This window comes from Zosterops lateralis (assembly GCF_965231275.1).
Source record: "Zosterops lateralis genome assembly, chromosome: Z".
NCBI classification, from domain to species: domain Eukaryota; kingdom Metazoa; phylum Chordata; class Aves; order Passeriformes; family Zosteropidae; genus Zosterops; species Zosterops lateralis.
In genome coordinates, this window is record NC_139800.1 from 53,058,884 (window position 1) to 53,203,062 (window position 144,179).

Consider the following 144,179-nt stretch of genomic DNA (forward strand, 5'->3'; position numbering starts at 1 on the left):
AGGGTGCTCTGCTGTATCCATCCAGCACCAGGAGGCCTTGGTACCCAACATGAATTTTGCAGCTTGAAAATGTGTGAAGGTTACATTGGAAAGGTGAAAATCTTCCAGTGGCCATCTCAGAGGAAAACTTTAGGGGAAGGATTTGTATTTCTTTTTATAGTTTGTATTGAAATAGCTAGATGAAACAAGAAAACTTTTTTAGTCATGTTTCCAGTTGGGAAAACTACCTCAGCAAACATCAGAAAGTTCAGATTAATCATCACAGATTATTGACAGATGTGTTCAAGTTTCTTGCAGTGGGCCTTGTGTACACCAAGGCTGTCAGTGAATCTACATGGTCATTTCAACATCAGTGAAAAGCAGAAGAAGATTGCAGATAAGGATGGAGAGAGAGAAACCACGAATCAGTTCTCCAAAGAAATAGCAACTATTGTTTCTAGTGTTACCATTCTCTGCAGAAGCCTTTCTGAATCAGTTTCAATCATGTCAACTCATATTGCCATGCTTCTGTGGTCAAGTCAGGAAATCAGTTATCTGATGTTGCAGTGCAAAGTATCAACATTGCCTAGAAGAAACCCCCACCAAAACAAAAAACCCAATAGCAATGCCCAGTAAACACGAAGTTTTTGTTTGGAGCCCTGAAATCACTGAAATGTTTAAAAAACAATAAAACAGACAACTGCATAAGAAATATATCTTTAGGGACATTGTTCCCCGATCTCCACTTTTACCTTGGCTGTGGTGGGAAAATACAAATAATTAGTCAGCATGAGAGTTATAATAGATTCATTTTTTTAATCACAAGTGCAGAAGGACAATGAATTATAACCATGCCCAGTGGCTTCATGCTCTTTCAGCATAACCAAACACATCCAGATGTTGTCTGCCTCCTGAAAACAAAACCACAAACTTGCCATTTACATAGTTTCCTCTTTTAGAGCTGAAGCTTCTTCTTTCCCAAGGTTGCTCCTACCAAGTTACTACAGGTAATGCCAGACTTGATTTCATACTACCACACCATACCACCCACTTCAGGAGTGGGAGTGTCCCTTCCTATGGGTGCCAGTAAGGAATGCACTTAAGCCTCCTGCTTCTCTTCAGAGTTGTAGGCTGAATATGAAGATCTTTTTAAGCAATAGGGCCTTTTCTCAAGACTTGCTAGGAGCATGTGCTCATGGGCATCTTAAAACAGAGATTGTATTTCCTGTTGGTATGAGTCTGCCTGGTCACAGTGACTTTAAGAAGGAACAACTCAGTTACTATTAGTTGGGCTATTGCAGACAGTGTGGGGGACCCCCTAATGCCTTGGAATGGCTACCTAGAACAGAGGCTAGACAAAGCTAAAAGAATAAAGTAGGTATTTAATAAAGGCCTTTAATAGATACACCTTGGGCAGTGCAAAAGCATTGCAGAAGGTACACCCAAGGTGGATGGTGGTCACAAGTTTTTCAGACAGATTAAAATTTGGTCTATTTGTATATCAGAGATCAATTGTCCAATTACAGCTTCAGGTAATGAAGTCGTATTCCCACAGTTTGTACCCCCTCAATTCACTTTTGTTTATACTTTTTGGGGCCTGAGGCTTTGATCGTGACCTTGGTTCTCAGGCCTGGAAGGATTATTTTGTCTGACCAAACAGTGAAGAAAGATTACTAATACTCTGTATAAAGTTCAGAGTTACACATTCGTGCAGTACAGCATCTGAAAAATATAAAAGTTGAAACTTAAGGCATCACCCTTCTACCCAAAGTTATTGGTCCTTGAATTACAGGCAGTGAAGAACAGTGCCTAAACCAGCACTGTACAATCTGCTTGGCCTAACATTCTGTATGCAGCTATGTAGGCTGCACTTTTAAATAAAACAGCAAAAAGAAAGTCCAAAGTGTGACATTGCAGGTGGGGAGCTTTGTTTTCCTTTTCTAAATTGGTTTGGATAATAGTGACTGAAAACTGAAACTTAAGAATTACTATTGCAAGCTCCAACAAATAGAGCTTCTTCTGTCTTGTTTCAAGTGAATCAATAATTGCTTACTTTTTGGTCCCTCCATTTTTACAAATTCATAAAATTAATGCCATGCATGATGGCATGGCGGCTTAAGGGCAAGCTTTTTATTTTCTATTTCCTGTAAAGGGGTCAAGAAATTCTTCTCTAATCTGCAAAGCAAAAAAGTCCCTTTTGGAACCTCTGACACAAACCATGTGATCAGTCCTGTAATAATCTTATCAGGCTGCCATTGTACTTTACACAAGCACCAGCAAAGAGGGACAGCTGGCATTTATTTTTAAACCTAGACAAGACCATGAGAGCTGCAAGTGCTTGGGGACGAATTAGTCATGGTTCACAATGATAATCTTTGTTAATGAAGCTTCAAGTAGACTTCTATCCAGTAGCAGCAAGTAATGAGGTGCAGAAATGTTTACAACTCTATAGAGAATTCATTAACCAAGCTCCTGTAGCAAAAGAGCTAAAGGGGTCTGCAGGATTTGAAAGGTGATATTTTTCCAGGGAAAATTTAAAATAACAGACTGGCAGTACACATGTAGGCAGGAGCTGGGCTCATTAGCAGATTGCTGACTATGCTTGTAAAAAACCTTGCATTCAGCTGCCCCCCTTTCTTGCCTGTTGAGGGAGCAGAAAGATGGACAGCATTGCTTTGACATATGGGCATTTTTTTCTCTATCCCTCTGAAGAGTTGGTACTAAGCAGGAGTGTAGATAGGTATTTGGAGCCAAGGTTGCACATTGCTATCCAGACTTTGGGCTGAGTTTTCCCTCAAATACATTCTGACTCTCAGGTTGCATGAGAGCTGTGCAGAGCCAGAGGATCAGGGGTAGTGATTACCATCTTCTCTGCTAATCCTAAAGGAGGATTATCAAGAAGACAGAAACATAGTCTTTTCAGCAGCGTACAGCAGAGGTAACAGTAAAAAAGTTGCAGTAAAGCAGATTCTGTCTAGACACAAAGGCAAAATAATTTGCCCTCAGGATGATGAAGCAGTGGACCACAGTGCCAAAGACAGTGGAATTTTACCCCTTGGGAGCTTTCAAAATCAGGCTGAATAAAGCCCTCATCAACCTGACCTGGTACTGAAGGTAACCCAGCCTTTTACAGGAAGCCGAATGGGAGGTTTCTAGGGATCCCTTTCTGCCCAAACCTGTCTTTTGCTTTTGTTTTTTTACCCTCCTGAACTTCTGAGTAGCTTTTATAATTCCTCTCATGACATCTCTCAGGCTAGAAGAAAGGCTTGTTAAGAAAGTTGTATTTAGAAACACCATCTTGCAGCAGATTTTCTTGTCTAGGAGAAGGGAGAATGTCGCAGTTACAACATGAAAGAATGACACTCACCCATCACATTGAGAGTGAGGAAAGGACTTTATTTAGGGAATTTCAACTTATATTGTTTTTGGGATTTGGTCAAGGATTGGGAGATGAGAGGAACAGTCCTCTGACTCCAGTGATCAAACCAGCAGTCCATCACAGAGAGGAATGAGAAAACAATCTACTTTATTTATGTTAAATGCGTGAGAAACTCCAGTAGAACTATGTAAACAAGATCAGAAGGCTGAAAATCAGAGCGACAGGAGAAAGTGTCCAAAATTTCACGAAGTTCTTGTGCCCATTTCTGCAGCATGTACAAATTCAACATGACTCAGCTGCTTTTAGGTGATTTGCATGTATTTGTAAGGCAGAGGCATGGTCTCCTGGTTTGTTGTTTGGTGTTTGTTTTTTTTTTTTTTTTTTTTTTTTTTTCCAAGATTATTTGCCTAGGTTCTGTCCAAAACACACAAAGTTTCAGATATCTATCACTACAGTTGTCAACAGGCAATTATTCCTGAATTATATATTTGAGGGAGTGATTTGCTTGCCTTTCTTTTCATGTGTTTTTTTTTTAATTTTCCTTTTTTTCCCTTTCATTTCACATTTCTGAAGAAATTCCTTAGTCTTGATTGCGTTACAATAAATACTTTAAAAAACTAAAAATCACTCATTGCAAAGACTTGTCACCTGCAGATAACCCTAAGTGGGAACCAGACCAGACATATACTCAGGGGCATGGCTGCCCTGTGGAGAGGCTGGGACAGGGTGAGAAAGGAGCCAGCTTGCATGGGGCAGCCCTGCCGCAGACAGGCAGAGCCCAGCAGTGATGCACTGAAGCCAGGGGCAGTTCTCTGCCCTGGAATGCAGCAAGCTGACCCAGGCCAGTGAGGCTGGAGGTAAGCCTAAGCTTTTTTTCCCAACACATACAGCACAGAGAGGGGAAACCACCTACATCCTTGGAGATATCCGAACCTTAGCTGAACAGAGCCTTGAGCAACAACATCCAATCTCATTTCTGACCCTGCTTGTAGCAGGAAGTTGGTCTTACAGACCTCTTAAGGTCTCTTCCCCTCCTTGCTACTTCTGTTTTATTTTGTTTTGTTCCCTTGCAAGTCTCTGGAGAGAATCATCACACAGATAAAAAGGATATATAACTCTTATATTCAGACTGGAGTAGACATTAATTTTTTTCAAAGACCTTGTCCTTCCAATGTTTTGCCAGATGCTTACAAAGTAAATTGAGAAGATAGGAAGGGGAAAAAAAAATCAGGACAAAACAGAACAAGAAAACTCCAAACTTTATTGTCCTTCCCCATTCCAGAAACTTGGAAAAATCAGCCAGGAACCAGCTGAGTTAGCCAATATTACACTATGTATTATTAAAAAAGGAAGATCAAGCATCACATCTGTTGAGTCTCCCCCATCAGCCAGTTCAACAAAATTGGAAACTTTGGACATTTTTCAGGTATTTACAGAGCTAAAAGCTCAAAGCCCTCAGAGGTGCTCCACTAGGTAAATTAAATACTTCACTTCTTTTATACTAATGCTTGGTCTGCTGATGGCTATCAGGTGGTATCTGTTAGCTTTTTAATACAAACAACACTGAAAAACCATCATGTGGACTGTTATAGGTGAATCAGTAAATATTTTTAGTTTAAACTTCCATTATTTCTGCAAAGGAGAAATATTTTTTTTACTCGGATTACTCAGTGAGTACCTTAAGGTTTTCCTGTTCTCCCTATCAATCCTAATTCTTATAAGAGAGGATGTAGATTTAAGTTTCTAAATCTAATATAGGAAGAGCAGCTCTGAGAATTGGTATAGACTTTTTGATTTTTGTTGGGAATTTTGATTCTCTACACGAGACAGCATGAGTTTGGCCACTAAGACTCTGGTTTAAGATGAATTTTTTAATGGGACTCTCAACAGCACGGCATAAGGATTTACTTTCTGGTTGGCAGCCACACACACTGTAGGCTGACCTGAACATAAATGGCTTTTGTTTTTCCTTGGCATATTTCTCTCCTTATCTTCAGAAGACATGTGGTTGAATCACTTGACTGTTTGGAGACAGGAAGAGCTGCCCAAAATACAGCGTGATGAATTGCAAGGAATCCCCTCAAGGGAGCAAACTGCTGACCCATAGAGCGTTCTGTGCTGGATACTGTTCGGAAAGCAAAGGCAGGCTGGCTTCAGAGCAGGGGCCACTGTCTCCTACGTGACCAGTGGACTGTAAATTTATAAGCACTGCTGGGCACAGCTTTAACCTGAGCTCAAGCTATGGTATGAGAGCTAGAGCTGCCTAGGAATCTGCTTGCTTTTGACTGGGTCTGCTCCCTAGACCGACGGTGAGCATATTTTCCCCAGTATTTTCTAGAATTAACAACAGAGAGTGTAAATCAAGTAACTAAATTTTTATGTGGTGGTTATAATTAAATAATTTAGCAAATAGCTGGATATTAATTTTTTTCTTTGGATATTATCTGTGTGTTTGAAGTTATGAGATTTGCTATTTTGTTAATATCTTCTTGTTGGCATTTTTCAATTTGACCAGCACCACCAGCAAGCATTTCAGCTCTGCACAGGATTTTTCATAGCATCCTTTTCACTTGCACGTTGTTTTTGCATTTTCTGTCAAAAGGAAACATATGAACAATCTAGAGACTGAAAGAAATAAATCCACTTTGACATTCTTACAATAAGGAAAAAAATCCATGATCTAGTGAATATTAATTGAGAATCACAGAAAATTTTTAACTTCAGCTATTAAAACTCTAGAAAAATAAAATCTGGTTTGTTTGTTGGAAATACTTATTTCTAGGGTTAGGTGTCATATATCTTCATCTGGTAAATCTTTTCTTTAATTTGAGGCTTTAAGAAATGGAAATAGGATTTGGTGCAAGTTTCATGTATCTATGTAATTAATAATAAAAAATAATCAAATTATAAGTAAACACTTTTGAATAAGAGGGAACTTTTTATTCTGACAGAATTTTTCTAAGAAATTAAATTATTTAAATGAATACTTTTTAATATGAGTTCTCTGTATTTCTTTTAACAGAATAACAGATACAATGCTTGCTACTTTGTCATATAACAATTTAATAATTATATACAGTTTTGGTACAAAACAATATAAAATAATGTTTTCTATTACCACCCCAGGAACTAATAAATTTTGCATTTGGGCTGCATTTATTTCTTTATGATTATGCCTTTCTACTCTAAGCAAGAGTAGTAGGTTTGACAAAAAATGAAGGTAAATTGCAAGGCTGATCTTAAAAGAAACAGTAATTCACTATTACCATTTCCCCGGAGAATAATTAGAATTATTTCTGGTTTAAAATATCTGGTAAATATTGCTTATAAATCTATCTGGAAAGAATAGTAGCTGTAGAACTAGACCAGCTGGTAACTGATATTCCACCTGTAGACTTTCTACCTTTCTGCTTGGATTAGTTCATCATGAGGTTGAAATACAGCTGGAATATTTATTCCTGCTCATGACAAACATTCTTAGGAGAGTTTTATGCTCAATATTTTTGAAGTCTTTGCAGGAATGTGCAACACTAGTGAAATCATTTTTAGCACAGGTTTGGACATTACAAACTGTCTCCCGTTGTATAAGAAAATGAAAAAGATGATTTCCAGAGGGTCAAAGCTCTTTCAGATGTTCCTTTCACCAGTACAGGCAACTTTTACAGGACCCTGTTAAATAGAAGCATTTTTTAGGTATCACTGGGAACAATTTGTGCAATAAACCTTATTTCTCTTTCTTCAAGTAGATATATAAATTTTATTGACAGAATTACACAGTTTATCCACAGTACTATAGAGGAAGGCAACCTGGACTATGAAGTAGCTTTATCAGGTAAACATATTTAAAGTCCTGTCTCTTTTAATACTTTTCTAATAATGATTTAATTTTGTGAATGTTTCTCTTTGGTCTTCCTGCTACCAGACTTCTAAGAGATGGATAGTTACCATAGAAAAATATTGACCCTTTTGATTTTACTACTAGTCAAAATACTCCAGTCCCAAATAAACAGCATAATCTAGAAGTAGCAACTGAGGTTCAATGAGGACCTAAAAAGTAATTTACCCTAGGTCTCAGTCTGCTGACAGGATATCCCAATTCTCTCTAGAGTTTGTTTCAATCTTTTGTAAGGATACATTTTTTATTTTTATTGTACTAGACTTTTGAAGTCAGTAAAGAAGAGTTTACTTTAGCATTCAGCAGTTGTGCGTGAGCTTCACAGAGCTCTCTGGCAAATTATGACTTTTCAATAGAAATAATTTTGAGGTAAAGGGCAACTTTGCTCTAGGATAATTCTAGAAATGACTCTGAAGAAATTTTTTTTAAGACTAAAAGTTTCAGTCCATTTTTCAAAACTGTTGTGGAAGCTACTACTACTACTACAGCAATAAGAACTATTGGTTCCCTCAGGTGATTGTAAAATTGACCCCTGGGACTTTATCTGGACTTCAGCATGAAGCTGGAAATCACTTCTGACACTATTTTACACTTAATTTTGTAATAGGTAATTATTCTACTATTTTCAGTAGCAGTTAAATTTGGAATTCACACTCTTGGTGCATTTCCACAGCTAATTGCATACTAGAGGTTCTTCTATGACATTTTTGCCCCTTTTTCTCTGAAATTCTTTTTAAATATCTAAAAAGATACTTAAGTACTTAAGATATACTTAAAAGATACTTAGATACTTAAGTATCTAAGTGTTTTCAAATTTCCTCTACAGCTATAAGGCAGACAATGTCTACCACAGGAATTAACTGTAAAGCATTGCTCACCTCCTCTCTGTAGACAGACTGCTTTATTTCAGAAATTGAGATGGGGAGGGGATACATCCAGTGATTTATTTTGCCTGGTTTAACTGGGAAGAGGTGAAAAATTATAAATGGTGTGGGGGGGTTTTGTTTGTTTCTTTGTTTGTTTGTTTTGTTTGGGTTTGGTTTTTTGTGGTTTTGTTTGTTAGTTTGTTTTGGGGCTTTTTTGTCCTGTTAATTTTTCTTCTGAGCTGAAAACATGAGCTGCATATCTAATGAACTTCTGTCATGTTGTATCTCCAGTGGCCCAGCCAGCTACCTCTGCAGCAGCAGGAACAACATAAATCCTTGCAAAAATGGGCTGGCTGGTACCTCCTGCATGATGGTCTCTGACCCATGATCCTTCCCACCCTCCACAACAGCCAGCATCCAAGGCAATGCAGTGGATAAGAGCTATCTGCATTTATGCCTCAGTTTGAGACCTGTGCAGGTCTGAACTGAAAAGCGATTAATCAGGAACAGCTTCACAGAGATCTGATCTGACCTCATCAATCAGAGACAAAAGAAGGATACTTTCTTCTGTTGATTGAAAATAGGATTTAAGGAATCTAACCAATTTGTAAAGCACATAATTGGTTTGTTGTTCTCTTTCATTTAACATTTCTGTTTCTATCAAGGTGAAGAGCCTTGATGCAGCTGGAGCCTGCTCTGTAGATTCTATTCAGCTGAATACCTTCAAGACAAAGGAAGTCTATCACTGGAGCAGCGTATTCCTGGTTGTCTGTCTATATGCTCTGCTATAAACGAGGACTGATGATGGTCATCAACTAAGCACAACACAGTGTTGTACAATGGAATTCGCTCAATCTCTCCATGGCATTTGCAGATTATAATGTTAACCTTTCTAAAGCACTCAATGAATTGCTACTCAGAAGTTTAGACATTTTAAAACACACCGTGTTTCAAAAGTTTACAGTTTTCTGGTTTTCTTTTCTGTGATAAATTTGGGGTAAAAATTCATGTATGAAATAATAATCCGATGTATAATAAGAGCAATGTTAATAAAGTGTAAAGCAAACCGTTCCCCCCCTCAGCCTGCACGGCTTCAGTTGTAAAACAGGATAAGAGTCATCAGACTAGACAAAGACTCTGGCCAACCTTGATAAGAATCACTTCCTCGCCAATGCAAGGAGAAATTCCTTCTTGACAACGATGCAGATTTCATCAACTCCCTGGCCCGACATGCGAACTGAAATCAACATAAGACTGACCTGTGAAATTGACATAAGAAAAGAAAACTTCCCGGAATGGAACAACAGGACTTGACAAGATCGGGAAGACCATCGAAAAGAAATTCGGACTATTCAGCCCACCCTGGACACCTGGACTGCCTAAGGGCAGAAAAATCCTATAAAAGGGTGGACTGAAAGCTGCACCCGCGTGGATTTGGGCGTCTTGCACCTTGGTGTGCGGACCCCTATCCACCCAGCGCGGCGCTGATATTCTCCTAATTTGTGGTTTTCTCATTTTTCCGGTGTTTGATATTCTGTTATTAATAAATTGTCTTTTATTAATCCGATATTTGCCGTTGCATTTATAACATTTTCTTTTCAGCATCTTTCTCCAAACTAATGCAAAATACAACTAAAAGGTTTGACTCTCCAGGTTGACCATCTTTTAAGTCCTTCATCAAATCTAGGAAACACTAAATGTTGACAAAGCTTTGGACTGTAAATTTTTTTCTGCAGATATTATCTTGGTTTTCCTAACCCAAACACCCTGAGCCAGCAGCACTGAGCTCCCATCCTCCTGCCAGAGCCTGAACACCTCCCCCGGGCCAGCAGAACAGCAGATATGAGCACTCAACACACCTCCTTTTGTTCCTAGGGATCACAAGGGAAAGGTGCCACGGGAAGAAGCGGAGCAGATGACAAACCATAGAAATGTTCCCCTAGGGATGAGCCAGGAGACAGGGATCCCCTTGGCTCACTACACACATGGCAGCAGAGTCAGACACCGTAACGCCACAATCCATACAAGAAGCAGCAAGATGTTGGCCAATTTAACTTTTGAGGTGGAGTTCCTGGCCCAGAGGTGCTCTGCAGCTGGAATGGGGCCCTTCAGGCCCCGCTGTGGCACAGAGAGCAGCCGATGGAGCACGGCCTGGCTCCCCGTGTGTTGTGTGGCTGAGGGCAGGCGGGCAGGGCACTTGCTGGCCTGGAGGAGTTGAGAGGGCCCAGCAGGGTCACGTCTCCCTGCTTTCACCTCTCCTTCCTTGCCTGGGGCCGATTTACTGCAAAGCCAGGCCGGCCCTGGCCGGTCTCTCCTCGGGGACAGCAGGGCCCGTCTGGAGCTCAGGCTCAGGGCGGACACGGCTCCGCGCTGGGCCCGAATGGGCCGTGCCCTGCTGGCTCTGGACCCTCCTGGGGAGAACAGCGCGGGGTGACATCGCCACACACAGCCGGAGAACACGGGCCACAGTCAGCAAAGGGAACCACATGAGAGGGTTTTACAGAAAGGACCAGTCCTAAAGAAGATCTAAATGATTTTTTCTGTAGATGTGGTCTCGATTTATTTATTCTCCTTCCTTCTCTCTCTTTACATAATGTTCCTCTCTAACTGAAACTCTTCTAACTCTTCCCACTCTGTACCAGAGCAATTATTTTAAAATATGTAAATATGTATATTTAAATATGAAATTACCAGTTCTGTTGCTAGATACTACTGAATGTGGGTTGAGGTCCAAGGAAATTGAACAAGAAGGTCCAAAAAAACCAAACCCAGACTGCATTTTGTTTTCAGATAACTTAAAAAGAGTTAACAGCGTCTAGATGCTGGATGAACTGACGAAGATACAATAAATGGGCTCTCAGTCTTGATGCTGCAGAAGGAGTCACAGCAGTTTGAAGAAGACAAAGCCTACTCCTTATTGTTGCTAGACCTCCAGCACCGGAAAAATAAGACAATGCTAGTGTCCCCAGGCTGGTATTTACACTGTGAACAAATGGCACAGAAGGGAATCCCTTGCCAGGGTCTCAGTGGAAGAACAGTCATTACCACTGATATTGCACAGAGGAGAAAGGAAACAGAGGGGGCACAACACTCACCCTGGGGAGGTGAAAGCTGAAGATCTGTGGAACACTTCCATAGTGACTGTTCTGCTGGCACTGTACTCACAAATTCCTCTTCCTACCATGTGCTTTAACAGTATCTGTCCAGTTCAGATCTTCTAATGGTGACTTTTAAGTCTCCCCATAGGAAAATAACTTTATTAAGTGAACTTTCACAACATATAGAGTTGTTGCAATTAAAAATATACTATGATATTGTGTAATCAAATGCATGGCAAAGGAAGCTGTATAAATATTGCATGGAGAGCTAGAGCAGGATGCAGATCTGTGACTGCATCCACCGTTCAGCCCCTCTACGTATATATATACATATTTAAATATATATATACAAGGGACACTGGAGAGCTAATAACCAAGAAATAAATCTTAAAAAATCACCACTAAGCAAACATTTCTATGGCTTAGGCATTATCCACCCTATTGGAGAAAGGGAATTGATATTTTAATGGATGTGCTTTGGCTTACACCCTTTGGACTAATCTTTGAATCATTACTGCTGGAGAGTAAATAAAGGGTCATTCTTTAGTTGTAACACCGGAGTTTTCTAGGCCTTCAGTTCTCTGTGAGGTGCAGTAGCTGTATCCACTACTTTGTTTTCAGTCCTGTAAAACTTACAGTAAACAAGAGGATTTATTGCCCTTGACTCTCTTGCCCATCCAAAACATCTCCAGACACCTCCGTCCTCAGGAAAACTGGTTTGTATGTGTGTAGGTATCCAGATGTTTATGGGCCTACCCCCTGAAGAACAGCTAGCACCTCAATGCCTTAGAGAACGCCTATTAAAATCCCCATGGAATAGACCAAGCAGAGGTCTATGGATGTGAAGCTAATGTTCCGAGGCAGTACTATGAGATTCTGAAAGAATACCTTCCTATTTCCCCAGCTCTTCCCTTACATGGGGAAACTGTGAAAAAAAAGGATGGTTTTAAATTATTAGACTTTCATAGTTTGTACCTGAAAAAATGCCTGTTTACATATGTTTCTGCAACCCTTTTGTAAAACTTTCTTTCTCAGTAGGAAAAGGAGTGATTTTGTTACAAAATTATCATTGCTGTCAAAAAATTCCAAAGCAAATCCAAGTCCTTAGATATATAAAAATCAACAACCATTTATCATCTGTGGAAAATAGTATGAGGCTATGAAATCCAGCTATATCAGATTTTAGCAATCCAATTTTCATACTTTACAAAGTCACAGTCTCACAGAGCCCCTGTGTTTGGGGAATAAGGCTGTCACATATCAGCGAAGCCAAAGCAGGAGCTGGTTTTTTGGTTCACAGACACCTTCCAAAAAACCCAAAATAACTAAAAGAAGACAATTTAATTGAACTTAAAATGTTTTAAAGCTCTTTTTTCACTAAAAGAAATGTGAGTTGTGAGCAGAGGGCAGGGTACAGTGCCAGACAAAAACAAATGGGTGAGGCGTGGTGGAATTCTACATGGGAAGACAGCAAGAGAGCAGTCCCATGAGCATCAGAAGCTGCAGCTGGTCTTCCTGCAGTGTGTAGCAGACTCAACCCAGCACCTGGTGTGCAGTTCCTACTCAAGTTCCCATCATAGCTCTGGCTATATCTCCAGATTGCTGGAGCACAAGCACTAGCTTTGTGCTTGAGTACAAAAATGGTGCAAACACCCTGCTTGTTTGACCAAAAAAAAAAAAAAAAAAAAAAAAAAAAAAAAAAAAAGTAGGAGAGCAAAAATAGCAGAAATCCTTTCTGACCTTAAAAGGATCACAAGGAGCTTAGCATTATTAGCTTTGGAATGTAGTTGGCTGGGTGGATGGGATGTCCTTTCTATAGTTATGATGAAAGTGTCTAAGATTACACTATTCAGGGTGTTCTGCGTGAGGAGAGATTAAAATTGAAGCTCCTGCTCTGAATCACAAAGAGAAAATCTGCCTTTTGATAGATGCCTGAACAACAGGTTAGAAAGGTGTCCACCAGTGCCTTCTTTCCCCTGAGCTTTGCCAAATTTAAGACTGGGGAAAATTTTTTTTATATTTCTGGAAGGGGGGGAAAAACAGCTAATGTTTACTTAGCTGTAGGGAAAATTGTGATTTCAGCTTTAACTTCAGGCTGCTTCAGCTGTCCCCACTCCTCCCCCCCACTATTTTTTCTCTGTAGGTAAATATTTTTCTGGAGAAATACAATTTCTCCTGCTCCCTACATGAGCACATCCTGAGTGACCATGATGCTGCAATCATTACACCTGTGTTGCTGACTTGCAAGTGACCCGTTTGGCTGGACCCTCAAACTGACAGGTAAACATGGCTGACTATGAGGAACTGCAACAAAGAGGACATGGGACAAAAACAGCACAAAAAGCAGAAGTGATGCATTCACCTCTTGCCAAATTCTATCTCTTTGTTTTCCTTTATCTCTTCAGCAACTCATTCCCCTCCTTAATCACGTTCTTGTGACAGAGTTTCTTATCAGTGGCCTCTCTCCAAAGTGATAATGGTCCTTTCCCATCAAGAATGTCTGTATTTTCCACAAGTCCTTCAGTGTGGACCAAAAATACAACTGTCAGCCACAGTTCAGCACTGTTTTCCAGTTGTCAATGAGGTGTTTCTCACAAAGCAGGAGAAAGAAAAAAAATATAATTTCAGTAAACTTGGTTGCTTTTTATTTCCCTTACTGCTCCTCAGGCCCAAAGGAGTTTCAGATGTTTGTCATGCCACATGTACAGGAAGCAGGCAGGGTGCTCCACTTGCAGTTTCTTTAGATGAGTAGCTAAAAGATCTAGCAGAGACCTATGACCTTCTCTTGCTGAGAACCAGTGTCAGGCATGCAGCTACAGAGTACACATAGATATAATGCCCTTCAAAATAATATTCACACTAATAATTTTCACCAAACACATAAAAAATAAAAATGAATTCATTCCTACCAAATGAAATATTTCTATTTTTTACCTACTCTCAAAATGTATCACTCTAATCACAAGCAAACGGTTAATAAAAATTAATGGGAAATGCCCCTATATTAAAAAGCAGTTCATGCAACCTTCTCATTCAGCAATGTAATGGAAAATCAATCTGTAGTATGAAAACCAGGCCTTGATCCCAGACAGGTATGTGTGGCTGAACCAGCTTTTAAACCATAAAAAACAGTTATCAGAAAAGAAAGGAATAGCACTGTCTAAATCAGTGCTCATGTTACAAAATTGACAGTTAAATGATAATAGGGTTGGTTTCATGTTTTTACCAATTCTTTGGCAGTCAGGACAACATCTAATTTCTCTGTTCCTCATACTTTCTGTGGCAAAATGTTTTGGGTTCTCTGGGAAAGAAGATGTTGTATAAAGAACACAAAAGGATTGACAGACATGGGAGTAAGACAATCATCTATATTCAGAACCAGACACAAGGTTTTTCATCCCAGTGAGGGGCATTTGAAGATAAGTAACTCCAGATAAGCAGCAGAGGAAACATTATAAGAATTTTGTTGTACAAAGGGAAGAAAGAGCACTGGGTACTGACACAGTTTTTCCTAAGTACAAAGGAGAAGCAGCAGTTCAAAACAAATAAAGAAGTAAAACCAGGAGTGCCTCAAAATGCAACTTGTCCATAAAATTTTTCTTTTTCTGAAAAGCAAAATCAGATTTATTAATGTTCTTTTAAACAAAGCTTTATATTTGTTTTCAAAAACCTCTGACAAAACATGGTGTTTATTAGCATTTTGCAAAAGGATGAATCTATAAATGATTCAAAGAGATACCAGTGTCTGTATTGCAGAGGCAAACATGCATACCCTGACCACAAACATGTATTCAAGTCCCATCTCCAAAATACTCTTTTCCTTCCCTGAAGGCACATGCCCCAGATTCACCTTCCAATAAAATTTTACCAGCATTGCCTTGTGTAAATCCTAATGTACTTCTGCAACATCTGGGGATCTATTTATCTTATGCTTTTCCTTCTTAATCAGATTTTATTTTCGTTTTGGGGGCGCTTTTTTTTTTTGTTCCAAGAGAAGTATACTCTTCCAAAAAGAAATCTAAAGAATTTAAGAACGCTCTCTCTCCCTGAACCTGACACACCACTTTTAGAAACTGCATCTTCAAAATAACATCAGGCCTTCAACCTTCACTCAGAAGGAGACCTATTTGGATGGATATGCTCAGTCTTGACATCAACATTGGTGTTTTAAAAAAGCTCAGCAATTACACACAAAGGATGCCTCTAACGGGTCTCATGTCACTTCCTCATTATCCAGTTGGATCTTTAATTGGAACTGTGGTAATGCTTCCCTACTTGTGGGTATAATCCAACACCTACTGACACATAAAATTTCAGACTTTGATAGCCTGAAATTGCAGAGGTTCTGTCACTTGCTTTCATTTGTTGACCCCTTGACATAAAATCTATGGACAAAGATCATCTCACAGGCAAGTATTGGATAATTCTTCCTGTGAGACCACTAGAAAGATTAACTGCCATGAATGCTGGTTTTGAGTCACAGACAGTCTGTTAAGAGTGCCATGGAGAAATGCAAAGGCAAGACAAGCAATGAATTCTGTGATTCTGAAACATATGTTCTCAAATGTGAGGGCAAGTGTTTTAAGAGCCTGTAGAGAGCCACGACAAAAGGCAGATTCAATGACTGACAGCAGAAGAAGCAGTTCCTTCTCAAAATTCTGATAGCAAAAGAGCCAGTCACATTTGGGATGATGTTTTGAAGCAGTTTGGGACAGTTTGACTCCTCACTGCATTTTTTAAAATATGACCTCTCACTAGAATTTTTATAGCTCAATAATTTAGTATGAAGAATCAGCAAAGTTTTTTTTGTTGTCATGTTGCAAGATAGGGATTAAAGTTGTATTAAGAGGCACTTCTTTATTTCTCTCCAATTTTCCTGCTGCTGAACAGAAAGTTCTGAATTTAAAGTATATCCATGCACTTTTTTTGTCTTGATTTGAAATGTAAGTGGAACAGTGCAAAAGAGCAAATGTCACAGAAAGCACATCTGAAATCCTCAGGCTGGAAGACCTTTTAAATTAGGATATAATTCCTAGGGATCTAACTGATTTTATTTTCCCCCATAAAAAGTCATTGCTCTCCCTCCTTCCTCCAAAGAGGAAAAAACCCACAATCCTATATTACCACAATATGTTGACTCCATTGGGAAAAAGACAAAAGGAAATTAATGTAACTTATAATGTAGGAGAAAATTAATACAAGATAAAAAAGGTAACAAAGTGATAGTCAAACAATGGTAGGTTTGCTCAGGGATGTCAAAGGTAGGAATGAGAATCATTTCTATTGCTTTTGAAAGCTCCTTTTATAAAACAAGCACTGATTATAGTGATTTGCTGTTGGGGATGGCAGGAAAGGAAACTGCTGCTTCTGCAGTTTCAAGACTTGTATTTGTTGTCTGTGATTTTCCAGCAGCTGGTAGCCAGATTTCTACAACTGTGAGAAGGCTAAGGTTGAAGTGAAGACTTCCCCTAGATAATTAAAAGTCAGCATATTTTTGGTAAAGTCAGGCAACAGCAAATTTAGCATATAAACTACAAGCTGCAAAAATAGTAATAAATTCCTGCTAACACACACAAGGACCTTTAATCCGCAGCCTCTAATACAGACTTACAGACATAGGTACCTTCTTCTCAGCAGAGTTTCTTGAAAGAACAAAAATGAGTAAGAGCATGAATGGGGTGTGAAGAGAATGGTTTTAAGGAGACATCTTGGAAAGCTCACTGTAAATATCTGAGACTCAAAGACTTTTTATATCTGAGAGAATCTAAATGTTATTTTGATTCACACTTAAAATCTTCTGTTTAGTTATGCATACCTGCATAAACCTGTTTCCTGTGTTCATATGAACATCAAGGTTTAGCTTCTCCAGGTATTGTATACTCCCTAGATATTGTTTGTGTTGTGTCCATGTTTCCCAAAAGACCAGAAAAACACATTCCTCAGGGAAGCCTGTGTTCTTTTGCTTATGTGTTATCATTCTGGACCAGCAGTTATCAGAGACAACCTATTTATGGAAAGATTGCACTTGTATTATTTATTTTTCTCTTAAATACAGATTGATGAATTCAGAGAGTGTCACTGTTCTTATCTAGTGAGAAACACTCCTGTGATTCTCCATGGCAGATGCCTCCAGCTCCATTGATTTTCTGATTCTCATAACAGGTTTTAAGAAATAGCAGGCTGAAAATGAATAGTGAAAAAACATTGCTCTATAATTCTTTAATTGGGTCTGCAGACAACAGTCTGCAGGGATGTTGATGAGTTTAGATAACAAGCAGATCTATGAACACTAGGTTCAATCAAGCCTAGCTTTTCTTGGATTTGTATCTTGTTACTGACCTGAATTTTTTACTGACCTGAATTTCTAACATAACTTGAGTAGTGTTGTTAAATGAACTCAGCTCTTAGAACGCACAGGAGACTAATCACATACTAAACAGTAGTAGTTTTATTATTGCTGTTTGCATGTAACAGACAGACAGAATTGACTGTGCAATGGATTCTATTGTATCCCACATTTTATAAAGCCTGGGCAGAACATCAATTACTAGTGCAGTAGATTCTCTGGGGTCTGACAAGTAGAGAGACTGGATTCTTGCCCTTCTCAATTGCCTGCTTTCACCAACCTCAAAACACAACGATTTTGATATTCCTGTTGCTCTTGAATGTGCTTTAATACAGACAATAGGCAAAGATATTACTGTGGAGAGACAGAGTTTGTAGCAGGGTTGTTTCTTTAGAAAACCTAAAACTTGAGAATAAGTAGTGCAGAAGCAACATTTGGACACTCCAGTCTGAAGCTTATGAATGAGGGGAGTGGGGGCCAGCAGAGGGGGAGATGCTGATTTCTCTCTGGACCAGCAATGGGACATAAAGAAATGGAATGAAGATGCATCAGGAGAAGTTCTAGTTGAACATTAGGCAAAAGGTTCTTCAGTGAGAGGATGGGCACTGGAACAGGCCCCTGTGGAGAAGTGGTCACAGCACCAAGCCTGTCAAGAAGCTTTTGAACATTGTTGCATGGTTTACTTTTAGGTAGCCCTGTGAAAAGCAGGGAATTGTACTTAATGGTGTGTATGGGACCCTTCCAATTTGAAATACTGCTCATATTCTATGATTCTATGATTCTAAGTCTTGACTCATATGCCACTCACAAGAAAACATACCTTAAAAATGGAAAGGGATATAGAAGTTCAGTGTAAGAATTTCAGGTTCTTAATGAGGTAAGATTTTAAGAGTGACTGGAAGTCTTAAAAAAAAATTAAAAATTAGCACCTGATATCTAGAGTGTTAAGAAATAGTATCTCTTTTAAGTATTGTAGTTTCCAGACACCATATCAAAGTATTTGAAGCCCACGTTTTTGTTCCTACAATAAAGCATATCCTGTCTGAAGCAGTTTTACCCATACAGAGAAAGCATATAACTAAAAGGAAAGGATATGACTAACACAGGAAGCAATTAGTCAATACCTAAAGCAGGCTTGCAAGAAAAAATATTTGGAAGGAAAATCCAAGTACCAGATAAAATGTCTGGAGGCAAAAGTATTTTACTATCATACTGCTTTACTCATGTCTGCTGGGACATGTTTGCACAAAACCAAGTGACATCTAAATGGCATTGGATTGCTTCTCATATTAGCTTATATTCTACCAAATGGTTTGGGTTAATCACTCCTGTGATTACAAAATCACTGTAACTTAAGTCTTACTCTGTCACCTTAAATGCAGCCCCTTTTCAATGCGTGAACTCTGCCTTTTTCTCTGGAGGGTAAAGCTGGGTGAAGCTAGAGCTGCTGCTTGCAGTAAGTCATATAATTGAAAAACAAATACTTGTCACATCTTGTCAAAGATGGCATGGCTTTTCATTGCTAAATGCCCAAAGCCAATATATGAAAAATGCGTTCTAAAAAATTGGTTTATTTGAAAAATATTAAACAGTCTTCTTGTGGTAATTATCAGGTTATGAAACACAAAAAAATAAAAAAACAAAGCCAGGAGTCTCAGCAGAAAGCAGAGCAGATCAACAGGATCCTAAACTAACTGCAGCAATCTGATTTAATCTCATATGCTGTTGGACAGATTAAAAAAAGAAGTCTTTCAAAAAGGAACACAGACACATAAAGTATGGAATTGTATCTTCACAAAAATAAAAGGAATTGCACAAAGGCAATGTGCAACTGGAAATTCCTATCCACCCTGCTTCACACTGACCTCCTGTGTAGACAAACAATGGAGAAATAGTAATACTGCTGAATGTTCTGTGGATACTGCTGTGGCTATACCAGGAAATATTCTTACACTTATTGTTTCAATCTTCTTGAAAAAATACACAATGTATTCACCTTTTTGATCTCCTCTTTCTGCCTTGAGTTAAACCATAACATTAGATTCTAAACTAATGTAAATATATGTCTTATTTATAAATTTATAAATAACAATCTTAAATGGCACAGGGTGAGAATGTGGATGATTACATAAATTCTGGGGGAGAAAAATGAATAGGCCCAGTTTTGAACCTGTTCTATTGTAATAAAAATGATCATCTGGCAGATTGAAGCCATGAAGAGTAACCTGATCAAGGTAGTATTTAGCAGAACTAGAAGGAGGCAGATTTCAGTATCACTCAAATTGTCATACTGAAACATGTTCTATAATCACATAATAATAATAATATTCATTTGCCAGTTGGAGATTGGTATACCGTAAAAGTGCAGAACTGCTTTTGAGGCACTCTTTCACAGAATCACAGAATATGCTGAGTGGAAGGGATCCTCAAGGATCTTCAAGTCCAGTTCCCAGCCCCACACAACACCGTCCCCAAGAGTCACATCATGAGGTTGAGTATTTTCCAAATTTCTCTGGAACTCTGCCAAGCTTGGTGCTGTGACCATTTCCCTGGGGAGACTGTTCAGTGTTCAACCTCCCTTCTGGGTGAAGAATCTTTTCCTAATATGCAGCCTAATTCTCCCAACAGAGCTTCAGGCCATTCCTTTAAGTCCTGTTACTGGCTACCACAGAAGAGAGATCAGTGTCTGTCCAAGTCCTTCATGAAGCTGATGAAGAGCACAGGGTTGAGGATGGAGCCATGTGGAATCCCCACTAGTGACAGGTCTCCAGTCTGATGTCACCCCATCCACTGTAACCTGAATGCCTGACCCCTGAGCCAGCTGCTCACCCATCACATAATGTGGTTATTTAGCTATGAGCTGGACATTTCCTCTAAAAGGGCTCTTCAATACTGGAGGGCTAGTATTGAAATCTTTATTGAAATCCAAAGAGATTGCATCAACTGGCTTCCCTTGATCAGGTGGGTTACCTTGTCATGAAAGGAAATCAGGTTTGATAAGCAGGACTTTCCACACATGAAGCCATGGTGACTAAGACCAGTGACTGTGTTGTTCTTCAGGTGTTTTTTAATACCTCCCAAAATAATCTTTCTATAATTTTCATGAACTCTGAAGTGAAACTGACAGGCCTGCAGTTTCCACAGTGCTCTTTCCTGCCCCTTTTGAAAACTGGAACAATGTTCATCAGCTCCAATCAGCTGGGTCATCTCTGGATTCCCAAGACGGCTCAAAAATCAAGATCGGTTTTGCCATGACATCGTCTAGTTCTTTGAGGAACTCCATCAGGCTCCACAGATTTGTAGATGTTCAACTGGAGCAGCAGATCCTGCACAACTTCAGAGTCAACTGGGAGTTGATCATTCTCACATCATGGTCCTCCAGGTCAACTGAAACCCCCTTCGTTCGTCATCCACACTGAACACAGGCAAAGAAGGTATTAAACACTCCTGCCTTGTCCCTATGCATCTCAGCAGATATTTACAATTGCTACTAACTTGGCATTTCACAGTGATCTGATTCTGGTTTTCTGTGCAAGAAGGAATACTCCAGGTTAGAGGAAAGGACTGGACAAGTGAATGCATGAAAATAAAATACCCAGAATGGGTCAGAATTCACAGGAATACAAAACAAAATGAAACTTCCTAACATTTTCATTAGCTAAGAGTAAAACTGAGATGGCCATTTTCCACAGTTAAAAGGGATAGCTGAGAGCTCACTTTCATCAATCCTACTACCTTTTGTTCTTGTTATATTAGTCTTTATTCAATGTATTGGCATAGCTGATTTGTGATCATTAAGCCTGGAACATCTTCACAGACTGCTGCCTTTTCACTTCTCCCAGGAGAGCTGCAGGAGTGACTTTTACATGAACTGTTACCAAAGCAGGCTAAAATATTCTGTGCTAAAAGCTGCTCAGGAAAAGCTGGCCTTTGGAAATTATTTCTGTGAAGAATTTGCTTTATTTCTATGCAATTCTTTCTCTACTGCTTCTCATTCTACCAGTATTTTTTATGGTCTTGGGGTGAAAACCAAGCTTCTCCACCCTTGCTGGGAAATTTTGACTGTATCTTCAGTTAGTTAAGTGCAATGGAACAAACCGATTTTTCTTTTTCTGTAATATATATATATATATACATAAACACATGCATACTGTACAACATGGTGATCCAACAAGGACTCCAGGGAACATAAAACATGAACTGCAACTGAACTGCATGAATGTAGCTGCTTCAAGGTTAGGAAAACACTAATAAAAGGCTGTTGTTCCTCATTCCACTGTGAGATTGCAGGAACAAAGGCAATATTTCTGGAAAAAACACACAAAAAATTTTGAGGAAAGAGGGGGAGGAGGAAAAAGAGAACTCCAGAGCAAGTCTCCCCTTTTTCTTCTGTGACTGTAATGGTGCCATTTTGTTAACTTCAAAATGGAAATAGCTCCATAATAACAATATCACAAATTCAATCATTGTGCTCTGACTCCTCAGACCTCATCTCTGTCAGAAATAAAAGGACAGTGCCTGTGCAGTCCAAAGAGTCATTCTTCTGCTGCTTGGAACTGTGGTGCTTTTGCAACATTGACAGTTATTCCCTTACATTAGAGCTCAGCAGTGAGATCACCAACTAATTTCACAGAATCTACTGAGTATATGATTCAAGGACACCATTTCCTTCCTTGAAAGGAAATTAGATTTTTCACAGATTTTCATAACTGGAAACAGGAATCCTCTCATCTGAGCTAGAGACCTTGTGAGCCCATGTTCTGGCTGAACAATGCTGAATATGAAATGGCCTCACAAAATAGTGCAAGTGCAAGACCTTGGAAACAGGAGTGGTGATTGAGAAGAGTTAAATCTGAGAATACACAAAGAGCATAATGGCTGTACTGGTTACAGCTGGGATAGAATTTATTTCTTCTCAGCAGCTGTTACAGTACCATGTTTTGGATTTAGAATGAGAATAGTGTTGATAACACAGCGATGTTTGGGGTTTTTGCTAAATAGTGTTTATCCTTAATCAAGAACTCTTTTTTTCCCTTGTCTCATGCTCTGCCAGTGAGGAGATATGCAAAAAACTCAACATGAAGTAATAAGAAAAAGATAAACACAGATGAAGACATGCTCACAGCCAGAGGTACATTTGCCAAGAGTGACAAGGGAGGCAGAGGGAATGAGGGAAACATATAGCAGAACTATAGCTGTTGTGGAAAATTGAAGATAGCAGAGAGTCCTGCCTCATCTCTTCTCTTGTATCAGTCCATTCCTGGGTATTAAGAAGCTACACTGTGTGGAAATGTCCAAATCAGTCATTAAATGCTTTATTTAACTACCAGCAGAAGTGTGGATGTTTTGTAAGAAAAAAACCCTTGCTTTGAAAACTTTACATTATGAAAAAGCAACTTAGGTAAATAAGAGTCATATAGAAAAGAAATTAACTTGCTGAAGGTTACACAAAGACTTCCACTTCTCCAGTTATACTCACTGACAAGATAGACTTCATGGTCCTGATCAAGTGTAGCATACTGAAACACTGGTGGTCTCAGTAAAGTGTAAAAAGAAGGTCAGTTTTTTCACAGAGGATGGCACATCTGTTTCTAAATAATTTCCACCCTCTGCAGCTCTTCCTTACACAGGAACAGCTGCTAATGAACTCTCTCACAGGACCAGAGCAACAGAAGACTGAATGGGAATGAAGTAGTGCAGTTCGAACTGCTACACCAAACCTTGCAATCTATTCCATTGAGAAAGGGAATTAGGAATGGAATGTGTGAGAATGAATTCCACATGAGAAACTGAAAAATTAATGGTTTCCTAGTATGAACAGTTTAGTTATTTTTTTCTCAATTAGCAACAGAAAATGCTATCGACTTTTAATCCTTAATGTAGACAAAGATGTTCTTACTTAACTATTAACTATTAACTTGAAGAACAGCTCTCTAAATGCTGCATAACAGAAAAGGTATCTGCCCAGACCTGGAAAAAGCACTCTTAGCTGGATGCAGCAACTGAAAACTCTTTTTGGCTGTAATTCCTCTTTGTTTCTAACTATGAAATCTGCTGTCGCACTTTAAACCTAAAAAGACCCTAACTACATGTCATATAGAGACAGAACATCTAAAATTATAAGAGCGGTAGGCATCAGAATCTTAGCAATTGAGAAACTTAAAAATTCCAAAAATACGTAGCATACATTTCAAGTGGTAAAACACAACACATAACTTAGAAAAGAAACCCAAAAAACTAAGTGAAAACTAAAACTCCTGCTTTTTTATTTCACCAGGCAGTGGATTTTTTTTTGCTAACATATAACAAAGCAACTTCTGAAGAAGAGTGGAAGTAATCAAAACCACTTGATTTTTTCTTACAGAAGAAAAAATGTATTAATCGAGAGTGTGCCATAGGAGATTGGTTAATTGTACTTTATTAAGTGACTCTAACCAGATGTTACACACCAGCCAACTAACCAGACAAAGATTTAATGTCTTAGCTGTAAACAGAGATTAACAAAATTGTAATAAACACAGGGAGATACTTCCCTAAATTAGCTTCACATGCCATTAAAGCAAGCAGATTTTGAGCAAACGGCAGTTTTATAGACTGGTATATTATTTGCAATTACTGCTAATTGCTGTGAGCAATGATTGCAATATCTCTGGAACACATCAGTTGCAGACACTACTTGAATGTGGCAACTTCATGGCTAACAAATGTACATGTTGCTGATGTATCATTACTTGTAAGTGAGTAACAGAAGTGTTCTACCTTTATAATTGGAGAGACAATAGGCGCTTTATTGCACATAAAGGTAGGCCTGTATTTTTGTGCATAATAGGCCAGTTTATGCGTGCAAAGGTATCTAAAGGAGCAGTTAATCCTCAAACAGTCCCAGTTGGATCAGGGGATTATTCATGTAGTCAAGTACAATACAAGCACTCATTATCAGGCACTCATGCAGCTGGAATAGCTGAAAACCTGTGACCAAGGGATCACAAGGGATGCATGATGACCTGCTTGTGAGGTAAGGTTCTCCTTTATACACCACACCATCTGGAATAAGACAAAACAATAAACATCTCACTTCCAGTGACAAACACATTTAGACTCTCATGCTGCAGTACATATGTGACATGCAGATACCCGAAACATGCTGGCTTTGAAAGAACACATTTTTTCTATGCTGACTTCAGGGAATAAAACATCAGAGAAGAGAGACATTTTCAGTCTCTAGGAATGATGATGCAATCCCTGCTGGTGCCACGTCTATTGTAGTAGATAAATGTACAGCCTCACAGGCTACAGCAGCAGGTGGGAGATGTACTGAGCTGTGGAGACAAGAACTGAAGAGAAAAAATTCCAGTTACAAAAAAAAAAATCTTACACATGACTCAAGACTCATGCATGGACCTGACAGGGAACTTGTATCACTCATATTGGTTAGATACATGACAGCGCTTCTGAAGTTTTTTGGAGATGCACATTGCTGGTAAAAATCCTGATAATTATAGCCAGAGTGAGGTGCATAGGAAGCATTCCCATAGTTTACCTGATGATGATTACCTGACCAGCGTTAACTTTGGCACCAACAACACTGATGCCCAGTGCAGATCTTCAGAAATCTGGAGTTCTGGCACTGTCCTTATGCATATGAATGGGCATCACATACAAAAGAAAGCAAAGAACTAAGAGGAATGGAGCAAGGTGTATGAATGACAAGCCACTTTAATAACAACAACTATGGGCTAATGCATTTTTTTTAAGTGAAAAATATAAAATCTAAAGACATCAGGACTCAGACTTCACTTTGTGAATCCAGTGCCAGAGTATTAAGGAACAGTTGGAACTGCTGTCAGCAACCACACTAGCAGGAATTCAAGCCCTGACTCATTGTGGAAACATAATTCCTGAGACAGCAGACATGTGGCAAGCTGGTGAGCACTTGAATACAGTGCCTCTTTGTGACAGAAGCTTACAGGGACCCCAAGAAATAATGCAAGATCACTCAGCTGACACCATAGCAAGATCAGCCATAGCTATGTCATTACTGACAAGTTTGTTTAACCTCCTCTTGCAGACCACCCAGAAGCTGCATTCACAGCTATTTGTTCCCATGCCTCCCTTTCCTACAGTTCAGAAGCACATGGGCATAACTGCCCATGGATGTACATGTACCACTGGCACTACCAACAGGAGGAAATTGATCTTTATATAGTGGCATTTTGTATATTTGCATATCATACTTCTTGGCAGTATCTTCTCTGCCAAGCTAAGCAACCTGCCACTAGAATGCCCTATTTGCAGTTAGACTAAATAGATGCCAGATCTCTCTCATCAAATTCCACTCTCTTTTTCTCCTGCTAGGCCACATCTGTGTCAGAGTATGGTGTCTAAAACAGGACCATGTAAATATGGGTTTACAACTGGATAGGGCAGAAGGCTGACTTCACATAGGTTTTATCAAATCACATTCTTACTCAGAAATGCATTAAACTGATGGTTAATTATAACTAAAAGCACATTTGTTATTTAAAATATTACATACACTTCTTTGTGAACATTGTGAAGGGTCTTCTCACAACTGATATCTGGGGTTCCCCTTCTCTGCCTACTGCTGGGATGGGGCAGTTTTAATTTCTGTCAAGGATTCTTTCTGATATTCCTTAGAACAGGAGAATGGATTCAAGAATTTCTCTGTAAATGGGATCAAGGGCCTAAAAGATACTTGTTGATTTATTAAGTCCTTGTCCCCTACAATACACCACTGTCAAATATACTCAATACTAAGGACTTAATCTTCTCTCACTCCTTTCAAAAGAAGGCTGAAGTAGAAGTTCAGGGTCTATCTTCTCTGCACTATCTCACAAATGGCTCATATTCATACACGATTCTTCCAGTATTGTTTCATACCTCAAATGACTCTCCTATCACTATGAACCTAATTGATTTGACATAGTTTTGAAAAGTACTAATATCCCTTTGCCACATTTTTGAGAAACTGAAATAACTGAGAAGTCTTTCACACCATGACAGCCCAGAGAATCTCTTCCTCCTGCAATAGGTTTTCTGTCAGGAGTCAGCTACTTTAGAAATCAAGATACTAAAAGCCCCTTCTTCCTCAAATATCAAAGCTGACTCTGAGAACGTTTTCAAAATCCCCCAAAATAACCAAGAATGCAAGCTCAGGTTTACCACTACATACTACTCCCAAGGGAAGCCTGAGATCTGTTTATTTACCTAAAGGAAAATTACTTAAAGAAAAAAGGGAGACCATGGAACCTTTAATTTTGATTGCAAAAACTGATTTGAAATTTAGACAACTACTAACAATCCAAATAAGCCTACTTTCTTCAGCCCTATATATGACTAGTTCCTTCTGTTTCAGAATTCCAAACAAGCAGCTTAATCAATCAACGCAGCCCCCAAGCTGGAGGCTCCTGACCTTTCAAGAGAAATATATCAGAAGACTATTCTTGTAGATATGCTTATTGAAATAACAACAAAGACATAGTTTTTAGAAAAGGGATTTTACATGTATGTAGGCATTTTATAATTACATAACACGCATATCTGTTTTACCTTTGAAAGGAAGACTGATTCTGCTTGAAGGATCATGAAACATAAATTAATAAATCTCTTAAGAATTTTAAACATGTTTTTATCATAGCCTCTAGGTAAATTTCAACCATAACTGAAAAACAATTCTTTTCAGGCCTCTTGAATAAATTCAGGAAGACAAAAAACCAGCTCTGTACATAGGCAAAGTGCATCAACATTTTGGCAGCATGTAAACTTCATGTATTTAACTCCCATTAAATCAGAACACTTCTGCACTGAAGTCCTGGTTCTACTCACTATCTTAAATCCTTCCTTTATTAAGATAAGCCCTACACATTTCATGGGCTTTGCCAGTAATTGCGAAGATATAGACAACATCAGTTCAAGCAATGGATAGCATTAGTGGCCACTGAAAGCACCCTTGATTACAGTTTCTAACCACTCAAGATGCCTAAACCAAGCACGACAGCAAGAAAAACTATCTGAAGAGAAAAACACGTGAAGGAGGACTGCAAAACTGGAGGCAACAACACTACATACCGTGCCACAGAGAATGACAGGAACAATATAAGGCAGACAGCAGCCACTGACCCTAATCCAATAGCAGTCATGTATTGCAGACAGGGTGATAAATCTGAAAGAAAAAAACCAAACAATTCAAACAAACCAACCAAAGAGTGCAGCTTCAGTCTGCTTATAGCTGAAGTATAATAACAAAATTCAGATGCTATACTTATGGCTCAGTTAATGAGAGTAATGGAACTGACTATCTACTAGTTACTATCCAGTTGAGGAAAAAAGATTAATTAGAGTATTTAAAAAATTATTATTATGCTAATTTTTGGTAAAAGATATACCTGTCCTTATAACACTGTAACACCAATTTCCATCAGCAAATTACATATCCCTAGAAAAAATGTCAGCCCTCCACAAAAATTACAGAATTGTCTTCCTTCCATATTGTAGAGTGTTTATCATGAAAAACTCTAAAACTTCATTTTACCTATTTGTGGCAAAAGAAAGTGTGCTTTTAATACAATTTTCTACCATTTTTAAATGACAATGGTCTATATCACACAGTGTCTAGCTAGATGGCACCTGAAACCAGGCCATTTGGTTTAGACTTAGTTTACAGATTTGCCTTCTGCACCAGTTGAATTAAGAAATATTTCTCAAAAGATTCAGCAAGCCAAAAAAACTCTCAGCCTCTCCAGCTGCAGGAGTACATGAGGGCAAAGGACACTTTGACTATAAGTCCATCCAATTTAAAGGCAAATGGATTTACAACAAAAAGCCAAAGGCTTGACCTGTCCTACCTCAGCTTCCTATGCTCATTCTTTAAGCCCCCAAACCAAAATCCACCTATTTGTAAAACAGCCTTTGATGATGTACTACATGTTGATAAATTACAAATTCACAGAACAATGGTTTTCTGTCTTTCCAGAATTATTCTACAGCTATCGCCTAAACAGTCCTAGCAATGGAACCATCAAACCTAAGGAATCCTTGGTCTCCACAACCAAGAATCGCCTACATTATATTCTAAATGTGGTAGTAAATGAACTAGGTCATAAGAGTAATTTTAAAAGAGTAAAGAAAACCTAGAAAGACTAAAGAAAACCTAGAAAGAGACAGAGTTGTCATCAGAAGATCAGTTACAGCAATAAGCAGAAATGGAGGAGTGCAGCTCAAGCACTCCATTGCACCACATGATTTAACATCATTCCAAAGTACTGTCTCACTTTCCAGCATTACTGCCTTTCCTAACTCAAATTTGGGAGATTTTCAACTCAAAAGCAGATTTTGGGGCTCACAGGAGACTCCAGTGGTGCTGCTTTCTTTGTCAGGGGAGGCAAAGGTTTGCTTTTTGCTGAAGCATGAGGTCAGTGAAGACTGGTTTCAACTATGGTGGAAAGGAGGGAAATGTGATCTCTAGTAGTTTCCTCCTCTGAGGAAAACTCATTAACTGGAAACATTTTAAAGTAAAAAACTAAATCAAAATAAAACCACACAGAGAAATTCAACAGGTTTAAAAGTTATTCTGCTTATGTACTTAAGAAACTGTACTCACTACTATACAAAATAGCCATATTTTTAATTTTTTGCATAGTGTTTTCTGGGGTTTTTTAAGATTGTAAAAAGATGTAATTCTTGGCAGACCATCTGAACATTCTAAAATAAAATTATGGCCTCTAAATGCTAAAACATATTGTGTGGATATTGTGTTGCTGGTTTTTGTTGTTGGGGGTTTTGTATTTTTTGGAGGCTTTTTGGTTTTTTGCTTGTTTTTGTTTGGAGGTGTTTTTTGTTTGTTTGTTTGTTTTTGGGTTTTTTTGTTTGTTTGTTTGGTTGGTTGGTTTTTTTTTTTAATTTATTTTTAGTTATTGTTGTTGTTCTATGACTGAATTTTTAAATTTTTAAGCCAATACAAAACTATTTCAAAATAGGCTTCCAAAAATGCCACATTTTCTGTGCTTCAAATTCTTTCTTGCACAAAAAATAGCTGTAAAGATTTGGATGTGATGCACAGAAACAGCAACATTAAAAACCAGGGAAAACCAGGAGAGTCCATTTTAGAATGGATTGCTGAATCCATTGGAATGGAATAGTGAAAAGCAAGGAAAATTTTCTATCTCTAATCTTTTCAATCCTTGAAGTCAACAGATCATGAATAGCAAGAAGAAACAGCCACAGCAATTATTAAATTATGCTGCCAAGCAAAGTCATGATAACTTAAGACTTTTTTACTGAAGGAAAAATTGACTTACTTTTTATTTGTGCCCAAACAGCACACGACTGTGTTCTGACCTAAAAAAGAAAACATAAAAATCATACAAAACTGTTTCTCATGAGAAAAAATTATTGTTACTAACACCCTCTGAAAGATCAGCCATCAACAAAAAATAACTGTTGGGAACAGAGTTTGTTATTCCCTTGGTAGCAGGTTCTACATTGTCTTAAAAGATCTAAATTATAAAAACAAGGTTAGACACTGAGCTTTGATGAAAGGCTGGCTCTAGTTCTTAGCTCATTATTCTTCCTTTCTTTTTGCAACCTTTTATCCATGGAAGGATCTTTGACATTGCTTTGATAAGAATTCAGAATTTATGCAATATTAAGATAAAGCAGAATATGCTTTATTAACTCCCATGCAGAATATGTTGGTTAAAATAGAGTATCTGATGGCATGTTTTACAAATACTAGATGTAGCTTTTTCTTCAGTCATGACAACATGCTTGTCAATTTTTAATAACTTTATAGAACAGTTACAGCTTTTGAAGACCTGTTAAGCAAGTTTGATTTTTTTACAGTAAGCTTTGGTCTTCGTAGAGCATTTTCCCCTGACTCTTCATAGTCATAAATACACAAAAAGTTCTGTTCTAGATTCTATTCTCTATTGTGTAATTACTGTGAAGTGTATTTCCGTAGTGCTTCCTGCTAAATTACTTTCACACTTTCACATAATACATACACAATACAAGCATTTAGCATATTGTAGTAAAATGTGTATTATGTTGCTCTGAATAACAGTACGTTTGAGAAAGAAGGCTACATTTTAAAGCATTTGGATAAAAGGAAGAAGGCATATTTATGTGATTAATCTAACTTCTGTGTGTCTGTATACTGAATTGTGGAATTCCAATGATTCTTAAACCCATTATTTATAAGGAATTTTCTGGTTAATTAAAAAGACAGAAGACTGACAAGGAAAATCTTAGAAGAAGGAAGTTAAAGAAAAATGGGTGGCTTTAGAAATCCAATCAAATGCCAGATTTTGGGGTACTGGTATGCGTGCTATCATTTTGAAATAGCTACGTTCATGACACACCCTAGTGTGCAGAAAAACAGGCATCTCCTGCCTATGAGGGAAGTTACAGAGGTCCCATGAATCTCAGAGAAACAAAAAATAAATGGAAAATAAAAACCTCACAGCAGACACCCTTTTCAAGACCTCCAAATCTGAAAAATGGAAAAATGAACATGATAATATATTAGGGATATTCAGTAACAATGTTAATAAAAATCAAAACCAAGGCATGATTTTGATACAAATTGTACCATTTTTAGTATGAAAGGAGACAGAAGAGACCCTTAAGGATGCCAGAATATAAAAGGGAATAATGAGAACATTAGTTAGGAGCCTATTACATCTATTTCTAATTTATCTGTATTCAAATGGAAATATGCTAACAAGAAATGCTGATTTCACAGGTATTAAGAACTGAAGGCCAAGCATTTTTTTAAAAAAAGAAGACTGAGCTCTTGAATCCAAATGCAGTTACTTAAGTAATCACATTTTTAGAAAGTCTCAAAACCCAATAACCTGCAATTCATAATTCCAATTTATTCTTAGCCTTCTAATACCAGCAATTGCATAAAATAGAAGGGCATGACAACTGAAGATAAACCAATACTTTTGAACCAGCAGTCCAAGTTCCACTTCAAAGAAGCAGAGCTGCAAACCAAAGCAGTTTGGTATTTGCAATCCCAATAATGATTCATAACTATTGCATCTAACTGTGTATTTCATCAACCAACAAAAGCCATACAAGAAAGTATACACTAAGGAGCTGATGCATTTTAAATGGAGGAAGCAAGAGTGACCTCTACAAATAACTGTAATATTAATACATCAAATCAGCAGCCTAGAAAATACGCCTGCAAATGTCAGCAGTGAAAGATCAGGAAATAATCCATAAAAAAGAGAAAGAATAAGGTAAGTTAGAGGCAGCTTATTAACAGCTGGCAAAGATGTATAAAGATCTACTTCATTCTGTGCAGGAAAAATCTCCACAAAAGTAAAAGAAGCTAAAATACCCCATTACTAGAAAATACTACCCTCTTTACTGAGGGTAAAGAGCTAGGGAAACCAATGCATAAACCCAAGGATAAATAAACAAAGTTCAAATATATATTTAGTAGCATTTTAAGAGGCTAAACTTGCACATGTTTGACTGATTAACAATCTTGCTCCACAGAGTACATTTTTCTATGAAATACAGCTCATTGTCCAATTTCCAGAATATTTTGGATGTCAATGTTAATAACAACATTATTTATGAAATGAAATGCTTTCTATTGTCATTTTCCTATTTTTCCCCTCACGCAATTAATTAAAAAATTATGACCAATGACAGACTTCTATTAGGATCAGAAACCACTTCATCTCTGCTACAAAAATCTCTCTGACTATTATTAAATAGTATTGTGCAGATTAGTAGATATCAGAATCCTTTTATTACATTCACTTGGTTTTATTTCACTCACTTTGAACTGATGCAGTTACAGGTAAAAGGTAAATCCTTTTACTCTAGAAATACATTTTGACAGTAATACAATACTATGAAAAGAGTAATTCAGAGTATGCATAAATGAGGATGTTATTCACTATTTCTTAACAGAAGCTGTTTTAACTTCCTGAGATTTGTGTGTAGGCTCCAAAATTGTAGACAATTATTTATAAGTGCAGTTTTTGCATGCCTCTTTGCTTTGTGCTGTATACACAAAGTCCTAAAAACTCTATTTTGATGTCAAGGTGAGGCATTGTTTAGATGTTTCTTTATTAGAGGTTCCCTAGTTCAGTTTATGTATTTGACATTCAGGAACTGTATTGCACACAAAGAGTTAACCCCTGTCCCATACAAGAAAAACTTTCTATTGGTGAGACTTATATTATAAAAAAAAAATTAAACTTTTGACTCCTGAGATATACACAACTGGAAAAGTAGATGATATGTACTTTTAAAAAACTTTTTGTTTCTAGTTAAAATACATATTTAGTTTAAAATTATAAAAAATCAATGAAAATAATATACTTTTTCTTCATAAGGTTTTCTCAGTGGACGACACTGGAGCTGACACTCACTGCCTTTTGGAAGGTAACAATGTGATAAAACGTGTTTTTCCATGTCATTTGGAGAATTGGGATAATTTGTTATAAAATATTTAATTAAAAATTAAAATGGGTGAACTCACCATTGCTAAGGACTGATTTTCAAATTCTCACACGAATCTCTTTTAGTAAATTTTGGCCCAATACAGACACCTTCAATTACTGAGGGCAGAGATGGCCATTCATTTTAAATTATTTTCCATTGTTGACTTTGGCATTCAAAGTTGCTTCAATATTACAATGACATAAGTAATTAAGGAATAATAAGTTAAGGAATTATAAGAGATATTTAAAGAGCTTCAGATTTAATCTAATTCTGTCAACTAGGAGATCCCTGAAACATCATTAAAAAAATTTAATATCCAGCTAACATTTTCATCTTTTCCCCCAGCAACATTTCATTTGAAAGGTATAAAGAAGAGGTTTTAAAACATCCATTACCTTATTCCACTCACTTATTATTTTCAAAAAAACACAATACTCTTCTCCCAGCTTTAAAGGAGCATTATAAAACTTCCCATAATAATGTCTGTCTCCGAGAGTAATTGACATATTATCAGCAACATCCTCCGCCTGAAATTCAGCTGCCACATATCCTTTAATGTCAGTGGTGTTACTAAAAAAAGTTGTAGCAGCAAAGGAGTCACAAATAAAAGTGCTTTGCAAATCCAGGGGAAGCACAATCACTTGATAAAGACTAGAGTGAAACAACAACAAAAAACAGAGTAAGTATTAGCCCTCATTTCAATGAAATAAGCATCAGATATTCATTAATCCATACTGGTTTTTTCTATTTGTAGCCTCTTAACTGTTTTTTATTAACAATGTCCAATACAAACACTTCCACATACTAAAATATTTCTCTGTGTGTGTGTTCCACCTCATTTTTAACAAAACCACTGCATGCACAGCTTAGAGCTGGGTCTTCTCATCACATGCAAGTTATTGCTTCATGTTTATTTATGTTCAGAAGAACATAAAACTGAGATACTTCGGACTATCTCTTCCTGCTCCTCACATTGAAGTTCACCTATGAAACAATATACCAGTGTCTCTAAAAATTACTTGTAAGTTTACAGAAACAAGACATTTTCTATTGAAAGGAGGAAAGAACAGGTACCATTTTAAAAAAATAAATCAAATCTGTCCTCATACTTCTCAAAACAATATTTGGTCTATCGTATTCAGCCATAGGAAGCCTATTCATTAAGGTTGTTACACCAGACATTTCATGAGATGTTATAATTTTCAAGTATTTTCTACTTCAGTGTAATATTGAGCTACCTTTTCCTTCTGTCACCAACAGCAGTTAGTAGGGGGTAAATCCTTTTACTCTAGAAATGCATTTTGATAGTAATACACTACTAGGAAAACAGTACTTCAGAATATGCATAAATGGGGACATTATTCCCTATTTTGTCTGGCTCTGGGGGAAAAATATACTGTCTGTCTGAGTTCATTGGAAAAGAAATATTGCATCAGTAGAGATGTGTTTGGATCCATCAATAAAGATCGACTGTAACCTCACTGTGGATAAAGGGAAAAGAAAACCAAAATCAAACCACAAAGCCAGTGGTGAAAACTCACAATTATCTAAACTAGGATTTTGTTCCAGAAAACAGCAAAAATAAAGCTAAATTTTATTCTGCTAAGGGAGGGAAGAAACTGGGAGGTACAGCTTAAGTTTTTTCCTATTGCTAAAAAAAAATCTTAAAAACAAAACAAACCCAAAACAACAACAAGAACAACCAAACAAAAAACACCCCCAAATCCCCCAAAAAACTTAAAAAAAAATAAACACCCAAACCAGTTCTAATCTGTATGTAACATGAATCTGCAGAATGTTCTTCGAAATGGTGAAGAGCACAAAGACAAACCTGATTGGTCCATTTTGATCTTCTGCTTTCCGGAGTCTGAGCAAAGGTGCAGAACCTTTAACTGCAACAAATTCTACTTGTGGGAAAGGGGGATCTGAAAAGTAAACAAACACGAGTGGTTCAAAAAGGTTTTAGAAATATTTCAGGCATCAGTTCCTAGCTACTTTTCAGTTCCTTTTTCAATTGCTAGCTACTTTTTCCACCAAAACATCCTTAATTGGGTCTTGAACCCCAAACAGCTACAGCCTGCATGCAATATAAATTGAAAATACAGAGAAAATATGATCATGATGGTTTGGCAGCCCCTGTACTTCGGTGAGCTGGGAAAAAGAGAGATGCCTAAAAATGGTGGTTGACTACAGAGAGATGAGCCATGAAAGCTTTATTGGAGGAAGCAGTATTATTTACTAGACTAACTGAAATGTCAGGGAGAAGAAAAATACGAAACCACACAGAGTCCATTGCAAGAAATACAATGGTACAAATAAAGGAGAATTTAGTAGTGCAAAAAGTACTTTCAAGAAGGCAACTTTCTAAGATATTGCTCATAGTCAGGTAGCAATATCTACGCCCTTAAACTGGATTTCAATATGGATACAGAACTCTAATCTGTTTTAGTAGGAATTTGCATCAAGGCCAATACTGAACAAGTTCTTCCTCTAATTTCAATGGCAGTGATTACAGCTGCACACTGATACAGAAATTACCACTACCAGCCTGTAAGCAAAAATGAAAATAGCATCAGTGTGCACAGCCGAGGGGGCAGAGTGTGAAGCACAGACACTATCTAGCCCAGAAGTCTGAAAGAACTTGCACAGGTAAATACAGGTACAGCTAGGTTTTTTGAACAGCAGTGTATCAGGCTGCTGATACAATATTTGAAGAGTAACAAATGCAGTGCTTATGTACAGAAAACCAAGGCTTCAGAGCTAGAAAAATAATCAATATCATGAAGAGAAACAAAAGAATACAGATTTCCCAAAGTTAAATGACATCAGGCAAAATATTGCTGAGATGCACGGATTTTTCAAAGAGCTGGAATACAAATTGTTGCGTGTATCTTTTGAAGTATAGAAAATCATTAGTTTTGCAGCAGAAAATGAAGCTTGTTAGAAAAGCTGTCAAGAGGGTAAGTAACTGCTAAAAAGGGAGCTAGAAATATACATCATGTTGAAAGCAGAAGTACTGGGGTCCAAGAAAGTTATTAGAGTTTAGGACTACTAGCATTTTGTTAACAATCATTATGAAAATCCCAGTATGTACAGATGAATTTTGCTGTTCAACGTTAGAAATACAGACACTTTTCACAAGGAGAACTGAACCATCCTAACAGCTGTTATTTTTCAAAACTGGTGTTAAATTCACCAGTATAAAATACAAGGTGATACACCTGGGCTTCTAATATGGATTTCTGCTAAATACTCTAATTTTGTTTGAGTAGTAGGAACGGCATATTAGTACATCTCAGAATGAGGGTTAGGCACCGAAAAGACAACAGAAAGAAAAAAATCCAAAGGGTGCTCTAAAAGGCATAAGAAACAGGCTTATGTAATACTAGAATAGTACCATCCAAGGTACACAAGGCCCATGTGTGACCATTTCATGGTGCCTGAACTTCCAATCATCAGTTCAACAGAGCCATGTGAAACTGGTTCACAGGATACAAGGAAGAGATGGATAGAGAAATCCTCTTACATGAGGCAAACAAAATCTCAGGTTTGTAATGTATGAAGACGAAATCTGAAAGCTTATATGATCTCTGCTTTAAACGGAGATGAAACTTGTGAGGGGATACAACTTTATCATGGTGTGTCCAAAATAAAGCTAACAGGCCATACAAGCATCCTTAGCAAGAAAAACCTCTACTCCTTGACAAAAATCATTGTCAGGAGAACCTCATGAAAGTTTACCTACCCAAATAAATCGCTTTGGTAGTTCCCTTTACCAGGTTATCTTCAAAACCAGGCTGTGGGTGAACTACCAGTGAAGAAACCAGCTATGAATGTTTAGGACTGAAATGAGAGTAAGATTTATATAGTGGTCTACAGCTTCCTCCCCAGGGAAAACAGAGGGGCAGGCACTGATCTCTTCTCTCTGATGACCAATGACAGGATCTGAGGAAATGGTCTGGATTTGTGCCAAGGGAGGTTTAGGCTGGATATCAGGACAAGGTTTTTCACCCAGAGCCAGGTTGGGCACTGGAACAGGCTCCTTGGTGAAGTGGTCACAGCACCAGCCTGACACAGCTCAGGAAGGATTTGGACAATATTCTCAGGCACATGATGTGACTCTTGGGGATATCCTGTGCAGGGCCAGGAGTTGGACTTTGATGATTCACATGGGTCCCTTCTCAGCATATTCTATGACTCCTTGAAAGCCATAGTTCTACAATGACTTGCTTCCCTCTAGTAGAAACTTGGCAGAAACCCCTGAAAGTTCTCTGAGTTAATGAAATGTACTGCACGGCTGCCTGCAAGAACAGGAAATGGTCTTTGCTCCCAGTCTTTTCCATACGTCTGCAGCTGCCAATACTGTAAAAGGTACAGGCAGAATTTCTATCTGAACAAAATAAATGAACAAATAATATTTGACAGCCAATCTTTAGGCCCTTTGCACATTACAAACTTAAACAAACATTAATTAAGAGACAGAAATTATCTCTTAATTTCAGTGGCTCCTTAGCACAGATGCTGTCAATAGGCAGAGTGTCAGGAAAATATATCTTCCAGGGTGGTTTTATCTGGTATACTTCTTCTATCTTCCTTTCCTTTGACATTCAGTATCACCACAAGACACTATTATTAATATCTCTTAAGAATTTTTCAATTTCTAAGAAAAACTTGGGAATTATTGATCTAATTCCAATCAGAATGTGCATTGCATGCAACTGTTTTTTATTGTTTTTACAGATATACAGCACAAGAGGAAGCAGATGTGGACTCAGATGACAAGAAGATGCTGACTAAGGTCATAACAATTGATTTTTCTATTTTCTATAATTTGACAGAAAAATACAAATCATGAAAATAAGTAGCCATCCAGAACTGATAGCCCTATAAGTGGATAAAAGAGAAAAATCTGAAAAAACATGTAGTGCTGTTAAAGGATGGAGTTTTTCGCTATGTTTAGTTTAGATAAGAAATACTAGTTATTAAAAACATCAAGCACACAGAAGACGTGTATTTGTGACTCTGTTTTAATTAAAAGAGTGAACAATTAGTAGCAACATGAAGGAGGAGTAATAATAATAATAATAATATAATTGAAAGGAGTAGTTTAATTTTTGCTTTGGTGATCAGAAAATAAGCTCTGAAGGAGTTATTCCATATGCAGTATTTGCCTACTCTGACTTTTTTTAATAAAATAGGAACTTTGCCAGAAATTAAACGCTTGAAAATACAGTTAAAAAATAAGTCTGCTGAGACATTATAATTATCACCAGATTTAAAAACCGCTTGTAAAAAACACTGACTTAACACCTCACAGAACCGTGGGAGGGAAAAGTAACAACTTGCTCTAGGTGAGTTGTGTGAAGAAATCAAGATTGTCCAGTCTGCTTAGGTGCTGTTAGCACCTTGCCTTTCTTAAATAATTAAATTTTTAAGTCTTCACTAGCAGAACAGACTAACATAGCTGTAGCAACACCAGGAAGACAGAGAAGAGCATAGCAAGAAATGAAAATATATCCAGAGATTGCCCCACTCTTAGCACTTCTTTGTCTTAGCACTCTTATGTTAGTAACACTTGAACATTTAATAAAAAGGCTAATTTTCTACAATAAGAATCCATCTACTGATTTTTTTCTCTGAACTTGAAGGCAAGCTACAGGGAAGAAAATTCATGCCAGGAAGTGCTTCCTGCTACAGCAACACTGAGAATCATCAAACGTCTCAGTGCTGGAGCTAAATCCTGTTTGGTATTACACTGTAAGGGCAATAACAAAGCTTTAAAAATAACAACTGAATTGAACAACAAAGTCCAAAATCACATGGCAACTCTTCACCAAACTTGACAGTACAAATGAGTCAAATCACAGACCCCTCTTAAGGCCGGGTTTTAAATAAAACAACCCTTTAGCGAAACAAGACCATTTGCATGATCTTAATTTCCTGCAAACAAGGGATTTCTTTCATGTGATGCCTATATAACTTAGGGCAAAGTTACAAGATGCTTCTACAGCTTGAGTTATAAGGTACCAGTTTAACCAGAGATATCTATATAACCAGATTTCAATATAAACTGAATCATAACTTTCTATACTTATATAATCTGAATCATAGCCTTTGATACCCATATAACCTGAATCATAACTTTTTATACCTATATAACCTGATATAACTTTCTATATAAAGTAACAACTAGTATATGGTTAATGCTGCTTAATGCTGAATAGACATAAAGGAAGAAAAAACTCACCAGGTGAATCACTTCATAGATAGATAAGTATAGTACTAATGAGAAACTGGCAAATTTAAAGCCAATTAGTCACAACATTAAGAATTTAAGCTGCTTAGGACCAGACAGACCAAGGAACACCATAACTGCACACACTCTGAAGACAAAGTCGCAAAGTTCAGATCTGAAGAAGACCTTGGAAGCCTTCACCAAAGACTCCTGACACCCTCCAAACTGGGGAGGTGCAAATGCATTGCAAAAGAACTATTGAATGACGATGAGATCTGTGTAAGTATATGTAAATATAAAAAAACAAAACTATGTAAATTCTACCATGTATATGATGATGCTATAGTGATACAATTACATTAAGCAATACTCACTGTATAAATATACCACAGTACTTGACAGAGGTGAGTGAGTTAGTTGGAGATATTCCCCTCAACTCCAGCACTGCAATAAACAAATACCTGCCCTACAGACACCAGTCTTTGGGGATTTATTTCCAGCCTTTTTCAGGCATCACATGGTTATTTGAGAACTTTATGTCCAAAAGGCTTTTGCTGAATTTTAAAACAAGGAAGTAAAAAAATACTGCTATAAAAGTAAAACTAAAATAAGGTAGCGATATTATTACAATAGAAAAGATTCTTTACTGTTTGTGTTTCTGTTTGAATAGTAATTAACTTTACTGTACATATTTAAAAATAAATGCTCTAATACAGAGCAAGAAGAGATTTTTCAGTTAGAGAGGAACATTATGTAAAGAGAGAGAAGGAAGGAGAATAAATAAATCGAGACCACATCTACAGAAAAAAAATCATTTAGATCTTCTTTAGGACTGGTCCTTTCTGTAAAACCCACTCATGTGGTTCCCTTTGCTGACTGTGGCCCGTATTCTCCGGCTGTGTGTGGCGATGTCACCCCGCGCTGTTCTCCCCAGGAGGGTCCAGAGCCAGCAGGGCACGGCCCATTCGGGCCCAGCGCGGAGCCGGGTCCGCCCTGAGCCTGAGCTCCAGACGGGCCCTGCTGTCCCCGAGGAGAGACCGGCCAGGGCCGGCCTGGCTTTGCAGTAAATCGGCCCCAGGCAAGGAAGGAGAGGTGAAAGCAGGGAGACGTGACCCTGCTGGGCCCTCTCAACTCCTCCAGGCCAGCAAGTGCCCTGCCCGCCTGCCCTCAGCCACACAACACACGGGGAGCCAGGCCGTGCTCCATCGGCTGCTCTCTGTGCCACAGCGGGGCCTGAAGGGCCCCATTCCAGCTGCAGGGCACCTCTGGGCCAGGAACTCCACCTCAAAAGTTAAATTGGCCAACATCTTGCTGCTTCTTGTATGGATTGTGGCGTTACGGTGTCTGACTCTGCTGCCATGTGTGTAGTGAGCCAAGGGGATCCCTGTCTCCTGGCTCATCCCTAGGGGAACATTTCTATGGTTTGTCATCTGCTCCGCTTCTTCCCGTGGCACCTTTCCCTTGTGATCCCTAGTGCAAAATGAGGTGTGTTGAGTGCTCATGTCTGCTGTTCTGCTGGCCCGGGGGAGGTGTTCAGGCTCTGGCAGCAGGATGGGAGCTCCGTGCTTTTGGATAGGGGCTGCCTGGTCCTTCCTCAAGAGGGGACCTGGTGTCACAGCCTCTTAACCTCAGTGAAAGAGGTTTGGTCTGACACCCTGCAAACAGCCACCACTGCTCTCACCCCACCCACTGCTCTCACCCCACTTCCTAAGCTGGTGACAGGACCTTGCCTGGATAAGCAGAGGGGTGCAGCACTGTGCTGGACTGAGGGTGAGCACTTAGGCTCACCCACTTCCTACATTCTCTGCCTGTGCTCAGCACTCTGCAGCTCTCCCTTCCTCTTGGACCTTGGCCAAGTGTAGTGGTCCTTTGCACGACTTGGAGCTCCTTAAATGGGATGTGTAGCACATGGGAGACTAGCATATGTTCACAGCAACCAAGATGAAGGCACTTCACAGTACCTGGCCGTGGGAGAGGAGGAAAATTTGGTTGGGGAAACTCAGCAAGGTGCCTTTGGTGCTTTCAACTGGAAGGCCTGACAGAAGACACTGTTTTCTTTTGCTTGTTTCTCTTTTGAGAGCAATCTACCCAAAGCAAACAGTATGGAAATCAGAGTTTTATTCCTCTTGCAAAGCACTGGCAGTAAAGCACAGAGTGTGTCACTGATATCAGTTGCTTTGTAAACAGAATAGGCGAAATTATATGAATGTTCATGGTTTCACAGCTATGGAGGAATTCAGAAAAATGATAGAGAAGTGGTGTTCATATGAATGGATTATCATGCATTTAAATAGTCTCTGCACAAAACCACAAAGTGTATGCATATGTATAAAATTATTTTCATGACTGGCAGCTAATTTCCCCCTACATTACAAAAAGAGTAATCATGCTCAGGTTTTCATCACTTCTTTTTCCCCATTACATAAATTAGAAACTCCCTTCTTGGTATATCTCGTGCTCTGGTGCTGCACACTGTACTGGACAGCTTCTCTGGAGGTACATGGTGTGCTCTTAGAGTAAGAGCTTTCAGATCATCACACCTCCAACAGTTTTCACTTCCCCACTGGAAAGTAGACTTTGGGTTTTTCCCCCTTAAAGAACTCCCTTTATGAAAGAATGAGTGTAAATCTTTTTCATCCTACAACAGATCAGAACAATAGTCTATCTTTTATGTGTGTGTGTACATCCATAGGCAGAAGAAAAAATTAGGCATCACAATCTGATCTGTAATGTCATACATTTTCCACACATCAAGACAAAGGAGCAGAGCTCTAAAAGATTATACTTAATATATGATAGAATACATTATTATTCAAATCACTTTCTAGACTCTCTGCTTGTGAGTCTACTTTCTCACTCACATGTTCATATGAAACAAAGATGAGACACACATGAGTACTTGTGATGAGTACATGGCCTGAAGGTAAATCCTGGGCTAAATCAAAAACAATATCAGCTGAGAAACATAGGAAGTACTACAATTATCTGAGGTACATAGACTCAAGGTCAATCCTCAAACACCCTGGAAAGTACATGTACAAATACATAAGGAATTGCAGCATATGTGAAGAGTATGCCTTTAACAAACTCAAAATAAAGCTTGATTCTAAGCAGAAAACCAAGAGGAGGAAAAGCAATGAGAAATAATAATTGAACCCAATATGAATTATTTTACAAGAAGGAAATGTAATCAGTAACTCAGGCACAAAAGATCTATTTCTAGTGTTCAGGAACACATCTGTCTTAGTTATGCCTTTAGTCATAATGGTCCACTCTAAACCAAAAAAAGACTGACCAGACTCTATAAACATAGAGGCATTCATTAACTCCCCAAACACCAGAATTTTCATAAAGAATCTACCCAAAGCAAAGCTCAAAACTGGATTTAAATATCAATAGAATTTTAGTGTAGCTGAACTGAAAAAATTACTCTTATACAGAACGTTAGCAATGAAAGTAAGATAGGCCTAGGTCCTTATTTATTATTCTATTTTTCAAACACTTGAAAAAATGGTTACAGAGTTCCATCATCTTAAATTCATGTGTAAAAACAGGTAGTGAAATCAAGAACAATGCCTGCCCTGAACATGCCTTAATAAATGATAATCCAAAAGAAAAATTAAGCCATGTATAAGTAGTATAATCACAAGTACGACCACAAGACATTCCTTTCCTTCTCTGGAAAGGGTGTCCTGGTTTAGGGCAAATTTGGGAGAAATCTCCTGCATGGAGTCCCTCTAGGGAGCAAACCCAAACGATCCCTCCCCCCAACCAGTCCAGGAAAGAACATCCTCGGAGAAAAGTGGATAAAACTATATATGTAACAAACTGCGTGCTTCTCCCTGTTTCACTCTCAGAACCAGTCTTGAAAGCACAGAACTCAATATACAGCAACAACAGAACAAGAGACTGGGGATAAAGCATCATAAAGTCACCCTAGGACAAAGAGACACAAGATTCCTTGCTTAAAAGACAATCTTGCTACCATCTTTTTACAGCTACAATATAATGACTGCCTAATAATTTTTGATAATTGACTCAATTTCCTATTTCCAGAAGACAAGTGCTGAGAGTTTCTTTAAAATAAGTTATGACAACATAAAACACTGTGCAAGATGCCTGTTACAATGACCCATGAAGCATTTGCTAGACTGTATTTATCATCCACAAGATGATGGGAAAAACCAACTTTGTGCTCAAAACTTTTGAGCACCAAACTTTTTTTTAGGGGGTGCTACTTGCCAGGGAGAAAAACAGGCTTTTACGTCCAAGTTCTTGGCTTTTTTTCTCTAGAAATAATATGGACATAACATATCCTCATTCAGGATTAATATGGGTATAGACATAGATATTCAGGATATAGAAGTAACTTCCATAACATGCATTTATAAATCTCAGGTTTTTTGAAATAATAGCCAAACTTATTGGTGGCATTTACATATTTACTGTATTCTGCAATAGTCGAAAAATTTAGACAATCACTATCCCTGTCAGGAAATTAGGTCTGTAAGGCAGTGATCCTCCAATTGTGTAGGACATGTCTCTTCACACTATTCAAAACTCCACAGTTAAGATTTTCCAAACGCTCAAAATGTGGAAGGTTTGTAAAAGTCAAGGAGACACATCCGGATTTGCATCCCCCCCACTGTGGAAACAGACCAACTGGTTAGGTATCTCTCAAAGGATGGCACGTCAAACCTTAAACAACCCGTGAGAACATAATCAGTAAAACACTTTTGTAAGTCTCAGTTTCCATAGAACTTCTGTCTTTAAGATGTATCTTGCATTTTTACAATACCATTTAGCTAGAAAACCACCAGAGCTAATAAAGCTACTTTTCAGAATTGGCAGATAAATTGAGAGCATTCCGTCTATCACAGAAAATACATACATGATTACTAACTAGACAAAAAAAGATTAAAATTATACACCTACTCTTAAATTATAGTTTTTATATAAATTTAGCTGCTTGCATAGGTAATGCAATTCCAAGGCATAAGACACAGAAGTCAAAGCAGTACTGCCAGAAGAATTATTTCAGCTGGATCCTTTTTGTCTTAGATGAAATAACAGCACAATTAATCTTATTTAAATTCCATTATTTGGCAAGTTTTGCAGCAAGATCATTATTGGCTTTTTAATTTTCTGCAATTTCTGCAAAAACTTCAAAAACTTTGATTTTTTTCAATAGAAGTCAAAAAATAAATGTTTGCACGTCAAGTTTTAGATAAAGACTCCTAATATGACAGAGCAACACCTGCCTTTTATTGCTTATTGAATAAGATAATTATCAGTATAAACAGATTTGTGTAGTAAAATCTTCTTCCAAAATGGAAATGACCTGACTTTTATGCAAAGACCTTTCCTGGGGCTATGTATGTGCATTTGCTAAGCACTAACTCAGCAGAGAGGAAAATATGCCAGCTGCCAAGACACAAATACCATTCCACACAGCACCTGCTGCAAAGTGTTCTCTAGAGCTCTGCTGAGTAAGTGACCTGATGCAATCCTGCAGAACTGAGGAAATACCACAGGAAGAGAGATTGAAGAGCTTTTCCTTTTCTCTGAGTATGTATTCAAAAATTACCTCTATCAACAAAATTCTGAGATATCTCACTAGCTTTTTTACAAAGACTCATGTACTCATGAACTCACAGGCACTACTTTTGAGTGACAATTAGCAAACTAGTGAAAAGAAATTACCAAAACATTACTGTAATTTCATTTTTTAAAAAAAGGAAACAAACAGGTCATTGTATATGTTAAACAGCAACTTTAATAAACAAGAGCTGTTTTACCTCTCATGAAGCTTAAAACCAGATTTACTATTGAAAATACAGCAAGCAATACTATCAATTTCAAAATACAAATCTCCAGCTCTTCCTAAGCAGCCAGAAGAGAATTGATTCCATCTAGTGGCTGAACAGAGTTACAGATGCTCAGAGAGCTTTCATATTTCTTACCTATTATAATTTGCGTCCCTGACAGGAAGAGTGATACCATCATCAAACACTGCACTGCACTTCACCTAACACAGAGTCTGACAGTACAGAGATGGTGAAAACTGTTCTAAACAAAACAAGACCCATGTTTCTCATCACAACATTTTAATGACATATATCTTTCTAAATTGTGGAACTGAGGCTCTTCCTTCAGAAGCTTATTTGCGCAAATGTCTTTTACATTTTGTACTCTGACAATCAGAGGCAAAAATATCTGTATGAGATACTTGCAGATTCCCATACTCTACTTTGGATTCTTGCAGACTTTAATGGTATCTTTTTCTGTTGTCACAAATACCCATACAAATTGCAGCTGAGCTATTAACTCCACTGTAGAGAGAACTTTTTTCTTAAAACTGACTTAGCCTCTAACAGGGTAGGGAATTTTACTCAGCTGTCCTAGATATCAGTCTTTTGTCCAACCCACCAATTTATCTTTTCCCTGATGTCCCAAAATGACACATTAACACTCCACACCTCAATTTCTCTCCCCCTTCTTCTTCTGAACTCTACAATGGACAATTTTGAGCATGGAAAGAATACATTGGCAACCCACCACACAACACTGAGATCAACAGATTCACTTGAGTCTCGTACACCCACTATGTGCTTTTGTAAATACATAAAATAAATGGCAAGACCTACCTGTAATTTGTGTTGTCATAGAAACAAGCAGTGAAAAATTCAAAGCTACCATGGAAATATTAACAGAGTAATTGGTGCCTGGTTGCAAATCTAAACAAACTTCAGGATCTTGCTTGTGTGTGGAAAGTTCAAAGGTCATTTCATGAAAGAAGTTCTTCTGATACCAACGCTGGCCTTGCACATGCAACTGTAACCAAACAATCACAGCATGAAAATTGAAATGTTATAATGCATTACTTGCCATCTCATGCTCTTAATTAGAAGAAACAGCAAAAGAGCACTGCATGTGATGTGTCAAAACTGTTGGCATTGATAGTTACTCAAATACCAATGCTTCCAAAATTTGATCTGTCTTGATCAGATCTGATATTTTCCAGGTTCTTTCACATCTCCTCCTAGTTAGTTCTTTTTAAAATTAATTTCTCCTAAACCATATTTCCTGCTAACATGTAGGCTTCCAGTAACAGTTCATTTTCATTGAAGTATACCCTCCTTGTCACCTCAAGTTTTCTTGCTTTTAAGTGTTTGCAGTTTTGTAGAGGACATTCTCACATAGCTTCATGTAAACTATATATATATTTAAAACTTATCTCTTTTGTTTACCTATTTCCCCTCTGGGAGGAGAAATACGATTGATAGTAATGTTCACCAAGGAGGTCAAAGTGGCAACCTGTGTAGCCAATCTTTCGCCTTCTTATCAAAGTGTATATAAAATAAAATCAAAAAATTAAAATAGAGCTTTCCTGCCTGACCTTCTGCTGCCTGCCTCACCCTTTGTATGTCCGAAATAACGACACCTTCTGGTGAATTATAAAAGTAAGCTCACATGAACACCTCTCCATTTTCACCCTGAGAATCGAGATAAAATCAAGTTATTTTAACCCATGTCAAAATGCCAACTATACTCTGGGATCTGTCTACAGACACCTGTATTTCCAGAAAAATTTGCAGGCTCATGGTTCTTTTTTAGTTTCAGTAGGATTTAATGTTTTATTGTTGATGACTGAAATGATCATGAAGTCACTAACTTAAGTCCTCTCCTGATCAAATTATTTGCCTGTTAATGAAAACTAAAATACTTGCTGGATATTAATTGTGCATTAATTTTCCTTTAAATAGATCCTATTCCTTCAGATAATCTCTTAGTGTCTCCTGGCACAGGGAAATTTGAGACAACAGCAGGTGGTCCTGACAGAAGTATTTCATGTTGAAATTCCCCGTTGGGATAAGGGCAGACTGAAGACATACCACAAGGCAAAAAGAACTGACTCAGTGGGACTGGAATAGAGCTGTGTGAGTTGTTTGCCTGAACATGGCAAACTTGAAAGTACAGACAAGGAGAGCAAATTAAGAGGTAAATATGGGGAAAATAAGCAAGAAACGGGACTGTGAGAGAGCATGGTCTTTCTTTGGCTGCTATGCAAGATTATTCTTTGGGGTTTTATGAGACATTGTTACAATGAGGAACACTATTGGCAGTGTGTGTTTGAAAAATTAGGTTTTTGATTGATAAAAATTGCTTTCTAGATTCAAAATGTAGATTGTTACTTACTGAGTATCTGTCTTCCACATCAGTTCCCCTGACATTTCTCCTCCATTTCAAGCAGGTATCATTAAAAATTAATACATTATTGAAAGCTTCCTTTACTGTAGAGACAATTAAAAAAGAGATCAAGTTATTTTAAAGACTTTACCTCCTTCAACTTAATTGAATATGAGTAGCTGAGAATAAGATTTTAAAAAAAAGTTTTAAATTTCATTCTCTTCTGAGACAGAGAGGTAGGTTATAACTTCTTTCTGAAGGAACAAACAAAGTAAGTAAAGCATGATCATTTTCCAGAGAAATCAGCTTTTGGAAAAACCCAAGCTTGCTATTCAGGAAATCCAACACATGATTTACTTGTCCAGGCCTAGAAGGTTATAATGACAGAAAGATCAGGGGTTCAGGTCTCCTGATGTAAATAAAATTATCACAGGACAATTTGTCATAGTTGATGCCCTTTAGGAAAAAGCATGTGAGCAAAAGCATTTTTGTGGATTCCAAAAGCAATTATTTCTCAAGGTCTGTCTCACCAGAATTAGTATGTCAAAAGGCAAGCCTAAAGTCTCCATGACTAAAATACTACTGAAATCCACTCTTAGAACATGACTTCTGTACAGTAACTGGTAACTGCCAGAACCCTTTTAATCACTGGTAAACATAGGAGCATTGTCTATAATGCTCATACCACTTAGATTAGTATCACAAAGCCAAGCAACAGGGAATTCTCCTACAGGCAGAGAATCATATTTCAAGGCAAAAAATGAAAACCGTTAGGTACTGTACCATGGACCAAAATTCTGTACCAATCCTGCCTCAGCCAGAAGGCAAGTCCTGAAAAAGGAAATTTGCCAAGTCTTTCTGAAGGGCACTTACTGCCACTGCTCTCCTTGCTCACAGAGTCAATGGCCAGTTGAGCAGAAATAAAAACATCCTGCATAAAAAGAGGATGCTGACAGTGGCTACATGCATGTAGTCAGCATGAAGAATTATAAAGTCTAGGAAACAGCCCTTTTTCCTGTCTGTTAGACTCAAATCAGTGAAGTCTGCAGCACAGTAAGTTCTTTTATAAGCACATAGAAAACAAAATACAACCTACCCTTTGTTTGAATTGCTACTGTAACTGAGACGGTGATGTTTGTGGAAGAAATGGTAGTTATATTCACCACGTAGTTACTTCCAGAGTTCAGATCTAAACACACCTTTGGATTAGCTTCACTTGTACTGATATTAAATATCACATCTTCTGAGAATATCTTCTCATCCAGTCTTTGGCCCAGTATATGAAACTATTGAAACAAACACAATAGTGCAATTTCTTGTGGCTCTCCAAAATTCATAATACTAGCTTATTTATACTACTGGTTCTTAAAGGGGACACAGGATTACATCGGGTTTAGAGTATCAGTTCAAAAAGATATAGGTTTTTGACTAGCTACAAGATGTCTTAATAAACTAGATCTTTATTTCTTCTCGCTGTTAAAATTATTCATATTTTTCATAATTTCCACAGCAGATAGAAGGAATCTATCATGGAATCTAATCCAATCTATTAGGAACCTAAGCTATTGTGGACCCTACAAAGAGCTCCAACTCAAATAGTAAGGTGTAAGCAAATATTGTTTCTTGTTTACAGCACACATATAGAAACTACGTCGGCTTGTTACTTCCTTTCCCTTTTGCTAGTTTTGCCACGTTGCCCCACAGAAGTAGTAGTAGGATAGAATACCAAACAACAATAAAAGACAAACTTGTCTAAGGTTGTCCCAGTGTAATGAAAAAGAAATCTGTTGCTTGTATGACATGAAGGGACAAAACTTACGTTCTCTGGCTATTCTGAAGTGTCTTTCAGATTCCTGAATTCAAGAAAAGCATGTGCACAGAGCACATTATACCAGAGATCTATGACTTACAAGTTACCAGTGGCTACATAAAAACCAGGTTTGACCTCTTAGGGGAACTGGGAAGCAGTGTTTTCCATCTCAGCAGAGCTCAATAAAAGTATACAAACTAAAAATACTTTGGTTATAACAGAAGAGGAGAAAGATGGGTTGTTTTCCAAAATTAGTACCCAATCTTGAAGTGTTTTCTGCATTAATGTACTTATCCTGGACACCCTAAATAATCCCTTTTATTTTTTTCCTTACTTGGACATACTGAAAAAAAGGAAAAAAAAAACAAAACCGAACAGCACGCACAAAAAAAACCCCCTTTCTTAGGATGCTATTGTGAAAAACGGGAATTCTTATCATGTGGTTTCGGCTTTCAATAACATTGACCAAACTATTTGTTTTGTTTCTGGGAATTTATGCCTTAATTTTTACTCTTATGCTCATAAAAAAAAAAAAAAAAAAAAAAAAAAAAAAAGGTTACAAAGGTTGTTTTCAATTTCCAAGGAAAATCCAGTATCTGCAAGTGATACACAGTTCAGTTGAGATACTTGTCAAAGACAGGGACAGAGCCCAAGTTTTGCATTGTTTTCTGTGGCAATGTGAGCTTGAGCTCTTCAATGGAACTTCACTAAAACAAAAACTTAAGCTGTCACCTCTTACAGATTCAAGTAGGCATTTAGGTGATTTACTGGAATGAGACCCAGAAGCTTTTGAGTTTTTCACCTACCTTTAGGACAGGAATTTTCTTCTTTCCTAACCCAGCCAGCTGCCTCTAAGTTTCTAGGTGTTCCACTGGGAAGATCAAGACAAACTACCGTACAAACAAAACCACAAAACAAATATCCACTGCTGAATCCGCAGATATAACCAGCACAAAGTTACTCCCAATCTCAGATACTTCCATTATTACTTACTGTGTATATTTCCTGCACTCCCAGTCTTCCAGTTTTCCTTTGCCACCTCACACATGTTTCATTGAATATGGATAAATTACTGAATAATTCCTCCTCTGTGACCAAAAACATGAGCACAGAAAGAAAATTATTACTTCTCATACAAATCTTATGTTTGGAGCAATTGTTTATTTCTTACTTTTTCTGTGGTTTAGTCTTGGGGAGTTTTATGCTTTCCTTTTTTGTCCAAACAGGAAAAAACCAAAGAAGGTAAGCACATGTTAGGTTGAAAGCTTTCTCTTAATTGTGTTGGCTCCTAAACTTAAAATAACAGGGTAACTGAAGAAGCATATCCTGAGCTAAAGACTGTGAAGTCTTTAAACATACAGCCAACGTTACATAAACTGACCCAAGGAGCTTTTAGGAAAGCTTCTGTGTTAGACTGGAAAAGAGTTTATTTATGAATGTTTTGGCTCATTATTTACTTGAGCTGCTTTTCAAAAGGTGTTGACATTTTTTCCTGTAGTAGAATAAATAAAATTAAATAACATAGCAGATGTTTTCAAAACAAACACCAGATTAAAACAATGGAGCCCACAGAATCGAGCATGTAGGAAGTATAGTTGTAGAACCAGAGATACATCCCTCAATACACCTCTGTTAATTTATGCACTTACAAGAGCAGGTTTGCTCAGAGACAAAGCACAGTTAGGAAGGTCAGCTCATCCATGCTTTTTTCCAGCAGCTCTCTCACTACTGTCACTAGACACAGCACATTTGCTCTCACATGATAACATGCTCACATAGCTAAGAACAAAGCTCCTGGTCACAACTCAGATCAACAGTGACCATACTTACTCCTTTCCTTCACCAGCCTTCAAATTGTCGTTCCTTTGTCCTACTATCATATTTTCTTATTACACTCACTACACGGCCAAGGTCATACAAACACAACCTGAAATAGATTCTAAGCTGAAAACCACTTGCTAGCTGCTGAAAAATTGAAAGGTATTTATAGAACAGCATTGATAGATTCTTCAGGGAATATTCACAAAATAGTTGGTGTATTGTTCTGCTGTAAAAGCAAGCACAGGTCAGAGCACTCTTCCTCTGTATAAGCTTCATTAGCGTCTCAGAGAGGCCCCCTTGTAGCATGTGGGCACCAAGATGTCACTAAAATCAGTACATTAAGAGTTTCTAGCACTTCATATTTAGGCAGCTAATTAGAATTACAATGTAACTGTAATATATTTTGCAGCCCCTTTTCTTTCTTTTTCTGTGATTATTAGAACTGCCATAAAACTGTTTTCTAACATTATCTCCCTCTCCATATAGTCAACAAATAGATGCTTCACTCACTAGACCAGTTTATCTCCCAACTAATTTTAACTCCTCCATTCCACATTCATTGTATATGGAAATGCTGTTGAAAGTTTCCATGATTCCAGGACAGAAGAAAGATTAATCTGCATGTTCTCTAAAACAAATTTCTCACAAACAGCTGTGTGAGTAACCGTATTTAAGTGGTGCTTATTTTATTGTTATCTGTTTCACAGTTCTGCCTCAAGACTCTGCAGTCTGAGGTTCTCTACCAACACAAAGCAAAATATTATGTTTAGTTGTTGTATTCTTTAAATCAGACCATTTTATTAAAAGAGTGGATAGCAAGAAGGACTCATAGGCAGAGGGAAAATGTTTCCATATCCATGAGATCTGAATTAAAGTGCATAAGGAGGTGGGGGCGGGGGGGAATAAGAGAGGGACTAATCTGCAAGACTTCTTAGCAAGAAAATCTGCAGCTTGACTTAAGAGTTTATAAAATACAGCTAAAAAAAAGAAAAATAAAACAACAAACAACAAAAGGGATTGTGCTGGGTATTTAGACAAGGAGAGAACTCTTATATAGTGGCATTCTTGGAAGGAAAAAGGCAGAACTAATAGAATTTTTTTTCTGTATTTACATCCATTTTTTTTTGTTATGCTTTCTGAACTTTGAGGACAAGGCCACCAGGCAGTGACCATAAATAGCTGGCAGATATTTTCTCAAAATATCTCACTTTAAATGGATGTGAGTAAAAGAGCATGAAAACCTGTACAGAGCAATTACCACAACAAAGTCTTCAGCTTTCTGAGGAGACTGCTTTTTCTCCATTATTCTCACTGATCACACAATCCTTGTTTGGACAACCAAATACAGAAAGGGCATGGTTTAACATTAATCCCAGTAGCATACACATAGTATCCAGTAATAGCATAAAGGTTTCTCTGAAAAAAAAATCTGCAACTAGAGGGAGACAGGTTCCTTGAAACGTTCATTCTACTGTAAAATCTAACAGTGCCAGTGACTTACAGAGCTTGGAAACTTGCTTTGTGAAACACACAGTAGCATCCAGGACCTAAATGTATCTGATTTTGATCAACAGCTTAAATTCATGAATAAGATGGGAGAAGCAAAGACCCTCCATTTGCTTATATTTTATAAGTATAAGCACTATAAATTTTAATCGGTGATTAACCAGGGCGAGTGAAGTTCACTGCTACCCCACTGACATTCAGGTTACCTTCACACTCTTTTTCCTTTCCCAAGAGAAAGTGTCCTAGAAACAACATGCAAATAAATACCTGGAGACCAGAGGTGAAAGGTGAAAAAAAAATCCTGGAAGAGGAGTCAAATGCAAGAAAGGCAGATTTGGGAGAGGATAGAGAGATGAAAATAGCACCCAGCTGTTGGCAGACAGGTGCCAGTAAACACAACACAAATGGTAGAATAAAAAAAAAAATAAAAAAAGCAAAGTGTTTAACAGCACAAGTGAGTGTTGGAGGGGGAGAAATTATGCCAAGAAATTCAAAGATATCAACTTTTTTACCAGAAAGCAGATAGAATCAGCTGCACTCTGACATTTATCTTCAGCAAATAGCTAAAAGAGAATCCACACGTGTAAGTTCATTTACAGAGCTCTTGCCACCTATCCCCACACATAGAAGCAATTTAGCAGAAAAAAAAACCAACCCAAGTATTAGATTACCCTGTATATTTTTGCCTGTTAAATTCTGTAAGTGGTGAATGATGTTGCAAATGCCACCTGCTACTAATACAGACCACATTTTTGCAATTAAATAAATAAAAAATATCTCAAAGACAGATGCCAAAAGGATGGTGCCAGACTCATTTCAGTGGTGCCCAGAAACAGAATGAAGAGCAATGGCCACAAAACTAAATCACAAGAAGTTCCACCTCAACATGAGAAAGAGCTTCTTTATACTGAGGGTGGCAGAGCACTGGAACAGGCTGCTCAGGGAAGCATGAAGACATTCCAAACCCACTTGGATGTGTTCTGGTGTCACCTGTTCCAGGTGACGCTGCCCTGGCAGGGAGATTGGACTGGATGATACCTAGAGGTCCTTCCAACACTAACTGTTCTGAGATTCTGGGAAACCAAGCATTTCTACTCCAGAGGGAAAGAAGTTCTGCGAGGGCTAGCTACACAAGATGTCCAGGCTCACACACTGAGTGCATTAGAGAGCAGGTATTTTAATTGCTGGTCTGTTCTCTGAACTTCAATTGCCTCGTTTTATGTGTATAAATCAGAGGTTGGTAAAAAAACCCCCTGTAATCCAGCTTACAATTGCATTGCCTTACTGATGGGTTAATCCAACCAGCATCACAAGTAAAATTAATTTTGTAAAGACATTTTTTTTTTAATATTTAAACTAGCTGCTTACAAAAGGACATATATACACACACATATATATGTACCATATATCCCAACAGACAATGCACCAAACAATGTAAATGAAAGGCATCCATAGCAATCACTTCTTATGAAATGAACAAATTATTGTCAAAGAGAATTTCCTGCAGATGTTCTCTTAACTGCCTTATTTCTAATGGAATTTTTCAGGCAGAATGAAAAGACAATCGGTTTTCCAATGTCTATCATAAATTATTTTGGAATGGTACATAACTTTCTCTCATTTTAATGGGCATTACTGATTAATTATACACACACACCATTAAGAGCATGTAAATCATAAAGGCATCACTTCACAAACAGAAATTTAATTTAATTTTAAAACAATTTGTTACCTCTAGTGAATATGAAAAATGTAGAAGTCAAGAAAATGCAAGATTTTGTAACAATTTCCTGTTGATGATTAACTTTTTTTAAAGGAGTCTGGACTGCTTAGGCTGTTTTTGTAATTCTTCCTTACTGTTCCATTTGACCGTAAGTGACTTTTTGGCCCTCTAATTCAGCAGCTAGAGCTGGAATCTGGCAAAGCCCTTGCTGAAATCCATGGTAATCCTATGAGTGCTGTCTGCAGGTTCAGGCCCTTCAAAGTTTCAGAGCACTCAAGACAACTCTTAGCACTGCAAAGACTGACAGACCTGACTAACTTGGTCTCTCTACACAGTGTTGGCTTCAAAATCAATTTAAAAAATACAGTTTCATGTGAGTTTACCAAATGGAATGTGAATCATGACTTCTAGCAACAGCAGTTCCATTTTCACTTGGGCACACTTTAACAGCTAAGAGAACTGCTTTTCTGCATACTCATTGTACTTGACGTCACATGTTCTACATTCGCAGTAGATGCTCAAGAAGTCAAGTGAGAGAAGAGAGGCCTCATGTAGTAACTGTGTGACGTGAAGTGACAGCAGTCAAAGACATGTTTCTAGTCCTTTTGAAAACCATGAAGATGTTTCGAAGCTAAATGAACACTGTCTTCTGCAAAAGACAACACTGCTACTCAGAAACTAGAGATAGACAGTGGTAGACAACTCCTTTTTAGGACACAGAAGAACTCTAAAGAGCGCAACAGTCATAGTCCAAAACATCTGCTAGTTGCTGCTGTTAATAAAATGTCAGTACATCCTGTTTCCATGTGAAAGTATGACACCACCTTTATTCCACATCTTTCTTCTCAGGACTCATTCTTTAATAAGAAAATAATTCTGGAATGAAATTCAGACAACTAGATCTAGGCTGGAAAGGCAATTGTGAAAAAATTTTGCTTTGGTCATTATGAGAAAAGAATAAAAAACAAAACAACAAAAGAGAGAGGGAGAGATAAAGGTCTTTGAATTCAATTGCCACTACTTTCACTGGAGTGCACTTTACAGTATTAAATTCACAAGAAAATATTGTTAAATGCCTTCTGTCCTTCTAGTGACAGTCCATGGGCTTCTAAAGTTGAAGGCTCTCAATAAAGCAATAAAACTCCAGTTGCATTAGTCTCTTTCTGTTTGAGATACAAAGCAAGACAGCTATAGAAAGATCTGTGGCATCCAGGAGAAGCTGCTGTATTGTTAACACTCTCTTCTGTTACCTTTCCATCAGAAAGTACCACCATATTCCCTACATCATAAATTAGAAGAGGATTTCTTGCCTTCATTCTTCCTCCTGTTCCTAACTTCAGAGCAGGAATGACAAGCTAAATAAATTGCATTTTAAACAGCAACTTTGTATCGCAATACTTACCTTCACATATGTATGTAATATCCTCCCATGACTGATCTATTGTGCATTCTGAAAAATTTTTGTCTCCATTGAAATAATATCCTTCTTTACAGTGATAGTACACTCTGCTCCGCAGAGTGGTAGAGTTGTTCCAGGTCATTGTTGTGTGTGGAATCAGCCAAGGTTTGCCACAGTCTATTTCTGGAACAGAGGAAAACAGGAAAACAAAACCTTGAAATGAAAACAGGCGAGACATATCAAAGTGTTAAACATGGAGGGATGAACAAGTTGTCCCAGCAAGTTGTACTCCACTTTTTTCCACTTCTTACAGATTTCTAGAAGTCAGGCCAGTTCATCAGAACTCAGAATATTGTGGCTGGAGACTTTCTAGCAGGGTGGGGCATTTATCCTACCAGATGACCCATAAAATAAAACAAAATGTCCTGATTAGAAATGGAGAGCAAGAATCTTTAAGCAAATTTTTATGAATAAGTCTATCTTACCACAACACTCTCTTATAATCCACATGCTATTTATTCCTTTATTTTATCTACCATTAGTAACAGTAGATATTTAAAAAGACACATGGTCATGTTCCTTTGTCAGTGGATTTAATTCAAGTTTTAAAAAACAAGATGAATGAGCAATTCTGAGGGAAAACTTGATAGATTATGCAAACCTCTTTACAGATAATTAGAAAGCTGAAATAATGAACTAATAATTTAATTCATGTGCTCAGGTTTTGTGGGGGCGGCGTAATAAAAAAAGGAAACAAAAAGAATAAAAAATGAAGATCAAACAGATGGAACAGTATTATTTAGGGTAAAATCTGCTTTTCAATTCACAATGAACATTATACCTCAATGAAAGATTCTACACCACTTCAGTTATAAGAAGGAAACACTGTAAGAATTAAAATCTTAACCTCATTAAAGCAAACAAGTTCTTTTAAAACTGTTCAATAATTTTAAGTGATTCAGAAATTCTATTAAAGAAAAAAATAAAGGAAACCAAAAAAGTAAAAACCAAAGCTTATAGACTCATGATCTGTACAACCTTTTATAGGAAAATTTATTTACACTTGCCCATACGTATTTCAATGGGCAAGACATCCACTGTCATGACTACCTTCCTTTTCATACACCAATGGGTATGAATGCATCTTCTATAAATCATCAGAACAAGCCTCGGAATAACTAATGCACATGCAAGCATGTGCTTAACTCACAGAAGGACAGCATGTGATGACACACAAAAACTCCTGCTATTCCAGCTACCCTGCCCATGGCCATTCTGAAAGTAGACTGACATGAAGAAGCACATTCTTGAGTAACACTTCAAACCTTCTACTTTGACTTATGGCACAGAATAAGAATATTAAAGGTCATTCTAAAAGTACAGAGTGGTTATAACATACACATGGAGCATTCAAAAAAAATTACTTTATTTGATTGCAATAAACTGAAAACTTGATCCTTCTGGATCAAGCTAAAAAGATATTGCTTACCCAACAAATGGAAAAGTGAAAAAGCAACTTCTGAAAAACATTAACAAAATCCAAATATATCAACAACTCACAAGAATTGCATTCCACAATCTTGCACTAGGGACCACTCAAGACTCTGGGCACTCCTTTTTTGTTTTCAAAATCATTGTCCTTTATTTATTTGGGAGGGAAGTGTTACTTGCATTTTTTATAATTTTTTATCTTTTCTTTCTTATGAATTACTAGTGATAGTTAATATTTTGCTTTTCCCAGCCACATTATTTTAGCAACATTATTTTAATTTATTCGCTTCCCATAAATGTTAAATTTCTATCCACTCTAAAAAAAATAAAAGAAAAAAAAGAGAGAAAGGGAAAGAAAGAACTCTCCTTACTATGTGACAATTTCCAGGATGACAATTCTTGCCTGTAGAGTTGCTATACACAGTGTATCTTCTGTTAGCTAGCACTTCACATATCATTTAATGAATACAAAGGCTTTCTAACTATTCATGGGAGCACAAAAAGAATCATGCATTCATAAGCAGTAATATTGCCAGAAAATGAGAGCAAGTGCACACATTTAAAAATGTGCCAAGTGCACATTTTTAAGACAGTCATAGGAAACTTTACTCTTCAGAGATATGGAAGTGTTCATTCATGCACTAATGCTCCTAAAATTATGAAAACTATCCAGAGATGAGGAGTGCTATGATGCCTCTCTTTTGCATTTGCAACAAACCTCCAGACAAAACTTCACAAGGAGTCAGGAAAATTGAGGTTTTCATGAGAGGTCAATGATGCCTTCAAACTCAGTAGCCTTTCCTGCAAAATGCTAAAGAAATCTAGTTGTTTTCTAGGCCTCAGCCCACAGGCAGAAGGACACACTGCAGTGTCTGTAAAAACGCAGGGATCAGCATAAAAAATGTCACTACACTAAAAAGAAGGTAAACAATAACATGTCCTTTTATTTTCTTCTTTTTCTGCAAATAACAAGATCTTGAAAAAACATTTCGTTCAGGTTGTGGAAACAGTCTACTATCTTCACAAACACACTTCCCATGCATGAATTCCCGTTATGAAGAATTTAAGAAAGATTTAAGACTCTTCACCTTTACAGCTTAAAGTGGCAGGTTCCCAAGTTTCATTTGCCGTGCAGTATGAGAAATTTCCTTCATTGCTGTAAAACCCTTCTTGACACTCATAATGAACTGCACTTCCTGGTAGCACACTGTAGTTCCCCACAATGTAGCCATGCTTCATTTCAGGAGGGGGACCACATCCGATTTCTGCAAAGAGACTGGGTTGGAAGATCTCACAGTACATAAATCACAATATTGACCACTTTAAAATTAGCTGAACTAGATGGTCACATCACAGAATACACTTGATCTGATGAAACTGAGGGGTTGCCAAAGGGGTAGAATACTAGATTTGAAGAATTGTCCTGGCCACAGTTGGAGTAAAACAGGGAAGCAGTTATTGAGCTACACCTTTACTAACATACAGCTGGAGCCATTCACAACACCAAAGAGGAGACACTGCAATGTGATGGTGCTTTGCATGAGCCAGTCTTGTTACAGCAATGGCTGAATAATACTTCAACATCAGAGGAAAAATTCAGGCCTCAGTGCACAGCTTTATTTCCCTGTGCAGGGAAAAAGTGAAGCACCTTGCAACAGATAAATTGAAAAGAAATGTTCTGTCCCTCAAATCCTCCATCTCATTGAAATGGCCTGCATACAAAAGCTCCACTCCTTCAGCACATCTGCTCGGACAGGGCTCCCTTGTGCAACTCTGCAAGAAACACAATTGGTACAGACACTCTACTTCACCACAGAATATGGAGAGGCCAGCCAGTGAGATAAGAAGCAGGGTTATCAGCAATTCTGGCAAACAAAGCAGAGCACTCCAGTCAGAAAAACTGAACAATTTCAGGTTCTGAGTTTTACTGATGGTTCTGGCAATAATTCAGAAATAAAAGCTGAATATAATCTAGGCAGCTCCTGCCACCTGGGATGTCCGTGTTCATTATGTACCCTGATATCCACAGCTTACACTGCTAGCAGTTTGCATCTGTGAAACTGACACTAAAGACAGATTTTCAAATTGGAAACTTGGTTTTGGTTGAGGTTTGTTTGGGGTTTTTTTAATGGCAACATAAACTGAACCATTTATTTATGCAGAAGGCACATTATGTAATAAATAGGTAATATTTTAATTTATTATTTCTCTCCCCTAGGCTTTTTTTCATTCATCTAACCTCTCTTATCAGCTATTTAGTCTCTCTTCTCTACCCCTTTATGTGATTATATAAACAACTGGATTACAACACACTTCCTTTCTACTCAGAAACATTACTTTCATAACATTATCAAGCTTCCCTGACCCTGCACATCTGAAGCACTGCTGAGAACCTGTAGGAATATCTGGTGCTGACTCTAGGATCCTGACATCACTGGAACAAACTGAATACAAGAAGAGAAAAAAAACCAAAACCAAAAGCAAAACCAAACAAAAACCCCCACAATATAAACCACAGCAAGCGAAGTCCAGGGAAAGGGTTTCTGCCCTGGAGAAGCACAGGCCAGAACAGGCATTACACTATGGTGCAACATGTGATTTTATCTGCTAGCAAAAACAGCATCCAAAGATTCTCACCTTTGCATGAAACATTGTTTCCATCTCGATGAAAAGAATGCCCTCCAGTTTCTAATTTATAACCATCATTGCAGTAACACATGTAGCTTCCTTCAGTATTCACACATCTTGCATTGTGACCACACAGCCCAGACTCCTCACATTCATCTATATCTAAAAATTCAGAGAAAAGTAGACGCACTTCATAATAGGGTTTTTTGTTTTAATTAATTAATATAGGGCCCAAGCTTAACTCTTCCATAAAGAGTTCTACACAGCTTCTCATAGCTCTTCTAGGAAGACAAAGGAGCTTATAATTGTCTCATCTTCAAGCATCTGGAGAGAGGACTGTTGCAATTTTGTAGCTACCTATCTTTAGAATTACTGCTGGTTTACTTGACAAGTAGTTTCCGATGTTATATGTTGTTCAAACAATTCCAGAAAAATCCTGTATGTGAGCATCTCTTGAATGGTTCATCACTAACAAGGAACTAGCTAATATTCTACACTAAACACAAAAATGACAATCTAGGGAATTTTAAGTATCCTCCTATTTTGTTAATCTAGCTGCTGCTGCTTCTTCTCAAAAGATCATTGTTTGAATGAGACTGTGAAGCAATGATTTGTAATGTAGCAGAGTTCAAAATGGAATTAATTCATAGCTGCTAGAAACCTGGAGGTCAAACAAGGGCATCAACAACAAAAAAGTTCTCTGATACAGTGTCAGAAAAGAAGTTCTACAGTGATGGAAAAAAAATATATATTTGTGCAGTAGAAAATTAAGTTCTGGATTTGTCATGCTCAGGATTCTTTCTGATGTCTACCTGTGCAGTTTGTGCCATCATTGGGAATAAACGTCTTGTTGTTGTTGGAGGCTCGGTATCCATCTAGGCAAACACAGTAAAAACTTCCATGTGTATTATGACACACTGTATGATTTCCACAGATCTTGCTGGCTCCAATCTGGCATTCATCTTTATCTGTCAGTACATGTGAAAAACATCAGAGAGATTAAGAAAAGTGAGGTATCCTCCCCTCCTCACTCATGCACAAGTAACCAGACTTCTCCTTACTGATTTCCTTTATAAATTATTTGGGATGTAAACACTGCTAGTGAGCTGAAGAACAACAGAAATGGTTGTTCCTGGATGAAAATGTGAATACAGTTTCATGACACAGCTTAAGTTGATCTAAGAGTCTAAGAGCTGCTGAAACCAGAGGGCCCTGCTCTCTTCTTCTGCTCTTCCTTATGGCATACACTAATGATAGCACTTCATGTAACACCTGGGTGGGGGCAATCCCAAGCACAGCTACAATCAGGGTAGAGAATGAATCAAGAGCAGCCCTGCTGAGAAGGATTTGGGAGTGCTGGTGGATGAGAGGCTGGACATGACCAGGCCATTAACACTCCCAGCCCAGAAAGCCAAATATGTCCTGGGCTGCATCCAGAGCAGTGTGGGCAGCAGGGGAGGGAGGTGGTTTTGCCTCTTTGCTCCACTCTGGTGAGACCTCACCTGGAACCCTGCATCCAGCTATGGGGTTCCCAACATAAGAAGGACACTGACCTGCTGAGGCAAGTCCAATGGAGGCCATGAAAATAATTGTGGGCTGGCTGAAGGGATTGGGGGTTGTTCAGTCTAGAAAAAAGAAGGCTCTGAGGAGTCCTTATTATGGCCTTCCAGTACCTAAAGAGGATTTTCAAGAAAGCTGGAGAGGGACTTTGGACAATATCTTGTAGTGCTAGGACAAGGGGGACTTGCTTTAAACTGAAAGATGATGGATTTAGAGTTGGTATTATGAAGAAATTCATCATTTTGAGGATAGTGAGGCACTGGAACTCGTTGTCCAGAGAAGTTGTGGATGCCCCAGTGTCTCATCCCTGAAAGTGTTTGAGGCCAGCTTGGATGGAGCTCTGAGCAACTTGGTCTTATGGAAGCTGTCCCTGGCCATGGCGAAGGGGTTGGAACTGTGTGATTTTTAAGGTCCCTTTCAAGTTGAAGCATTCTATGATTCTAGTTTTTCCTACAATGAGATACCTGAACTCCGTGCAGGGTCCAGCAGCTGCCAGTGCTTTGTGAAAGAAGGGTAAGAGATGGAGAGGAGGAGATTGTTGGTGAAGGACCACCCCCTTTTACCACTGGTTATTTATTACAGACACTGAGACACAGTATTTGACACTGTTCTTTGATTCACATACTGATTCCTCACATATAAGATAGTCTTAGAAGGATAGTATCAGCCACAGTTACAAAACATTAAACAACACTTCTGAACATGTAGAAGTCTTCTGGTGAGGAAAAACAATCCAAATATATTCTGTGGGAAATTCTGGCAGGAAATGACAAAGTTGTTCATATCCTTTGAAGAAAATTCATTAAAATTACTTGAGAAGGAGTGTTTTAGAAATTTACAGAGTTTCTTTCCATTTTATGAACAGGCAGCCTACCTTGACAATGGGTTCTTCCATTGCCTACAAATCCATAATTGCAGATGCAAACACTTTTTCCTCCACTTTGCTGACATGTTGCATGAATGTGGCAAGTTGCACAGACATCGGGAATGGATCTGATCCCAATTGCTGTAAGGACAAAAAAACACAGTTACCTTTTTAAAAGTACCTTACAAGTGGCATGGTAGGATAACCAGCACAGAATTCAAAGTGGAGATAAAATCCAGACTAAAACACATAGAAGAGACTACTAATTCCACTCCACCTCATTTTGAAACTTGCAGGAAAACCACGGCTAATGTATTAAAAGACTAAAGATGAAAAATAAACAGAAAAGACTAAACAAGCTACACTGAGCATTTTTGTCCATCCTTCTCTTCTATGACAAGGAAAAATTTTTTTCAGCAATCAGAAAGGTTTATAAGGTATTTAGCAACTAACTCTATCCAATATTATTAATCTTTTCTCCATATGCATTTTTTTTCTCTTTTGTCTTTATTTCTGTTTCCTCTGTTTCTTTGTGTTTTTTTCTATTATTTACACATAGACATTTGGGACACTTATCAATCTGTTTGTATTGTGTCAATATGGTAAAAGTGTTTTTCATAAAAATGTTGCAAATAGTGCCAGGAGTAAAATGACTTACAGTAAAGTAATTTTAGAAATTATATTAAAAGTGGTTGAGAAGCACACAATATAATTTACTGCAATTTGACAGAGCTGTAAATATCAATTAAATTAAAATAAAATATAAATTTGTTCTCTTTTTTCTATTCATACTTTCAGGGCATTATGTTCACTTCCCTCCTTTTTTTTTTTCTGATAAGCTCTTTTTGTTATCACACATACCCTCACTTTCCAAACGACAAATGTCAGAATGGATGGATTTAATGTAGACAAAGCATGCATATGCTAACACCTTTTTACATTTTAAAAGAAAGAACTAATACTGCACAAGCTGATGCCACATGGTGCGTGACACAGAAGTATGGAATTTTTCACTTTTCTAAGATAGCTAAAATTGATAAGAATACCGACATCACTCTATATTTAGCATCTCTGACAAAATTTTGACTATTCTACAATGTTTAAATACATAACCATAACTGCAAGGAGAAGGCAACTGAACACTCTAGTATATTTTTATGCATCAAATTTATCACTGTGATAAAAATGCTCCTCCACATGCACAGGGTTTCAGTTTTACCCAAAGTGCATTTATTAATGCCTTAAGGCTATGGGAAGCATCTTAGATTCCTACTCCTAAATTATTCACCCTTTTATATACTTGAGTGTGTGTGTGTGTTTCTGATAAGAACAGAAAACAAAACTGTCAGCACGCAATGGCAGCCAACATAGATCAGTAAATTAAATTTATAAACAGCCACCGAGAGAGAACTTTCTCACGATACCTCAGTCTTCTGATAAGACATGGGAGTATCTTCCTCAGATTGCTGCTTCAGGAGATTAAAAAACCCCATGTTTCCACCACCCGCCTCCCCCTACTGCTACAGCTGAAATTTTATTACTTATTTGTCCTTCACAACACCCAGTCCATCGTGCCAGCACTACAGTCACCTCCCTGTTTTGGTTCTACCCCCGTGCTCCCTCCGGCGCGGTCCCGCCGTGGCGAGGCCTCCCAGCCCGGCAGGACAGGAGTGGCTGCCCGCAGCAGGTGTGCAGGAGACACCCCGGCCCCGCCAAGGACAGCCCCAGCACGGCCACCTCCGCCCCCACGGCCGCGGGAACGCTCCGCCACCGCCGTGCGCTGCCTCCCACGCTCCCGGCTCCTGCTGCTCCTCCACGATCCCCGCGGGACACCTGGACGCGCGTACGGGAACGAGCTGCCCCCAGCACCCCCCCCAGCGATGCTCCGCCACCTCCCTGGGCTGCCCGTGCCCCCCCGGCGAGGGCTGTCCGGCCTCTCCGGGCTGAGCCGCTCCCGCCCGCAGCGCCCGGCCCGCCGCACTCACCGCGCCCCGCGCCCCGCACCGCCCGCACCAGCGGCAGGAACAGGATCAGGATCAGGAGCAGCAGGAGCAGCCCTGGGGCCCGCCCGCGCCCCCAGCTCATGTCCCCGCGCCCCTGGGTGCTGCACGGCCCCGGGGCCTCTGCATCGTCCCCGGGGGGGAGGGAGGGAGAGGAGCCGAGGGCAGGGCAGAGCGCGGGTCCGGGCGGAGGGCGGCTGGGCTGTCTCCGGGCGGGGGCACGCCCTTATCGCCACCGCCCTTATCGCCCTCGGCCCCCCCGGGGCCCTCACCCTCAGCGGGGCCTCTTTCCTGCCCGGCCCCACTGTCCGCAAAACCCTCTATTTTCTTCCTTTTTTTTTCTTATTTTCCTTTTTTTTTTTTTTTTTTTTGCTTTTTCCTCTCTTCCCTGGCACAACCCCTTTCCTTCCCCGGGGCACCGCCTCTGCCCCGGCCGGGCAGGTGGCAGGGCTGATAAGAGCTGCTGCTGTACATGGGGCGGGGGCAGAGACGGATGGTGGGATTATGATTCCCAGGCCGAGCGGCTGGACGGACGCACCTGTTTCTAGGTGGGAGCTGTGCCGCTCCCGCCGGCAAAGGGGAGAGAGCGGCTCCTCCAGCGGGGCCCGGGCCCGGAGCGCTCGGGGTGTCCCCGACGGGCGGGACCCGCACCGCCCCCGGCACGGAGCTGGCCCCTCAGTCCTGCGAGATACGAAGCTGGGGCAGCCCTTAGTACCTGAAATAAAGTAAAGCTTTCTTACTGCAGGCCTGGATGCCATCTCGGGTTTAAGTGTCTTTCTGCCCGAGATTCGCGGCTGGTGGTTCCAGTGGGTGTTTTTCTGTCCCTGTGACCTCTGAAGGATTTTGAGTCTGAGTCTGTGCTCGGCGCGGGAATGATGGGGAGTCTCAAGGTCTTGGTTTTCTTGGTTTCTCACGTTGTTTATTAATTCTTATCCTACAAGTTCTTTGTGCCCGCCAAGATGCTCACAGGAGCTCGGACCCGAGGTGACTCCCCCCGTGATGGGAGGTCGCTCTGCCTTTATACAGATAAATAACTGTGCCCTGGACTCCGAATCCCCGAACCTCAGGTTTAGGCAGGACCGGTAGTGCTGCCTGAAGAGTTTTCTGCTGTAGAAGAGTAGTAATAGCCCTAGCGCTCATAGTCCTCACTCATGTCCCTGAGCCTGCATTTTGGAAAGCTGCATAAATTCTTTTCATCTACAAATGCAGTTGCGCAGTTACCACGACAGAGGAGTGCCAACGTGGGGAATCAGGGATGCCTAACACAAAAGTAGAATTCGGCATATTTGATAACTCTAATCAGATTCCTGAAAAAGTTTTGCTGATGTGCTATGATGGCTTTTCATTAATGCCCTTGAATGCTAATGTAGCCCAGTCCTCTATCACCAGTATTAAGTGACATAACCTGATCTTTTACTGCTGTGTAATAATAAACACCAAACTATCTGTGCCTGATTTCAAGGGATGCAAACCTCAGTTTCACTGAATTCTCAACTTTATTGATTTATTTACCTAAGTTACTCTCTTCCAGTTTTTGAGGTTTTGGTTTGTTGTTTTGGGGAGGATTTTGGGTTTTTGTTTGTTTGGGCGGGGGGGGGGGGGGGGGTTTGGGGGGTTTTTGTTTGTTTGTTTGTTTTGGGTTTTCACTTTGATTTTTGTTTGGGTTTTTTGTTTGTTTTTGTTCGTCTTTGTTGTTTTAATTACTGCTCTGCCTGCTTAAGCATGTATACATTTTTTATCAGTTTCTGCTACGCTTATTCATCTTGACCAGATTCTTCAGCAGCAGCCAGTTGCATTCAAGTGATCCTGCTTTTGGAAGAACACACTACAGATGTCATTGCTGCGTATTTCTCCCTTTAAATTACTGAAATTGGAAGCATGCATTCTCAATGGTGGTAAGTAGCTTATCATTATAAGGAATGGTTCAGAGAGCAATTGTTTTGCACAACATATTAAAATGGTTTGGAAATTAAAATTTTCATCTTCCTTGGCAGCTCACTGTGTAGCAGACCTAGTAATCACTGCAATTTCTACTGTTCTTTTCATAAAAAGTAGTGGAAGCAACTTTTTATAATTATAAGCACCTCATGCAGCAAACAGAAGCATAATTTTGGCACAAAGCCTGAAAAAATACATCATATTTATAAAGAGAACAAATTAAAAATTTTAATAAAAATATTCTTTAAAGAAAGAAACAAAGATGTATATCAGCTGAAAAAAGTACTAGACCTAGACTGGAACCTCCTTGTTATGTTACTGTCTATCGTGTCTGAACAGACAATTAAATACTGTTCAAGACATCCTTCAGAACCAAATAATTAAACTACACACAAAGGCTACTTTAAACTCAATGCATGGTCATAAGAAATAAGTGTCAAAAGATATTGAGAGGTCATTTGTTCACAACAAGGTCAACTCTATGATTCCTGAAATACTTATCTAACTTGCTCTTTATGCTCACAGTGATGCAGAATTCACAGCATTCCCAAACAATCTCTTCCACTGCTTCAGGTTTGAATCCACCAGTGAGATTCATCACAGATCATTTCTGCCTGGGGGTCACCTGCCCAGGCCCTAGCTAATTGGTACAGAAAGATAATTAAAGATTCAGGAGAGTAAGGCAGACTAGTGTCCCAACACATTGATCCTTAACATCTTGGGCAAATCTTGCTTGTTTCATGTAAAAATCTCTCAAATGAAAATAGACTAATATCTACCTATATTTTCTGTTCTGGATAGGATAAAAATTTTAATCTTTTCCTTGTCAAACCTAAAGGAAACCTAGTTTTTTATTACAGTGTTTCCTTCATCCCTAACATTAAATTACCCAGAAGATGTATGTACCAGTATTTGCTTCAATTTTTCTTCTTAGTGAAAAGAGAATAGTTGTGATGGTTGAAGTTATTAAATTTGTCCAGAGATGCTTGCAAGTTTCCTGTGCACTTTTAGCTTCCAAGTGTCTAAATGCAGATAATTGAAAATAAGCTAATTGAAAATTTAAGCCAGATTAAATATCTCCTCAGCCATCTCTATTTGTTCTGTCTCCTTTGCAGACAATGAGTATCATAATGCCATCCAAATATCTTTGTTTTTTCTCCCAAGGATGTTTTAGCATAGATTACACTGCTTATTTTGACACATGTTATTATGAAGACAAAATAAAGTGCTAATAACTCTTTCAGCAAACACATTTTTAAAAACACAGCAAACATCTTCAGCCAGGGTGAATAAATGTATTTCATCCTTGGTAACAGATCACTCAGCTATTCATAGGGCAGCTGCATTCTTGAACAGCTTGATATCAAGGGCTTCTTTCCAACTGGCAATGAAAGAGTAACTACAGATTGATGGAAGATTCCTTCTATCTGAATTCTGTCTCTCTTGCCTATTTAAAATTATTCAAATTAATAACTGGTTTCAGGTTACCCGCTTAGTTCCCAGAATAAGGAACACCAATTATTGAAAATAATTCAATAATTCAAAATATTCAGAAATAACTGAAAAGATTGGCTGAGCCTCTTCAGTTTCTATTGAAAATGCTTCAGTACATACAGTGCAGAAGTAAAGCAATATCGTGTATGTTGGGGTTTTTTTAAGGAAATATTATCACTTAAGCTGTTTGCAGTATTTCTGTCTGTTCTCTCAGGGTGCCTATGCCACTGTCTCAGCTCCTAGCAGATAAAGTCAGGATGAAAATGTAAATAAGATTCCTGTAAAAGCATTGAATACCTGAATTTGAACCTTAAATATTGAATGCTTCTATGCTATTTCCCTAGAGGATAGGCCTTGGATATAACATATATCAGAGCATGCCCTGTACATCTCATAACAAAGGCAGAGTAGGTGATAAAGCCTGCTGACAGTTACTGCTAATCAGAAAAGCAGCTCTCCAGAGCAAAAGGGCTGCTATCTGTGGGTTTTAGCCTAGGAGACCAAACTGGGCTTTGCCACAAACCCACTGAGAGCTTTGATAAGCTAACTCCTCTCTGCCTCTCTTCACTTCTCCCTCCCACTTAGATGTGTTACTGGGATAGTAATCCTATGTAAGTGTGTATGGTGCAACATAACCTCTGGTAGAAGCTTTCATGCCACAGCAGCCTGCCCCAGTTTTCAGAAAATTTTAAACCACAAGGACTTAGTGCATATTGGTTTATGGGCAGTGTCCTAGTGTTGTCAGATCTTGGAATATCATCCAAGAATACTGCTGATAGCCATTGCTTCTGATTGTTTCATGCTATGTCATTATTTTGAGGGTTATGCTGACTGAAGAACATAGTTAGGAGGAAGGAGGCAGAGAGGAACAAAGCAAAAGTTCAGAAAGGAACAGTAACAGCACCCCCTTCATGCATTTTAAAAATAATGACTAAAATAAATAAAAAGTAATGTGATTTTTTCAGCTCCAAGTAGATGAACAGACATCTTTTCCTTTCATATCCTAAAATATCTGCTAAAATATTTTTTTGAAGAGAAAGAACTTGGCAACAAGATTAGTGCTTTCTTCTCTGCCAGGCTCCCCAGGCTCACCACAGGGGTGTTCACCTTTCTATTGCAGCTGCATAAAACTTAATTACAGCTTGTCAATAAGGCAAAAAATTAATGACAATATCTTTGATAGGCACAGGGAAAAACCCAAATCTCACTGCCTACACAATTATCCTTGTATTATCCTTCTCTCACCATCATCTTTCTCCCTATTTATAGCCAAGATAAGTCTAAAAGTGAGTCTAAAAACTTTAGATGGGGAATACGGCAACTTGTCAAACTATATTCTCTATGAAGATAAATTCCATATTTGTGTCTTACAAGTTCCTGGCCATCCTGCCTGAAAACGTTCCTGCAAACCTGCTTTAGAGGGAAGATTGAACCAGATGACCTCCAGAGGTCTCTTCCAACCCCAACCATTCTGTAGTTCTGTGACAACAGATAAAATACCATACCATTCTGAAGCTGTTCAGGCAGCTGGGGATTCTTTTGCCATGGTTTCTTTCTCTATGGACCAATTGTACTTTGTCACCAGGCAATCTCAGTTTTGCATCTACACTGTGTAGTGGGAAAGAAAAGGGAATCTAGTAACTAAACCTTTCATAGTAAACATCTCAACCTTCATTCTCTGAGTTGTTCTGTAAGAAATTAAAATTTTACATGCTGTTTATCAAGTTCAAAGTAGCTGTTTTTATCTCAGTTAGAAAATACCTTAAATTACTGTATTTTCAGACCCTGGGAATACAAAGCCAGCAGAATGAGTTGGATTTTAGATTCAAAAAATTATGCATTCATTGGCATTAAAAAAAAAAAAAAAAAGTGGTTTTGTTTTGTTACAAAGCCAGCACAAGCTCTGCTCTTTGATCCTGGAAAATTAAATTAGATGTAACTCCATTATTTCTACATTTACTGGCAATCAGAGGAGAAATACACCCTGGGTGATGGCATTTCTGCATTGTTATAAATTGTAATAAAGACTTAAGGTTGGCATTTCTATGGAAATAAAAGGCCACCTAATCCTTTTATTTTCTTTTCCATTTGAATTGCAAAGTTGAAAGCCCTATTTATCTTCAAATAATATCTGCAAAAAATGAAGTTTGTCTTACAATCACAGAACTCCAGAATGGGAAAGGTTAGAAGGGAGCACTGGAGGACCCTGGTCCAACCTCTCTGCTCATGAAGGGTTATCTGGGAGCACATGGCACAGGATTCCATCCAGATGGTTCTTGAATATCTCAGTTGAGGGAGACTCCACAAACTCTGGGCAATCTATTCCAGTGCATTGTCAATAACACTGTAAAGAAGTTCTTCCTTATGTTCAGGTGGAACTTCTGTGTAGTTTCTGCCTTTTGTTCTATTGCTTGGCATCACTGAATAGAGCCTGGCTCAATCTTCTTGAAACCCTCCCTTCAAATACTCATAGACATTGATGGGGTCCCCTTTCAGTTGTCTCTTCTCAAGGCTGAACACACCCTACTCTCTCAGCTTTTCCTCCTAAGAGAGATGCTCCAGTCCTTTAATCATCATTGCTGCCTTTCATTGGATCCACTCCAGAGCTCCATGTCTTTCTTGTAATGAGGAGCCCAGAAATAGACACATCACTGCAGGTGAGGCCTCACTGGGGCTGAGCAGAGGGGCAGGATCACCCCTCTGGACCTGCTGGCAGTACTCCTCCCCATGTAATCCAGGATACCATGGGCCTGCTTGGCCACAAGGGCACCATTGGCTCATGAACTTTTCACATAACAGAAAAACTTGACATCCAAATAATGTAAGCCAGTGAGAACTAAATGACGACTGACCATTCAGGCTTGCACGAAGCTGAGAAATTTTTTCCTGCTATGTGCTACATGAATCCGCTGTCTAATTACAATTACAGATTTTTTTATTCTATACCTATTTTAGGCACAACCAGATGTACGCCAGAGAGTGTTTTAAACTTTGGCTGAAGGCACAGCCCCCATCATTTGGAGAGTAAGAAGTTATGTGTATGTCAGTTTAGAAGTATGGTCGTTTAGATTGGATCCTAGTCTTTGAAAGGGACAGAATCAAGATTAGTCAGCAGGATTCCCAAAGTTACATTCAGCATCTTAATCAAGCCCAGTGTTTCTAGGCAATTGATCTGCAAAGTTATCAGCAATTTTCCTGTTAGATTTCATGAGACAGTAAGTGAGTGAGATATCCCAGGCAAGACAAGATGCTGCTGCTAACAGCTTATGGTCAGGCCCTTCAGAAGTAGCATCTTCCTTATCTATTTTTCCTGTCGATGAGTGCCAGCAATGACCCAAAAATATTTTTGAAGGGTCTTGATTAAAATCATATACATTAAAAAAACCTAAATGAAAAATGAAGTCTTCCTATAATATAGAATTGGGAGAATCTAAGCCCTGCAGAATAAGCAGTTTGTGTAAAAGCTAGAGGTATATAGTGATTGAACAACTTCCTCAAAGAAAAACTGTCCATACAAGTAGCAGAATTCTGCACTGACTGGTGAATAAAGAACTCCACAAAAAGTTCCAATAAGTTCTTTAGAAATCTTACAAGCACATAGAGCATCCTTGAAGGGGAAATTAACTCAGGCAGGCCATCTTGTGTCAGGCAGGCTGTAACCAGCAGTGCTAAGCCAGAGCAGAAAAAGAGAAAAATACATTTATGCCATAACAAGTCTTAGCATCAAGAAGTATGGTATTGTTTATTAACCTTCATATCTCTGTGGTTGAATCAACATGGAAAGATCTAATGGTCAAAGACCATAATGCATAGTCATTTACTGTTGAAACAAAAACACTGAACAATTATGGAATTGATTGGGAGAGGTCTGCTATCAAAAATCTTCAACCAGTTCAGTATCTGATAGACCAATGAAGGCTCTGAGAAAGAGGATAAACTTGTTAAAACATAAAGAGCAACATATAAACCCTGTATGCTTTTGAAAAGATAATTAATACCTCAGCAAGACAGAATTTTAAGCTGTTCACTCATAATGAGAACATACCCACATAAAGGAAAAGAGCATGTCACTCAACCAAACACCATATATGAAGAAAAGTATAGAAATTTCAGTTTATAGATGTGATATAATAATGTGATATAATTTCAGTTAATAGATGTGATAGAAGAGACTACTTTGGGTAGCAAACAGTTTTTATAAATTTATTGTGACCTTAAATAGAAAAACTACTTTCAGAGCTTTTCAAAATGGGGAACCTTAATCACACAATTCACAAGATACTTCAAATTTGATGACTAGATGAGTCAAATTCTGCATGTACAGAAATTACATTTTGCTGAAGGTACTGTATTGCTGTTATTAAACCTCACACTGCTTTTGGACAATTTGGCCATAGGAGAGAGTTGGAAGAGGGAAGAAAAGGAAAAAAAGAGACAAGGTCAGTAATGCTGAAAAGTCAGCCAGTAACATTGCCATGTTTTTGGGTAAGAACTAAACCCAAACCTCGGGTTTTTGTCAGAAGATTTTAATTAGAATAGAACCCACAACTCCTCTTTCCAGCACCCATCCACATTGCATTGAATAAAATAGACCCTGGAGCTACAGACAGTTTTTCCCAGATCATCAGTGGAATTTATAGTACTAAATAGCAGCAGAGTTATCCTAATTTCTTTAGCCTTTCTCCTTTTTTGTGTTGAGATCATATTTGTTTTAAAAAAAGCTTCAATTTTATTTTTATGGGCAGTGATACTTACTGAATATATTCTCTAGGTGTGTGTTAGCCAGCACTATAGCAGAGTAGAAATGGAACCTGTATCCAACCACAAAGCTGTAAGCCTAGGGCATTATGCAATATCCTTCAGTTCACCCTCCTTTAAAAAAAGTTTCCAAGCATTGGGCAATGTGGCTTTGCAGACCAAGATGGGCTCTGGAGGGGAAAAAACCCACAGAAAACCCTCAATAAAAAAAACCCTTACAAATCCTTAATTGTACAAACAATTTGTATGCACAAGAGAAACAGTTCCTATAATCATAGAACAGTCTTGCTTGGAAGCAACCTTAAAGATTGTATAGTTTGACCTGCCTGCCATGGGCAACACCACATTCCACCAGATCAGATTGCTCAAAGCCCCATCCAACCCGGCCTTTAACATTTCCAGGGAGGGGAAGCCCACAACTTCTCTAGCCACGATCCTGTTCCCATGTCTCACCATCCTCACAGTAAAGAAATTCTTCCCAGTATCTAATCCAAACCTACTCTCCTTCAGCTTAAGGCCATTTGCCTTTGTCTTACTGCTCTTGTGAAAAATCCCTCTCCAGCCTTCTTGCATGCCCTTAAGGTGCATAGCTACAAAAACACCTTACACAGTAGATTTAATGAAGGAATTACAGAAGGTATACTTCGCTTCCATTAAAAGATCTCATTCTCACAAAAGAACAGAGTAGCTGTACTTGAAGCAGATTGGAAATAAAACACAGGACCTAGAAGTTTTACCATGAGGAACCATCAGACTAAGCAGCAAATACTGTGGAGTATGAATGATCACTAATTTGAAGCTAAAATATTACTCTTGCTTTAAGAGCTTTTTTGGAGCCAGGCAACTCATACCTTAGCACTACCCTAAAGACATTTGTTCTCATTGTCATTGGACTCTCTCTGGTTTTTTTGCAGCATCTGAGATGAGTTTTTTGTCAACAGAAAAGGCATTGGTCTGGAAATGGTCTCTGGGACAACTCACTTTTCTGAGGTCTCTTCTTCCCTCTGCCTCTACTCCCCACACCTTCTCTCACCTACATATTCTACCACAACTTCTGCTTTCATTATCTTTTGTTTAGACATCCTTGTACTCACCTGCTACATGCCAAAGAACTCAAGTACAAATATCTCAGCACAGTTTAGAAAATGCAAGTGGGAATTTTCATTTTATTTTCAAAGCATACAATAATCTTATTTCTACCTCTGTAAATGGGTGAGGCCTGGGGCTATAAAGAAATCTTTTGGGACTGATCCAAACTGTATGAGAAATTAGATGCAGGGAAATTCACCAATTACTGTCTTTTCTCTTTCAGCTTGCAAGTAACAGAACAAATTCTGGTATCAAAAATTTTCTATCTGTGCTATTCAAAAGTTGTATTTAATTTTTCATTTTCCAAGACAGACACTTATATAAACTGCTTAAGGAAAAATATTACTATGATTGTATTGCAGGGTTAACAACAGGAGACAAGAATTCAAGATGGGATTTGTTTTTTGATTAAGGAGTAAAGGGAGAAGACAACAGTCTGGAATTTCACTTTCTCACACATTCTCAGGCAGACTTGGTCAAAAAATAAGAAGCCAGATTATGGCCACCAAAAGCTAGCATTTTCCCTAGAATGTTCATCAAATATTTAAGTATCAAGGACAAAATCAAAAGTTACACATGGGGACTTCATATCTAGCCTTTGGAGAACAAGCATTTTGGTGAAGCCTGCAATTCAGTCTAAATTGAATCAGATTTTTCTCCCTACAAAAGCAACTACACTCAGAGACTGGTAATAGCATAATTTACTGAGCAACAGACAATTTAATCCATGCCAGATTGGCTGAAAATTTTAGTTACTGCAGACCCCTCATATTTGTATCTATGGCCTTAGACTACTATCTGTTTACCATCAATCCTGGATTTTGGATGCAAGAATAAGAGGGTCTAAATTAGTGTTGTGCAACACAGAGAAGGGCTACAAAAGAAGTATGAAAGAAAAGCAATCAACAAGACAGTAGAGAAACAGGAAGCTGAAAGCAGACCATCTTTTTAAGCTGCTATTTACATTTTTTAAAATCTTTGTGCAAAGGATATAAATATCAATCCTAGGACTAGAAAAGAGTACAGCATAGTTAAAGATAAAAGAATTCTCAATAATAAGGCCCCAAGTCTCTCATCACTGAAGCCTCTCATCCCTGTCTCAAATAACAAAATAGTCATCAACTACTGGATTGGCTTAAGGTTCTAGAATTGATTTCCATCCTGCTAAAAAAAAGAACTTCTGTCCTGCTTAGGAAAAGGTTAAGGTGTTGCTGACTCTCACCTGTTGCTGAAGATGTGGACTAACCCTCTTAAAATATATTTGATATGAAAAGCGTTTGTTTAGATGCCCACATATGCTGAAGGAAAATAGAATAATAACGTGTAATTAGCTGCACAATTATAACACGAGAAAAAACCCAAAGCAATAGACAAGAACACAGGAAAATTTAAGAGAGTACAGTCATAATTACATTTATTAAAAGACATGCTACAACAACTAGAGTTAGGAAATTAGTTAGGTATAGATATCATGTCATCAGAAAACACACCAACCTAAAAAGCCAGAATATATTACAGCACAAACAAAATCAAACTCACCATGCACTACGCAGTCACAAAATAGGTTTCTTTAATACATCTTATATCTTCTTTCAGTTTAAAGTCATCTCCACAGATACGGAATACTTTTCATGCAATGCCACAAGATGCTTTACAAATGAAAGCTTCTGCTTATTAAAATATACAGACAATCTTTTTATATAAAAACATTTTACATTTCCATTTGTTTCCCCAAACACTCTTTTGCCAGATTTATAAAAACAAAACCAAAAAAAATATGATGTTACAAATATTTACAGTATCTTCCTGTGTTAGATGAACATTTTTATAAACTGAAAGGGAACTTTTATGAACAGATTATGTGAAATGAGGGAACGATGGCAATTCTTAGAGACGTTTACTGTGTCTTGAGTATACAGTACTAAAAGCTACATATTAACTTTTTGCCTTCTCTCACACCATTTGGTTCACATTACTATCTCATTCTCCACTGTTTCTACCACCACTAACGGTCCCAAATAGAGGCCAGTTTGCATTGGGTCTTCCCATCAGAAAGGAGTGTGAGAGAAAACAGGTTTTCACTTATCAGTAAAACCAGAAGAGTCTTTGGTAAGAGAGTGAAGTGACATTCTGATGCGAGAATCTGCTTGGTTAGCAACTTTTGTCTTGTGCTGCTGCAGTTCTGTGGTGAACTTCAGCAGAAAGCGGGTAACATATTCAAAAAGAATTGGAAAGTGCTTCAAATCAAGTTTATGTGTGGTAGCTTCCCACTCATAAATAAAGCAATTTCCAAGAACTGAAAAAGTGCTTACAGTGATGACATTAATCTGCTAAATAAAAGCTTTCTTCATTTATCAAGGACCTTCAATTATGTAAGCATTTAATTCCTTTGGGACTGCTCCAAGCACAACATGTCATCATTATCTGAAGTTGGAAATAATGTGAGTTATGCTTGGATTCCTACTTAGTACAGTACAAAAGAAAAAACTAACGAGAAAGACTGTAGAATAATTAAATCTGTATTGAAACAGCTGTAATTCACTTCTTGTATAGTCAGTAAACAATATTAATTTTTCATAATATAAATATACATTTTTCCAGAGGGGAGAAATGTATTTATTACACTTAAGACACATACAGATATGAAAAACCCTACATATAAAACTACTGAAGGCACAAAACTTTGGTCCAATTTTGTTCCTATATCACATCCCCCATCAATAAATCCCTGAAGTTAAATACTTCAGGAATTTTATATTCTAACTGTTAGGATTTGCTTTGAAAAGAGCAGGCAAACAATCTTGTATATAGTAAACCAAACTTCAGAGACAGAAGATAAAGTTAATTTAAAGAAAAAATTCTGTGCAATCTTACTAGCATTGTTTCAGCACAACAGTAACAAAATGAAGTCTGGTAGTTGTGCTCTAGCTAACAACATATCAGGGCCAAAGGTTAAGGCAAAACAATGGTCTTTGTAGGCAGCTGACCTCTCATTTGAAAAACAGAAGTATAAGCTAATAACACAAAATGACAAGTAGCAGGTCTATGTCTCTTATAAAAATCCCCAATTTATCACTTTCCTACTGGCATGAATCAGAGGACAGCAAGATAATTGATCAGACAGACCTTACTGGCAGTACTATCCACAAAGACTAATAATTTTTTTGGCATACAAACACAGGTTTGGTGTCTGTAATCAGAAAATGAACTCATATGTGGAATATCTTCCAAGTAAAAAGAACTTCAATTTATCAGTACACAAACCCAGCACAACTCACAGGACCAGAGACAAGGCAACTGAGTCAAATTACGAGTCAAAGTTTCAGAAATTGGTTCTGATGTTTTAAGAGTTCTGCAGAAATTCAAAGAAGCAGAAGTTTTACCATTATATAACAAATCAAGTATCATTTGAAAAGGCACTTAGCTGCTCCTGGGTTGTTAAAAAGGCCTTATTTCACTTTGAACTAAGTGTGCATCCATCAAAAAGAATGGACTAGAAAGTAACTCAGAGTTGATGCAAGGGCATGACATATAGAGAGGCATAACCATATAGTCATAGAATCATAGAACAAGCAGAAGTGGAATGGATCCACAATGATCATTGAGTCCAACTCCTGGCCCTGCACAAGACAGCCCCAAAGAACTACAACATGTGTCCAAATTCTAACTTACACTGTGCACATTACCAGATACTTCACAAATAGAAACTAGTAACGTATGTTAAAGAAATTATAAACCTATCTTTAACAACTTAAGGCCACAGCATAGAGAAGATGAAGCCAGTATCCTCTTCAAAGTTACACAGTTAACAAGGAAAAGGGCAAAAGACACAGAATGTAGTAAGTTTAAAGCTTAGTTACATATTAAGGAAGCAAATTCACAGTGAAGGCGGCCAAACAACAGCGAAGAACAGAGAATTTTTTTTCCATTTGATTTTTTTTTTTTAATTTAAATTAGTTTTTTAATTTTTTTGAGTAACTGCTTAAAGTTGTCCATAATCTGACTGAAAGGCAGGACAAAGGCCTTTGGAGGTTCCTTTCTGTCCACATCACTGTAAGACTGTAGAGTAATATAATTCTTTCCCAAATCATACTCTTTACACAGATATCAAGGGATCTGCTATCATAGGCTTTAGAGAATCAAGAGCTGAGATGCTTTTGCATGAGGCACTAATAAGTCAAACACAAAGTATAAAAAATATTCCTTCTGCCATGATTCTTCATTAACAATGCATCATAATAACTAAGGTGTTATGTTTGTGCTTTCAATTATTCAAGGCAGAACACTAAAAGGGAAAAAGCAGCCTAAATTAGTGCCTTCATGCTGCCAAGCAAATGTTAAGATATACTGTCAAGTTTCAAAGCTTTTCTGCATATCTTGTAAAAACTGATCTCCCTAAGAGGCAGCATCTTTCAGATACCCACAAATCTAAATGTTGACAAGAATAAATTGGTTGCAAAACCAGAACAATAAAGGTAAATCAAAAAAGATACAAAATACTTGTATCACAAAACAAAGAAGCAAACATAATAAATGCCCACTTTCAGACTTTTCCTAAATTAAAAAATTTCTAAGATTCTGCAGGCAGTCTTTTCATCAATGCTCATAGTGAAAGGGAAGGTGTTTGAAAGGGGCAGTCAAATCTGGTGAATCAACAAATGCTTCTGGGCCCAGTGGTTTGGCCACTTTGACCATGGGACTTGCTTTCAGAAACTGTGTCTGCTGAGGGCTGACAGGGTCCATCTGTCAAAAGAGGAGAAGAGCATCTTCTGCCATAGGCTTGCCAAGCTGACGAGAAGGGCTTTAAACTGAAGATGCTAGAGGGAAGGGAGCCTCAGTCCACCCCACTCCTATCAATCTGTTGCCAGTGCCAGCAACAGATGCTCGGCACCTGAAGCTGAGGTCAGCAGAAAAGCACCAGAAGAGCAACACAAAGGAATTCCAGCTACTCCAGCTGGTAAGTCAGTTTCATTAGGACCTCAACTCCAAAGATCCATGCAGTAGCACATAAGAAGGTGAGTAAACAAGAAGAGTTAGAGAGATGTGTGCATGCCTATGACCTCATTGGTACGTCATGGACATATAGTGAGATGGCTCCAAAGAGTGGAGTGTTGAAATGGAAGGATACAGGCTCTTCAGAAAAGACTGGAAGGGTAGTCAAGGAGGTGGTGTTGCCCTCTATGTCAATGACCAGCTGGAGATCATGGAATTTCACCTGGGAGTGGATGAAGCTGATTGAGGGTTAATGGGTTAGGATTAAAGGCAGGACAAGTGATAGGTGAGGTCTGCTACAGGTTGTCTGACCAAGAAGTCAGAGAAGATGAGGCCCCTTACAGACAGAGAGGAGGAGCCTCAAGTACACAAAGCTTGTTCCTAATGGGGAACTTCAACCACCCTAATACCTGTCAACACAGCAGCACATAAACAATCCAGAAGCTTCGTGGAATGCATTGATGATAACTTCCTTCTTCAAGTGAAAGAGGAGCCAAGGAGAATAGGTACTGTGCTGGAGCTTTTTCTCCCAACAAGGAGGGGCTAGTGGGGAATGTGAAGCTCAAGGGCAGCCTTGACTGCAGGACCATGAAATGAAATTTGAGATCCTTAGGGCAGCAAGGAAGGTGCACAGAAAGCTCACTGCCCTGGACTTCAGGAGAGCAGACTCTGGCCTCCTCAGGGATCTGCCTCAGAGTATCACAAGGTAAAGCCCTGGAGGGAAGAGGGACCCAAGAAAACTTGTTGGTATTCAAGAATCACCTTCTCCAAGCTCAGGAGTGATTATCCCAACAAAGAAGAAGTCAGACAAAAATGTCAGGATGGCCTGAGATGACCAAGGAACTCCTGCATGAAGTCAAACACTAAAAGAAAGGCTATAGAGGGTAGAAGTAGCCTGGGAGGAAAAGAGGTTTTCTGAGCAGCCCAAGCCTATGAAACTGAGGAATCTAAAGCTTCACTTGAAAAGGGAAAACACAGCCTACATTTGTAAAAAGGAAAATAAGAAAGACCAGGGAGCTGGAAGTATGGAAGTCCCACCTTGGTTCCCAATAAGATTATGAAGCAGATAGCTTTACTGAAGGCAAATAATGTCCAGCAGATTTAATGGCCTTTACAACAGTTACAGCAATGGTGGATAAGAAAAGAGCAACTGATGTCACCTACTAGGACTTGCACAAAGCATGACACTGTCCCACAAAACTTCCTTGGCTCTAAACTGGAGACATGGATTTGATGGGTGGACCTCTAACGGGAAAAGGGATTGGCTGGATGGCCACATTCAAAGAGTTGTGGTCAACAGCTTGATGTCCAAGTGGAGACCAATAATGAGCAGTGTTCTGTAAGGATAAGCACTGGTACCAGAGCTGTTAAACACCCTTCTTGGTGACATGAAGTGGAATCAACTGCACCCTCTGCAAGTTTGCTGACAACACCAAGCTGTGTGATACACTCAACACACCAGGAAGGAAAGTATACCATCCAGAAGGATCTGGACAGACTGAGTGGTGGGCCTGTGAGAACCTCATATAGATCAACCCACACCTCTTTGATTCTGTGAAACCCAAAACATGCCTTAGGGGAATATTATTCCTAAGCCAGTCGAACTTTCCAGTACAATTCTGCATATTTATATAGTTGTGTTGTACAGCAGATGTATAGCTATATCTGTGCAGTCAGATTGGTTGCTACACTATTCGAGGAACACATCCTCTGAGGCAGCTCGGGGTGCAGCTGCAGTGGGAGCTGCAGGCTGAGCTCTGGAGCCAGGCAAAGAGGCCGTGAAGATCCGACCCTCAGCACAACATGGGCCCAGGGACCTGCGGCCCAGCCAGGACCGGACCGGACACCAGACCCGGCAGAGCCGACGATCCCAGACCTTCCCGCGCTCAGACTGGGGAGGGGATAAATGCCCAGGAGTTCCTTCGTTCAGGATCCCTCCTCAGAGACACCAGCTCGAGCTGTCAGTTTGCTATTGCACTGTGATAAAATTATTTTAATGGTTGGGATGCCTGAGACTGGGGCCCACCCAGTAAGGAAACCTGTTCTGACTGTGGAAATGTGGGGCTGCAGCTGGGAAGGGGCCTCAGTCCCAGCTCAGGTGGTGAAAGAATGACTGCCAGAGTGGATCCTGGATGGTCAGACTGGGAAGTTTCCTTAACACTACACCTATAATCTATTTATGTACATCAAGGTAGTATCTGGCAAACTACTATTAGGCTGACTTTGCAAAAATAATTCAAAGGAAAAATCTGAGAAAGCTCACTACAGAACACTCAGATCATGGTAGAAACATATCTTCTAGAAAGACAAAATCCTATGATTCAGATGAACGAAAACAGTCATGAATGGCAAAACATTACAGCAGAAACAAATTCTGCAATAGTTAGAAGTAAATAAGTGCCATGTTTGAAAGAAATCGGTCTTTAAAATGTGGTAAAGTAAAATTAAATTAATTTTTAATTAATTTATGCGAAAGAAAACACTAGGAAATTTAGCTTTTCAAAATAGGATCAGAAGTCATTAGTATTCACCTATACACTCATGGCAAAACCTAACTGCATCTCAGCTCATTCCCCACAGAGGAATCAAGATTCAGTGTCAAACATTCCTTCATACTTAGAAAGGAAAGAATGATAGCATTCTGTTACTTTAACACTATAAAGTATTAAAAATAAAAAATGCAGAAACCCTGAAGAGAATATTCTGATACAGCCAGAGTCTCTCAAAAAGTCAGACAAAATCCAGAAAAACTGGATTTGCTGTTTGGCCTTCCTATATACGTTTGTTTGGGGTTTTTTTAGTATATTTTTTCTATCAGTGAAGAACTACCATCAGAGAAGTGCAACTAGGTAAATTTAAAGAATCCCTAAGTGATTTTACAACAAATGAAACCTCATTCCCATCTATATCCAATCCCCATAAGAGAGCACAAGAAACTAGAATTCAAAATTAATTATTATTGATGAAAAAATATATCTTGAAGTATCATGGAAAGCATTTTCAAAAAGACCAAGAGGAGTATTTTCACAAAGCCCACAATATTTTTGCAAGATACTTCATATAATGCTCTAATCTATTTTTTTCATACACACATAGTAAGGCACATAATAAGAAATTAGGTAAATACACAGTAATTTAAGTAATAGACTTCAGAGTGGTAAAAAACCTCGAGATTTAATTTCTCTGCCCTGAAAGATGACCTTAGCAAAAATAACTTCTTAAAAATGTCAAAACCATCATAGACCTGAATATTTTCCATAAGATTGCAAACATTTAATTACTTCCAGAAATGTAAAAAATTATTTTAAATCAAGACCATATTCTTGTTTTATTTTCTCCAAGGTATTGTTACACATCCCTTCATAGTAGAAATAGGACATCAAACTTCCAACCCACAGTCAAGTCAAACTAATTCTCCAATACCACACACTTTGAAGAAACTTGTCAAATACCTTTTATTCTACAGAGAGAAGGCACTGCCTTTTCTCTAATAATTTAATCTAAAAGAACAGCACAGACTTTTTATAAACAAGTTATTTGTAAAGATTCACCGAAGTATGAACACACACCTCGTAACATAAATACTATTTAGAGGATACTCACAGTTACTGTTTGCTTTTCTTCAAGAAACCCAAGCACTATTTCACATTCAAATTAGTGTTTAATGTGCACAGAGTAGATTTACCTTTTCATTAAATATACTCATTTGGTACATTGTAGAAGCACTCTAAATTGTTTTGTAAGGCTGATTTCAAACAAAAGCTGAAACAATGTTCTCAAAATATAATTTTAAGTAGGAAATTTGATGATAAATATTGTTGCTAAAACTATTTCACAGGAGAATCTTTATATAGATGACATACTTGCAGCTAAAATCAGAAAATATCATCACTTAATTTTTTCTGTATGAATGAGGTTTTTCTTTTAGGAGACAGAGTTGGTCACAGCTGTCTCAGTCTTTCATTTGAAAATTTTACTAAAACTGTTACGCAGCCTTAAAGGGAAAATTCACAGAAAATTCAGATTGAAGATTTTGAGAAGGAAACTTTGAGATGCTGGTTTTCTCCAAAGTCATGATTATGAAGCTCAATGAGAGCGTGAACTGCTTCTTCCACAGAGCCCAGTTGGATAAGAGCCATTTTGCAATCTTTCCTGAAGAACAATAAAAACAATTATTAATCCTAACCAAAATTTGACTAGCCAACACAGAAAAGTGGCCTAAGTGGGTTTTTTTTCCTCAGCTATATTACACATACTTGTACAGCAAAAGAATTAGAGCTATTTGTGCATCTGCTTAAATGTAAAGATAACAAAACTACATACAGTTTGTGACTCTATGGCTCAAAGTCATATCATTCTTTCATTACACTGGACTTCAAAAAGCTAGGTCAAAATAAGGCTTGAAGACCTCTAAGAAATAATTTCATTGTCCATATAGATGATATTATTCTAGCAGGTACGATTGTACTGAAATAATGCTGCCAACTAACATTAGTTATTGCAGCTACATTGTCATCACTGTAATTTTTTATATGGCATTTTACATACACAAAGCTTGTATTTTTTCAAGTGAGCATTTACTTTCCTTAAACTTGTTTTACTTTGAACACACATGGAATTTGTCAAAAGGTTGGATATTCTTAGTTTAGTTATGCTAGCCCAGTATTTAATTTAAAATTTTTATACTGAAAGTATTGTAAAAATCATGATAGCTATACCACTTTTGCCTATACCTATATATACATGGAATTCTGCTTGTAGTTATACACACATAGAAAGTCGAAAAAAAGCAATTGGCTATTTTCCAGAATGAAAGCTTGCTTAGCAATTTTACAGGAGAACTTACTGGAAAAATTTGAAGCCTTTCACAGTAGATCCTTTACTTGTAAAAAGGTTCTTCAAATCATCAACAGTAACAGAAGGCCTAATTGAAAGAAAAAAAACCAAACCAAACAAACAAAAACAAACTCCCATCAATTTGTAGAAGAGCACAGAGTTTTGTAATACTATCAAGATCTTAATTTTGACTTATAAACTAGTTTTTACCGTTTAAATTTATGTCCATCAACTCAAATCATGTCAACACTTCAGCCCAAAACACTTGTCTTTTACTCAACATTTTAGTATCACATTGTGGTACAAAAATATTTTAGACATATTCTATTGCTTTTCATCCAACCCATTTCTTTCTCAGTAAAATTCAGATTGCATAAAAATATCCCAATATCATAAGGAATACACTTCACGTGTATTCACTTGCAATTTGTGCAAGTGCACATCACATATTTTCAATTTTGAAATATTTTTGTTTTACTCAAAAAGCTGCTTTCAAAATGTCTCAGTTTCTTTTCTTACTTGGACAAAATTCCAGTTTCCTTTTTTCCCTCCTTCCACAGCTGCCAAACAAGAGAAGCCTGTAAAAACTTATGTTTGGCTGTTACTCCACACACTATTGATAACATCCTAGCCATAAAAAAGATTATTTCAGTCTTAAAGAGAACACTAAATACTTTTTTCTTTCTCACAACTTGCCCTCCACCTAAGAGATCTGAATTCTGTAGAAACTGATCTTTAAAAAGTATTAAAATTATTAAAAACTGTATGTATATTAAATAACAATGTCAATGATGAATTTGTTGTCATGTACTTTACCTCAAAACATGTCTTTAACCTTTGTGAAAATTGGTGACATATGATTTAATATGTCAAAAACCAAAAGCATACTCTCAAGAAAATGTAAACTGATCAAAACTCAAAGGAGATAATTCCCCCAGTTATTCTCTTTGCTAATGATAAAAACAGAACAGTTAAAGGATTCACTTATTTTTAATTACATATCACAATTACCCACAGCAGAATGAACTGCAAAAAGGACAAGGAAAGAAAACCAAAACTTACATCAGACTTTTCAACTTGACAACATAACCTAAAAACCATCTTTCCAAGGAGATGACACATGCAGATACTCACGGGATGTTGGAGAGATGCAGGGTGGCAGATGGAGGAAAGATATTCTGGAAGTTCCTAGAGCAGGGATTCTTAAAACGATGTAAAGGGCTGTTGCTATAGTCCTTTGTCAGACCTTTGTCCTCTTGTCCCTCATGAGGAAGTTGGATTGTCTGATATTTTGAAAGAGTAGCATGCATGACCCTTCCATAAAGCCTCTGTCCATTCAAGTAGTTGATAGCTAACCAGTAGAAATGTAATTTGAACAGGAATTAATGGAGGGGAAGAAAAGACAATTATTTGAATACTGTTTTCTACTTAGTGTCAGATTTCACATTCTAAATTTAAACTGCAACTTCCACATCTACCAGGTGGGCTATGTCACATTACATTTAAAAAAGGTAGAAGGATATAATATAACATCCAGTTTCAATGCCAAAAAATGGAAACCAGCATTACAACACTGACCAGTTGATTATTCCTAAATAGGTAGATGTAAGATAAATTACAGGAAAATATAACATATTAAAATAAACGACAGGAGAGTTGTACGTTTTAATTCTAGTATTTACTAGATTGAGATTCACAGGACTTTTTTTTTAAACCACTAAGAGTTTCTCAAAGTTTCCATGCAGTAATGCAGCACAATGATTAATTTAATTTGTTTATGCTTGTCACTGACAGATGACAAATTTCTCCTTTATATTAAACTCATGTTAGCTTGAAGGATAACTGTGCCTTAAAAATCAATACCTAATTGAGCCTGGGCTGCATCTGCCATCTGAACCAAAGCAATTCCTCTTTTCTTAAACATGATCTTCACACGATGCACATCACCATATACACCTGTGGAAATCCAGAAAGAAAATTTTTTCAGAGCACTACTATGAAAAGCACAAAGCCGAGCCTTTTTCTTTTGACTAACATTAGTGTTACAAAGAATAATCATCTCATTAAACAGGTTGGTTAAAACATTAGTATAAGGAGAGTTTTAAAGTTTGTGTATTATTTTCTGGGGCTCTTAAGTGGAGGAACATCCCCCAGATCCTAGTCATACGATTGCATGTTTATGTTCATGTTCAGTTTTTAAATAGAGCATTAGTTGTCAAAGTCCTCTTAACCGAGGCATATTAAAATATTACTTTGCCAAACATTGTCCCTTGCAGCTAATGTATGAGCCATTTCTGTACAGCATTTCCTCTGATGCAAACTCTGTTTTTTCATCTTACTTTGCTTTCCCATTTTTTGTAGTAAACAAATTGGACCACACACCAAAATTGTTCTGACACTAACTGTTCTGCCATTTTGGCATCTGTGGCTAAGTCCTGACTCAACTTACTGCCATTTTAAAACCAGTGCATTCTCTCAGTGCATTTCCTGGACATGCACAGAGCAATGGAGTTTTAATTAACCAGCATAGGTCAGATAAATAAAAAGAACCACTAGCCCTGTGGTTTGCCAAGGTATATTTGACATATCTTACCAAATAGGATGAAAAGTCCATAAGGTGTGATGGCCTGTTTAAATGATAAAATGAGTACATTATTTCTAAAGCCATGCAAATAAAGACATCTATTCCATAGGTGCATGGTAAACAAAAAGAGTGGAAGAGATACTGCATACTAATACATAAACCTGTCTCTCCAAAAGCCATTTCCTGCAACAATCACAGTGTATGGTACTCTTGTTAATACATATTTGCTATGCACATGTAAAATATGTAAACAAGCAAACACTTCAGTTCATGCATTTTCATCACTCAAGCTGCAGAAGCTATTAATTTTTTAAGTCGCTTCATTATTTGACCTTATTCTTTTTAAGCCAGCAGCTCATTCCACAAAAAAATGAAAGACATTTGTTAAATTAAAAATAAAGCATTAAAGAACTCCTTTGTATTTTGTAAACAACAGACAGTACCAACAAAGCTAAACCCAGTTGCTTCAAAATACATTTGCTTTGTCATCAATTTTGTCCCCATCCCTCTATATGGCCATGACATTCAAAAGGGAGACACAGCAAATGTAACTGTTTATTTACGAAGGATATAAAGTGGTATTTAAATTGTATTCAGTTAGAAGCTGTGAACAAAAAGCTAAATATTGAAAGGAATTATTTTTCTTTGGTGATTCTCAATTAAATTCTTGTGTGCCAAGTAACAAAGAAGATAATTTACAATGTAATGCAGCCAAAATTTTTTCAACTGAGACAAAGGTTTTGCCAGTAATGAGTTCTAAAAATACCTGTCTATCAGAAGCACTACTCACACTCTCTAGCCTTATTCCTTCTCAACTCAAATGTGTACCAAATATACTGTAAAATTATTCAAAAAATAAAATACTGCAGCCTACGTGTAAGGCCATACCCATTTATCATCAGCATTCAGTGGTAGAGAACAATTACTATCAATGTAAAATTTAAATTCATCAAGAGTTTATTCTTCTGGCCCAAATTTTTAAGTTCAGGATGGAGACTTCTGGTTTTAAAAAGAAATTTCTTATTCAAATGAGACCGCAATAGTTCTATTTAAAAAAAACAAAACAACAAAGGGGGCATGGGGGGAGAGAACAAAAGACAAAACCAGATAATTTAGAAGTCATAAAGGAATGTTTAAATACACACTGAAACCCTGCAACAGCAGAGAAATATGAACTGAAATAAGGTCAACCAGATTTTCTATACAGAGAAAAAGGAGTGACAGGGGTCAGACAACCAGTACTGAAGCACAAGTGTTACAGAACTGCCATGAAATAAATTTCCAACAATCAATGGTGTAGCATATTCTTATTTTTATCCTTTTAAGAAGTTGAGCATTACTTAATACATTGACATTGTATCCTGCATTATAGCATTAAGTTCTACATGAATTCTTAATTATGATTACTACTATGTAAAGCATCAATATCCTAAAAAGAGCTTTGTCCTATGCTTCACATATGCTTATTCTTAAGAGGCACGCTCCTTTCAGTTCAGAAAACCATCTTAAAGTCTGCTGCAGAAAGCACAGACTGCAGCCATCATCAGAAACTCACTGATATATTGAAAAATCAAAGAAAAAGTGACTTGTCTTACAATCCTTTCTAGAGATGGGTTTTTGGTGCTTACTGTGTATTTGGTTGTTAGTACGAAAACAGAAACAGAACAATTATTTAAAGAAACTGGTGAACAGATTCTTAAACCTCAGAATAGGAAGGTAACTTCAAATTTGCCAACAACTCCTAGCAGTTTTATAGTTAAGGAAATATACTGAGAGTCTATAACCAGAATTTTACATTGCTGCAACAGCACTGCTTCTCAACAGTCAAAAAGAATTGTGTTTTAAGTCATGGCCCTGGTAAAGCTTGATTTTATTTTTTTAAGATGTATATTGCTTTTAATTAAACCCTGATCAGTGTTCAAGTAACATGAGTAAGATTATAGACCAGCCTATGTCATTTTCACTACAAGACTAACTTTACAAGTTGTCCTTGGAATTTTACAGCCACCATATGAAAAAGCATCAGTGTGGTATTATGAAAAGTTAACAGAGGTATGCATCAACTTTTAAAAATTAATGTAGAGTGACGTCAACATAATGTACCTGTGTTCTTTTTCTTCAATCTCAAAAAAGTTGCAAAACTAGAAAGATCCTACACATGTTTAGAAAAGTACTTGACTTAGCATGCCTTTTCTATTCCCTCCTTTCCATTTAATTCCTTGTTTTTTAACCAGTGTAAGGAAAAATCCTTTGCCTTCTTTACAGATAAAACAGCACACAGAGGAGTCATGCTCACAGAGATACCAGTAAATTATCATATGTATGCTGTTTACGTCTTCCAATATTTTTTTACATTTGACCATAGACTTCTCTCTAATTAATAGCTACACTGCTAACATAGGATTCCTAAAGTAAATTGTGTTAGAAAGCTTTTCATCAATGACTGGAGTTTCTAAAGCTCAATATTACCAACTGCCTAAAACAAGTATACAGCTGTCCTGTTTTTCATATTATCAGCATAGAAAATATCTCTTATTCCTTCAGCTAATGTCAGTCTGCAGGATTCTGGCAGTTGGTACAAGGTGGCATTTGCATCAGTTCCATCAATCAAACTTACTTCAGGGTTGAGGTTGCTGACTAGTAAAACAGAGTTTCCTGGAATACCAGGATTAGTCACATGTCCAGGCGCTGCTGATGTGGTGACCATGAGAGGACCAAGTGCACCAGGAACAGGTGGAACGGAAGGACCTGCAAAGCCATAAATAGCATCACTTGACATCTCAAAGTGGAAAAGGAAAAATACACAAGCAGGTTATATTTGGCAAAAACATCAATATTCAATTCAAAAATGCTTTTAAGGAATTTAGTTATTACTAGTATCTGACCATTAAAGCAGGAAGCCCCTCCCTTTTAGAGAAAAATGAAATATTCAGCTATACAGACCCAAACAAAAGGGGACATAAATTGCAACCCAAGAAAGAAGAAAATTAATTCAGCACCAAGTTTATGCTGTGCTAGAAAGGAAAAGATCATAGTCTAAAAAACTATCTATTTCTCACTTGCCAGAAAAGGGGAGACTTCCTTTTAATTGCTTTGAATGCCATAGTAGTTTTATGATTCTGAGAAAAAAAAATGCTTAATTTCTTCTCTTGCACATAATCTTTATCGTGGCATTTAGGTCCTTTGCTTATTGAAAGATAAACTACATGAGTATATGTTTTTTACTACAGAAACTCATTTTATTGAATATATATAAGAAAGAATTACAATTACTCAAATTAATAATGTGTTCTGATTGCTACATTTTAAAACAAATGGCTCTGAACAGATGTATTCAGATGAGCCATTAGCCATAATTACAAACACCACATTTTTAGAAAACAAACTTACCTGCTCCCTGAGGAAAGCCCAAGGCTGGGGCAAACCCAGAAGGCCCTGTATATGATGGAAAGATGGTATTTTGGGTGGCTAGAGAGAACAGACAGATTTTTTTAAAGCAGATTTTAAAAGTTTTACAGAACAGATTTCAGCAGAATCAGCTACCAGTGTTGCGATTTTGACCTTATCTGTGATTCCAAATGTTTATAAAACTTCTGGGTTAAAACTTTCACTGAAATCCAAGATCTTATGTTTTACAAAGAAAATTTTCAGCCACTTTTGAAGGCAAATATTCTGGTCAGCCTCAAGGATTGTCTCTAAAATGAAGTCAGGGCAAAATGTAAATTAGAGAAGTTTGAATAGGAAAGCACAGCAGAGATTAGTATCCATTAAAGCCTGTGTTCAGTGGTTTTTATTCCTACAATGGACATGTATTCTAGAAATTTTCTGCAAGTAAATACAGTCAAAGATGTTTTGCAATGATGAGATATGACTCCTGAATACTAAGATCAGTATAAATTAAACAATACAAACCTTCTACAACTAATCTGAGGTTCTGAATTTTACTAGCTGCTGAAATGCATAATGCATATATATTCTGCTTTTTAAAGAGATGTACTTCCCCGTTTGTGTAACTTCATAAATAACCAGGTTTTTTTATAGTTGCCCTGGAAATCACAAGCATTAACCAGATGTGGAATAGCAACATATGGAGAGTCCCAGCATCAAAGATAGCCCAGTGATTTCCACATTAGTATGTGGAGGTAAGTGGTACCCAGGATAGCACACAAAGCTGTGTTCTAAGCAGTTAGATACAAACTTGAGCTGTGTACTCGTTCACATATAATGACACATCAGATTTTCATTTTCTTAAATTAAGCATATATAATCAGAAAACACATTCTACAAGCTTGGTAGTATGTCTGTTTAACTACTCAAACCTCCACACCACTGATTAAAATAGAGCTACTAGTAAATGGTTATTGATAGGGATAATACAATACCAAAAGAAGTATCTCTTATGAATACAAAAAGAAATGGAACAGACACCGCAGATCAAGTATTCATGAATACCGCATCACATTACACCTCCTCTTATCTGTGGCAACAGTGTCTTTCGTATAAAACACTGAACACATTTATCACACCAAAGCAAGTAAATACATTCTTGAAATACACACGCTGGTGCATTATAATGACAAGTTCTGGCAATATGGTTATTAATCACTTATTAACAATCCAAGAACAGTAATGGAAACATTAATGAAGAAATAGATCAAGAACTTCTATTCTGCCAAATAAGACCTGCATGTTGCACCCTGATACCAAAATCAGGAATGTAATAATTGTCAAACTAAACTAATGCAGAAAGATCTGGAATTCTTTGAACCTTTTTTTTTTTTTTTTTTAATTCATTTGCTTTATGGCTATCAGCCTAGTTTTCTAAGGAAGCCAATTTATGTATTTCTGCTAATGTTCATTAGATAGAAGAACTCTTTAAATGCAAAATATGCACAAAACCTGTTTGTTTATAGTGCAGTATATCTTTTCCACTAAAAGCAAAAGAAAAATAAAGAAAAAAGAGAAGATAAACAAGTTTCAAGAACAGTTCATTTTTGCTATAAAGATAACTTCAAGTCTACAATAGAAAACAGTTTATTATTCTGATAGTTCCCAGCTTTGTCTTATAATTCTACATCAAAACAAGATCCACTAGTAAGAAGAGGTAATGGAAGTACTCACATGACTTAGAACATCTTTTGCCCGTGTTCTGTAACTAAGTATCTCAAAACACGCCAATGACAATATGTGCACGTAAAGGAAAGGCTAGGAAGCACGCATCTCCCCATCTACAGCTATTTATTGTTTTTTTTAAATATATGTGCAGCTGCTTCACTGTGAATGTACCTCAGACAAATTTTGATATGGACATCAGACTATTCCAGCACTTCTTATTCTTACAGTAAAACAAAACAAGGTTCCTAGCAATGAGAAGCTTGTCAGAGTGAGGGAGAAGATAATGAGAAATGTTCATGTGTTATTCTCGAAAAGCATTGTTATTTCTCCCCTACAAGGAAGTGCAGAAATAAACTACCCTAATTGTACTTTTCCCTTCCACTGACATTTCAAATAGTGCAAGTCTAATTAATTAGAATATATTAGACCTGTAACAGTGCATTTCTATAATGCTGTATGGCAAATTCCACCATCCTCCTCTGCCCCAGACCGTAATGACAGTTGTCCATTACATAAAGATCCAAGGCCTATGTTTAAGGGAAGCAGTAAAGACAAAAAATCAAGCAAGCAGTGAGTGCAACTCACTTTCTTATTCTAATCTAAGCTAACTGACTCAACTATCCAAAAAATCAAGCCAAACCTATTTTCCCTAGCTGCCATAGAAAAGTAAAGGAAAATAGGGAATTATTCTCCCACACTTTTTACTGTGCTAATCAATTGGAGGGACTTAGATATCTATTCCACAGTTAAGACAATTGTTAGCTGTGTCTTACTACTAATGATTGTCATAAGAGAGAGAAAAATAGCTAAAATCATTCAAATTGTCTTGTGAATGTTTCTCCAGCATCACTTCAAGCAGACACTGTCTCCACTATGCCAAATGACTTCTAAAATTTCAGAAATTTCTTAAATTTTATATTTTAGAAGATGAGTACAGACATATATAAATAAGCATAGAATTTTGGATTTTCTTAGTTTTGTTTCTTGCAGCACTCAATTATTCTTAAAATATAAACAAATAAGAGCTAATACCCTAAAAACACTTATTTTCAAGCAGCTTTAGGCAGCCAGTATCAATTTGTGATGATTCTGATATGCAATATTTACTACACTACCTGTACCAATGACACCATTTCACAGCATTTTAGTAGTATTTTGTAGCTTTTTTACGACATTTTATTGCCTACAAGTACTCCTCATATTATTATTTCAGATATTCATTTACCATGAGCTGGACTTCATGCTTTCCATACAAGTTTTACTGGACGTAGCAAACAAAAATGTATGCAAAATGTACCTTTCTATGAATCTAATATGAAGCCAGGGCATAAATGTGACACAAAAATTATGATCTCAGTGTGTATTTAGCACTAGAAGTGAAGGTTTCTTACCAAAGGGAGGAGATAAGGATGTCTCCACAGTTCGTTGGCCATCACCAAAAGGAAGGTCAATGCGCGTGAAGTCTCTACTTTTGTCATTGTTGTACTTCACTGTTAGATTAGCTAACTTGGAGAAATCAACACGCAGAGTGCAGCACCCAGTGTAGATACTATGGCCATCCAGAGACTGAAGAAAAATAATTACATTTTCAGAGAGAAAACACATCATGGCAGCCACTACTGTAAATTTATCTTATTGCAGTGCGCTGGTTTTGCATTTATTGATGTTTGATGAGGAAAGGAAAACACCTATGGAAGTGACTTTTCTAGGAAGCTATAACAAAACCCCGTCAGTGACGAGGGTTGAATACCGATATCTGGTTAAACCAGTAGAAAGTTGACACATCTCTGGGAATACACACATTAAAATCAGAGAATTTCGTGAATCTTTCCCTTTTTCTTCCGGCCTTGGAAGAGGTATGCTGGTCCCCGCCCACTCCTTGCTGCCGGCGGGGGGGCTGGGCCCTGCCCGGGCCAGGCCTTTCCTGGGAGGCCCACTGGGCCTGGTCTAGCCCCTGGACCCCAGCAGCCACCAGCAGGGGAAGGGGGTGGTGTTAGCAGCTACTAACATCCAGCCAGCATGAAGGCCTACCCCGTGGGAGGTGTCCGCCAGGCCCCGGCAGCGGCTGGGCTCACCGCAGTGCCACCGAGGGGTATGGGGAGCGCCTATCAGCCGGCCTGGCTGCCAAGATCCTGGCACAGCTGCAGCACAGCCTGATTTTGCCACCTTCAGCCACTGCCCGGAAGAACAATCATGTCCTCTGCAGACTTGGGAGAATGTTAACTGTTTCCTTGCACAGATGAAACTTGCAAAGCACTAACCTTTCCCCAAGTGAGAGAAGGACAGAGTGAGATGCGGAGAGACACAGCATGAGACTGAAGTCAGTGAAGAGAGAGAGAGTAACAGTATTAAGTGAGAAGAAGATTGAGGAGCTGCCTAGTTTGAGCTGGACTCCTCTTGTGAGGGCATGGAGAATGGACTAAAATATCCATCCGTAATTTACAGAATGCTTTTTGGGGGGGTATGCAAAGTTCTAGTCATAGCTGTGATCTAATGGGGAATTTTGAACAGAGGAAGGTAAAGAGATATGAAGCCCTCTGCTCCCAGAGAAAAAGAAGACCTCTGGTTTTTTGAGATGAAGATGACTTTAGAGATGATAGAGAAGCTTTGTTTTATACTAGAACAGTCATCCTTAAACTGTACCCTAAAAAAGCTGATATGCCCATGAGCACAGCTGTGAGAAAAGCTACCAAATGGGAGGGACTTCACAGTTTGAAGAGTTTTTTCTGGGCAGCTGCAGATTCGTGACATGGGAGCCACCAGAGAACTGTTCTTTTCTTGTGGGGATGTCTCCATGGGATTTCTAAGAGAGGCTCCTCTCCCTAAGAACTGATGAAAGACTATTTTAAAGTGGTGAAACTGACTGAAAATCCTAGGTATTGTTTCTTATGTCATCAGTGGGAAAGTGAACAGCTGTTGGAGGAGAGAAGAGGTATTTTGAAAGTTTTATTCTGATTCTTATTAAATATTTTTCTCTCTTGTAGTTTTGTTAATAAGCCTGTCTTTATATCCTTTTAAGTTTTGGGCCTGCTTTGCTTCTCTTCTAATCCCATCTCACAACAGAAAAAGAGTAAATAATTCTAGCAGACACTCAAATCACTACATTAATTTCGGAAAGAGAAATTGGAGAATATGAAACCACTACATGCTGCTTTTCAGTACTTGAAAGTGGCCTATAAGAAAGATCAAGACAGATATTTCAGTGGGGCAGGTTGGTATAGGACAAAGGGTAATGGTTTTAAACTGGGAGGGTTAATTGGATTAGCTGTATGGAAGAAGTTTTTTACAATGAGTGTAATGAAACACTGGCACAGGTTGCACTGAGAGGAGGCTGATGCCCCTTGGACAAGGCTCTGAGCAACCTAGTTGAAGGTGACCCTGCTCACTCCAGGGGACTGGACTGGATGACCTTTAAAGATTGCTTCCAATCCAAACCATTCCACCATTATATATTTTCACCTTGAAACTGTGTCCAAACAGTTATTCACTATCTGGTATTAAGCCCTCTTTTTATACACCAAGTAGACAATTATGCTGCCACTATCCTTACCTAAACATCCTGTGTAGAGTTCTAGTGTAGTCCAGAAGTTAGTATTATATCACCTTGTGCCAATTGGACAAAACACAACTTTAAGCATGACTTGACTTCCTATATTTCTAATCTTACATCTCTCCCACTAAACACACAATATCAGGTGATAATAGGAATACTGATTTGGAAATTTCAACTGCATGAACTGACTCTTACATGAGGGACTCTAATGAAGGATCTGAAGCACAAGTCCTGTAAGGAGTGCCGGAGAGAGCTGTGGCTGTCTGCCCTGAAGAAAAGGAGGCTCAGGAGAGACCTTACTTCTCTCTAAAATTGCCTGAAAGGAAACTGTAGCAATGTCGGCATTGTAGCTGTTGTTGGGGTTGTTGGAAACTGTAGCAAAGGAGGGGTTGGCCTCCTCTTCCATGTACCAAGTGACATGACAAGAGGAAATGGGCTCAAGTTCTGCAAGGGGAGTTTAGACTGGATATTTTAAAATTTTTTTCCATCACAATGGTTATGAGGCATTGGAATAGGCAAGAGGTGGAGTCACCATCCCTGGAGGTATTTGAAAGATGTGCAGATGTTGTGCTTCAGGACATGGTTTAGAATTGAACTTGGCAACATTAGATTTATCATTGGACTTACTGGCCTTAAGGGTCTTTTCCAATTTAAGTCCCCAGACCTGGGCATGACTTCAGGTGAAACAACAGAGCAGACAGATCTTGTACCCAAGAACACCCAGAAGTGGTGCATAATTGCTGTGGGTGACACCTTGCTACAGTGAACAGAGGCACCCATCTACTGACCTGACCATTGTGTAAAAAGGTCTCCAGTCTGCCTCTCTGGGACTTGAATCACAGGTGTCATGGAAAGATTGCAAAAGCTTTTCTACACATTTGACTATTTATTACCTCCTGCTCCCTTTATATGAGAACTAAAGATGACTTGGGTGAAGGGGCAGAAGCCTTCTCAGCAATTTCACTGACAACACAAAGCTGGGAGGAGTGGTGATACCCCAGAGGGCTGAGCAGCCCTTCAGAAGGACCTCGACAGGCTGGAGAGATGGGCAGAGAAGAACCTTCTGAAATTCAGCAAAACCAAATGCAGAGCACAGACTGGGGCCTGATCTGTTGGAAAGCAGTTCCAGAGAGAAGGACCTGGGAGTTCTGGTGGGCCACAAGATGCTTGTGAGCCAGCAATCTGTCCTCATGGCCACGAAGGCCATAACATCCTGGGGTGCATTATAAAGAGCATTGCCGGCAGGTCAAGCGAGGTGATCCTGCCCCTCTACTCAGCACTGATGAGACCACATTTGGAGTGCTGTGTTCAGTTGTGGACTCCTCAGCCCAAAAGAGGCATGGAGTTGTTGGAAAGGGTCTAGTGTAGACCGACAAAGATGATTAAGCAATTGGAGCATCTCTTTCACTAGTAAAAAATGAGGGAGCTGGGCCTGTTCAGCCTTAAGAAGACTGTGAGGGAATATTATCAATGATTTTTGTTTTGATAGACTCATGCACGTCCTGGAGTATATACTATATATTTGTTTGCAAGTGATGACAGAGTGCTGTCCTCTTAACTAAAGAGAGATGTCAAAGTTAATTCATGTGCAACAAAATTGTTAGAATGATAAGAAATCACAAAATTGACAGTCAAAATATTCCTAATGGTTCCATTGTCCCTAAGCAGGGAAAACCCTCAAAAAACAAACAAAATCAAGCTGAATACACTATACTTACCATTTTGGCATAATATGCATTCATTGCATCAGCATATTGGAGCAGAGATTGAAACTGATTGTTCTTATGGAACATGACAATCTTCACAACAAAGCCAAATTTAGAGAATATCTGTCAGGGAAAAAATATGGGCTTTAAGAAGCAGTGAATAATCCATGCACACTAAAAACTAGTGTTTAATATTCCAAATAAATTTCTGAAAAATATTTCTGTTGTAAGAGCTGAACAAAAATTGTGTGAACTCAGAATTTTGTTTCAGTTAAAAAAATAATTAAAGAAAGGCTACAAAAGATGGAAAAGAAGGATAAAATTTCCTTAAAGAATTAGTAATGTCTAATTAGCTATGAACAAGGAAGGACAGTCCAAACAGGTATTTGTCCAGTGTCTGCAGAAAAATTGTGGATAATGAATCAGAGTTGAGGTTTGAGAAATGGACTCTACAAGTCATAAAATCACAGAACACGTTGAATTGGAAGAGATTCACAAGGATCATCAACCAAGTCCAGTTCTCAGCTCTGCACAGGACACTCCAAGACTCACATCATGTGCCTGAGAACATTGTCCACAGGCTTCTGAAACTGTCTGGCTTGGTGCTGTTATCACTTCTCTGGAGACCCTGTTCCAGTGCCCAACACCCTCATCCCCCAATTCAGCTTCATGCCATTTCCCCCCTCCGGTCACTGGTCACAACACTGAAGAGATCAGTACCTGCTCCTCCCACTTCCCCTCTGAGGAAGCTGTAACTGCAATGAGGTCCCTTCTCAGTCTCCTCCAGGCTGAACAGACCAAGTGTCCTCAGCCATTCCCCATAAGGCTTTCCCTCCAGACTTTGTACACTGCTGACTCATATCCAAGTTGCCATTTACCAGGATGTTCAGGTCCCTTTCCACAGTGCTGCTCTCCAGCCTCTTGTTCTCCAGCTCAAACACATTACCCTTCCCTGTTCCAAGCTAGTTTAAAGCTCCATCAACAAGTGCCACTAGCTCTTACACTAGAACCCTTTTTCCCCTCTGGGAAAGGCGCACCACATCAGGTGTCAGTAGAACAGATGTTGAATAGATTAGTTCATGGTCAAAAAACCCAAAATTTATTCAAGTACACCATGAAGCCACCTGTTGACCTGATGGATCTGTCTATTTCTATCAATAGTATTCCTTGTTACTGGAAGGCAGTTGAGATGGGAACTGCAAACTGCATTTCAAAGTATCCACCTTTATGATCTGTATATTAGACAAAATCTGCAGATCTGTTGAACAAAAATACAACTTAAACAGTTCATGTGCTTATTAAGACCCATTGCCTAAACTAGGAAACAAAGAGGGAAGAAGAAAGACAAAGACCTATATTTTAACCAACCGCTATACTTTATAATCAAATAGTTTTTGATTTATTGCAAACATAAGCATTGCAGAAATACTTTTAAAGGCTGAATTTAAATATATACACATTCAAAATGAAAATGTGCATTACATGAAGGTATCTATACAAAAGCAAAGCCACAAAGAGTGACAAAATTAAAGCTAGGACAAATCATGCAAGTGCAGAAAAAAAAAAGAAGTCCAAATTAACAGTCAAAGTTTAAAGGTTAGTTTGAAGAATACTATTAGGTTTCAAATAAACTGTTAGAATCAATGCAAAGTCAGTAAAGCAGAAACCCCTGAGAAATATTAAACTTGCAATTGAAGGGAAAGCCATAGATAAGTATAAGAAGCATCTCTTTCCAGCCTCTTAGGCCTAGAATCAATACAAGACTAATGTCCCAACCCTTTGTCCCCAGTTTTTCTCTATCTCTCAGAAACAAGATTTTAATGCTGCAGTCATCATTTAGACATTGAAAACAGAACAGAAACCTTCTCACAGCAATTCAGAATTAGTGTTTGAGTTCCTGTTCATAAAGCACTTCCTCTTAAATGCCTAAATACAGCTTCTCAACATATGTTTTTCCATGTTTATCCAGAAAATTTAACAGATCTTTTTAAGGTAATGAAATTAAATGCACTCCTTCCTGTTTGATTTTAAAACTAAAGACACTGTATATATCATATCAATTTTGTTTCTGCAAAGATAACACTGAATTTTCAACTTCTTATGATAAATATTTTAAGGTGAATTGTAGCTAAAAAAGTTAATTTCTTGAAAGCAAGACAGCTTACAAAATACAGTGCAAGTATGAGATGACAGCTTGCTTGCTGGTGTTCCATAAGATGCTATACTTGTCAGTGAAAATACTCATTTCTATTAGCCTTACCACACAAAGTAAAAGTTAGATTGCAGCTATTGGGCACAAAGTGCTGCTTTAATTAGAGGAGATTGACCCCTATTAAAAACTCCAAATAAGATCCCTTCTCAAATATTGCCAAATTTTCAAGGCATACTGGAAAAGTAGTTGAGTGAGAGCAATTCAAATACTGAAAACATAGTTGTGCTGCACTGAAGTAGACTAAAATCAAACAAAAGTAAATTAATACAAATTTCCTCTTTGCTGTTGCATTCTTAGAACTAGTAGAGCTCCCATAACCCACAAATAAGGAGCTTGTTCTGAGGTTATTCTGAATGCAATAATAATTCTAAGCAGCTGACATAGTATTTGCACAAGTTCAGTAAAGAGTGAGCAACACTGAAAGACAGACACAAAGGCAAATTGCTACATCCAAGTGACAACTAATATGTGCACCAGTTAATCAGTGTCATGGTGAGGGGATACAGAGAAACAGAAAATTTTAAGAGGTAAGAGGAAAAACAGAGTATTACTAAAAACAACTATGGTTTGAGATCTTAGCAGAGCAGGAAAAGAATCTTCCAGGACTGCAGGTTCCTACAAAATTATCCCAGTTATTCTAAATTGTATTATTTAAGAAACTTATATGTGGGGCATGGTTTTTACTGCATAAATTCCTACCAATTACAAAAGCTTCAAGTATGAAAAACTTTGCAATATTTGTAAAGTATCAACAGACGCTCTGGACACAAAGAAGTGGTCTCAATGTTATTATTTTTAAACTTAGAGCTTTCAATAGCATAGTCCAAACACCCAGCAGAAGTTACAGCTATGTCTTTCATAACCATAGCCTACCATTATTCTAAGCCTTCAGAGGTAGTCAAATGCCATTCTAAAGATGAACAATCAAAAACATTTATCCAAGCAATTTGCATATTACATCACTTGCACTGAGGTATAGAAGTGAATATAAAACCCTAAATACAAAGCAAACTATAAGGGTTACTCATCAGAAAGTGCGCTTTGGATTCAATATTTCACTAGCTTATTATTAAAGCAGAATTAACAGTTCAAGTTTGTTGCTGCTTCCACAAGGAACTAAATGAGACAACACAAAAATCTGAGTCTGTACTGAAGTCCTGTTCACTTGAATTGGATTTACATAGAACTATTTCAAACCTAGATACCTGGATTCAGGAAATTATTTTAAAGAGACAGTACTCACTCAGAAGATTCAGGAACCACAGGTACTTAAAAAATTAACGGATTTACAGTAGCAACATTGAAACAGATTGTGACTTTTTTAAAGCAATCCTCATTACCTGATAAAGTATGTCTAAAGTGACAGGGTAAAAAACATTTTCAACAACAATTCGAAGAACAGAACCATGGCTTGGAAGGATCCCACCTTCAGCAGCAAGAGCACTTGTAATAGCCAGGTTTCCATGCTGCACAGCATTCACACCTTGCAATGCAGCTTGGGGTCTCTGAAATTAAGTCATAGCAGAGATCACAATTATTTTACATATAAATTATTCATACTGATACAAAGTTCTCCTAAATGAAAAGGACATAAAACATAATTTCAAAACACCATATTTCCTTCATATTATTGATTCAAATCCCACATTAATAAATAAATTATAACTCTCACTTTCCATGCTCCTCCCCTACAACTAGTCAGTGTAATTCACGAAATTACAACTATTTTTTAGCTTTACTAGGATTTCATTCTCTTCAGGAACTAAAATTTGGTAGGGATAGACTTAAAGGTGCACACCCTACTCTTCTATTGATGAGCAAAGTCATAAACCACAAAAAATAGGTTCAAATCTCACTCCTCAAACTAGACTTCTGTGATTACACAAATCTCTTCACTTGTTTTTCATGGGCTTTTCCCAAAAATGTCTTCATACTTCCTGTGAGTAGCAGGACTATGGAGAGATGTTTCTTTCCTAATGCAGTGTTGTGACCTGAAGTCACACTACTCAGCTACACTATTTCTTTGGAAGACAGATTAAACAGAGCACATGGCACATGTTATCTAGTTTCAGAAAAATATAAAAATAATCTGTACTTCAGGGCTCAGCCTAGGGACCAGGACAGTAACAGTATTCAGCTGCTCTACTATGTTCTCTTTAAAATTTGGATAAAACTCAAATGTAAGTGCCAGACAGCTTATTTTTAAAAGTAAACAATGCTGTTACAGAAGAAAGCAAGTGCCATGTACCAAGTTGAAAATATTCAGAAAGAGACCCAAGGTCTCTTTTTTGCAAATATACATATACTGTTCCTGACACTGCTATGCAAACCAAATCCTTAAAACAAAAATCTCATTATTTATTTGGTTTTGCAGATAACAAACCAATCCAGCAATCTCAGATGAGGAAAGAGGGAAATAATATTTACCAGACTGACAATCTTGCAAGACTTCAGTAACTTTTGTGTCAGCACAAATGAATGATTTATGGCCAAAATCACTACTGTCAACATTCATACAGAGAAAAAAATAATTTTATATATCCACATCACAGTATATAACTTGTATCACAGTATATAACTATGTACCTAAACGGGAGGTCAATTGAAATTCATTTTGGAATCCAAAATCCAGTATTAAGCCCTAGAGTACTCTGCTAGTGATTGGACCCCAGATTTATGCCACTGGTCACAACCATTTTAGCCTTTCAAATCACCTCACAGTTCACTTCAGTAGGCTGCATTAATTAGTTCATCTATTTGCATTTACTGGAAACATGCATCTATTAGCATGCTACTGGAAACAACACTGAAAGTCTTGCCAAAGTAGAGATAAACAATATCCTCTTGTCTCATCCACCAATCCACACATCTCACCATAAAAGGTCATCACATTGGTCAGGCATAAGGTCGTTTTAAAAACCTGTGCTTGACTATGACTAACTTCTTTCTTCTCCTTAGAATTTTTGGGGATAATTTCCAGAATGAGTTGCTCCATTCTTTACCCAGGGACCAAAGTAAGGCTGATCAAGCAGTGGTTCCCCAGATCTTTCTTTTGATCTTCCTTGTTGTCCTTCCCTAAGACAGGAGAAGGATTTTCTTTTTTCTAGTCCTCAACTTTTCCCAACTGCCACAATGTTTTGAAGATCATACAGTGGCATTGCAATGATATCAATCTGCTCCCTCAGCATTCAAAAGTGCATCTCACTAGGGCCACAGACTCTTTGTTTATCCAATTAGTTTAAATATTCTCTAATGTGATTCTTCTCTACTTCCCTCATCAAGACTTTTGCACAGTTCTCATGTGTTTGGTAACACCAAGGGCAAGTCTTAACCACTACAGCCTGGCAAGAAGGCTCTCAGTAATTCAGCCTTTTTCATATCCTTTGTCCCTGCTCCATTCAGCAGCAGCCCCATGTATTTAAAATAATAATTAAAACAAACAAACAAACAAAACAAAAACAAAAAAAACACAAAACAAAACAAAACAAAACAAAACAAAAAAAAAAAAAAAAAAAAAAAAAAAAAAACCACCACCCTAACCTTATTTCTACTGCTGATAGGAACCAAACTTGCTGCTTTTCACATCTCTCATCAGAGACAACTCATGTGGCCTTTGACTTTCCCAAATATATCCCTGCATATTTAGATAATGCTCTATAACCCTGCTGGTCACCTGCTCATGGTTACAACTTTTCTATGCTTCTCTTTTATTGTTTAAGCCCAGTCAGGAGCTCCTTGTTCATACAAGGAGTCCTGCCACCTTCACTTTATTTCATGGTTGTCATCATCATAAATGATTTTTGAACTTGAGCCCCTCCTCAATACTTTTATGGTTTCGTTGTTCCCTGTCTGTAAGAAGTTACTGAGATTATATATGTCAGAATTTGTCTACTGGTATAGTGACAAGCAGCCTGTTTATTTACTAGTGTTGTGGTTTAACCCTGGTATGCAGCAAAATGCCACACAACTGCTCAGTCACTTTCCCTTAGCACAATGGGAGAGGGAAATGCAAGAGTGGAAGTGAAAAAACTCATGGATTCAGTTACAGACAGCTGAACAGGCAAAATGTGCAAGTAAGGCAAACCAAGGTGTTTAATCACCTGCCCCATTAGCAGAGGGGTGTTTAAACATTTTCAAGAAAGTAGGAACTTAATCAAGCGTAAGAATTATTTGGAAAGAAAGAGGCTACAACTCTGAACACCCCTCCTTCCTCACCATTCCCACAGCTTTCAATGCTGAGTCCAACATAATATGGTATGGGACATCCCTTGGGTCAGTTGCAACCAACTGTCCTAGTTGAGACTCTTTCCATCTTCTTGTGCACTCTCACTGGCAGGGCAATGCGAGAAGCAGAAAAGGCCTTAATACTTCCTGTCACAAGCTGCTATGAGGAAAATTAACTCTGTCCTAGCCACAACCAGTACATAACTCATGCAATTATATCCTGTTAAATGAAAATATTGTACTTACAGCCTGATTACGTTGATTGTCAGTCCTAAGTTCCTTGTAATTGGAATACTGAATATAAACTGGCTGATTGTGGAGACAAGGTGTAGCAGGAGTGTAGTAGTTCACCATAGAAACAGCAGCATCTATAGAAGCCATTTCCAAAAATGCCTGCAACCAATACATTGCTGATTTCAATGCTGCTTTTGTTTACAAGAGAGAAAAAAAGCATAATTTTTCCCCAATTCCATTCTCACTAGAAAAAGGGTATGTGAACATACAATACTGATTTGCTCAGCAATAAAATGCATTTGTGTATGCATGTTTATGGTGCTGTTTTATTCAGTTTGTGGGTTTTCTTAGAAAGTTTTACAACGTATGTACACTATGTCATTTAAGAAGAAGTGGAATAAGTATGACACATGGGAAGCAATGCTGCTATAAGTACCACACTGCAAATCAATTTGTTAAATTCCTGAAACCCAGCACTATTACCTAGGTAGCTGATATGCATACTGATTGTAAAAGCTGGAACAGAATAATAGAAATCCATCGGTTTATGCATTGTATTAATCCAGCTCAGTGTTCCAGACAATTTTTTGAATTAATGCTTATTATTTTTAGGATTTCAGTGTTTCTTCATGACAGAAGCTACTCTGCCACATCTAATAGGATTAAACAGATGTCAAAAAATTAGCAGGCATGTTGTAACTCAAGCAGGCAGCCTCTTTGAAGACATATGTCATCAATAGTGACAATGTAGTTGTTTATCATCTATGTTTTCACATAAAGTGGATATAATGTTTAGCAATATTAACAAATTTCTAGTTCATTATTTAATCCAAAAGCATATTAAAAACTTAAAATAAATTTCAAAACATCCTTTCCCATTTAAAAATATGAAAATCTTCCACTATCAGTGAAATATTTAGACATTGTTGCAATCACTTCACTCAAGCACAAGATCAAAATTATCATAACATGAACCACATCTTCAGTCTTGCTCTTGTTATTGAAACATTGAAAATTACATACCTGACCTTTTCCTCTTAGCATCAAGAGATTGGTTACTTTGCCAAAAGGGAGACCTAATGAAACAACTTCTGCTCCGGTAACATCACTTGGAATTTGACGAATATGAAGGACGCGTGAAGGGGAATATGGTGATCTGTTTCCTTTACCTTTTTTCTTCTCATTATCTAAAATATTTTAAGGAGGGAGACAGACAAGCAAACAAGACAAACCCATTGCACAGCGTACATATAAAAACCTAAAGGAGAGAAACTGCTGCCTCAGCACTGACATTGACTTAGGTATAGTTCTTTGAACCTTAAAGGATATTTCGCATCTAACAAAGGGACAGTGTAAGAAGACCTCATCAGCTATTCCAAATCTTGATAGCAAGGGGAGGTTGGGGTATGTTTGGCTTTGCTTTGGACTTGTTTGTTTATTTTGGTTTGCTGTTGTTTTAGGTTTTTTTAATGGGAGGCCAGTAACGTCTCACCAAATGCCTACATAAGAGACTTACAAAATGTCAGTTGCACAGAAGAGGGAAAAGTCCTAATTGGCAGGTAATACATTATTTTTCCTCTTACCACCAACTTCTCTTTCTGTTACTGAGTTGCTAACTCAAGGTTTGGGGTTTCTTTTTACTTTATTAAAGAAAGCCTTCTCTTTTAAATGATTTTAAGTTTTAAAAAGTCTCTGAAAAAGATAGACAACATGAAATCCATACAAACTCCTAAGTGTTCCACTTTAAAATACTGCCAGAAGTAGGGTTTTTTTGAACATATGCCTATTTGGATCCTTTAAGTGATTGATTTGGATTGGTAAATGACCAATGACTACATTTCAAGAACATTACTCAGTATCCTTGAGAGTATTTTTAAGTAGAACACCACATCTGGAACAACCATATTGCTCTAGAAGTAGTTGCAATGGAGGCAAGAGAGATAGCCTTAACGCCTAATCTGCTGCATTTAGCCTTCCAAGGAGAAACACAAAGGATTGGGAAGAAATTTCTGTATGAGCTTTGTAAGAAATTTCATATTTTGCATAAGGCTGAGAACTGCTTCACACAAGTCATTCTGCATAAGGGTGTTTACAGAGGGTGTTTTTATTAGTGGAAGCCTGTAAAATTTCAAGTTGGATGATCAAAGCCCCCACTGTACCACACTTAACAATTCTCCACCTGCAAAACTGAAAAGTCTATTATGCATTGGTTTTTCCATCAAGAATTTTTAAATGGTTTCCTGAAAATGTGAACTTTAAGACAAACATGACCATTTAAACACATATTGGTACCAAGCCATGACAGGACATATTACTAGTAAACTCTAACAAAGTATTTGGTTACTTTTCAGGTTCAAAATGGACAAGATGTCCCTGACTCATACTAAGTCAAGGAATGCTTGACTAAAGAAAGCAGGAAATGAAGCCTAGTATTAATTTTGCTTTTAGTTTAATACGAGAGAGACTTGCAGAAGCAGTATCTTCTGGGTTCTGACACACTGTCAAAGGTGACAAAATGGAGCTAAGTGGCAAACTATTGAAGTGTCTTCTTTCTTGTGAAACTTTAGCTACATCTCAAATATAAACTTCATAGTTTTTTAAACCATGCTTTCTCCAGCTGTGGTTTGATATTAATTTTGATGCAGAGTGATAACCATCTGTATCTTCCAGCATCTAAATTTAAAAATTGATTCAACAATTCTTTAAAGCATGCCAAAGGTTATCACCTTTCTAAACTGTAGGCTCAATTGAGTAAAAGTAAAAAAATGCTTTCAGACAGACCAAAAGAAGCCTTATGAACAAAGTGAAAATTGGTTCCTGATGTACAATGGGAAGTTTATTACAATTGCAACTCATGACTGGTACAAATGTATTCCCTGAGTAGCCTCAGGTAGAGAGGCACAAATTTTAGATATGTGACCCACCAGACCAAAAAATACACAAAACCCCAAACATAACAACAGAAAACAAGTGCTGCAGCTAAAGCAGCTGTATTAGGTAAAAAGATGTATTTCAGTAGTGACATACTCAATTTTAGATTTCTATGATTTTTAATGAAAATGCCTACTAATATATCCCAAAAACCTCTATATCATTTAGACACCTTGGATACCAGTGGGAAGCATCAGTCATTGCACTGTTAATTAATAATACATATTTCAGCTATTACAGTGTTGAGCTATAAACTAATGCTATTTCAAGCCAAGCAGAAACATTTGGACATCATATTGAACTGATCCTGAGAAGTATAAACAACTTGACACATGTAATTCAAAGAAATCAAAAAGAAAAATCTTCAAATTAGCTCCTCAGACTCCTCCCTCTTCCCCACTGAAAATACAGCAAGTCTTAGACACCTACCAAAAGGTGATTTGCTCTGTCCTCTGCCCTGATATAAACTATTTGGAAACCACTGCTGACAGGCAATTTTCTATGTCATGCTTTAGTTAATTTATTTGACAAAGTTAATTCATGCAACCATTGGTCTTTAACGCTCCCTGTATACCTAATGCTGGAAGTAATTCTAACAAAAACATTAGCCAGCTTTCTCTCACTTTCAGCTTCTTGTCTGATATAAAATGACAGGTAAACATACACACTTACTGCATCTTCCTCAACACACATGCACAAAACAACAAAGAAAAAGAAACAACACAAAGAAGATTTGAAAAGCTTTGATTATTTTTAAATGTATACCTGTAGCTGAAGTAGAATTGCTCATGGTAAAAGGTCTGTTAATGACACCAGAAGAAGCTTGTCAGGACCACTCTAAGAAATAAAATACAAGATTACTAGTAAAAGCTGTTACAGAGAAAGCTCAAAATAAAAGTGCAACAATTCCCTTTACTTGTTCTTCCCAAGACCATCCACACATTACCCACAACTGCCAAGAACTTATTTTTCAGAGGAAAAAAAAGTCAACAACATAACTTTTTCCCATGTCTCAAAAAATTAGCAGATTCAGCTGTGTTACACTTCTTATTTAAATCTATCCCACTACAGTTCATTTTTAAAAAGACCAAGAATAACAAATGCCTAAGAAAAGAAATGAGCTGGTTGCAGGCTCTGCAAAACACTTCCACAAACGCACAGCCACACAGGCAAAAGTCTGCATTTGCAACAGGATACAGGGGGCCTTGAGCAAAAATAATTTGAGACATCTTTAAACATACTGATGGCACATTTAAAAAAACCAAACCTTGTTTTCAGTACATTTTTCAAAAATACCTATGACTTACCATCAAATTCTTAGGACAAAGATTAAAGTATTTGCTTTAAGAGTGTTAACAATTTGAGGCTCTAGTTTCTGACAGAAAAGAGTTTGAGTACTACAGGTCCTTCATTCCAAAACCAGCATCTATCTCCAGTTATGCCTGTTTAGTCATTAAGACCGCTGTATTAGTTCCAACCAAGCATCAGCTTCAAAACACCAACAAGAAATAAAGTACCACAACACCTCTGAAAGGCAGTTAGGTTTCCTGAAACTTTCATCACACTCTTCCATAAAAGCATTTTAATGAAAAATAGAAACCAAGGGAGTTATTCTACAGGATGGAATAAGTTGATCCAAACAGCTCCTGATCACTTTGGTGGAAAGAGAACTTCCCATTGCCCTTGGTCCAGTATTCCCACATGCGCATGAACGGTTTATCTTGCATCAAGAGTGCCCAAGAGTTTTCCTATGAGATTAATCAATTCTCCAGCCTGCCAGCATTCTAAGCTGAGTCAGATTAGTTATTCAGCTGAAAGAAAAGTTGAGAAGTAGCAGGATCAACCGCAAAGAAAGGGTAAGGATAAGCCATCATTATGCTGGCTTGCATTGGCTGCAAAAACACTGCTCAGAGTACTGGCTTATATGGGGTCTGTGCTTAAAGGAGCAATTAGGTTCTCTTCATCCTTGTTAATCATGTGTTCCTGCTGCTTCCCTAGTGTGGGAAAGTCATTCACGACCAAAGACTGTGACTAGGCTAGGGTGCTTAAAAACCTTTTCAACCAAATTTAGCTGTTATGAAGAAGCACAGGTGTTAGTGTGGAATGGAAGAAAACATGAGTATGTTCACTCCTCTCCAGCAACAGTAGAGACCTATTTTTAGCCATGAAACTGCATCTTAATAGTATATTTAAATACAACATCTAATTGTGGCAAACAGCAAAATCATTTTTACATTAAGAGAACTAAAAAATATAAACCCTGTTTATAAAACTACATTAAGAGAACTATAAAATATAAACCCTGACATTTTAAAGAAATGTCAATTAAATGATTACTACACATCATGCATATCACACTGTACTGGTACAGATACTAGAATGTAATTAACATGCAATACTGATATTAATTTTCCCCTATTTGCAATACATTTAGTATACCAGCACTCAGGTATTGCACCTAAAGAGCATATTTTGATTGTAAAATGCACATCATGCTAATTAAACAAAAGCTGTATGTGCAGAAAGTATAAATGATGGTCCTTTATTACAACAAATATTCCTTTTATTTACTGGAGGGCAGGAAGAAAAGCTGATACTGTTGCAACTGCTATTGTGGGGGCTTCAATTTAGTTTTTAACTTAGCATTTATTCAACAAAAGAAATCTCTGCCTATTTCCAGAAGGTTGTGAAAAAACATGGTGTATTACCACATCCAACATGTATTCTTACAATTTCATATTTAGTTTTATATACACTGGTATTAAAAAAAAAACCCCAAACCTCATTTCCAGGAGAAAATACTTCCCAACCTCTTCTATTTTTAGTAAACACACAAAGAAACACAATTCAGATGGCTGCAGTGTTACAACCTGTGTTGCAACTCTCTGTATCTGTAAAAGTGAAACTGTAGCTCACTGCAGTACACAATGAATTGCTGCTCCAGAACAGTGGACTAAACCGGTTTCAATAGGAGAAAAGTTATACCAAAATGACACCTCCATCCATGACATGTGCCTGTACTTAAAACTGACACATCATTCAGTCACTATATCCTAAGATACTTCCCTAGATTGAGCCATTACACTGACAACCATTAACCCACTACAGCAGCTAAACACAAAAGAACTCTTTAAACCCCAAGCCCATCACCCATGCAACTGTTTTACTTGGTTTAATTAAAGATCAACAAACCTTTGGGCTTCTTACAATACAGGGAACCATCACAATTTCAAATGTATAACTCTCTTCATATCTTCAACTTGATTACACTGAGTATTTTCAAATAGACATACTTTTAACTATGTTTGTATTAAAAAACAAAACAAAGAAACATTAAATCAAGACACTGTAGAATAATTGGCCTAGGCTTGCTATCTCTAGAGCCCTGACTACAAAACTTAGTTTCTTACAGAAGAATTTAGAATCTTACCTAAAGATTTTGGTTGTGCTTTTTGTTATTATCTGAATGCTCCACTGAAATACTATTCCAATTTTTAACTTTTTGTATCAATAACAAGTTATATACCCACCCATACAATTATAACACATTTATTGACTATAGCATGCCCCTTGGAAGGAGGTACTATATGAAAACTGCTAGGAATGCCACTGTTTTTGCAAGTGGCTGACCAAGGTATTTCTCAGGTACAAGAATACTAAGAAGATCCTTTTCACCATCGCCTTATTTAGCCAGCTTACAAGTGATAAGCCTTCTCGGTCACTGACTGAAAGCAAAAACATTCTAGAAGATTGCAAAGATAAATTGACACCATGGCAGTTGTTCAAGTTGAAGTACAAAATGTGTAAGTTTGAGATATTCTGGATTAATGAAAAAGATGACATTTATTTTTTCAGTGTTTCACAACTCTGCTCATATAGAATACACAAAGAAATTACAAAATTTCAGTCTGTAAAGACTGTTTGTTCAATCTCTTTCTTTCTCACACAGATGTGAAAGAGATATTTTTAAAATAATATCTCTCTATAATATCAGAGACCTGCTTGCTCCAGTTCCCTGCGAGGCCACACATTGGAAGTGAACAGGCAGGCAGGACTAAGTAACCATGCTGCCTAACCCTTCCCTGATAAACACTTCTTCCAGCACAAAGCCTATCTCACAGAAGGCAGCACCTGCCTCCTGAGTGCCAGGACTGTACCAATTATATCATGAATAATCTCTCTTTCAGACGGCGGTAAACAAGGTAAATGGAATTGTTCAAAACAAAGACAGCTACCAAACCAAGGCTGAAACATCCTCCTCTATTCCTGCACTCATTCCATCATTCTCAACACATTAATCTAACATTTTAAGACTCCTTCTTTTTTACACCATAAGACTTTCCACCTCTCCTACTTCAAGGCAGCATTTTTGCATTTTTGGGGGATTATTACTTGGTGACCACTAAGGCAAGAGCAATAGAACAGCTACAGCTAGATTAAGCTTATTCTTTCCTTGTATTATTGGGTTAGAATTAGAAACCAGCCACTTAGAAAGCTTAGTTTGCTCTTAGACATTTCTTTAAAAACAGGTAACATCTATAGCACAGAGTAAAAAGTCCAATAAGAGGCCACCACAAAGTGTGGCACTTAGTGATAGGTTAATGAAACTAAGCATTCTTCTGTACCTACCAGATCAATTTCCCTGACTAAATAAGGCATATTAACTCACTACAGCAACAGGTGCCTGTCTTGAAAGTACTTCAGCTGTTCTACGATTTTTAAAATTCTGATAGTAATTTATGCTAATGATTCTGCAATTCCAGATAAAACCCACTGCATTCATAGCTAAAACATAAAACAAACATCTGAAAGTCACAACTCTAGTTTTCTAAAATCCGTGTGAGTCAGAGTTGGAAACAGAAAGGTAAGTCTAGTACTGCAAAATCCTTCTTTAGATCATGTCCACGTGTTAAAACTATGGCAGAAATCTATTTAGCATTACTTCTGGAAACACCGAATTCTATAAACAATCTTTTAATTTTTAGAAAAGCTGTAAGTAACATCCTTATTACCCTCCCCTCACCTTTCAACTGCAGTATTTTCTTCCTCTCTTATTTTCTAGAAGTCACAAATTCTTCAGTACAGTTCAATTAATTAGAAATGAGATAGTTCCAGAGAAACTTATATGTGTACTGATGATTTTCCTAGAATTTAGCTAGTCATCTTTCTAAGCTATTATTTTTAAGTCAACAATAAGGAAGAATATGATCATAGGTTTTGTTATGATAAAAGAGCATGGGCAATTTTAAGAGAAAAAAATTATTTCAAAAAGGACCACTTTCCATGAATGTAAATTAAAACTGTACATTTTTCTACAAGATTCTGCATGGAAAAATAAATTAATTACTTGAAATTTGCCCCAAAAGGACAAATTTCAAAACATGACAACTTCAAGCTATACCAATGATAAACCACAGTTATATTTAAACTAACTGTTCTACTGCATACTTTATTAATTTTTACAGAATCTGACTATGAAAACAAAAACTAATGGTCATGAGAAGAATGAAAAATTCCATTATTTTCTACTTTTGCAGCATGTCTCTAGATAATTGCTATATTTGTTTACTTTCTTTTTCTTTCATTTTTGCAAAGGAGATGCAGCTCCTCCTTCCAAAATGAGGATTTAATGTGAAGTACAATGCTGTTGGCACCAAAATAAAAAGATTTCACGGAAAGTGGGGCCAAACTATGGGAAACTTCAAAGCCATATATTTGTAAAAAAAATAAACTGACCTTACATAGATGAAGCCTACCATTTCAGTAAGCTGAAGAAAAGGAAATTATAGGCAATGATCACAAATAAGCAAGCCTTTTTTCCTCTGCTATAAACCCCCTCAAACACAGGCTCAAGCTGCTGATCACCAGTCACTCTAGAGGCACTGTCTTAGCAGTGATAGCTGCTCTTCTGTAGGCTTGAACACTCACTGGCTCGGCCAGCAGCACAGCTTCCTCCACTGCCTCTGTTGTCAACTACCGAAGCTCCCTCCTTTACTGGTAACAAGGTGTTGCACACTTCCAAAGAGTTATGTAACAGTAATTAAAATGTTAGGAGAAAAATATTATGTACACTGTATTTATGCTAGATACAGGACAAGAATATAACATTCTCCTCTTGAAGATGCAAAATATGCAAAAGCAATCTTGAGCATATAATTATCAAGAGCTGTAAAATTAAGAGTTACAACCTTATTTTTTTAATAAATATAAAATATCCATTTTCATTTTTAAAGTCAGAAATAGCTCTACTTAGTGTAGGCTTTAAGCTCATCCAAAAGGACAATAAGCCATGTACCACTATGAATATTCCAGAGATCCAGCGGGCTTCATGACACAGAGGTAGAGCTTTCTCTGAGACTGTCATTAAAGACGACTGCTTTTCTTTGTGATATCATCACTCATTGACAATTTCCAATAATATTGTTTTCTGACAGTATAAATACAAACTTTACTAAAAGCAAAGATTGATGTTTATGCTTCCTAACTAACTTAAGCCTTAAATATGTTAAGATTAAGTTCTCCTCAGGAGTTAACAGGTTTTTTGTGAAGAAAATTTACTTTGTTACTGCAATATATTCCTTTCACATATATATCTTTTTCAAGTTATCATTAGAATACTCAACACAATTCTTACTAAAAGTCTTCATTCTAATTCTTGATAAGCAAGTGAATATGGGAACATATCTGTAAATAAACACTACACAGAATGAAGATGAAGATACTTGGCTTTAAATTTAAAGGTTTTATATATAAAGTCACAAATGTATCTATACAAGCCCACACTGTGTAGGGTTTTGCATCATTTTATACTTTACTATGCACAAGTCATGCTCTAAACATCCAGAATCCCAAATAAACCACCACTAAGCTCTCTCTTCAACTTGGTCAGAAAAAAATTTATACAGCCTTATAAAGTACCATAACTGGACAATCTGGTTTACAATTTACTAATAAAGGTTAAAATCAAGAAAGAAGGAGAGCTGAAAGAAACAGAAAAAAGCCCATGACACTAATGCCAAACAACATGGTAACAGCAAAACCCAGGAGGGGTTTTAATGAAAGAACTAGTGTGTGTGAAAAAAGAGATTCTTCCATTTAAATTAACTGCTAAGAGATCTGTAACAACACTTAAACTATGTAATAAGACGTATTTAAAAGAAAACGAAAAAAAATATTGAAAGATGTTAGCAAAATATGCAGAGGTAATGGTAAACAGCTTAAAGAAAGAAAGACTGAGATAAAAGTAAAAATATGATGAACTGTGGATTATTTTATTTCCTCTTGCAAAGGAAATAGTTTAACTTGCACAGCATGAAGAAAGAGAAAGAAAACAACTATGTGGTTCACAATAGCAATAAAAATTTCTAGAAAATTGCTATCTGAAACATTTCCATTTTTAACCCTAGTTCCTTCTGAAAACAGAAAAAGTCCAGGATAAAATGTTTATCAGCAGCTCTACCTTGCAGCATAAAAGACATCTACTTTTGTCACTTTGATTCCTATTGTTTTGCAGAACTAAATATCCACAGCGTAGTTTAAGAAAATAACACTGGGGGGAAGGAAACTCACTTCCCATGCATCCAAAAACCATCATAGATTCATAGGAAGATACCAAAAAGCTTTGACTCTTAATTGATCAATCACTTAACTTAAAAGCATGAAATTAACTCACAAATTTTCAAAGCCATAGAAATAGTTTCAAAAAAGTCTTTCCAGTCTCAACTGTGACACTCTAAAGACACATGTTCTTGACTGTATGGTTTTTGACTATTGAATTTTCTGCTTTAAAATTAAAGATTTCATCCAAAAGAATTTTTACTTTTTTGTTAAAAGGAAAATTCATCTGCACAAAGGATCATTTAAATCTAGGACTAAAAGCTCTAAGAACTGCACATTTAAAGTAAAGAAGTTGGAAAGTAATAAAGGTCTGTTTGATGATGTGTATCACAAACTATGAGTTTAATAAGCTCTTGTTCTAGCAGGTGAAAGATTTGCCTCAAGATCAACAATAGATTCAGTATTTCTATTCACAAGTTGAATTTTTAATTACTCCTCAATGCTTTCTGGGAGAGTAGTGTTGTATGCAAGGAAAACATGGTCACACCTATGAACCCTACAGTCCTCCTTTCTGTCTCACATGTATTTGGTTTCCTCTCTGCTTTGTTAGCAACGTTTCTCATCAGTTTCTCACTCTAAGAAACTTACTCATGCAGTGGCCTGTGTTTTTTGGGGCCACTTTCACTTCACCTTTTGGAAATATCAGTAATAAACTAGCCCCTGTAAGGATTATCCTTTAGATGAAATCTTCCGTATTGACAAACTAGTTGCATAAATGAGGGGAAAGTCATAATCTCAGCCTGTTGGCAGACTCAGGAGATAGCACAGCAGCAATAAACCCCTATTTTTGTTTACATTCTCCTCATATCTAGAAAACGTGCATCTTTTGTTAAAATTAATGCTTCATCTTTTCAGTATATGTGTACAAGGAAAAGTTATTCTCCTTGCTTATTCCTTCACCTAAATATTACATCAGTAACACAACATGAACTTCTCCCTTCAGTTTTATTTCACAATGACTTATCCTCTAGTATTCTTCATTTCTTTCATCTCTCAATGGAACACACAAGTTAGTTGGTAAAAAAATATATTTTCCCCTGATTAAAGTACACTGTGAAGTGATTTAACAGTAAAACACACAACCAGCTATGCAAGAAACATGACTTTGAGAAAAAAAACTATGAATATACTTTTTTTTTTTTCAAATACAACTCCTGGATTTTATCAATAATTAAATCCATGCACCCTCTGTGCTTTACAAAATACTGGTTATTAAACAAGTTGCCTCCTTTGGAAAGTCTACAGTTTTAAATTTCACCATTTGGTTGAAAAGTGAATGACTAACACTTTTCAGTCTAGGACAGTTCAAATCTAGTCTTTGGATAGTATGCTTTGAGAACCCTGGACCCTGCTGAGACACTGCTCTGTGTGTGTGTACATGTGTGTTCTGAGTTGCTCTCTTTATATTTTAAGGTACACACTGAAATGGCAACCAGTACCATGATAAATAGCTCCTCTGAGAGAGCATAACATCTTTCACAACACACTAGGCTACACTTGTTACACACACGCACTAAAAATATCAATTTTTTATACAAAATAGATGGACCCTATGTGTCCAAAATGAAGTTCACAAAAAATAAAAAATTCTAATTAATTATAATGTTGTTACTTAAATATTCTACACTAAAGACTGCATTTATTGTCCTCAGCCCTACAGAGAGCAACCAGTATATACCAATAACAAGCTATCTAGAGCAGAGGCTACAGATGAACAGTATAGACAGAGTGACTTTTTTATTTACATAGAAGTCCCATTACCGTACATACATATAAATATACACACAAACAGTTGAAACTGATTTTATGTGATGGCAAGAAAAAAATTACCATGAGCAAACTGAGTTCCCTACAGACAGTACGTTACGGAGCACTGCAGGAAAGATTCAGCACTGAAGAGTTATTTTCAAGTTACTTTCACACTTTTAAAGCACTTAATTTTACTTCTATACATTTGTTTTCTATTTTAGAAAACCACTGTACATTTACAAGCCAGGCTGTAGAAACTAGAAGAAAATTATATAGAAAGAGTATCTTCTGTGACAGTATCTCAAATTAATGACTTAAGAAAACTCAGTTTCTCTACCAGATTTTTTACACACAAAAAAGGTTTCTAGCAGTGACAGAAATCAAATGAAAAATTAGCATATCACCTACTTTTGAGTTCAATAAATTTCCTTCACAGAAACTAAGTTTTGTACTACAGATCCCACCATATCCAAGGTCTGTGCATAATATACGGTGCCCTGAATAACTTCACATTAATTACTTCAACGCTGATTATGTTTTAGGAAAGGACAGACAACTGAGATGAAGGGGAAGGAACAGACACGAAGCTCAAGTTGTTTTCCTGGTAACACAATACCAGAACAAACAGTTTGTCTGTATACACAGAGCAAAGAAAGACAAATTGGAGACTAGAAAATAGAAACAGATGAACTGACAAATCAAGAGAATAAGAAAATAAATTCAGTATCGTGTGTAATAAATGAGGAAGTGAACCAGCAAAAAACCTACAGAAATGAAAGAAAAAAAAAATCAGAGAAACAAAATCCTAATTAAGCTGAGCACAATTAGGAAGACAAAGAAGGCCTCAAAATACTAGGAGGGATTATATGTCATTTATTAATTAAACTACACCTCTTAATGTCACAAGTCAATAAAATACTTGGATGCAACATTTTTTTTTCATTTTCATGGGGTTTGGGATCACTGCATCATCATGCATTTCATGCTGACTGCCAAACAGTATTTGTTTTTAGCCTAGAAAACACTATGGTTAAAAGCCTGAAGATATACAGAATCACAGAACCATTTAGGTTGGAAAAGACCTTTAAGATAGGAGAGTCTGTATCTCAAAGTGCTGAAGCGTAATTTACACATTCAAATGCAGTCCTTGAAGTACAGTATCACTCTAGACATGTGCAAAAATGTGCCTTGAATTCTTGCTTTAAAAATGTTTGTATTTCCAAAGTAGTCCAGTCTAGTAGTGCACCTAGTAAGCTCGATCAAAAGCTGGAGCAAAACTCTAAAATTCTGTCACATCCTTTTCATGTGCCACTTCAGTTGTAGCTACCATGCAACCTTACAGACAAGGAAAGGGTTCCCATTCCCCAGTTTTGCCATATGGTCTGGCCCCACCCAAAGCAGATGACATGGTAAGATGTGATTTCTGCCTGTATGTGAACTGCTTTTGGATCACCCTCTTTCCCATGATTAATGCAATCCACGCTCTAAGAAAATAGTAATGTCTCATTTAAATGGTAAGATCCTAATAGACAGCACTAACCCCACAATGCACTTATGTGAAGAATGCACACTTTAACAGAGTGTACACACACAAACACAATTCTGATTCCTTTGCTTCTACTTAAATGCCACTGTAATACACCACATCTTTTAATGAATAAGAATGGCAACAAGTTAAATTAGTAGTAGTTTAGCATGATTAAGGCAGTTATTAGCAAAGATAATGGTTGGTTTATTGAATCATATGAACATTCATTCCATTGGCTTTCACACGAAATTCAGGGTGTGGTTTCCTGGTCAGTTTAAGCTGATCCATGGCTGCAGTGAGCAAAGGCAGTCATGTCATTCCTCACCCTTGTGTTTTCACAGTTCTCACTGCAGTGACTAACAACTGTGAGGCAGCATGGTACCAGAATAATTTTTTTACCATGCAGCTCACATATGGCAGTTGACATACTAGGAGGGAGGTGCAGGAATGCACTGTTGAGGATGGTGCTGCTCTTCTGGCAGCAGACCTGAGTTTGAGCAACTTCAGCCAAGAGGGAAACAGCAAGAGCAGGAAAGAGTGGTATCAACAGGAGTAGACAAAATACTTTTTCACCTACCCACTCTACAAAGTGTGTCAAAAATGCTGCCTCTAACTCCAATGTAAAAACTCACATCCACAGATCTGAAGAAATAGGCTCAATTTTCACATGCTGAAATGAGAAAACAAAAAGGAAAAGAAGTCTCTTAAATATAGTCTTTCATTAAAAATATGCAGCATCAAATGAAACTAAAAGTAAAAAATACATACAATGGTCAAAAGCAGGAAAACCAAAAGGAAGAGTGCAATTACATTCAACAGTTAATGGGTGCAAAAGAATTAAGACCTGTACCTTGAAACAGCAGCTGCAGGCATAATTTTATGATATAACTAACTCTCATCCTCATGTTTTGACAAAGATTTGTTTAATCAGGATATCCTTTAAAATAAAGTTGACAAACACACACTTGTGCTTATCACTTAACATAGGATTAGTTCAGCAGAAAACCTGAAAATACTCCCTGGTAGAACCCAAATCAACTGCTTATCTCCCCAGATAGAGTGCACAAAGCAGATTAATTTTCTTGACTACAGACAAAATCAAATGAACAGTAACTTGACAACTGCTAGAGAAACTAGGAGTTATTTATATTTTGCTCTTTTCATGTTTCTGATTGTGATAGATAATTTCCATTTCTGATTATATCAGATAGTAGCAATAAACAAGATTGAGAGTGGATAGCAAGCTCAGAAGAAGAGACAACTTCATTCATGCCAGGCTATACTACATCTTCTGCACATAACTCAAAGTGGGTTAAAAACAGGAATCTATGAAGCAACTACTGGAAGAAGTAAACTGTGTAATTCTATGTAGAATATAAATAAATTTTTAAAAAGGCTTCTGAGCCAGAAATCTATGGACAATAATAAGGAAGTGGTTGATGACTCTTTAAAAGTTTGCATATTATCTTCCAGAATTCCAAAGTCCTGTTACCTGAAGATTTAATCTGGTACCAGAATGACTGAATTTAATTTGAAAATAAAATACAGCTGCTCAGTTTAGTGTTGTTCCTAAGTTTCCCTTTTACTAACCCACAAGAAGCCCACTAACCTCAACCAAAAACACTCATAGTCCTACATATATATCTGGTCTGGTTTTGAAAGCCAATAGAAAAATTACGGTTCACACCATTCTGGTTTCTTTGAATTTTATCAGTTTAACTCGAGTCACATTTTCCTGCTCACATAATAAGCTTAAATAAAGAGCCAATTTCTTTGCCATAAAACTGGAATTCTCACAGCTTTCTAGAGAAATTTTCTGATCCAAATAAAAATTATTTATCTGTGTTTACTTTTACATATTCTCATCCTCATTAAATATAAGGTTTAGCTCTAAATAAGCCTCAGCATTCCACAGAAATAAATTGATGATTCTATTCCATTTCTGTATTAAAGCAGCAAGGAAATGTAATTTTTTTTCTTTTTGATTAAGTGCCCTTGAAAATAAAAAGTCACAAGGCAGCTTATGAAAAATTTCATTTTACTTTAAGTTTACTCGGGCAATTTTAACCAACATCTATCTTAACAGATTGGATTTTCAAGTAACAGTTTGGAGAACAAAAAATGACATTCAATTCTCAGAAGGTATTTAGCATCTAACAAAAAAAGAACACCTCCAAATCACCCCAAAATCCACTGGTCTTCCTGAATTCACAGGCAGAACTTAGCATCTGAGCATCTCAGAGCATACTCGAATTTGCAGTTATCACCAACCACCTGTATCTTCACTGAAACACATAAAGGCTCTACTTCAGAAAATTTATTTTAAAACACTCATTAGATTCACCTGTAATATGTCTATAGTTTGTGGTTTTTTACTACATTTAATAAAACCTTTACAAAAAAAAAAAAAAAAAAAACACCTTGGGAAAAGAGACTCATCATACTAGTTGTATGACAGCATAGGAAACATGCACCCACATTAGATAGCAATTCCACAACTAAAGGAAAAAAAGTATTCTCAGATAGAACAAAGGAAAAACAAAATTACAAGTTTCTCCATAAGCACATTTGACTTTTAAATTTATGAAAGATTAATCTTTATTAAAGATTAATAAAAAAGATTCTCACTCTAGTGAGAACTTTCTTACTTTTCTTTTGAAATTTTGCAACATGTAGTTTTAAAGCAAATATGAAAAATGCTGATCATAGCAGAATTACTCAGTACATTTTTAAAATTAAATTCTTCAAAAAGATACTCCTTAAGACAATTAGCTGTTTGATTAATGAGCATTTATACAAGACTGTTCTCATCAACATCTCTCCCTATTAAGGCTTCTACTACAACGTGTTAAAAGACGCCAGGACATTTTTTGAATCACAAGGAAGAAAGAAGCCTTCTTAACTTCTGTATCAGAATACCAAGATTTCAAGAACAGCAAAGGTTTTACATGTCACTGAGAGGAAGGATGCAAGTTTAAGAGTTAGTGCAACATCTACATCTTTGAATGAAGTTAGAAGTGCTGACTTCAGTGAACATTTCTATTTTCACCTCTGCATACGGTTATGATGAAAAAAGCCATCCAGACGTAAGGTATGGTTAGTTTCCTGGGACAGTTGAATTTCCCACCATGACCAAGCTTCCTAAACTTTGGATTTTGAAATATCAAAATCAGTGTAGGTAAAGGAAAAAATATCAATATAGGTAAAGGAAAAATTACATTTTTCAGCAGCAATCACAGCAGCAATCACACTTTCACTCAAAAAATAGTAGGGTAAGTAGGCAGTACACAAAATTAACTTGGATTTATTACTTTGTTTCAAGTTGAGAAAGTTTATCAAGACACACACTCAGGTACCATCACACTATTCCAGCAATGGGAGCACAATACCTCAGACTTGTTAAAAATACTTTTATCTTCTGAGGACGACAATGCTGTAAAAGCTTCATCCCTGTAACAACCTGTTGCATAGTTAAGGCTTTCAGTAAGGTCTATAAAAATGCATTATATGAATAACCATTCTGATTATTGATTAACCCTGCAGAATAGATGTCAATCAGTTCGCTTCCACATATGCACTTCCACCAGGCACCAGCGACAAGGGAAACGCGGCAGCGGCTCCGGGTTTTCTCTGCTACAGACGAGCACCCCCAGACTCGGGTACTGAACTTCAGCCGCCACGTGAAACCGCAAATAGCCAAAAACTCATCGCGACCCACCGCTAAGAAACCCGCGCACTAAAGGATTTTTTTTCACCACCTTCGCAGGGATAATTCCGCAATAAAGTTTAAAGAGGGGGCGAGCGCAGGCCCCGGGCGGCGGCACAGGGCGGGAGCGCCCGGCCCGCGGAGCGGCGCATCCCGGCCCGAGCCCGGCTGGGGCACGGCCCCGGGGCGGAACACACCCTGCCCACGGCCTGGGGAACGCCACCGCGGCCCAGCCGGGAGAAAAAAAGAGAAGAAGAAAAAAAAAAAAAAAAAAAAGAGGAAGGGAAGGAAAGCGAGACCCGCACGCCCTGAGTACCACAAAGTTCCCCGCGGTAGCGCCCGGCCCCTCAGCTCCGGTCGGTGACGGCCGCGGGCTTCCTCCTTCCACAAGTACCTGGCGGAGCAGCCCTCGGCAATATCCCCACCCCAAGCCCGGCCCCTCCGAAACCCGGCCCCTCTCCGACACCCACCTTTCCCCTCGCTCCCTCCGACGGGGGCGGAGAGCACCTCCCCCAGCCCCTGTCTCTCCACCCCCGCTGCTCCGAGGAAGCAGGAGCCGAGATGTGCCGGCCACCGCCCCGCCCCAGGTGGAACCCTCGGGGCGGTCCCTGCGGCCAGCGGCACCCGCCCGCCCCTCAGCGCGGCCCCGGAGCGCGCACTGTGCCCGGCCCGGCGGGGCGGAGCCCACACCCCTGCACGGCCCGGCGGGGCGGGGCGGAGCACACACTGTGCCCGGCCCCGGAGCGCACCCCCTGCACGGCGGGGCGGGCCGGGAGCGCCCGCGGGCGGGGCCGCCCCGGAGAGGAACACTGCGCAGGCGCACCGAGGGCCCGCGCCCCACCCCGCCGCCTCTCCTTCCGCGGCGCCTGCGCAGTGAGGCGCTCCCGCCGCTGTGGGGCGCGGTCGCCCTGTGGCGGGGCCTGCCCCGCCCCGTGCCCGGGAGCCCGGCTTTGAACGCTCAGCTTACGGTCACTTAAATTGGAAAAGATTCCGAGGTCATTGAGTCCAACCTGTGAACGAGCACCATGTCAACTAGACCATGGCACTACGTCCAGGCCTTCGTTAAACACCTCCAGGGACTCTACTACTTCCCTGGGCAACCCATTCCAAACTTTAATCGCCCCTCCTGTGAAAGAATTTCTCCTAATGCCCTTTCATGTTTCACCCCTGGCACAGCTTGAGGCCATTTCCTCTCGTGCCCCTGGTTGCCTGGAAGAAGAGACCGACCCCGCCCTGGGTACAGCTCCTTTCGGGCAGTTGTAGGAATGATAAGGTCCCCCTGAGCCTCTTTTTCTCCAGGCTAAACATCCCCAGCTCCCTCAGCTGCTCCTCATCACGCTTGTGCTCCAAACCTTTCCCCAGTTACGTTTTCCTTCTCTGGGTTTTCTCCAGAACCCCAGTGTCTTTCCTGCTCAGAACTGAAGCAGGACTTGCGGCATGGGCTCCCCAGTGCCCAGTACAGGTGGATGGTCACTATCCAAGTCCTCTTGGCCGTGTTATTGCTCATACAAGCCGAGATTACACTGTCCATCCACTCCTTCCCCAGCCTGTAGCGCTGCAAGGTTCAGGGCGGCAGCCACGGGTCAGGGACTTTGCCGTCCCTTGAGGGCCCCACTGTCCTTCTGCCCTTTGGGTTGCACAGAGCACCCGGGAAGCCAGGACAGAGGGAGAAAGCCTGCCACTCACCCAGAACCACCAGACAGGGTTCAGGTACCAGCCCCAAGCTGGAGGCTGGTTGTGCTGTCTCTCCGCATGGCACAGCCTCAGCACGGGCTGTTGCACTGTTAAAAGGTAGTCAACACCATCCATGTTAAAGCTGGGTTAACGTGGGTTTGTAAATTTGTTAAGCCATGTAAGTCTCTCAGTTAAGGACACTTCCCTGCCTGACCAGGAGCCACTCTGGCAGTCACTCTTGCACCACCTGAGCTGGGGCCAGGGCCCCTTCACACAGTCACACCAGATTTCCTCACCGTCTTGACCCCTGGTTTCCCATAACAGAGTTTCAGATGTCCACATCCTCTTGGTGCAATAACTAAACAACAAAATAACAGCTCAAGCCAGTGCCTCCAATATCCGTAGGTGAGAGAGTGGAGAGATGTCTGGTCCCTTGACCAGAGATTAGCCTGGGAAGTTGAGGCAAGGCAAGGTCTGGTGACATACTCATGGCTGTGTGCAGTTCAAGGGAGCTGCGTCTACATCCTACTCCCTAGAAGTGGCTGCCCAAGGGCAGAAAGGTACCCTGGAAATACCTGATAGAGACATCTGTGTTTCACGTAGTTGCAAGGAATTGTGTTCCTCTGGTTACGTCCTGAGTCAGGTGGACTTCCCTGAGCTAGCTCCTTTTCTGGGCTATGTTGTTAAAGAAAAGTGTAGCCTCAATCAAATGGATGACAATCACAGTACAATTCTTGAATGTCCTGTGAGTCTTATAGACTTCACTCCTAAGAATACAGGGGTACCTAGAAGTTTGCTTTTCTGTTCACCCACAAACTACAGGAACAAGACAAATCACCATGATCAAAGAAGTACTTCGGGAAGTAGTTATTTGAAAAAAATGAATTTTAGTCTTAACATAAGGCTCAAAATTAAATCTTAGACATAACAGCAGACTCAGAAATGATTATGTTTGAATCAGTTATTATGGGAAAAGGAAGTAAGAATATAGATATATCTATTTTAGATGTGCTAATATGAGAACATGCATACACACATATGAGAATATACTATTATGTTCAATATTTCCAGTGTATTGGGATATACTTTTTATATGTTGGTAATTAAATTTTTATATATGTATAAATCTAAAAATTAAGAATTTCTGCATCCTTTGAAAGAACTTTTCTTTAGAGGTCAGATTGTGAAAAATGACATACACTTTCATCCCTTACCACACATGTTTCTTGTTACAAGTTAAATATACAATGTAATTTTAAAATACTATAAGGGTTCCCTGGTAATTGCTCTGTACACTATAAAAATAGAAAGAAGTGTGTTTTGCCAGTAATCTAGACTTTGCTGCCATTGAAGAATGCTTTTATATTAACTTTCAACTGCAATTCTCAAAGCCAATAGGAATTTTGATAGATTGGTATAATAGAAAAAGAAAATAAATCCTTTGTGATAGGGCCTGTGAGCTGGTTGCTAACACAAGCAGGGAACAACAGAAAGGATGAAAACTTTGATCATTCCCTTCCTGGGAGGAAGGAGTGAAGGGGAGAGAGACATAAAGATAATGTGAGGGAAAACACTTCTAGGAAGCAAACTTTGGCTTTGGGAGTTATATTCCTGCTTCACCTGTCACTGTTTTAGTGGATTTTTGTTTGTTTGGGGTTTAGAGGTTTTGTTCATTTGCTTTTAATTGGTTCACTTATTCTATTTATTATTTTCTGATCTCTTCTCTAATTGGTTATGTCTGTTGCTGTTTCCCTTTTTCTCATTAATTTGAACTGTATTCTTCCTTGTCTATGTCAAATTCATGTTTTTTGCAACTTTAGGGGAGTCTGTAGAGTTGTGCTGTCTATAAATTAGGTGTAATTGTGTTGAACAGATGTGTTGTTTCCAGCTGCCTCTTTTATACGGACACATAAACTGAATGATGGTCTTTAAGAGGTATATAGCGTAATTTAATTAAATAGAACTTCAAGGATGAACAGAGATCTGTATGCACAGATCCAATTATAGCATCAGGGCCTGGGTGCACAATATTTTGTCTGCTCAGCATACAAATATGAGTAGACAGATGCAATTAGTCAGCCTGGTCTATTTTAAACAAACTATGTTTATCTGGTTTTAGCAACACCATATTTTACTAAAAATTAGTTGATTTTGATGTTATTCTATCAAGTTTAAAGAAACTAACACCTACTGTATTTTTCTCTTATTGATATTGTTGTTGTCCATATTGCTAACACTTGCTTACACTATGAAAACAAAACAAAAAACAAATTACCTGTTTTTCTGTTTTGTAGTTGTAATTGTAATTCCATGGTTTTGAGTGTTTATAGCATAAATCAGTATTTGGCAGCTAAAAGGTCTTCTAAGCTGCTCTCTAGTCAATGAGGACCTATTATCCATTTTATGTATTAACCTATTAACTCAGAATATTTCCATACATTGTTGTTTTTCAGGTAACTCTCCTACTAAAACTCCAGTTCTTTGTAACATGGTATGTTTATGTAGTCAGAGACATTGTATTTCTGAGAATACTATACAGTACCACTTCTAGTAGGAACTTCTTTGTTTAGCTTCCTGGAAAAAAATCATAAGAGATTTCTTAGCAGTGTAGTCATTGACTAGGTAATTTAACTTTACTCCAGCCCGGCAACACAAAGCTTTGAATTAGAGACTGTAGCTCAAGAAATAACAGTCCTGATTAAACCTTGCAATTCACTGCAATTTTACTGGCTGCTCAACTGTTGGGGTGCAATGAAATACAAAGTCACTCCACAAACTGGATTTTACTAGGTAACTTCCTCCACCTTTTTGCTTAGGATTAGTACAATAGTGTAGCAGAGCAGATACCTGGAAAGCAGATACCTGGCACAGACTGCCATGGTCCAACCACTCTCAGGTTTACCATGCGCTGTGTACAGACTAGCAACTCCTGGTAGAGTATGACTATTCCACTAAACTGCTCACTGCACTGAGAGTCAGAAATACAAGCTGCATCTTTGACTCTGCTGATCACTTCTGATGAGAAACAAAAGTAGATGCTTTCTCTGACTAAACTAGTTCCTTTAAGGGGACCACTAAAAGTGACAATTACATATTGCAATTTGCCATTCTGCGTCTTCCACTAAGGGGCCTGATTTATTGCAGAAAACTGGATAACTGGATGCAAATTTAGCAGAATTTTACTGGCAGCAAAGAAAAGAGAGAAATTGTTTTGCTAAGCTACTAAAAAGCTGTATTCATCAAAAACCTGATTTTGTTTAGACTGAAATCACTGTGTGGACATGGTTCTGCAGCAGCTTGTTTGTTGGTTGGTTGGTTTGGTTTGGTTTGTTTTTTGGGGTTTTTTTGGTGGAGGGTGAGGGGCAGGAGGAAGGGCTTGGTTGTTTTTCTTTCCAGGGACAAACTCGGGACATTTCTATTCAGGTAACTGTGAGAATGTGTTAAAATATATGTGCTCTTGCTACAGTCATGCATTAAGTAACCTTTAAAGAATTTAGCTACACTGTTTCACTATAAGGTCTTGAATAATCTCACATGAGGAATTTTTTTTTCTAGTTTGGACTCACCTACCATATCAGACCATGCTTTATCTCCTGATTTCAATGTAGAATCATTCCAAGACCACAGCAAACCTAAATAGCATTTATTAGCAAATGGCAACAAATTATTATATGTCTGTGTCCTGGAATGTACTAACTAAATGATTAGTGTTGGAAACAACATAGCTGACCTGTTAACTATATCCTGTTCAATTTAGTCCAGAGCTGGCAAGATCTTTGGATGCTTTTGAAGGTGGCAAAAGATCAAGTGAGAACAACAAAAGGTTTTGGCAGAGTTTGCATTTCAAGAGTCTTGAAATGGTATGCAATATTTAGGAATGGCAGAAATTGAAATTGATTATACTTGTTGATATAAAATTTTAAACTGTCACCGACCTTAAAGGAAAACACTGATGCAAAATGTAGCACATTTGGGATGTAAAATAATGCTCTAAAATCAGTATTTGTGCATAGAACTCACAGAATCTGTAAAATTTGGAACATATAGCCCCCACCTCCATTGAGGTTAAAAAAAATGGTTTTAAAATAAATATTTGGTATTGGCCAGTTCAGGGGAAACCCAGAATATCACCCCAAATCCACATTTAAGCTTAAAGGTAGCCATTTGAATCACAGAGCAGAGGATCAGGAGACAAAAGACAGGCACAGAGCAAGAGGAGTACTTGCTGTTTTAACTCTCAGGATAACAATTTTTCAATGCTGATAAGACAGTACCAAACACTTCCTCTTGTATCTGTCTGTTTTGAGACACCGTTTGTCCTTGAGAAAGTAGAAAAATATAGTAGGAGTCCATTCAGTGAGTATGGCAGCAAAGATCCAACTCTTAGTCCTTTTCATTGCCCTTCTCCCAGGATCCAATCAATATGAATCTTGGTTATGTGTGTAGTGCATCACTACTGAGGTGGCTGTTCTGAGGGTGCATCAAATGTTTTGGTATGTTCTCACTCTAATTCATAAAACATACTTGGATATAGTTAGGGAATATTTTATCTGTTTCCCATTGCATTTTTATTATGCTGAATTGAGTTACTCACTGCTACCATTTACAAACCTGTTAGCTGTTACTGAATGTGACAAATCAGAGAAGCATTTGAGGACTGTTATTAAGGAGGGCTTCCAGAGGCAGAAGTTACAGCCCTATTTGTAAGGACAATGGGACTCTTTTAGAAAGAGACAAGCGCCTTTTTGTCATGGGAAGATCAGGTAGCAGCAAGAAGAGAGTGCTTCCCAAAATAAGGTTTGAGGAGCACAGCCATGAGGCAGGCCAGGCAGTGACCTTGGCTGCACAGTGCAGTCCCCTGGCACCAGAGGCAAGTGAATCCAAGCAATAATTCAGGCACAGTAGGGGCAAGTGTGCCTTGTGGCTAAGCAGAGACTGAAGGCACAGACATGAGGTTAAATGGAGGTTCCAGTGAAAAGGTTAAATGGAGGTTCTGGGAGAGGCTTGTCAGGGCAACCAAAGCATCTTTGTCATCCAGGTTCCTGACAGAGACATACTGGGCATGGGCTCTCCTGTTGACTCAGTATATTTCAAGGCAGAAAGAAGATGGGATATCAGGATGAAGAGAAACCAGAAGGGTTTCATCTTCACTAGTGATGAAAGGACATTTGGAAGAAAACTAGTGGTCAGAGTTTCCTTTGAGCAGAATGTCTGTTGGAAAAGCAGACATTGCTTTTGGATGAAGAAATATTCCTACTTTTTTTCCCATGATGGGACACAGAGTATTGATAGCATCTTCTATTGAAAGAAATTCTGCCCACAAGCCTTCTGGATAACATCAAAGCACTCTGTCTCATGTTTTTCTCACTCCATTTCTTCCCCAGATGGAAGTGGCTTGTTTGCATTATTTGCTTTGTATTTTAACAGTACTTACAGTTATGATGTAGCTAATGTGGCTAATGAGAATATCTGCAGGATGTAATAATTTTAATAATGAAACTGTGAATGTTGGAGATCATTTGGCCCAGGGTTTCATAGGTAACTTGGATATTGACTGAAAAGAAACATCTATCTTGCCTGTTTTAACCATCTACTTTTTAGGACACAGACTAATTTATTGTACTTACATCTTGACATTCTGTGACATGAATTTCTGGTACAGATTCTCTTCCATAAAGCTTCTTATTCAACTGAGGCTACTGCTGTGCCTAATAATGGAGAAATGATCACATCTTTTCTGTAAAGAAGCCTTTGTACTTCATTGTGTGAACAGTGCCACATGGGTATAACAGGTTTGTTACCTCCTTCATGTGCCTTCCTGCTGCATCTTGACATAACACCTGTGTAGTAAATTTGTTAGCACCTCCAGCTGTGCCTTTCTTTTACTGTTTAACATAACCATACCCTCCAGAGGTAAGCTTTGTTTGTTTGAAGCCTATTTGGAAGTGTCAGAGAAACAGCAGAGCTTCCAAGACGGCCAATTAGCTGATAACTGTTACAGTGGAATATCATTATCACACAGCACCTTTTCTTTCTCCCTGAAGAATTTTCTTGACATTGATCCAGTGTTATAGATGAGTTTATGGTAGCAAGTTTCATTAATGGACCAAATTTCCTATCAGTGCATGGCTCTAACAATTGAAGCAGGTCTTGATTCTTTGTGTCTAGCATGCTTATATTATTTTTTTCTTTCCAAATATCCCAATAATCTATTTTTGGGTTGGAAACTGAAATTTCAGTTTTCTCAGTATTCATATTTCCCTTACAGGCTTTGATTAATTTGAAAGAGTATCATGTTTACAATTTGTTATTTCTGTACATCTGTCATTAGTTAGTTGTCTCTTAGGATGCTCCAGTGTGATTTTAGAGTTCATTCCTACATTAGCAAATTTCTTTTTCTAACTCTACAGGCTTTTTTTCACAAACATATAGAAAAGCACCGTCTCACATGAATTTTGTAAATAGCTAAGTGTACCAGCATACACATGATTGGATGAGGAGTTTTAGCTAGGGAAACAACTGCTATATGTTCGATTTCTGGACTCCTGGAATAAGGATCATTTGTAACTGCACAGTGTTACTTGTATGTATTTCTTGCCTACAGTTAACAATTCTATTCCACAACTCTTTGGACTTACTTGGTACCAAAGAATTCACAGAGTTGCAGAGTTTGAGCCCAAATTTATTCATGTGTTTTGGTCATATGTGGTCACAAACAGGTCACGGTTGGCGTATGGGTGATTTCTGAAGATTAATCTCTCTACTTGCAATCCTGTGGATCTAAATAATATGTAGTTCCTAAACTAAACCATTTATGCCAAAACTTCGTAGGCTGTAGCATAGTGTTTCTTTGTGTCTTTTATCAGGTCATGGTCTAAATGCCTAGAAAAGTGTTGAAAGATTGAGACCAAATCTGGTAATTTTGTGCTTGGTCTTATGCCTCTTCCAGTGGAATACTTTTTGATTGCTGCTGGTACCAGTGTGTACCCTAGACTTAAACCCAGTTCAAGCTGGAGCTTTCTTTTATACACCAAATTGTTCATAGACTTGCCTGAATGATCTTTTGATAAGCCCTGTCCTTTCTGCTCAGGGAGCCATCCATGTTCCTGGCAGATTTACAAAGCTACATCTGCCTATGTGAAGATGTATTTCCATTCATAATTCTCTTCTGCTTTTTTAACTGACTGTCAGGTGAAAAAGAAAATTGCAAAATGAACATGACAAGTGGAACTCTTTTGCCTTTTAGGCTGAACTAGAAAATAATACTAAAAACGTGCAGTTAGTTTTATTTAAGAAGGCTTCTTCTGCCAGCTCTAGATTAGTCCCATCTTACAATCACTTGACCTAGTAGCACTAAAGAAAAGGTGATAATCTAGCAGAAGATGAAGTGAGTGTGGGGAATAGGAACTGACCAATAGAGATTTGGCACAGCTTTTAGGATGCTTTTCTCCTTTGTTTTTTCTTTCTTAATGACTCATTTTTCTCATATAGTTCTAAGGAATGACCAATCAACTTTGTGTATGACTGTACTTGAACAAAGGTGGGAGAGGATGCTCATTTGGGGAAGCTGGGTATCTCTGATAATGCTATCAAAAGGTGATGAACATCTGTCAAAATCGTAATTTGTAAGTTACAACAGATTTATTAATGACTGCATTGTTGGTATGCCCAACCTCTTGCTTCTCTTTGGGTTGCCCATTTTCAGGGCAGAGCTAGTCATGCACTCTGTTTGCCCAGCAGCTTGTCCACAGGACTGAGTCTTTAGTATATTACAGAAAAGCAACAAGAGAGAATGGAATGGAATGGAATGGAATGGAATGGAATGGAATGGAATGGAATGGAATAGAATAGAATAGAATAGAATAGAATAGAATAGAATAGAATAGAATAGAATAGAATAGAATAGAATCGAATCTTTGGAAAGAGCCTACAAAGATCATCCTCTCCAACTGCACGGCCCCTTCGAGGCTAACCAAAATTCAAAGCATTTGTTAAGGGCATTGTCCAAATAACTCTTGCTTGGGGGATCTGTCATCTCTTTGGGAAGCCTGTACAAATATCCTTTGACCACAGTACGAAGACTTGAGATTTAGATGTGCCTTATTTCAGTTATAATATATTGGGATTTCAAGAGCCCTTTGCAGTCTGAAGGAATAAAAAAATGTGGTATAAGAGAGTGGCCTAGTCTATTAAGCTAAAAATAGAACTTAAATTTATATAATGCACTAGATGACAGTCATTTTAATCTGACTTAGGTAAAGGCAGTACTTTAAGAAACAGAGCTTAATTCTGCGAGTCTTTTGTACTGAGATTCAAGGACTTAATTCAGACTCTGTGAGATACTGGATCAAAGCTGCAATGAGTTAATTTCTGAGTTGGGGACACTGGCTAAATCCTTAAGTGCGTTTATATTTCTACTTCTGGTTTCAAACTGTGTTTTCAGAACTTGTATAATAAAATATGGTCAGTTTTACCAATAGCAATGATTTTTGAGAAGGCTTGAAGGGGCATTGTGTCAGAAAGAAGTTAATTAACCGTGAGTTTTTCTTGTATTATTATTGTAGAACTGACCAAGAAGTACTTGGCAGCAGTGAGCAGGGAAGGTGGCTAAAACCAAGGTAGCATAGTTGTAAACTCAGAGAGAAATGGTTTACCTTACTTTATTTTGTTCAGGTGGGGACACCTGAAAATGTGTCTTGAAAAGCTCCAGCCAGAAGTCATAAGATTAAAGAAACTACTTAAAGGCTTTTTAAACAATAATACTATTTTAAAGAATATTAAATACTAATACATGGGATTTTGAGAGAATCCTTGTGGTTGTAAATTACTCAGTTCATATTTGTGAGGATTTTAAAATTTAAGTACAGTAAGTCCACATATTCAGACCTTTGTGCATGCAAGAATAGTCATAGATATGTTCAGAGTAACTCCTGCAAGCCTGGAGCAGATTCACTGTTCATCTGAAGTCAGTTATTTCTTGTTACCTTGCCATTTGTTTAAATCCCTAGTAGAGTTGGGTGCACACATGCTCACAACAGACAAGCAAACAAACAAACCCTTGTTAAAAAGTCAGTTTTCAAACAATGCACACTTAGGGTCAAGACCAACTTTCCCAATGTTCAGTCAGTATTACTGAACCCAGTGGGACCTCCAGCACATGCTGCATGAACAACACTGAACATGTACTGACCTGTTTCTTTACCTATGAAATTGTGTCCTTCCAAGATGATCAGAGTGTCACAATGATCTGTGCTTCACCTAACAGTAGAAGACTTCAGAACAAAGTCAGACCTGTGTAGTAAGCACCCTCATTAATTCCTGTTACCATAACCTTGAGTAAGAACAAAACCCAGAGTGTTTTGTGCCACCACAAATTGTTACTTTTGTCTAAGTCTTGCCAAGTTCCCAGAAGGCAGCTGGACCAGTCTCAATGGTTCCTTGGGACAGAGCACTATAGATGGGCATATGTGTCTTTGCCAGAGGCATGTACAAAGAAATTGTTCAGAGTGTTTCCAACACTAGTACTGTTTTGGAGGTTTTTTAAAGAGTAGGGATGCTGTGAATAAAACTATTTCAGGTTATCTGTATGAAAAGTGATAGGACATTCAAATATCCTGCTTTGGCAGAGTTGCTCTGTGGTGATCTCTAGCATGACACTGAGGCATGGTCAGACATTCATTCTTACCCTACAAAAGTCATACTAGTTGAAGGATGGGAGACATCTTGTTTCACAACTGTCCTTCAGCCATCTCTTTTCCTTTCCATTCAATATAAAGCTGCATGTCTGCATCTCATAAGCAAAGAGATTGTAAGAGAAGAGAGAAACTGAGGTTTCTTTCATCTGAGTGGCAGATCTTTCTGTAGGTTCAAAGCCTAAGCTGGGCTCCAAGGCACAAGCTTTGAATGTGGTAGCATTTGCAGTCAGAAATTTTTGAGGGCATCATGGCACGAGAGAAATATTATTCAACCTTGAAACATTTAAATACACGCTAAGCAAGGGAAATAATAATTTGTGAAGGTCTGAAATGTATTTTACCTACTCAAGTAACAGATACTCTGTCTTGAAAGATCTGCAAAACAGTAAACTATGGAACAGATATGCTGCATTACATTACCTCTCTCACAGATGTCAGAATTACAAGATAAATGTACCTGTAAAATTGAAGAGTCTTATCCTGGTTACAGTACAAGAGAGGAGGGTGCACACTTCAGGCTCTGAAGTATTTCTCAGGTATTTGAAGACATATTCAGCCTCTAGTATGCACTTCAACAGCACAGTGCATATGGGCAGTAATAACATGCCAACATAAACCTTGCTGCAGCTAAGAGTTAGGGTTAGGGTTAGGGTTAGGGTTAGGTTTCTGTAAACACTTGTACAAGACAGCAGCAACACTTCCTGATGACTATTACTCATAATTAAACACGTTTGAATGAAGATATTTTTTGAACCTGCAAGCCTTCTTTTAAAGCTTGGGGAACCTGGTTTTAATATATGCTACTTTGGTTTCTGTTTAAAATTTCTTTTTTCAAAGAGGCACTACTTCTCAACCTTTGTTGCATGCTCACTTTTTCTCAAGATTTAGGTCCTTCTCCTATGAACATATTAAAGCTGGTGTGATTAATGATCATTGGTACTTTAGAATATTCTTATCCTGTGCTAGAAATGTGGCTCATTTTCACAGATAGCTGTCTTGAAAGTAGTGGGAAAAAAGATTTGTCTTGTCGAGTTCACAATACAGATAGATAAAATATGGCAGAGAAACATGCATAGAAATAATTGCGCAGGGTGACGCAGCTGAGCTGGAGCTGAAACCCAGCAGTCCTTTGCAGCTCATAGGCTGTCTTGCATGCCAGCTTTGCTTAGTCTTACTGAAATAGAGTACTTCATTTTTACCTGATTTGAAATGTCTTTTCTGGTACATCCTTCGTAAAGATGTGCATGGTTATAACACAGCAGAAATAGGACTGATGTCCTTCACCCCATAGAAATGCTTCTTTTGTTGCATTCCTTGCCTATCCTGTAGTCAAGATCCACAGTTATGAGAACACCAGCTAAACAGAGCTTTCTGAAGAAAATTACAACAAGATGGCTCACAATACGTTAAAGAATGTATAATGTCTTCTGCAAAAATGGCTACTCATAATCTGATTCTTCAGACTGCATTAAAATAAGATATATTTATTAAGAGCCCACATGGTTCAAAGCTCTATATACAATTTTGGTAGAAATAAGAGTGTCTCGTTTTCAAAGGCACTGGGAAATAGAAACAGAGTTTTGTGCTTGGCACAGGTGATCTGCCCGTTTGCAGTTAGCCTCAGCATATCAAATGAGGGAAGAATGTAGCAGGAGTCTTTTTAATTAATCTTCATGTTTACATTGGCCCTTCAGTTCTTTGTATGCTCGAGTATGTGAATGTACAAAGGGGAGGCTGCACCTTAGTTAATATGTTATGTAGTGAGATTTTTGTCAGGCTAGCCTTTATGCTAGTTGTACTCACTGATAATTTATTACAGACTTATTAAAAACTTCACTTTGAAGAAGGTAGTGACTTTATATCAGCTTTTTGGTTTGGTTTTTTGTGGGCTTGCCTTTCTTAAAAACAATTCTAAGATCTGCATCAGTGAGATATCAAACAGAAATAAGAAATTATGTGTGGACACTTGGCTTAGTCACAGATTTTTCTAGCCATCTGCATTTAGTTGTGCAGATGTTACAATCAGTGTTCCCCATATATCAACTTATTTTGAGTTATATTACTATGAAGACTATAGCATAACTATTCCTTCTATGTTTTTCCCTTTGTTTTCTGTATATTACATTCATTAGTTAAAACATGCAGAATCCGCAAAGTGAGTACAGCATTGTCCTTGCAACTGCTGCAACGTGGAAATGTAGTCAAAATATAAATAGCCTGATCATGAGATTGTCTCTTGTTTTGGTGTGCTCAACACTGAAAAGCCTTTGCTGCCATGAATAATGTAGATTAAAGAATCTGGAAAGATTACTTACCCTTATAGCTGAACACAGCTCAGTTAAATGTAGCTGTACTGGCAAAATAATTAAATAATCCTTTTGCCATTATACAAAATCAGATAACAGAGGCTAACAAAAGGTTTATCATTGAAATGTCTTGCTTGCAAGAAAGACAAGAAGCTTGCTTTTAGTTGCATTAGTACTGGTCTGAATTGCTTTTACAAAGAGAACAACTGCACACTGGTTTATAGAAAACTTTTCAGCTACAGTCCCATTTCAGCTGCTTTGTCTTCACACTGAGATATCACCATAAAACACCATAGGGTTGTTGGCATAAGATCAGTAATAAAAACCTGTTGATTCCTATTCACCATCAGAAAATATGTGCTGGAAAAAAACAAGTTAACTGTTTCTGAAGAACATATGTTCGCTAGCAGAAAATTGTGGATGAGGCCTAGTAAATGCACCATATCAATTATCTGAGGAGAAGGGAAATGTACTGTTATAAAAAGGAAGGAGACAGATTATTTGCTTTCTTAGACAATTTTTAGCATCTCAGTGGGGGTGGAGAGAAGGGAATTCTGTTTCTTAGAAGAAAATAATTCAGCTTCCAGTGACCTGTAAGATAGAACAATGTACGAGAAGAAGTTCAGGGTCATTTTAATGGTTTTCACTTCCCTTTTTGAAGTGAAAGCAATGAAGTCAGTATGGCTTAACTGAAAAGCAGATCACAACTGACAAATTTGGTGGCCTAAAACCATGGAGTTATGAATGAAGGAAGCAGTTATGGATGAAGGAAGAGTGACTGACATCATCTATCTTGGACTTGCGTAAAGCATTTTATACCCTTCCACGTGACATCTTTGTCTCTGAGCTGGAGTTGATGGATGTAACACTTGGTGGATGAGGAACTGGCTGGATGGTTGCATCCAAAGAGTTGATCACTGCTCAGTGTCTGAGTAGAGACCAGTGATGAGTAGTGTTCCTCAGGAATGGTCATTGATATCTTTGTTGGTGACACAGCCAGTGCACCCTCAGGAAGTTTGCTGATGACACCAAGTGGTGTGGTACAGTCAACATGCTGGAGAGAAAGGGGTGCCATCCAGAGGGACCTGGACAGACCTGGGAGAGGGTCCTATGCAAATATAATAAACTTCAGCAAAGCCAAGTGCAAGTTGCTGCATCTGCGTTGGGGCAATATCAAGCACAAAGAAAGACGGGACCAAGAATGGACTGAAAACAGCCCTAAGGAGAAGGACTTGGGGTAGATGAGAGGCTGGACATAACCCAGCAATGTGTGCTGGCAGTCTGTAAAGCCAACTGTATCCTGCATCCAAAGCAGCGTGGCCAGCAGGGAGAGGAAGGATTCTGCCTCACTGCTTTGCTCTGGTGAAGCCCCACCTGGAGTGCTGCACCCATCTCTGAGTCCTCAACATAAAGGCATTGACCTGTTGGAATGAGTCCAGAGGAGAACCATGACAAAGAGCAGGGGCTGGAGCACCACTCTTACCAGGACAGACAGAGGGGGTTGGGGTTTTTCAACCTGGAAATGAGAAAGCTCCAGGGAGAAATTATAGCACCTTCCAGTACCTAAAGGGCCTATAAAAAGGCTGGAGAGAGACTTTTTACATGGGCATGTAGTGACAGGACAAGAATGAATGGCTTCAAGTGTAAAGAGGGTAATCTTAGGTTAGATACAAGGAAGAAATTCTTTACTGTGGGGGTGGGAGGCATTGAAACAGAGAAGCTGTGGATGCAGCATCTCTGGAAGTGTTCAAATCCAGATTGGATGGGGCTGTGAGCAATCTGAACTAGCAGAAATTGTTCATGCTTATGACAGGGGTGTTGGAACTAGATAGCATTTAAGATCCCTTCCAAAGCAAAACATTCTATGATTCCACATGTCTAGAAATACTAAGAAAACTCACCATCAGCTTGTTTGTGGATGTGGAACTGTGGTGTTCTGAAGGGTTTAGTGTGAACCTGAGGGTTTAGGTGAGAACCTGTTCTTGTAAACAACTTCTTTAGTCCAGAAGTGGGAAACAGGAGCTTGGACATGGCCAAACACAGTGGACAAACAACTGAACTTCAGAATCCAAATCTCAATATAAGATTATGCAAAAACTAAACTAGGGAGCTTAAGGAGGATGTGCAGAAATATGAAGTTGAAGAGGTCCCAGATTAGAGCCTGGAAGGTGATGCTGACTGAAGTTTTAAGAGTGCAGTGCCTTACCAACAAAGTGGTGAATGGCTAATTGGGGGTGCTGCCAGGTACTATCACAGGACATAGTTGTCAAGTCCCAGCTCACACCTAGATCCCTGTGGTCAGACCTTTGGGTCTGCACAGTGTCTGATGGAAATAACTACATAAATCAAGGCAGCTTTTTCTTGTAATAAAACCCACTGAAGCCAGTGGATTGAGATTCTCTTTGGCTTAATGAGAAGTAGTATTTTATAATCTTGTAGTGTCAGTTAGGTAGCAAAGAAGACTTTTACCAGCTTCTCCTGAGCTTGGGATTGTGTTGCATTTTGCCCCCTTGTTTTAGATTAGTTTTAGCATACATTATGTCTGTTTGCAGACTGATTTTTTTTGCCCAAACACATACAGAAACCACAGTTTTGTATCATCCTTTTGTGTAATGTTTTGGTTTTATTTTAGCAGACTTAATCACTAACATTTCTGTGAAGCTGTTTGATTCAGTCCTGATCCGGTGTATTTGAGTATGCTTATCTTATATTTCTCATGCTCAGATAAATATTTGGTAATCAAGAATACTCATAAACCTAAGTCATTGCTCCAAGCATTAGCCTCACAGCTTTCTTCATTCGCTGTGTTTCACTCTGCCTTATTATTAACTGACTTCCTTTGTCAAAAATAAATCATGTTGTTTATTTTTGACAGTCCTGTTGGTATTTGGTATTATTTCACTGTGGTAGGGCTGTCCTTATATTTATTCTAAAAACCAAGGTTTCTTAATTTGTTTTGAATTCCTCTTCTCCTTAATTTTTAATCGATATTTTTTCAAGTGGCTTGGCTTATGTCCTTGTTTTGGAAAGTTCTATTTCTTTGTTTTATTTTGTGTTTGCTTGTTTTGTTTGTGGGTTTGTTGCTTTGGGTTTTTTAATTCTTCTGTTTAATTACTCTTTTTTAAATAATGTTCAAATAAGTGCTGAAGACAGCTTAGAACATACTCTAACAATTTTTCTTTGACCTGTTCATTAGAATACCACATAGATCAGAAGATAGTAATTCTGATTGCTGGCACATTTCCTGTCTTCTCCCTTTGATCTATAAAATAACTGCTCTATAAGATGGCCTCTCAGGCAATTCTTTGTAAAGAAAATGTCCCTTTCCCTGGAGAGGTTTCTGCACAGATCAGAGGGCTGAAGCTGTTGGTCTCACCCAGTGTAAGTGTTCACAGCCCGAGTTTTCTCTGGAATGGTGGCTGGAAGAGTTGACCACTGTGTGGATGTAGTAGCAGGAAACATTTGGCTGATCAAGCAGAGCTTTGCCTATCACTAGCAAGAACTTTGTCTAGTATTAACATCTCTTAGTTTAGATATAACCACTTGCAGTGAACCATTGTTAACCGTTTGCAACCATGCTGCATGATGCCTCAAACGAGGCATCGTTTGAGCATTTGATGCTCATGTGAGCATTTCACACTCAGCATTGTGTGTTGAGGGGAATGTTTTTCTTTGCAAAAACTTGTTCTCACTTTCTTCTAGGAAAAAATGAAACTAGTACAGGCAGTTTCCTTCTCTGCCAGGTGCCCTACCTCACTAAGGTAATTAGCTTTATTTGCTCAGCTTTGCGTGCTCAGAATAAAATTAGGCTATTTGTTTAAGTGACAAATGTCAGGATATTTGGCCTGTACTTAACTGAATGCAATTACTAATTGAGTCACTGTTGATTTACACAACAATAAGATTACATAGGGTGCCTTTTCATCGTGGAGTATCACTCCTAATTTTTATAGCATAAGCAGGAACAAGACATATGTTGATACATAAAAATAAGAAAGATCTAATACTCAGAATCTACAGGAGTGCTAAAAAGGAGTAATTCCACTTGGAAAAAAAGGTGTGTTAGAGACCAGCTAGTTTACTGATCCTGCAGCCTTTCCTTCCATACTTATTTTTATTCTCATTCTCTATTTAGAAGACCAAGTTTAAGACAAACACAAATACACATGCATATATATAATGCACAGCACCAAGCAAAAGTTTATCTTTCTCCTCACTGAGTTCGATGGCTTGTTCAAGTTTTTTGTGCACTTGCACTCAAGTTTGAGTTTCACTTTCAATGAGGAATTCTCAACAACTTTCAAGACTGGATTTTAACATGGCTGAATGATTTGGTAGCTAGCAAAAAGGAGTTTTCCTTTTACAATGTTCCACTTGAAGCATTATAAGCAACAGAAAATTCCAGTAATCATTACCTGATCCCTGATATTTTATATGGAGCAATAATGCTTTGAAAAAATGTATCAGCTGAACCAAGACATGCAAGAACAAAAGTCTTAGCAGGAGCATCTTTAGAGGAAAAGTAGAAAGAACCTGCACTCTTGCTATTTGCACAGTGAGTCTGGTATTATGAGTGCAAATCTGCAGAAGTACAAGGAGACACAAGAAAAGCCAAAATGACAAAGCATTGGGTTACCGTAGGAGCTAAACCTCTAGCCACAAGTACTCTCTTTCATGGATGACTGACTTAGAATTTTTCTGATTTACTATGAAGACTTGTATTTAGCGAGTGACTCAGTATCAAGTAGTAAATTACAAACGATTGATCTTCCCTCTGCGCTTAAGGATTTAAGAGCTACATGGGAAAATTCCAGCCCACTTGATGCTTGTGGCAACTTGTTCAGTCACAGACTGAAGCATAATCCTTACATGTCTGTTTTCACTGGATATTAATTCAAATGACTGGCACACAGAGAGAGACAGGCAGTTGTAGACAGATTGTGAAGTTACTGAATGGTGCTATATTTATCTCTGTGTATTGCTTCAATACATGAGACCATGTTTCATGGTACACAGAGATGCCCTACACAGAGATGATCCATGTGTGATAATTTTCTAGGTAATTGTAGAGGCTGTGTGAGACAGGGCTGTTTTATGAAACATGCAGAAGTAACTGGTAAGCAAGTTCAGTGTTGAAGTTAGGCGTGTTAAGTCAGGCAGGTTGACTGCCTGTATAAATGATGTGCTATTCCTTTAATTTATATTCCTAGCAGGTAAGGACCAAAAGTTCCAGCAATATTCAAAAAGTGAAATGGAACATGGGCTGTGAGCAGCTTTGAGATAAGGGAGCTGTGGTTAAGCTGAAACATTGCCTGCAGTCATTTGCATCCCTGTTGGAAAGAAGCCACATCAGCAAATGTGCAACTACTGCAGTACAAGGCAATATATTGAAGGAAAACTGTGGGTGCAGCAGTTGCTGTACAAGCAAGAAAGGAAACTCCTACTGCCTTTACAGAAGATGTGAAGGAGGTAACTCCATATAGGAGCCCTCTCAACAATCCAAGCTTAGGAAAGAGAAATTACACTTGTTAGTGAATATTTGAACACATTTGAAAGCTGCGATAATTTACTTTTTATCAGAGAGAAATGATCACAAGGAAGATTTTAAAATAACTCATCTGTGTTAGAATGTAGATAACTGAGAACAGCTGTTGGAAACATCCACCTTAGGGTGACAGCTGCCTTTACCCCTCGGCAGAATGTGTGTAGTTTGTCTTTACATAAACTCTCCTGACCTATTGTTGGTGCTTCATGGAAACCAACCTATTTGTATACCTCTACAAGCAGTGCCTAGTCTTTGCTTTCTCTTACCCTTTTTTGCTTGCTCAATGAGGTGCTCATGCAGAGATCCTAGATCCTGCTGCCACTTGAACATGTGGAGATTCCCATGTCTCTAGTCACAGACCCATGCCAATTTGGCAAAAATACACTAAAAGCAAGGTTGATGAGAGTATATCTGTCTGAGTTCAGGAGGCCAGTGGTTTTAAATTAGATTGATTTTACTGATTATGAGAGACTGCTCAATCCCAGTGTCTGTGAACACCTGCAGTAACAAATCTGCTACAGACAAGACACCCAGTCATGGATGATGACCCCAACGGCAGGCATACTTGGAGCAACTGAAAAAGCAGCTCTCCTGTCTGGAGGCCTCTTAAAGGGCTGCTTCAGGGACTCCCTTCTTTTCTGAAACACTGCAGTGAGATTGTCTGTGTGGGTTTTTTAAAAAAGATGTGACAGAATAATGCTTTGATTCAATGTGTGAGCTGTGTGGCAATAAATCTCTCCAACTACAATTAATGCTGTTTCATCAGAGGGGCAGTGGTGTGGCAGACAGGAGGAATTTCCCTGTTAGTTTCCTGTTTGAGAAAAATCTTCCCTTTCGAACATGCCTCATGGTAGTGATTGCCAAAAGAATCACATTCTGCAGTGTCTTTGCTGCACTCTTTTTCAAAACAAAGTCCTTCCTTCACTGCACACCACTCTGCCTGTATTAACCCTTTCTTCCACTGAAAATCCTTTAACATCTGAATTACCTTTTCTCACCCTCACCCTTTACCAAAGTGCAAATAGACTAACTAATCCACATTCATTTCTATTAACATACTTACCAAGGGTAAGTAAACCCTATGGAAGTCCAAAAATAACACAAAATGGGGCAAAGACGCTACATTTTCACCTTCTCCATTGGGGCCAAACACACCAGCAGAGAGAAGGACTAACTGTGATTCAGCTAAAAGTTTCTGTTCTGTAGCTCAGCTCTCAGGTGAAGAATTAGCTTTTTATTTAAAACTCTTCATATAGTGTTACCTATAGTTATATTTCAGGAGGACTATAATCAATTAAACCAAAATGTAATTCTTAATCAGGTTTCAAAAATATTTGATAAATACAGAATTTCTTCTATGTGACATTTTACAGATTATTTGCATTGTTCTTCCTGTTCCAGCCCATGGTTAAAAGAGTGTTCTAACTGTAAAATACAAATTATTTTTCTAAAGGAGATGAGGTAAAGTTTTAAGATGCCAATTAGGTAGGTATTTCTGGTTCTGATGCTAGAAATGATGTTCAGAAAATATTTTGGTTTTGGTATCTCTGCTTAATAGATTGTAACTTACTATACCATCACTGCAGAAATAAACCACCAGTTAGCAAAATAAACAGCACGTGATACATGAAGTTTCTTTTTGGTTCTAACTTTCAATTTTACTTCATCTTCTTTTAAGAAAATGATTCAAAACATCTTTATTTTAAAAGCTTTATTCCTCATAGCACATATTCTAATTGTGGTTCCATACTTCAGATCCATTAACCCCAAAGAATGACTAATTCTGTATTCTGGTACCTATCTTCTCTTCTCTACTGCTGTGAAAGGTACACTTGCATGTTTGTTGTCTATTTCTAATAAATTAGAAGCTTTGATTTGCATGTTATCAAAGACACAACCATACAGAGAACCTTTAATGAACCAAATATTCACTTGCTCTCCATGTTTAGGAGGCATAGTAAGTGTTGTTATAACTTGCTTTTCTAAATTTTAACACAAAATTCAGATAATCTTAATCCTTTGTCCAAGGAATGAGGGAGGAAAGCATTGTACCCTCCTCCTTGCATATGTGCCTGAAGACCAAGGATGAAGCAACTCTGGTAGCATTACACTGACAGTTCATTTCAAGATGTAAGCAGAGGAGGTGTTCTGTTGCTTTTTTAGAAGTTGACTCTACTTATAAATGTTAGTGGAATGTTTTGAAGAGAGTAGCCTTCCCTCAGCCCTTCACTCCCTCACTTGGATTTTTTCTCTGACATAGCTGACAGTTATGCTTTTGTATGAAGAGGCTGAGGAACAGATGAGGTAAAGTAGGAAACTGGAATTGTCTCCAAGTATTAGAACAATAGCACTACACTTGTAAAGGTAACCCTTTTATAACAAGTAGGAATGACACAAAGGTCTGCAGCATGAAGCTGAGATTAGGCTATATATTCTGTACCTGTACCAGAGGCTCCTGAGGACAGCAATGGGACAAATTGTGCTCCACCTCTTTCCATAAGTAAACAGCCTTGCAGGTGATACAGGTTGTAGCAACAAGAACAGAGTCAATTGTGGCCAAGTGCCAGCTTTGTTAATGCAGTTTTTATTTCACAAAAATTTCTTGCTATACATTTAAATCAAAAGCATTCTGCTATGCAGCACATTTTTTACAGTCCATTTGCCTGGTGGAACTGCAATATTGTTACAAAACAGCCTGAGAGAGTTGCATAGGAAATGGCAAATGATAATGCTTTTTCAAAATGCAACCAAAGAATATCCTGCATATGAATTTAGAAAACCTGTATAAAGTTGTCAAATTTCCAAGTCTGATAGCAGCTTATCCTACTACAATTCTTATGAAACAAACAATTCTGTCATATTGGCAAAATGTTGCTTTTCTCATAATCTTGGAAAGAGAAACTCCCAGCTTTATGAGTGTCTGTGAGGCGTTTGAAACACTGGAAGAAAAAATGCACTTAAATGCTAGCAGGATTAGACGCTACGGATGTAGTCTTCGGCAACTTGTACAACTTGGACTTTCCTTATTTACTCTGTCAAAACAGAAAATTATCTTCATCACAGAATGATGGAATGGTTTATGCTGAAAAATACTTTAAAGCTACTGCAGCCCCCTGCCATGGCAGAGGTTGTGGGCTGGACTCACTCCAGAGGCTACTTCTTTTGTTGAGAACCCCAGTACTGGATGCAGCACTGCAGGTGGGGTCTCACCAGAGCAGAGCAGAGAAACAGAATCCTCTCCCTCACCCTGCTGGTCATGCTGCTTTGGCTGCAGCCCGGGACACTTCTTGCTCTCTGGGTTGAAATGCAAATTGTTCGGTCATGTCAAACTTCTTAGCTGCCAAGTTACTCTCCTCATGGCTGCTCAATTAATTATCTGCTCAGTCTGTGTTTGTCTTTGGGACTGCCCCCATCCAGGTGCAGCATTTGGCCTTGTTCAGCTTCATGAGGTTTGTGTAAGCCCACCTCTCAAACCTGTCAAGGTCCTTCTGGAAGGCATCCCTCCTCCAGCATGCACCACACAGCTCAGTGTCATTGCGAACTTGCTGAGAGTGCACTTGATCCCACTCTCTGTGGCACCAACAAGGATGTTCAAAGACTGCTGGTCCCAACACCAGTCCCTGAGAAATGCCACTCAATCTTTTAATATGAAATAGTTTTGTATAATCCTTTCCCTACAGGTTCCATGGGTTTACTCTATCAAAAACAAGATGCAAAGCTAAAACACTTATCAGTGTATCTTGCTTAAAAGTTTCTCTTGGCTTCAGTCAATACATGCCTAATGAATGTAACAAGATTTTACCAAAAAGAATACACATCTTACATATTTACCACTGCTTTATCAAAGTCATACCCTTTAACTCTTGAATGTATGACTTGTCTCCTGGCTTCAAATTAATAATAATTAAGTCTCCCACTAGGCGGTGTTGTTTTGGTGGTTTTTTTTTTTTTTTTTTTTTTTTTTTTTTTTTTTTTTTTTTTTTTTTTTTTAAATAATGGAAGGCTTTCCTTTATCTACTGATTAGTAAGAAAAAAGGAAGGGACTTTGATGTTCTTTCCTTGGAATTGTTGCAATATTTTCAGCTTAAGCTTCCTGACCTGATTCATAAGTTTTCAAGACAAGAATGATTAAACTTTTCTCATAACTTAAAAACATTCTCTACTGCTTGGTCCTTCTGAGATTCTTCTCTTATCTTCAAGGTCAGGCAAAAACATCAAGGGTTTAGAAATATGCTCTATCTGTGGGACAGGTCAAGATGACCTTGTGTTCTCCCTTCCAAAAAAACTGTTCATGTATTTCTCCTTCATTTAAACTCAGGCTGAGAAGAAAACACCACAAAATGCCTCCAGCAGCTTTAAAACTGATGGTTGTTACTTAATTTTCAAGCTGTTTCAAATATCTTTCAATTCTTT

The 144,179-nt window shown here is 38.1% G+C and overlaps 2 protein-coding genes across 18 annotated transcripts; both read right to left on the reverse strand.

The window, feature by feature from the left end:
* Positions 1 to 23,961: 23,961 nt before the first annotated feature.
* Positions 23,962 to 64,993, reverse strand: SUSD1 (sushi domain containing 1). Of its 4 annotated transcripts, XR_014592529.1 has the most exons (16): positions 64,266 to 64,993; positions 62,290 to 62,421; positions 60,668 to 60,823; positions 59,865 to 60,017; positions 58,316 to 58,492; positions 55,740 to 55,919; positions 50,281 to 50,375; positions 48,574 to 48,763; positions 47,487 to 47,581; positions 45,935 to 46,121; positions 34,884 to 34,977; positions 33,448 to 33,703; positions 29,881 to 29,920; positions 27,653 to 27,746; positions 24,698 to 24,897; positions 23,962 to 24,607 (listed from the first exon to the last, which is right to left on the reverse strand). XR_014592529.1 is itself a non-coding variant. In XM_083884062.1 (15 exons), exons 1-15 carry the CDS (start codon positions 64,363 to 64,365, stop codon positions 24,759 to 24,761), a joined length of 2,088 nt encoding a protein of 695 aa, XP_083740188.1. In that variant the 5' UTR covers positions 64,366 to 64,993; the 3' UTR covers positions 23,962 to 24,758. The 4 variants fall into 4 exon arrangements, 3 of the variants coding, with proteins under 3 accessions (XP_083740188.1, XP_083740189.1, XP_083740190.1); XM_083884062.1 differs by having other exon boundaries at positions 23,962 to 24,897; XM_083884063.1 differs by lacking the exon at positions 58,316 to 58,492 and having other exon boundaries at positions 23,962 to 24,897.
* Positions 64,994 to 77,476: 12,483 nt separating this feature from the next.
* On the reverse strand, positions 77,477 to 121,129 carry PTBP3 (polypyrimidine tract binding protein 3). 14 transcript variants are annotated; one of them, XM_083883509.1, is made up of 17 exons: positions 120,863 to 120,976; positions 119,012 to 119,125; positions 117,691 to 117,777; positions 117,473 to 117,510; positions 106,712 to 106,783; positions 104,039 to 104,202; positions 103,028 to 103,174; positions 99,898 to 100,062; positions 96,358 to 96,468; positions 92,478 to 92,652; positions 89,362 to 89,439; positions 88,589 to 88,719; positions 85,981 to 86,014; positions 85,251 to 85,343; positions 84,522 to 84,738; positions 83,398 to 83,475; positions 77,477 to 82,703 (listed from the first exon to the last, which is right to left on the reverse strand). In XM_083883509.1, exons 5-17 carry the CDS (start codon positions 106,734 to 106,736, stop codon positions 82,571 to 82,573), a joined length of 1,551 nt encoding a protein of 516 aa, XP_083739635.1. In that variant the 5' UTR covers positions 106,737 to 106,783; positions 117,473 to 117,510; positions 117,691 to 117,777; positions 119,012 to 119,125; positions 120,863 to 120,976; the 3' UTR covers positions 77,477 to 82,570. The 14 variants fall into 14 exon arrangements, with proteins under 14 accessions (XP_083739635.1, XP_083739641.1, XP_083739643.1 ...); XM_083883515.1 differs by having other exon boundaries at positions 117,418 to 117,510; XM_083883517.1 differs by lacking the exon at positions 117,691 to 117,777 and adding an exon at positions 120,230 to 120,300 and having other exon boundaries at positions 117,418 to 117,510.
* Positions 121,130 to 144,179: the final 23,050 nt, after the last annotated feature.

Coding starts and splice junctions, on each gene's coding strand:
- PTBP3 (XM_083883510.1), bottom strand. CDS start 106,736: ATGAGCAATTCTACTTCAGCTACAG. Junction 96,469..99,897: donor CTTTAGACATACTTTATCAG/GTAATGAGGATT, acceptor TTTCCCTGACAG/ATATTCTCTAAATTTGGCTT. Junction 85,344..85,980: donor TGGACTTTTCATCCTATTTG/GTAAGATATGTC, acceptor GGATTTCCACAG/GTGTATATGGTGATGTGCAT.
- SUSD1 (XM_083884062.1), bottom strand. CDS start 64,365: ATGAGCTGGGGGCGCGGGCGGGCCCCAGGGCTGCTCCTGCTGCTCCTG. Junction 62,422..64,265: donor GGTGCGGGGCGCGGGGCGCG/GTGAGTGCGGCG, acceptor TTGTCCTTACAG/CAATTGGGATCAGATCCATT. Junction 33,704..34,883: donor GATCAAAATGGACCAATCAG/GTTTGTCTTTGT, acceptor GTTTCACTCTAG/TCTTTATCAAGTGATTGTGC.